The 141,762-nt window shown below is 41.8% G+C and overlaps 7 protein-coding genes and 1 non-coding gene across 19 annotated transcripts; 4 read left to right on the plus strand and 4 right to left on the minus strand.

Moving 5' to 3' along the window:
- Positions 1-4,256: 4,256 nt before the first annotated feature.
- Positions 4,257-22,722, minus strand: LOC148377012 (mitochondrial coenzyme A transporter SLC25A42-like). The gene is made up of 8 exons (XM_088352369.1): positions 22,386-22,722; positions 17,149-17,302; positions 16,047-16,158; positions 13,153-13,178; positions 12,903-13,069; positions 12,677-12,793; positions 11,469-11,620; positions 4,257-10,070 (listed from the first exon to the last, which is right to left on the minus strand). The coding sequence occupies exons 2-8, from the start codon at positions 17,227-17,229 to the stop codon at positions 9,745-9,747; spliced, it is 981 nt and encodes a 326-aa protein (XP_088208495.1). The 5' UTR covers positions 17,230-17,302; positions 22,386-22,722; the 3' UTR covers positions 4,257-9,744.
- Positions 22,723-26,030: 3,308 nt separating this feature from the next.
- Positions 26,031-37,229, minus strand: armc6 (armadillo repeat containing 6). Of its 2 annotated transcripts, XM_088352381.1 has the most exons (7): positions 36,978-37,229; positions 34,489-34,574; positions 33,854-34,424; positions 31,028-31,173; positions 29,200-29,331; positions 27,270-27,407; positions 26,031-26,379 (listed from the first exon to the last, which is right to left on the minus strand). In XM_088352381.1, the coding sequence occupies exons 1-7, from the start codon at positions 37,096-37,098 to the stop codon at positions 26,167-26,169; spliced, it is 1,407 nt and encodes a 468-aa protein (XP_088208507.1). In that variant the 5' UTR covers positions 37,099-37,229; the 3' UTR covers positions 26,031-26,166. The 2 variants fall into 2 exon arrangements, with proteins under 2 accessions (XP_088208507.1, XP_088208516.1); XM_088352390.1 differs by lacking the exons at positions 26,031-26,379; positions 27,270-27,407 and adding an exon at positions 28,394-28,726.
- A 7,355-nt stretch (positions 37,230-44,584) lies between these two features.
- LOC148377014 (transcriptional repressor p66-alpha) lies at positions 44,585-80,263 on the plus strand. Of its 5 annotated transcripts, none has more exons than XM_088352421.1 (11): positions 44,585-44,769; positions 59,247-59,731; positions 67,627-67,768; positions 67,887-68,015; positions 70,112-70,189; positions 70,260-70,379; positions 70,534-70,704; positions 72,370-72,610; positions 74,642-74,970; positions 76,913-77,024; positions 79,293-80,263. In XM_088352421.1, exons 2-11 carry the CDS (start codon positions 59,250-59,252, stop codon positions 79,430-79,432), a joined length of 1,944 nt encoding a protein of 647 aa, XP_088208547.1. In that variant the 5' UTR covers positions 44,585-44,769; positions 59,247-59,249; the 3' UTR covers positions 79,433-80,263. The 5 variants fall into 5 exon arrangements, with proteins under 5 accessions (XP_088208547.1, XP_088208539.1, XP_088208529.1 ...); XM_088352413.1 differs by lacking the exon at positions 44,585-44,769 and adding an exon at positions 44,923-45,043; XM_088352403.1 differs by lacking the exon at positions 44,585-44,769 and adding an exon at positions 45,043-45,181.
- A 3,000-nt stretch (positions 80,264-83,263) lies between these two features.
- On the plus strand, positions 83,264-90,056 carry ndufa13 (NADH:ubiquinone oxidoreductase subunit A13). The gene is made up of 5 exons (XM_088320389.1): positions 83,264-83,427; positions 85,540-85,618; positions 85,698-85,769; positions 88,917-88,986; positions 89,861-90,056. The coding sequence occupies exons 1-5, from the start codon at positions 83,334-83,336 to the stop codon at positions 89,978-89,980; spliced, it is 435 nt and encodes a 144-aa protein (XP_088176515.1). The 5' UTR covers positions 83,264-83,333; the 3' UTR covers positions 89,981-90,056.
- A 1,681-nt stretch (positions 90,057-91,737) lies between these two features.
- Positions 91,738-98,547, minus strand: cirbpa (cold inducible RNA binding protein a). Of its 5 annotated transcripts, none has more exons than XM_088352472.1 (7): positions 98,411-98,546; positions 97,744-97,843; positions 96,101-96,207; positions 95,904-96,030; positions 94,310-94,490; positions 94,171-94,232; positions 91,738-92,201 (listed from the first exon to the last, which is right to left on the minus strand). In XM_088352472.1, the coding sequence occupies exons 2-7, from the start codon at positions 97,841-97,843 to the stop codon at positions 92,197-92,199; spliced, it is 582 nt and encodes a 193-aa protein (XP_088208598.1). In that variant the 5' UTR covers positions 98,411-98,546; the 3' UTR covers positions 91,738-92,196. The 5 variants fall into 5 exon arrangements, with proteins under 5 accessions (XP_088208598.1, XP_088208581.1, XP_088208590.1 ...); XM_088352455.1 differs by lacking the exon at positions 91,738-92,201 and adding an exon at positions 92,985-93,829 and having other exon boundaries at positions 95,910-96,030; XM_088352464.1 differs by lacking the exon at positions 91,738-92,201 and adding an exon at positions 92,985-93,288.
- Positions 98,548-104,634: 6,087 nt separating this feature from the next.
- LOC148377017 (midnolin) lies at positions 104,635-120,298 on the minus strand. The gene is made up of 7 exons (XM_088352494.1): positions 119,950-120,298; positions 116,595-116,688; positions 116,464-116,523; positions 112,642-112,962; positions 112,477-112,576; positions 106,952-107,128; positions 104,635-105,233 (listed from the first exon to the last, which is right to left on the minus strand). The coding sequence occupies exons 1-7, from the start codon at positions 120,087-120,089 to the stop codon at positions 105,019-105,021; spliced, it is 1,107 nt and encodes a 368-aa protein (XP_088208620.1). The 5' UTR covers positions 120,090-120,298; the 3' UTR covers positions 104,635-105,018.
- Positions 120,299-122,871: 2,573 nt separating this feature from the next.
- trnad-guc (transfer RNA aspartic acid (anticodon GUC)) lies at positions 122,872-122,943 on the plus strand. The gene has a single exon. It is a non-coding gene; the product is annotated as a tRNA-Asp (tRNA).
- A 3,246-nt stretch (positions 122,944-126,189) lies between these two features.
- cbarpa (CACN subunit beta associated regulatory protein a) lies at positions 126,190-140,420 on the plus strand. Of its 3 annotated transcripts, XR_015852657.1 has the most exons (11): positions 126,190-126,435; positions 129,040-129,111; positions 131,455-131,603; positions 131,684-131,745; positions 131,811-131,964; positions 132,031-132,211; positions 132,590-132,703; positions 133,345-133,537; positions 133,617-133,809; positions 134,902-138,880; positions 138,960-140,420. XR_015852657.1 is itself a non-coding variant. In XM_088352507.1 (10 exons), the coding sequence occupies exons 2-10, from the start codon at positions 129,064-129,066 to the stop codon at positions 136,595-136,597; spliced, it is 2,790 nt and encodes a 929-aa protein (XP_088208633.1). In that variant the 5' UTR covers positions 126,190-126,435; positions 129,040-129,063; the 3' UTR covers positions 136,598-140,420. The 3 variants fall into 3 exon arrangements, 2 of the variants coding, with proteins under 2 accessions (XP_088208633.1, XP_088208646.1); XM_088352507.1 differs by having other exon boundaries at positions 134,902-140,420; XM_088352520.1 differs by having other exon boundaries at positions 131,458-131,603; positions 134,902-140,420.
- Positions 140,421-141,762: the final 1,342 nt, after the last annotated feature.

Consider the following 141,762-nt stretch of genomic DNA (forward strand, 5'->3'; position numbering starts at 1 on the left):
GAAGAGGCTTGACGGAGACTCAAGCGACACTTAATCAGCTAATTCAGCTAATTTGATGGAGTTCACTTAGTTAAATTGATAGGGAAAATAAATCTGCCCCCGTGTGGAAATGCCGGTCTCTCGTCCGTCTTTTCACAAAAAGAAACAAGCACGCATTGTTAGGAGAATGAAGTTTGTGTTTGGTTAATGGAGTCAGATAACTCATTCGAACAATTTGGTAAACGTTACATTTGTAATAGTTTAATTCCTAAGAAAATGAATGCAAGTGGTCTGCATTTTTATAGCGCTTTTCAAGTCAATGAAGACCTCCCAAAGCGCTTTACAATGTGCTTCACACTTACCCGTTCACACGCACACCACTAGGGAGTCAGCCTCCAAACGTTTTGAGGATAATCAAGATGCTAAATGGTCTGCATTTCTATAGTGCTTTTAAAGTCAATGAAGACTTCCCAAAGCGCTTTACAATGTGCTTTACACTTACCCATTCACACACACACACCACTAGGGAGTCAGCCTCCAAACGTTTTGAGGATAATCAAGATGCTAAATGGTAAACAGTCTGCATTTCTATAGTGCTTTTAAAGTCAATGAAGAGCTCCCAAAGCGCTTTACAATGTGCTTCACACTTACCTGTTCACACGCACACCACTAGGGAGTCAGCCTCCAAACGTTTTGAGGATAATCAAGATGCTAAATGGTCTGAATTTCTATAGCACTTTTCAAGTCACTGAAGACCTCCCGAAGCGCTTTACAATGTGCTTCACACTTACCCATTCCCACACACACTCTCACACTAATAGGGAGTCCGCCTCCAAACGTTTTGAGGATAATCAAGATGCTAAATGGTAAACAGTCTGCATTTCTATAGTGCTTTTAAAGTCAATGAAGACTTCCCAAAGCACTTTACAATGTGCTTTACACTTACCCATTCACACACACACACCAATAGGGAGTCAGCTTCCAAACGTTTTGAGGATAATCAAGATGCTAATTGGTCTGCATTTCTATAGCGCTTTTCAAGTCAATGAAGAGCTCCCAAAGTGCTTTACAATGTTCTTCACACTTACCCATTCACACACACACACACTCTCACACCAATAGGGAGTCAGCCATGCAAGGCACCCACCTGCTATCAGCTATATTAGAGATTCAGTGTCTTGCCCAAGGACACTTCGACATATAACACGGAGTAGCCGGGAATCGAACCTGCCACCTCTTCATCCCAAGACGAGCGCATTACCTCAGTACAATGAAGTCTTTAAAAATCAGGTATTTGGATTTCAATGCATGAATAAGAAAGTCATTTGGTTGAAAATTAAAAGAAAATGTTCTCCCTTTTGAATTCTTTTCTGATAAAAAATTCTTGTCAATCATTTCAAAGCTTAAATATGAAAACGGACATGCACGCTTCCTAGAAGAAGCCGTTCGTTGCAAAATGACCAAAAAAAGAGAGGGAATCCATGAAGAGTGGATCTCAATACATGCAAATTGTCCTTGGATGCTGCCGGCATCCGACCGCGTTACCATAGCAACCGCATCTTACTCCATCTTGTGCCATTGAGTCACAAGAGTGCCTCGTTTTTCTCTCTTCTTCTCTCTTTTTTGACACTCTTTTGCTCACTCCCTTAAGTATGCGACTGTATTGTAAAATCTAATTCTAGTTTGCCATTTTTATGGATGACTTTTAGCACTTAGAATGAAAACCCCAAAAAGGAATGAGACTAAAAATTCTTCGAGAAAAAAATATATATACTCAAATAAAGAATCTCATCTCATCTCATCAGCTGCACCGCTTATCCTCAGTAGGGTCGCGGGGGTGCTGGAGCCCATCCCAGCAATCTTCGGGCAGTGGGCAGGGGACACCCTGAACTGGTGGCCAGCCAATCGCAGGGCACACAGGGACAGACAACTCGCTCGCTCAGTCACACCTAGGGACAATTTGGACCGGCCAATTCACCTGAAATGCATGTTTTTGGAATGTGGGAGGAAACCGGAGTGCGCAAGCACGGGGAGAACATACAAACTCCGCACAGTAAGGCCGGGAGCTGGATTTGAACCCACGCAGGAGGTTCCCACGACCTCAGAACTGTGCCGCACACGCGCTAACCACTGCGCCGCCGTGCTGCCCCAAATAAAGAATACATATATTATATATATACTTACATACAGAATTAAAAACAATATCCCCCCCCCCCCAAAAAAAAAAAAACGGAAATTATTCTGAGTAACAGGGAAAAAATGCAAAAAAACCAAAACAAATATCCCCCAAAAAATGAATTAGAACAATATCGTGAAAATGAAAGACAACCAAAACAATCAGAGAATAGGAAAAAAAAACAAAAATCGGAAAAACAACAAAAATAAAACGTATTGCGAAAACGATCTGAAAAAAAAGGAGGGTGGGGGGTGGTTAACGAGATTAGACACCGCACCCCAGAACTAAAGTGGTAAAACCCTTAAAAAGATAAAACCGGGAAAAAGATAAAAAACAACTGCCGTTCATAACTGGTGTTGCTCTTAAATCGAATTTGCAATGTATCAAAGTGGTGCTCGTATGACGAGGTCACGGTTCAAAGTTCAAGTTCGGGCATATAGAAGAATAGCTTTCTTCTCGCAAAGGACGAAGCCGCATGCAAGCTTGCATCGCCACCTACCGTTTGTTTTTTGTATTGCTCCCCTAGAAGGTGGGAGGGCCCTCTCGTCGCCAAAATTCAGAGGTACGTTCTGAAAGATCTACAAAAACAAAAAGGGGGGAAAACAACACAGAAGCGGGAAAAAAAAGCCAAACGAAATAAACAAGAAGAACAAGAGAAAAACAACCCAAAGGAAAGCACCACAAAAAGAAAGGGAAACAAAAAGAAATTCCGGTAGTCAGAAGCCAAAAAAAAGAACAAAAACAAAGGACAAAATATGAAAGCAAGAAGAAAATAACGATGAATGAGCAAAATATGAAGAAATCCTTTTTTTTCATTGAGGCAAAAAAAAAACTAAAACAAAAGTAGGACAGCAGAGTCGAAGAAAAGAGATGAAAGAAACTCCCATCGCAAGAAGCAAAAGAAAAGAATGAAAACCAGAGAAGCGGGAAGGGCAGAGACAATATATATTAGAGAGAGAGAGAGAGAGAGAGAGTTAAACATATTTTAGGGAGAGAAAGAGAGAGGGAGATAGATAAAAATATATCTATAGAGAGTAAGAGAGAGAGAGAGAGAGAGAGAGAGTTATACATATTTTAGGGAGAGAAAGAGATAGATAAAAATATATCTATAGAGTAAGAGAGAGAGAGAGAGAGAGAAATATATCTAGAGAGAGAGAGAGAGATCTAGAGTGAGAGAGAGAGATCTATAGAGTGAGAGAGAGAGAGAGAGAGAGATAAATTGAGAGGGATAGAGAAATATATATATTAGAGAGAGAGAAATATATCTATAGAGAGTGAGAGAGAGATAGGGAGGGAGAGAGAAATATATCTATAGAGTATGAGAGCAAGAAAGAGAGAGAGAGAGAGAAATATATGTAGAAAAAGAGAGAGAGACATCTAGGAGAGTAATATATCTAGGTAGAGAGAAATATACCTGGAGAGATATCTATAAAGAGAGAGAGTGATAGAGAGATATCTATAGAGAGCGAGAGAGACAAATATATCTATAGAGTGAGAGAAAGAGAGAGAGGGAGAGAGAAATATATCTATTGAGAGTATGAGAGCAAGAAAGAGAGAGAGAGATACATCTAGAAAAAGAGAGAGAGAGAGATCTAGGAGAGTAATATATCTAGGTGGAGAGAAATATACCTGGAGAGATATCTATAGAGTAAGAGAGAGAGAGAGATATCTATAGAGAGAGAGAGAGAAATATATCTAGAGCAAGAGCTAGAGAGAGAGAAATATATCTAGAGAGAAAGAGCAAGAGAGAGCAAGAAATATATCTAGAGCGAGAGCGCGAAAGAAAGAGCAAGAGAAGAGAAGAGAAAAAAAAGAAAAGAAGAGAAAAAAAGAGAAGAAAAGAGAAGAGAAGAAGAAAAGAGAAGAGAGCGAGATATAGGGCGGTGATGGTTTGTCGTTTCAGGCCTTGACTCTATGCCAACAGACAACATTTCAGCTTATTAAAGAACAGCTTTTATTGTCCGTTTCCTAACAGTCCTTATTTCGGAGTCCACGGCAAGTGCCCCCATACCACACGCAAAGCATCGAACTGGCAACAATATCCAGCATGCACAAAACGCCACAAATCCTGCGCAAAAGTCTGGATTTTTACACGATCTCATCACTTTTTCCTGGATTTAAAATGGGTCCAATCCAAAAGATTTTGACAATCGACATCCATGTTTAATTCCATAAACAACAAAAGATCAACATTTCTTTCCAGGATGTGCGACGCTGTAAACGGGTCAAACAGGCACTTGTATTCTTCCGTTTCGTACGGAAATGATTTGAAATAAACGAGGAAAAGACGCCCATTTGATCAGAAAGATAGAAAGTTAGAAGAAAGGAAAAATAAAGACGTGAAAAGAAAGAAGAGAGAAATCGGGATAATAGGAAAAATACAAAAAGGAAAAGAGAGAAATAAGAAAAAGACAAATAATCAAAAAATGACATCGAGAGAATTTTAAACAAAGGGGGAGAAAAAGAGAAAACGAAGATAAAATGTTTTTTTTTCTCAACAATTCGTGGAATTCTTTCCAAAAGGCCACCAGGGGGCGCTTCAGCACAAAAGGTGTACCGAAGAAGACGCTCATTGGACGACTACTCATCAAAATGAAAACCCATTTGAGTGCCGTTACTTTCGCGTTACTCCCGCGTTACAGGCACTCTCGGGAAAAGTACTCAATTACATATAAAAGCTCACCAGTGCTGGGTCATTGTAATTTTCTAGTAAAACGATTCATTTGTCTGTTTAACCCCCGTTTTAAGGTAATAACATGCTCATAAATGGTTAGTTTAGAAATGCAAATACATACAATTCCAGTTGGTGGGCTATTCTATTCTATATCTATGTCAAGTGTTAATCATTATTTTTAAGCAGTTCAGATATAGAATGAGAATCTATCATTTATTAACATTTTCATTTTTATGGATTTATTTCACACAAAAAAACTAAATTCTAATTTCATAAAGCAAATGAGTAAAAAAATGGGCAGTTCTTTAGCTAGCTATCTGGCTATTTTTTTAGCCAGCTATTTAGCTAACATTTGATCTCCTTTTGCAAGTCATCAAGCTAAATTTAGTCGGTTTCTAGCTAGCTTACTAGCTTTGTTTTTAGCGTTCTATGCAGCTATTTAGATTGTTTTTTTGTACTCTTTTAATCAGCTATCTCACTTTGTTTTTAGCTTTTTACTCTTTTAGCTAGCTATCTGGTTATGTTTTTAGCCAGCTATTTAGCTAACATTTGATCTCTTTTTGTAAGTCATCAAGCTAAATTTAGTCGGTTTCTAGCTTGCGATGTAGCTTGGTTTTTAGCGGTCTATTCAGCTATTTAGATTGTTTTTTACTCTTTTAGTAAGCTATCTCTCTTTGTTTTTAGCTTTTTACTCTTTTAGCTAGCTATTTGGCTATCTTTTTAGCCAGAGATTGAGCTAACATTTGATCTCTTTTTGCAAGTCATCAAGCTAAATTTAGTCAGTTTCTAGCTAGCGGTGTAGCTTGGTTTTTAGCATTCTATCCAGCTATTTAGATTGTTTTTTGGTACTCTTTTAATCAGCTATCTCACTTTGTTTTTAGCTTTTTACTCTTTTAGCTAGCTATTTGGCTATCTTTTTAGCCAGAGATTGAGCTAACATTTGATCTTTTTGCAAGTCATCAAGCTAAATTTAGTAAGTTTCTAGCTAGCTATGTAGCTTTGTTTTTAGCTATTTAGATTGTTTTTTTTACTAGACTTTACTACAGTTATCTCTTTTGTTTTTAGCTTTTTACTCTTTTAGCTAGCTATCTGGTTATGTTTTTAGCCAGCTATTTAGCTAACATTTAATCTCTTTTTGCAAATCACCAAGATAAGTTTAGTCAGTTTCTAGCTAGCGATGTAGCTTTGTTTTTAGCATTCTATCCAGCTATTTAGATTGTTTTTTCTTCTCTCTTTGTTTCTAGCCTTTTATTGTTTTAGCTAGCTATATTGCTACCTTTAAAGCTAACAACGGAGCTATGTTTTTAGCTATTGAGCAAGCCATTTAGCTAGCATTGGACTATTTGCACGCTATTGAGCTCACATTTGATCTATTTTGCTAGTCATCAAGCTAAATTTCGAAATCCTTTCTAGCTAGCTATCCAGCTTTATTTTTAGCTTTCTAGCAGACTATTTAGATTGTTTTTTACTCTTTTAGCCAGCTATTTCTTGGTTTCTAGTCTTTTATTCTTTTAGCTAGCTATATTTGTACCCTTAGAGCTAACTACGGAGCTACCTTTATAGCTATTGAGCAAGCCATTTAGCTAGCATTTGACTTTTTTTGCACGCTATCGAGCTCACATTTGATCTTTTTTGCTAGTTATCAAGCTAAGTTTCGAAATATTTTCTAGCTAGCTATCTGGCTTTGTTTTTAGCATTCTATCCAGCTATTTTGATAGCTATTTACCTTTTTAGCTAGCTTTTTAATTTGTTTTAACTGTTTCACTTTCTAGATAACTATCGTGCGACTTTTTAGCTATTTAGCAAGCCATTCGGCGGAGTTGCTATTTTAGAAATTTGTATCTAAATCGGTGCCCTTTTGCGCTAATCACTAGCAAAAATTAGCTTGTGTTTGGAAAAGGTTGGAGACCCCCACTCTATGGTCTAGAACAGGGCTGGGTGGACTTTTGAGTGGGGGGCCGCATTGCATTCAAAAAACTAATTGTATTTTTTCGGCCGAGAGAGATGGGCCCCACCAGGCTGTACTTGCCCAAGACACACCACAGGAAACGGTGCCCTTACCACCCGGGTGGATGAGGGATACCCATCTACCAATACAGTATAAATCTACTACCTCGCCAATAAAGGAGGGAAAAAAGGGTAAACCCGTTAAGATTTTTCTTGTATCAATTTTAAAAAGACAAATCTCCATTTTTTGGCCTTTCTTTCATAGAAATCCAGGTTACAAAAAAAAAGAAGAAGAAAAAAAGAATTAGAAATAAATGTTTGTTTGCCCTTTAGCCTAAATGTATATGCAAGTTTTACCTGCGCATGTTCTATTTATTCTTTCGGTTTCGGTAAATAAACCATTTCTTTAAAATGTTTTTGGGAAAACAAGGTAATATATCATATACTTTTCAAAGGAAATGAGCTAATAAGCATTGAAATATTCAAAATGCAAAGAGGCTAGCTTGGAAGTGGTTTGTTTTTTATGCTAAAAAAAATAATGATAAATATAGCTCTTTGAATGTTGGGGACACCGGGGACAAAAGCAGCACCGAATCGACATTTTCATTAGTAATACTTTCTTTTTATTATTTCTTACAATTATTTTCAATTTTAGCTGGCCGGATTCAGAAGCCTGACGGACCGCATGTAGCCCCCGGGCCGTATTTTGCCTACCAAGAGTCCAAAGTCGACATTGATCACAATAAAAATAACCGACGCGTGACCCTGCTTAAAGACGATCGGATATACAAAATCCAGGAACGAAAAAATGAAAAAAAGTTAGGAGCGCTAGTACAAATGTTACTTGACAGGCACTTAGAAAGGTATTCGGGGACCCCGACGACTTTAGGGGCCCCAAAATCCTTGAAATGTTCAAAATCCTGTACGATATATTAATTTCTCATTTATCATACAAAAAAACTCAGTAGGTGCTACGTTATGATCATTACTCCATCCATCCATTATCTGCACCGCTTATCCTCACTAGGGCCGCGGGGGTGCTGGAGCCCGTCCCAGCTATCCTCGGGCAGTGGGCAGGGGACGCCCTCTACTGGTTGCCAGCCAATCACAGGGCACACAGGGACAGACAAGTCACTCGCTCATTCACACCTAGAGAGATTTCGGTTGGGCCAATCAACCTGACATGCCTGTTTTTGGCACGTGGGAGGAAACCCACGCAAGCACGAGGAGAACATGCAAACTCCACACAGGAAAGTTCGATTTCGTGACCTCAGAACTGTGCCGCACACGTGCTAACCACTGCACCGCCGTGCTGTCCCCATTTCTATCTCATCTCTTGATTATTTTTTTCCTATAAAAGGAAAAAAAAAAAAAAATTTGCTTCCAGTAAAACGTGCAACAATCCAGTGCATCACCAAAAATATCTAGAATTCTATAAAGTTCAATACCTTTTCAATACTTGCCGTTTTTTCCAGTCTTTGGCACACTTAAAACACAACATTTTGTGTCTTTTAGCGCTCGAAATGAAAAGAAAGCGACAATGAGCCGTCAAATTGTACACACTGTCCCTTTAAAAGGTTATTGAGATGCACTTTCGGGAAGAACGGATCTGAAAACGGACTGTTCTCCATTATTTTGCTTTACGAAACCGATTCCAGGCTTAATCTCATATATCAGGGGTGTCAAACTGTGGCTCAGGGGCCAAATGGTAAAGAAAAACTCAAGGGGGCCAGACTAGTAGCTGTAGGGCTGGAGGTCGTTTGGAGGCTCATAATGTTGTGGATTAACTGTAAGTCAGCTTTGAGCTGCCAACAGAATTGCTAGCAAACATCTGGATGTTATGAAACAACGTTGATACAAGAAATACCAAGATGTTGACTGAGCCGAGTCAGGGCGGGAAAAAACAATTCGGAATCTATGAAAAACATCACATAATCCCGAGAACACAGTATAAAAAGCCAGCGTCTCTAGGATGGACTTTGAACGTGGCTCGTGCGTTGCTGAATGTATGCTGAATAAAGGGGGTTCCCTTTCCGCCATATCTCGTCTCTGCATATATTTTACCATTAAGATGCAGAGGTGTAACATTCCATGATGAAATAATTATAGAGGATTTTTTTTTTTCTCAACATTTTTTTTCCTTCACAGAGGTTTCATCTCTTGTTTCTCAACTGCGCATTAGTTGAAAAAGCAGAGCAATTGAAAAAAGTTCAACTCTAATTAATATAACTCATGGAAACTGCTAAGGGACAAAAACAGAACACAAAGACTAATTTAAGAGAAGTATTTTTCCTGCTCTTTATTTCCAAACCTATATTTAAAGGTTAGGTGCGTCATTTGAGGTGTTCTTAAAAAGTCAAAAGTAGAATATTTTCTCTCCTAACTACTGTATGTGTTAACAATGTTCAACTGAGTTCAAAGAGCCTTTATAAAAAATATATTCCACCGCACCTATTAGCTTTTATCTTACCTTTAGCACCGCTGTTCTGGGACTCGCAACATATAAAACTTAAAGAGGGAGGGGGTAGAGAGTGATTTCATGCTCGTCCCTTCATTTTTTTGTTAGTCTAGCCTAAAAGTGATAAACGTATGAAAAGGTCTGTTTCAAATAAAGTCAAAATGCCAACCCAAACCGCCCAAAAAAGTTCATTGAGGCTGCGATCATTATTTTAAGCCATTATTTCAAGTTGCAGACAACACCTTTAAGTTAAATACAGTGGGTGTTTTCCTTAAATGTTCTCTGGTTGATAAATGGTAATCAGCGAAAACAACTTCAGAGGACAGTTTGCTTTGTGAGTGGCGCCTGGCTTTGAGAACAGCAAGTGGACATATTTAAAGCTGCAGGTTGTAGTTTGACGGGATTTTTCTCTTGTGCTTCTCTCAGCATCGGATTTAATCTGTACATTTGACACCCCTGTTATATATTATCATTAGAAGCTCAGAAATTCCTTGTTTTTCCCCCAGTTTTTTACCGGGACGTGTAGCCCATCTGGTGCAGTTTCCTGAGCAGGATCTGGCTGAGGTCGAAGGTGGTGAAGCTGATCCCGACGGCGATGGGTCCTTTGACCCAGTTCATGCTGAGACCTTTATAGAGTCCTCGGACCAGGCCCTCCTCCCGCACGATTTGCCGCATGGTGCCCAGCACGCTGGCGTAGGTGTGTCCCGTCACGCCCGCCGTCTGCATCCGACGCCGTACTACGTCCAGGGGGTACGACGCCGACTGCCCGATCAGACCGGCGCACGCTCCGAAGGCCAGACGCTCGTAGGAGTAGGGCTGCGGCCGACCGCTGCGTTCTGCAAAGAAGAGTGGGAGTTTTCCGAGTTATGTCGCAGGACAGGAACGGAGACGGGACCCGATAGCGTTCGTTTTACTCGGGTAAACAGGTCCAGAAAAGGGGTCGGCAACAGGTATCAGGCAGGAAACAGGGCAGGATGGTGTCGGAGAGTACAAAAGCTTGCCTAGCTGAGAGCATAGGTTTGCAGACGGTCTGACGGCTACCTTTCGGAAAACAGGTCGATGGCCAGGACAGGGGAGCAAAACAGTAAAGGGTCCAGAAAAGAGGTCGGCAACAGGTATCAGGCAGGAAACAGGGCAGGATAGTGTCGGAGAGTACAAAAGCTTGCTTAGCTGAGAGCATAGGTTCGCAGACGGTCTGACGGCTTCCTTTCGGAAGTGGGGAGTTTAAAAGAGTCCAACAGCCAATCAGGTCCCGTGACGACTACAGTACAGCCCTTAAAACGTTGCAACCATGTGTTTGACTTTGTCTGATTTTTAGACATTGTGAAAGAGTTGTAAATGTTTGACCCCTCTTTCCAGAAGTTAATCCATGAGTGTGCACGTTTAACTAAACATTGTATTTTACACATTGGGAATGTCTTGGCGTTTCCTAAAGTGGACATTTGGAGACGACTAAAGTACAGCCCTTAAAACGTTGCAACCATGCATTTGACTTTGTCTGATTTTTAGACATTGTGAAAGAGTTGTAAATGTTTGACCCCTATTTCCAGAAGTTAATCCATGAGTGCGCACGTTTAACTAAACATTGTATTCTACACAATGGGAATGTCTTGGCGTTTCCTAAAGTGGACATTTGGAGACGACTAAAGTACAGCCCTTAAAACGTTGCAACCATGCATTTGACTTTGTCTGATTTTTAGACATTGTGAAAGAGTTGTAAATGTTTGACCCCTCATTCCAGAAGTTAATCTAATCCATGAGTGCGCACGTTTAACTAAACATTGTATTTTACACATTGGGAATGTCTTGGCGTTTCCTAAAGTGGACATTTGGAGACGACTAAAGTACAGCCCTTAAAACGTTGCAACCATGTATTTGACTTTGTCTGATTTTTAGACATTGTGAAAGAATTGTAAATGTTTGAATTCTCTTTCCAGGAGTTAATCCATGATTGCGCACGTTCATTTTCGGCATCGGTTTGAATACACGTTGTAAATATGAATAAGCGCAGTGGTAAATTGTGACGCGGCCGCTTTAAAAAGGGCGGAGCTTGCACTCTGTCTCTAACAGGAAAGACAGGAGAGAGAGGAAAACAAGCGAGGGAGCTGATTTCCCTCTCGTCTCATAGTTACATAGTAACACCGGGGTTGAAATGTAAAACTTATTCTACAGATTTTTGCAATGGAAAAGGCTAGTTTGCCGCACCCGGGGTTTATCCAATCAGAATTCAGTACCTGCGTGAAGTTTTTTCAGCGTCTCGTACGTGAAGAAGCTGAGGCCGGCGTAGGGGACCACGCCCAAGATGGTGGGCGTGAAACCTCGATACAAGGTCTTCAGGCCCTCTTCGCGGGAAATGCGGACAAACACGTGCAGGATGTTGCTGTACCTGCCGGCAGAGGAGGTTGCCATTTTATTTTCAATCGTGCTGAGAAAAATAATCAATCAGGTAAGTCAAGTCCTGTTTACAAGACGTCTCAAAGGGCTGTACAGACTATGATGACGCCATCTCCTGATCCTTGTGTTGAGAAATAAAATAATAAAATAAAGATGTAGAATACAAAAATACCCAATATAAATAATAAATAGTGCTGCAGAAAGTAAATAGGGTGATATGCAAATGTGGGGGTGGGGTTCAATGTGGGCTTTTACTCCCCCGGGTGGAGTTAAAGAGACTCATGGCATATGTTTTATTTAAACTGGGGTAGTGAACTACTAAATATTCTTGGTATTTGATAGTTCCGAGTACATCCGTGTGATTTTGTGGGCTTCTTTTTAATTGTTGCCTTTTTGAAGAAAAAAAAACGGTTGTGGTAGCACTATATTTTTGCCTATTTATCCTTTTTTAGTTTTCTCTTTTTTCCCCTTTCTATGTTTATATCATGGATTGCCATGTCTAATCTCACTGTAAACAATATTCTCTTTGTTGTTGTCAATGACAATAAAGAGGATTCTGATTAGAGTTTTTTGTTGTAGGAGGAAGGGAAACAGGCAGGGATTCATTATTTTGGTTTTTATCGTCTTTCACCTGAAAACAATAAAAAATTTGGTGTGTCGATTTTCCAATTGGGGCAGCACGGTGGCGCAGTGGTGTGGTGTGTGCGGCACAGTTCTGAGGTCATGAGATCGAACCTCCTGTGTGGTGTTTGCATGTTCGCCCCGTGCTGGCGTGGGTTTCCTCCCACATTGCAAAAACATGCATGTCAGGTTGATTAACCGAAATCTCCCTAGGTGTGAATGAGCGAGTGAATTGTCTGTCTCTGTGTGCCCTGATTGGCTGGCAACCGGTTCAGGGTGTCCCACTGCCTGAAGATAGCTGGGATGGGCTCCAGCACCCCCGTGACCCAACTGAAGATAAGCGGCGCAGATAATGGATGGATGGATAGATTTTCCAATTGTGTTCGTCGTGACATTTCAGATGTATTCGTAAACAGAGTCTCCTCACATTTCTTTAGGCGTGACGGCCATCCGAGCGCGCACCATGTCCAGAGGATATGTCAACATGGCTGCCGTGGTGCCCGCCAAGGATCCGGCCAGTAGTCTTGGAAGTGGGGGAAGAACCCTGGAACAAACAACAGACATTTTCCTGCCCTCGAAAAACACGACGTTGAAATTCACGGATTTCAAGCACCCGTACAAACAAATGAAAGCGTCTGTGTGTGGGCACTCACTTGTCCGGAAATCCATAACGGTCGCCCAGCAGACTTTTGTACTGCTCGTGAGCACAAAACTGGATGGCGGCGTAGGGGATAACGCGCACCATCGTGGCCGAGTTCCCTCGCCACAGCGAGAAGAAGCCATCCTTGAGATACGTGCGGTAGATCAATTTGTAGGCCTCCTAAAAAACAAAACAGGATAAGTGATATTTCCACTAGATGTCACTCCGATCGTGTCTTGCTAATAGAGAGGGGAGAGACTTACTTTAGCAGAAAATCTTGCAGAAGACACTGAAAATAAAATAGATTTCAGACAGTTATTCCAAGCCCCAATGGTGTAGAAATACTTCATTTCAATACAAAAAGAAAATTGCTTTAAATTCTATTTTCAGAATCTAATTGGGTGGTTAGCGATCCGGCCACTTTCGGAGCAGACCATATTGCCTCGCCCCAGAAATATACACAAAGAGCAGAGAAGTTTTGACGGAGAGGGAGACGTTGTTTATTGATATTCGTCAGCGTTCAAAACAGCGTTCTCATTCGTCTAAGAGACAATCAGCTTTCTTATACCCTCCGGAGCAAAAACATCACGTCAGAAATATCACAATTGACAGTGTTTTTGCAATCGTCCGCATGTTTCTCATCAAAAGTCGCCGTGACCCAGCCAAGTCCCTGACAGCTTCGCTGACATTTAAACTCGGGAGAAACAAGCCTGGAATTTCCTGTCCAAACGAATGTGTCCTCATTATGTCAATAAGCACCGACTTCATTATTATACAACACCAAGGGGTGGTTCTCACAGTTTCCCACGCGAATCAACCGCATATTGTGTTTATCATGACGGAAGCAATACTCTAAACAGATTATAATTTCAACTCTAAATTGTGGATTATCCATGGATATGGATAATGATTGATCAGTGCAAAAGAAAATTATATAGAAAACACAAATAAATAATGCATGTGGTTTGATTCCAACAAACTACGTTTTATTTACATGACAAGGAAAATGGAATCAAACGAAAGAATAAAGAACATTGTTGACACAAGCAAGGGTGAAAGGAGAAACTCTTCTAACAACTTAACAGTACTGATCGATAAACCCGTTTTTAAGATAATTAACTCATTCTCAAATGATCAGGAATTATTTCATATCCCCTAATGGACAGGTTGTTGATTTATCTTTTCTTGCAGAACTCTAAGAACAAAGGGGGGCCCTCGAAGGAGGGATGTGTGTGTAAGGCAACATATGTCCACAAAGGAAGAGTAAGAAAACTATTTTGTATCCGTTTTGGCGGTGGATCTTGAGGCTTTTATCATCCGGACGACAGGGACGGAGAGAACCGCAGACTCTCCAAGCCTCATGGCAAGGCTCCAAACTATGGGCCTACTCTAAATCCAGGCCTTTTCTGAAAGCATGGTCCCAGGGGGACTAAAGTCAATAACCATCCCAACGTCCTCTCCATCCCCTTTTCAGAAAAGAGCGCATGAAGAAAGAGGCAAAAAGGCATTATCGCCTCTCTTTTTAAGGCTGGATGGTGTCACTGTTACTGGAGGTGGGTCCTGTGACTGGTGAGTTCCTGTTAATGCTTTTCAAAATAACCAATTATAATAGGATAAATGTCATGCCGACACACAATGAAACAAATCCTCTATCATGAAACATATGCAAATTATTAATTTGGCACTTTTTCAACTGTTTCCTTCTCTAGTCAGTTAGGCAGTTGGATACAGGTTATGGCTTGCTACTAGCCACTTCTTGCTCCTGCTTTGTCTGTAGGTGTCACTCGCTTTCCACAGCTGCTCTTGCAGATGTCACGGAGTTCCATGATTCAGGCATCTGGCGCTTTTTTCCCCACTCTCTCCTTCTCTAGCCAATTAGCCGCTGTTGTCATGGTTATCCGCCTGTGCTTGGTCTTTCAGCATCACTCGCCTTCAGAAGCTGCTTATTAAAGCAAAGTGCTTTGATACAGGCATCTTCTACTTTTTTCCCCACTGTTTTCTTCCCTAGCCACTCACGTCAGTCACGCGACGCGGCTACGTGTTTTGGCATACCGCTACTGGTTTTGTTAGAGGCTCCTGCTTTGTCCTTCAGTGTCACTCCTTTTTCTTAGTAGAGTTGCACGATTCAGGATTCTTCCACTTTTTCCACCGCTTCCTTCTCTAGCTATTTGGATGCAGGCTATGACTCTCTGCTAGCGACTATTGTTGTCGTTAGCCGCATCTGCTTTGTCTTTCAGTGTCGTTCGCTTTCCACGGCAAAATTTCGTGATTCACTCATCTTCCACTGTTTCATTCTCTGGCCACTCACGTGAGGCACTTGGCTGCAGATCATGGCTGTGCACTATCCATTCTAGCTGCTGCATGTAAATAAAGCTTGCACTTGGAAATTTGTTGTTGGCCTTTTTATTAGCCTCTCCCGCTAACTAAAAAAGTTATCCACCATCAACTTCCACCACAGGATGCTAAAGTTAGCATAGCGCTAAATCTCCTGCCCGCTGCTATCAATAAACAGCAGCTTGCACACCCCAACGGAGCTTTATCGTCGACGGCGACTTTAATCGGGCATGTTTATGGACTGTACTCCCAAATCCATTCAATTGTGGACTGAGCAATTCGGAAAAACACTGGACTATGTTTTCCTTTGTTTCTTTGTTTCCTTATCCTCACTGTAAATGTGGAACTGGAGTCGTCCAATTTCGTTGTCACAGCATGTCCCATGTTGTAACAATGACAATAAAGGCATATTTTATTCTATTCTTCTATTCTATTCATCCCTGACCAACTTCTGCGGTTGGCTCTTTTCAGCCGCTCCAGACGCACTTTGTTATTGCGTGCTAACTTTCATGTTCTGTCGCTCGCTGAAATTCATACAAGTTCATTTAAGAAAATGAAGAAAAGAAAGTAGCGTTGGCAAATTTGTCTTGTGGTACTCGTCTCAACTTACAAACAAAATGAATCACATCAGTATTATGGTTTCTGCACTTACCTGGTTTCAAGTTAACGGATGACAACGTTTGAAATGAGATCTCAAATACCTGAGCCGACTAGAAGTGGCCATAAACTTTATAAAGGTTTTACGATGTGTGCTCCTTGCCTCCCCTATAGTCTAAATATAAACAAATATTTCCCTAGGACCCCCGGCCACCCCCCTGCTTGCCTTGAAAGATGATTTTGGTCCTGTCCAACGGTGCCACCGCCGTTTTGGCCACCGCTCCCGCCAAAGCTCCAGAGAGGAGCGAGTTGAGGACCGAACGGGTCTGCTTAAGGCCCTGAAAAAGAAACAAAAAAACAGAGTTCATTCCATTTGCGGTTTCTGAACGTCAACAATGTGGAGATGGATTATGAAATAACGGGGCGTCCGAGAATGATTGATGGCCGCCAACGGGCCAGTTTGGAAATCTGACGAGATGACCTTAAATGAACAAATGCAAAAAAAAAGCTGGACATAAATATTATACCCCCACAATGGACCCCATACCGTGCTGAGCCACCTGGAGCAACGTGTGAGCTATGTCAAGATGCTCTTCCTGGATGTTTAATCTTGTCGTAAAGAAATCTCACTACGTTGTTCATGAAGTCATATACTATTTTATACACAGTTATATCTTATGTAAAGTGAAATATACTTGTCCTAAGTTTGACCTCAGCCTTGAGTGCAACTTATTAGAAGGGTGCCTGACATGTATGTTTTTGGAATGTGGGAGGAAACCGTAGTGGAAACCCAGGCAAGCACAGTGAGAACCTGCAAACTCCACACAGAAAAGTTCAATCTCATGACCTCAGAACTGTGTTGCACACGCACTAACCACTGCTCTACCGTGCCGCCTATTCTATTGTTTATTTTAAATTCAATTAATTATTTTGACTTTAAATGATTCTTAACACAGGATGCTTTTTAAAAATAATTGTATTGTTATTTCAGTCATGTAGTGAGGGTTAGTTTCTGCAAAACAACAAAACACAATGGGACAAATCAACATAAGTATGGGATTGGTCGATTTTCCACCGAAATTTGGCTTATTTACAACCAAAGAAGCAGTTACTTCTTTGTAGCCGGCAAACTACTTCAACCCAAAATAAAGATGACCCCCATTTAAGCACACATACCCCGTGTGTTTGAGAATGAATATTTGTTTGAGTTAATAAAAAAGCATCGTCGTGTTTGTTTTACTCCGCAACACGTCCCGGAATTTCTCCAAGGCAAAATGTGGGCCCCTGGGGGCCCGAGAGAGATTCGTAAGACCAAATTATGGACTGACTTGTGAGTGGTTGGGGTCCCGGGAGGGCAGCACTTCTCCTTGAGCCAGTGCCGCGTGTCGATCCGGGGCGGCGCTCCCCATGCCCGAGGACTAGAAGTAACTCATGGGCCGCGCCACTAGGGGGCGATCACACCGCCGCGTGAAAAGGAAAAATCTGAAAAACAAACATACCACTTGAAACGTGTCTCCCTTCCACAGTGACTTAAGATCAATGAAGCTCATTTTGACCTTCGTTTTTTTAACAAGGGTTTGAAAACAAGGTGAAAGCAGAGTTCTTTTGTAAACATGTCCTCAAAGACTGCAAACTAAAAGTTTCTGGATGTATTTCCCTTTAACAAGGTGGGCGTGTGTGAGAAAGAGAAGAGCGTACTATTGCTCCGCCCACCTCTACCGCTCACCCAATCAATAGTTCTATGTGCTTGGCAAGCATTTGTGGGTAGTTACAGTTTATGATGTAGGTTTTTGATCATAAAGAGTGCTTCCTGTATGAGGGATTCTTTAGCAATGTACAACCAAATTCTTTGTTTTAATGCGACACCTTGACTGTAAACCAAGTAAAACTGTGGTCTTTATAGACTAGACCGAACAGACAACATCAAAGAGTATCTTTGGCCAAAAAAACCCGACATTAAGCTTTCCAGATTTGCCAGAGTGCAACGAAAGAATTTGCCGTATTGGTTGTCCATCGATTCGATGATGACCATCTTCTTTTATTTGTGAGTCTGCTGATGTTCGCGAGCCATATGTACCCATGAAAAGGGCCATAAATGGCTTGCGAGCCATATGTACTCATGAAAAGCATCACAAAATTACTGATATTCTATTTGGCTGAACTACGCCCCACAATGCCTTTCTCTTCATTCAGTTCAGAAACGCGTGTGCTTTGCACTGTTATGGGTACCGTGGCGGGCAGCACGGCGGCGCAGTGGTTAGCGCATGTGCGGCACAGTTCATGTCTTGGGAACCTCCTGCGTGGGTTCAAATCCAGCTCCAGACTTTCTGTGCGGAGTTTGTATGTTCTCCCTGTGCTTGCGTGGCTTTCCTCCGGGCACTCCGGTTTCCTCCCACATTCCAAAAACATGCATTTCAGGTGATTTGGCCGGTCTACATTGTCCCAAGGTGTGAATGAGCGAGTGAGTTGTCTGTCCCCGTGTGCCCTGCGATTGGCTGGCAACCAGTTCAGGGTGTCCCCTGCCCACTACCCGATGTTTGCTGGGATGGGCTCCAGCACCCCCGCGACCCTACTGAGGATAAGCGGTGTAGCTAATGAGATGAGTACCGTGGTTTGCAGTGATGCTAAAGGGAGAAGCAAAAAACATGATTACCATGGAAATGAAGCTCGTGTTCATCAAGAAATTTGAAGAAGGCATGCGCATGGTTACCCTCACCAAGGAATATAGCCACAACCAATCGATGATAGAGATAATTTTATGACAAACGCAATTAAAATCCTCTACCGGTATGAATCGCAAGCAGAAGTTTCCAAACGAGTTTTATTTTGAATCCGCTGTTGGCATCCACCTGCTACTCCACTCGACCAAGTTTTCTTCTCCTCGATTTTTGTCGTTTTCAAAGCTATAAAACTGGCGTCATAAACTATGGAAGATTCGTAGTATTTGGTTGCACCGAGTATAGCAAAAAATATATTTGTAGGTTGATGACTTCATTTTCAATGCTTTTTTTTTTAGTTTAGCATATTCCCAACAATAATATGAACTATTTCAATAAAAGCTGGGTTACACTGGATTTGTTTACAGATATTTTGTTCGCGGCGCATTAAATTTTGACCTTCGTTTGGAGGTGAGTAGGTTTAAAGGGATATTGTGTATTATTTAGCGCCTCCTAGTGGTAAAAAAAAAAAAAACTTAATTCGTTACAAAAAATGTATTGATTTGCATAACAAACAAAAACATCCTCTAAACATGCATTTATTAAAATACTCGTAAGTCGAGAATTTGCGTTCAGTTGACATACTATGAGGCTCACCTAGAGGGAGCTGAAATAAACGTCAGCCATCTTGCTGCTACGGGTACTCCAAAAAAACAAACACCTCGTAAAAAGCTCAGCCAAGAAACAAGAAAAATGTCGCGGTTCACTCAATTTGAGATCTTCCTTGTGCTTTGTAGCACTCGTTTTAGCTTGCACGACAAGGTGCCCTCTAGTGGTGAATCATTACACAGTGTTCCTTTAAAAAAGTAGGTGAGAAGGTTCCTTTGTGTACCCTGGCTACATATTAGCCACCTGGCAACAAATTCTTTCCCAGAATATCTCCTGAAGTGCAACGCGGTTGACTTGTAGGTGAAAGGTGCCATGGGTGCCGCTGCCATTACATGACTCAATAGCCGTTAGCTAGATGGCTAGGTAAATAGCTTAAAGGATAGCTTGATCGTTAGCTACAAAGGATTCCGAATTTTAACTTGATAACTGGCAACAAAGATAAAATGTTAGCTAGATAGCATGCAAATAAAAATGTACAAAAAAACCTAGCTAGATAGCTTCCTAAATAGCATAAAAGGTAGCCTGAAAGTTAGCTAGAAAGACAAACAGATAAAAAAAACTAATTTAAAGCGAGATAGCTAGCTAAATGGGTGAAAAGCCATCAAAATATTCAGCTAGAAAGCTAAAAACAAAGCTAACTAGCTAGCTAGAAAAGATTCCAAATTTTAACTTGATAACTGGAAAAAAAGATAAAATGTTAGCTGGATAGCATGCAAATAAAAATGTAAAAAAACTAACTAGATAGCTTCCTAAATAGCTTAAAAGGTAGCTTGAAAGTTAGCTAGAAAGATAAACAGGTAAAAAACTAATTAGGAGCGTGATAGCTAGCTAAATGTATAAAAAGCCATCCAAATAGTCAGCTAGAAAGCTAAAAACAAAGCTAGCTAGCTATAAAAGATTCCAAATTTTAACTTGATAACTGGCAAAAATGATAAAATGTTAGCTAGATAGCATGCAAATAAAAATGTACAAAAAAAACTAGCTAGATAGCTTCCTAAATAGCTTGAAAGTTAGCTAGAAAGATAAACAGAAAAAACTAATACGTAGCGGGATAGCTAGCTAAATGGGTAAAAAGCCATCTAAATATTCAGCTAGAAAGCTAAAAACAAAGCTAGCTAGCTAGAAAGGATTCCGAATTCGAGCTTCATAGCTGGCAACAAATATACAATGTTAGCTAGATAGCATACAAATAAAAATGTACCAAAAAACCTAGCTAGATAGCTTCTTAAATAGCTTAAAAGGTAGTTTGAAAGTTAGCTAGAAAGATAAACAGGTGAAAAACTAATTCGGAGCGGGATAGCTGGCTAAATGGGTAAAATAGCCATCTAAACAGTCAGCTAGAAAGATAAAAACAAAGCTAGCTAGCTAGAAAGGATTCCAAATTTTAGCTTGATAACTGGCAACAAAGATAAAATGATAGCTAGATTGCATGCATATAAAAATGTACACAAAAACCTAGCTAGATAGCTTGCTAAATACCTTAGTTAGTTGAAAAGGTAAACGGGTGAAAAATTAATCAGGAGCGGGATAGCTAGCTAAATGGGTAAAAAAAAAACCTAGCTAGATAGCTTCTTAAATAGCTTACAAGGTAGCTTGAAAATTAGCTGGAAAGATAAACAGGTAAAAAACGAATAAGGAGCTAGATAATTACCTATAAGGGTAAAAAGCTAAATAGCTAAAAAGGTAGCCGGATAGTTAGCAAAAAAAAAAAAATGCACATTTTATAAAACACATTCATTGGAATTGAAATTGTCGTATTTCCTGTAAAATAATGGCGAGCGGACCCACTCGCGGAAAGTGAAAATCAGCCAAGTAGTGTCACAGCGGACGTGCCGACTCACAGAATGAGAGCGAGCGATACAGAGAACAAATTTCAAACTCTGTATTTTAAATGAGTTTTTGGGTGAGAGAGACAGCGAGTGCGAGCGAGAGAGAGAGACAGAGAGAGAGAGAGAGAGAGAGAGAGAGAGAAATGATCTGAAATGATGTGCATTTCTATAGCGCTTTTCAAGTCAATGACTTCCCAAAGCGCTTTACATTGTGCTTCACATTTCCCAATAGCGGCCTTGTATTGCAGCCATGTAAGGCGCTAACCTGCTTATTGGGGGTTCAGTGTCTTACCCAAGGACACTTCGGCATGTAACACGGACAAGCCGGGATTCAAACTCGGATCCCTTAATCCTAAAACGATCGCTCTACCTCCTGAGCTACTGCCGCCCCGAGAGCGAACCAGAGAGAGAGCGAACCAGAGAGAGCGAGAGAGAGAGCGAGAGAGAGCGAGTGTGAGAGCGAGTGTGAGAGAGAGAGTGCAAGAGAGACAGAGAGAGAGTGCGAGAGAGAGTGAGAATGTGTGTGAGAGAGAAAGAAAGAGAGAGTGAGACAGTGAGTGTGAGAGAGACAACCAGAGAGAGACAGAAAGAACCAGAGAGAGAGAGACAGCGAGTGCAAGAGAGAGACAGAGAGACAGAGACAGAGAGAGAGTTCACGAGAGAGTTCACGAGAGAGTTCACGAGAGTGATCGCGAGAGAGTGTGCATGAGAGAGAGAACCAGAGAGAGACAGACAGAGAACCAGAGAGAGAGAGAGAGAGAGAGACAGCAAGTGCGAGAGAGAGAGAGAGAGAGACAGAGGGACAGAGTGCGCGAGATAAAGAGAGAGACAACGAGTGCGAGACAGAGAGAAAGAGAGAGAGAGAGACATTGATTGAGAGAGAGAGATAGAGAACCAGAGAGACAGACAGCGAGTGCGAGAGAGACAGAGTGCGCGAGATAAAGAGAGACAAAGAGTGCGAGACAGAGACAGAGAGAGACAGAGAGAGAGAGACAAAGAGAGAGAGAGAGAGATACACACACACAGAGAGAGAGAGAGAGAAAGAGACAGAGAGACAGAGAGAGGGAAAGAGATAAAGCAAAAACTAAATATATTATCATGAGTGAAAAAAATCTGAGACGAAAATAATATTCTGAATAACAAATACAAATGACATTTTATATATTAAAAAAAACTCAAATCGTTATGAAAAATAAATTCAACAAAAAGATCATTTAAGAGTAAGTACACTTGTATTTTTGAGAAACACGAATGCCACGTTCAATTCAACTCGGAATTTCTACCCCAATTCGAACTATCGACAGGAATCTAGTCAATCACCCAAAAACCCGGGCATACCCTTGAACATGAACGCATCACCCCGCGCCTTTAAATACCACAATCATAAATAACATTGACACCATTTCTTACCTTTTTCCGCCACTTTGCCCAATTTCCGACGCTTTTGTCGATTTTTCCACAGTTCTGAACTTTAATCCCGAAATAGTTTCCTAACAAGCCAGAAAAGTTAGCCAAAGATGGTGTTAGATAACGCTAGCTAGTCGTTAGCTTCGCGCTACACAGCCGCTGACGTTCTTCATGGTGAGTGCGCAAACTACGTCGACTCGAAGGTGAGGAAACTTTATGGCGTCATACGGAGACCAACTTGGAAGAAATTCATGATGGAGTTGTTCGCCGGTGACTTTGTGAGGCTGACATCGTCCATGCTGGCTTCTCCTGTCATCCACTCAAACAACCCAGGGCTGCTCAAGCCCCGCCCACATTATGTTTGGAAGGTTGCGAGGCATTGTGGGAAATGGAGTCTTAGCGGGGACAGACCAAAACAGTATTCCAATGCACAAAACTCAGAAAACAAAGAATTGTTATTTAAAAAAACAGCAAATAAATAATAACTGAAAAACAGAAAAAAAATGTATCTGAAAACAAACAACAAAAATCTGAAACAAAGAAGGTTAAAAGAAATTCCTCAAAAAGTGAAAAAAAAAAAAATCCAGGAAAAGTATACAAATCTCTCCCAAAACTGGGAAAAAAAAATCAGGAAAAAACAAACAAAAAGTTCCTCGTGAAGAAAGGGAAAACATACCCCAAAAGAAAAAAAATAAAAGGTTATATATTTGTATTAAAAGTAAAATGTACTTGTCAGGACCAGAACGGAAACAGGACCCACTTGCGTAGCGTTTCTCACAAGTTTTATTAGAAGAACGGGAAAAGGGTTGCGCCCACAATCCGGGGATTGCTGGTCGTTCTGAAGGCAGAAATGGGACTTCCGTGGCGAGCGATTGCGGTGACGGGAACGGAAAAAACGGGTCGGTAGCCGGGACGGGAAAGCAAAAATGTGGTCGGGGTCAGAAACGGGTCGTAAGTTGGGACTGGAGAGCAGACGTGGGATGAGCTACTTTTTCCAGCCAATTCTGGAGACATGCCACAGTACCACTAGAACAGGGGTGTCAAACTCATTTGAACTCGGGGGCCACACGATAGAACAAACATTCTGTCGGGGGCCGGTCAAGTAGATTACAGAGAGAGATAAAGAAATACGAGAAAGAGGGAGAGAAAAGGAGAGAGGATGGGACAAAGAGAGAGAGAGAGAGCTGAGAAACAAAAGAGATAAAAAGTTGTGAGAGAGGGGAAAAAGAAAGGGAGAGGAAAAAAGAAATCCAAAGAGAAACAGAAAGACAGAAGGAGAGAAAAGAGGAAAGAAAGCGCAAAGGGTAGGAAGAGAGAATGAGAAAAGGGAGAAAAGGAAAAAAGGAAGTTAGAGCAAAAGAGGCTAAAAGACACAGAGAGAAAGAGACAAAGAGGAACAAAGAAAGAGAAAAAGAGAGACACAGGGAGTGAAAGAGATGGAGACAGAGAGTGGGAGGAAAGGGTTGGAAAAGAGCGAGAGAGAGATAGAGAGAAATACAAGTACAGTGTCTTTGTTGGAGGCACCTGGCTTTGGCAACATCAAGTTGACATATTTCAACCTGCACCTTGTTTTTCTCTTGCGCTTCTCTGAGTGTTGTCTTGCGGGCCGGATTCAATCCCTTAGCGGGCCTGATCTGGCCCGCGGGCCGCCTGTTTGACACCAGTGCACTTCTTATATATCCGGTAAGGAACTCCATTGATCGACCTTTCAAAAGTTCCCTTTGCGAATTATTTTCATGTATAAGGCGCAACAGACTACAAGGCACATGACATTAAAACCACTGTAAGAGCTAGGATTACATAGAAAAACTGCCGCCGTAAATAATTATAACAATAATACGAATTTAACAGAACAGGAGCCAATGAATTTATTCAGAGAATGGTTACTCCATTTTATCGTAATGATGTGTATTCAATTTTTTCAATCTGTGAGGTTTTGGTGTGCCTCATAGTCCAGAATATACGGTAATCATTTGCACTTTTTGTGATACCTGGTGCTCATAACATCATCTTGCCATCATAGTTATTATAATATTGATCGATTGATTGATTCAAGAGACAGTACGTATTATCTGACCTATTCAGCTGGATTTTTTTTTTTTTGCAGTAAAAAAAAAAAAAGTCTCCTAAAGCATAATTATATCATTATTATTAGTTTGTTAGCAGCTGTGGCTAAGATAGATAGATAGATAGATACATGATTCATCCCCGTAGGGAAATTCACACTTCCAGCAGTCTACCCTGTTGTTTATTAACAGATGAACATGATGCCCTAGGGGTGCTTGTAGCGGAGCGGATGACGTCACGCTAGTCCAAAAGTTCGACATCCCTGCGGCAGATGGAAATCTTTTCTTTGTGAAAATCCAGGGATACACCACCTCGTGTTAGCAAGTCCGCCTCCTCTCCGATTCCCCCCGGCTTTCGTGTCTCTGTTTAGCGGCGTTAAAGCCGGATAGTTACGGGTAGCTCCGGGTGGCTACACGTTAGCGTCCGGAATGCTAAACGTGAGCCAGGTTTCCGCAAAACACAGCAACTGCGCTCCCTGTGCGCTTCAATGTTTTCCACCAGCACTGGATCTTATTTGGTCATGAGTTCGCATTTACCATGATTACGGATGGTACCGAAGACTTATAACGCCGCTAGCCGCTTCGCTAGCTCCAGCTCTTCTTCCACGATAGGCCCCTTCATCACGCCGGCACGAGAATTCTTCAGGGCAAGGAGTTGATTCCTTGAATAAACGCATTTTCGTGCGCTAAAACCCATGTCCATAGGATAGAAGTAATCCATAGTGTAGTTGTCAAAACGGGAAGAAAAAAACACCGAAGATAGGAGCAGACGATAAAATAGGGCAGCTGCTGGAAAAGGCAGCCGCTCGTGGCAGCGCCGCTTTGTGGTAGCAACCAAGAACCAATGCTAAATACTAGCTTGCTCACGATCAATCTTCTTTTTGTTTGCCCTTTAGCATCCTAGCTTTTGTGGCTAATGTTTAGCAAGTTAACCACAGCTAGCCTATATCATTATTTCCTGTACTACATGCCCAAAATTCTTTACGGCACCAACGAAGAAGACGAAAAACAGCCGAAGAAGAAATCAAAATATATCTAAATACGAAAAGGATTATAATTGGCCGATTTTGGATTGACATATTATGAATATCGTTAATATCCCCTTCAAATATCCAAGATTTTTGAAGTCAACAAGACGCTATCATTAGCATTAGTTTGTTAGCAGGAGTGGCTAGTGTTAGCAAGCTAGCACGATAGAAACGTCGAGACACTTATTTGGATCGCCAATAGTCCGACTTAGAAATTGAGTTAGTCTTTTTGTATTTTTAATACTCGTTCATGTTAAGTCCGTGTATACTTTGTTTCTGTACTACAAATTCTTTGTGGTAGCAACCAAGAACCAATGCTAAATGCTAGCTTGCTAACGATCAATCTTTTTGTTTGCTCTTTAGCGTCCTAGCTTTTGTAGCTAATGTTTCGCAAGTTAACCACAGCTTGCCTGTATCCTTTTTTTCTGTACTATATGCCCAAAATTCTTTACGGCACCAACGAAGAAGAAAAAAAACACCTGAGGAAGAAGCTAAGTGTGTCAATCAAAATAGATCAACGCGGGATAAATAAATGGATATAGAGGAAAGAGTCATCGATTCAACCGCCAATTTCTAGTCCTGTTCGGATTTACGTAGTCCAAATTTTCTCACGATTGGACAGGATATGAAAACAGTTACAATGGATCCCTGGTCACAATCATGTGCTAATAGCGCTTTTGCTAGCCCGAATCAATTGGTGATGGCGCCGCGTTTGCCGGTCCAGAGTTCCCGTAGCTCCACCTTGCAACCCAAGTCCCTGAGAGCGGCCTTGGCGGCGTCTCCGCATCCCGGGTGGGAGCGCAAGGCTTGGAGGACCAGGGTCTCGGCACCCAGTTCCAGGACCGGCTGACGGAAGTTGGGCTGGTGGGACACCAGGTTCCTCAGGAGCATGCAGGCCTGTTTCTGAGGAGGACAAGTGCAATAGAGACACCACATTTACTCATGGGAATCCTCTACCATTACATGTATTTACGAGTGTTTTTGTCTTTCCCCAAAAATTAAAAAAGGACCAGATATGTTTCGGAGCAGACCGTGTATCCGCCTCGCTCCAGAAATATACACAAAGAGCAGAGGAATCTTGACAGGAGAGGGAGAAGCGGTTGATGGATGTTCATCAGTGTCCAAACAACGTTCTCATTCGTCTAAGAGACGATCAGCGTTCTTATACCCTCCGGAGCAAAAACATCACGTCAGAAATATCACACATTGCTTCGTGTCTTTTTAACTTCTTTTGCTCTAACTTCATTTTTTTCTTTTCTCTCTCTCTTCCTACCCTTCTTGCTTACTTTTCTCCTTTCTCTCCTTCTGTCTTTCTAGTTCTCTTTGGATTTCTTTCTTCCTCTCGATTTCTTTTCCCCCTCTCTCAGGACTTTTTATTTTTTGTCTCTCACGCTCTCTCCCTCTCTCTCTTTTTCTTTCTTTGTCCCTCCCTCTTTCTCTTATTTCTTTTTCTTTAATCTACTAGTCCGGCCCCCGACAGAATGTTTGTTCTATCGTGTGGCCCCCCGAGTTCAACCGTTTTAAATGGTGTATTTTTGTGGAAATGGGACCCGGCATTATTATCATTATCGTAATAATTATCGTTTTATAGATTTGATCATATCATCAAACATCTCATGGTGAAATAAAATGTGCTAAAGAATTAGCTTTTTGTTTGGAGAGCGGTTTTATTGAATTTTGTCTTCATGGATATGGTGTAGCTCTCTCAAGTAAAATTACAAATTATTTTTTAATTTATGCCTCTTTGAGTCAAAAAGGTTCTAAAGGGGGGTCAAAATGGGCGTGGGGCTTACCTGCACGTTGCCAACACCTGGATGAGACTTCATGGCCTGCACGGCAGCCAGGGCTCCGCCTTCCTCCATGATGGTCAGGCAGTTCTTGGGCTTCCGTAAAGCCAGGACGGAGAGACAGGCGCAGCCTTGCTCGCACACCTTGGAGAAATTTGATATACGAGTTTTAATCGGAACCAAAATCTGACAACGGAAAATCCAGTTCGCGCGCAGTACCACAGGCGACCACAAGAGACCGCCTACCGCTCATTACTGCAGCATTGCTGGGGGTGTGTACATTTTATTAACGTCACGGCAGCTGGGTGGTTAGCGCGCAGCCCCACAATGTGGAGGTCGAGGGTTCGAATCCCGTATGGAGTTTGCATGTTCTCCTTGTGCCTGCATGTGTTTCTTCCTGGTACTCTAGTTTCCTCCCAACAACAGGTTAATTGGCCAGTTCAAATCGTCCCAAGGTGTGAATGAGCCCTTCCCTCTACTACGGCCTACCCTTTAAAGTTCCTCCATAAACTCCAGCTGGTCCAGAACTCTGCTGCCCACATTATCCCCATCAACCAAAATTTCACCAACAAAATCCTTCTGTACACCCACAAGGCCACCCATTTCCCTTACTTTCCGACCTCCTTTATAGACCTTCCCCCTACCTCAATCTCACCATACCCGTTGCCCGCCTCAGCTCCATGGGGAGCAGAGCTTTCAGCCACTCTGCCCCCCAACTCTGGAACTCATTATCGCTTAACCTCCGAAATGTTGCCACCGAGTCCATCTTGAAAAGGTTTGCAGCGCACACTTCATATCATCTAGGAGAAATTAAAGGTTTATTATTGTTGCAATCAAATCCATATTACTCATCATATGTGCAAATTATCTTGTTATTTTCTTAGCTTCAGCTAACTGTTAGCATGTAGCGTAAATGCTAAGGGTAAACTTTGCATGGGTTGGAAATAAAACGGGAAGGCATTGCCAACAATCGCTGGGAACACAATCCAAGTCATACATTTAATGATTCATGGATTAATTATTTTTATTAAGGAGAAGCATCTCTTGATTAGGCTACAGTTAGCTGAAGCTACCTTGGAGCAGACCGTAAACAAAAGACAAAAGCACAAAAGTTTGACGGGGAGGGAGACGTCGTTTATTGATATTCGTCAGCGTTCAAAAAGCGTTCTCATTTGTCTAAGAGACAATCAGCTTTCTTATACCCTCCGGAGCAAAAACATCACGTCAGAAATATCACATGATGCTTAGTGCGTCCTCTTTCGATGACGCGCTTGTTTTTCTCAGAGTGCACGCTTCCAAGAATTGACAGTGTTCCTCTTAGAATCGACCCATCCCAGCCAATATCGTTTTGCGATCGCCGTGACCCAGCCAAGTTCCCGTCAGCTTTACAAGTTGTTCCAAACCAAGCCGAGTATTATTGCTTCACTGATGTTTAAACTCAGGAGAAACAAGCCTGGAATTTCCTGTCCAAACAAATGTGTCCTCATTATGTCAATAAGCTGTGACTTCATTTTTACACGACACTACGAAAATAACAAGACACTTTGCCGATATGATAAGTAATATAGACTCAGTAACGCCTTGCGACTGGCTGGCAACCAGTTCAGGGTGCCCACTGCCCGAAGACAGCTGAGATGGGCTCCAGCACCCCCGTGACCCTACTGAGGATAAGCGGTGCAGATAATGGATGGATGGACTCAGTAGCAACAATCAAACGTTTTAATGACTATTAACTGTGTGCGCTACAAAACCCGAGCATTTTTAATGAGTGCCTCGGTCCAATCTTTGATGTTCTTCTTGGTGTCTGCTAGGATACTGTAAAACCTCGTTTTACCATCACTTAACGTTTTTCTACATTTTACCACCGCACAAGCAGAAACGAAAGCTGGGTCCAATGGCAAGTATGATAAAAACACAATGCATTGTGGGGGCTTACGGCAGGGACGGTCATGTGCCTGTTGATGGCGATGACGATGAGCTGGACTCCGCCCGTTTTACCGACGGCATCTTTGACATCGTCGTTGCCGGCGATGGCTCGGATGGTGCTCAGGACCTGCCGCACCAATTCCTGCCGGGACAAAAAAAAGCAAAATTAAAAAAAAAAAATGGACGAGAAAGTGCATGGATCACAAGTCGAGTCTCAGGCCCCTGCCTTAAGCTACGTTTTTTTTTTTACTTTCCTAGAATAAAGTGGAATTTCACACTCGGAAGCAGTAGCGCTCTGTCGGGAGTGGTTTGTTTTCAATTAGCCTCCATTTAGCACACAGGCGTCAAACAGGCGACCCGCAAACCCACCAATAGTTTAAATCAGTGAGAGAAGCGCAAGAGGAAAATGAGCTGTAGTATTAAATATTTCCACCGGATGTCACCCAAGCCAGTTAAATCTTGCAAAACAATTGCGGTGGTATTTCTCCATTTCTCTCTGACTCACTTCTTTTCCCCCTCTTTTTCTTTCTCTTGTTCACTCTCTTTCTCTCTCTTTTTCTCTTTTTTCTATTTCTCTCTCACTCTCTAACTTTTTTTTTTTCTCTGTCTTGCTCTCTTTCTATTTTTTTTCTGACTTGACTTGGGGTTTTTGAGTTTTTCCTTGCCCTTATGTAGGTTTTAGATCAGGGGATGGTGTCATAATAGTCTGTGGTTGGCAATAATCTGTGGTCAGTGCAGCCATTTAAGACTCTTTGTGATTTAGGGCTTTTCTAATAAATATGACTTGACTGAGGTTTTTGAGTTTTTCCTTACCCTCGTGTAGGTTCCAGATCAGGGGATGGTGTCATAATAGTCTGTGCAGCGCTTTGAGACTCTTTGTGATTAAGGGCCAAACAAATAAACATGACTCGACTTGTGTAGTAAAATATTAAAAATAAACAGAATAATGTGTAATACTTTTACTCGATTTCCTTTATTTTATATTGTTTTCAGCACTATCCTAAAATCTTCTGAAAGAACGACGAACATAATATGAAATAAATGATGAAATAGCAAAAATGATGTGAGGAACAAAAAAAAAAGTTTCTTTTTTGTAAAATAGCAATTAACAACTTAATTAATTAAATGAATTCATAACGATTAAAATCACCAAAATAGTGTACAGGATTTTAACTAATTTTGATATTTTTTTAATTAGTTTGTGCGTGCAATTTCAAATAGAAAAATTAAATAAGGTATTTATTATATTTGTCTGTACTACTGCATGATCAGATAATTATTGACTGATAATATTGTAATCTGCTGACACCTACAGGTATGGATGAATATTGCAGTGACCAATGCCCAGGGTTGGGTAGAGTTACTTTAACTTGATTACTTTCAATGACTTTTGGATGACTCCAATATCAAATATGCTAATGAAAGACAAAAGAAACTAAATATGAATAAAATAACTCAATTTTGTGCAGTCTTGGAGAGTAACGGAATACATGGAACCTCAAAAATGATGTGGGCAAGCTGTTTGGATTTCTTTTCATTTTGCATTTTAAGTTTTGCCGGAGATCAAAGCCAGGAGAGAAAGCTTACCACGTGTTGTGAGTCATCATTTTATTCATATTGAGTTTCTTTTGTCTTTTATTAGCATATTTGGTATTGGAGTCATCCAAAAGTCATTGAAAGTAATCCAGTTCAAGTAACCCTACCCAACCCTGCCAATGCCATTCTTTTTTGCGTGATAAAACATTTCGTGCGGCAACCTCGACAAAGTCTCAGGACAAACTGGTCGGAAAAACGCCGATCAAGACATTTGTAAAATCCGGATTCTGTCCCGGTCGTACCGCTGACTCGTAGCTGTCGGCGAGGAGCGTCATCATGAGTTTGAGTCCGCCCAGGTCGCAAATATCTTGGCAGAACTCGTTGCGGACCGCCAAGCGGGACAGGGTGGCGCACAGCTCGCTCAAAACCGAGACGTTGGCGCTGTGGGCTGGAGACAAGGAGCAGTTAGATTCCCGAGTTGCGTTCACAAACTGGTAGAACTCTTTTTACAATCGATTACTTTAGTAGTCATAATTTGATTCTGTCGACTGGACAGTTGTGCTAATTATTATTGAGGTCTTTTTGGATGTAATATTACTGCATTGTTTGTCATCCTTGAAGGGGATGACCTCATGAGCAGCCCCTTCTCAAGTTTTCTTACTTTCCTCATGCTGAGGTTTTTGAGTTTTTCCGGGCCCTCATGTAGGTTTTAGATCAGGTGATAAGATAATCAGCACATCCAGATGCAGAGGGGCCCTGATGATGTAGAAACGCTCGGTGTTGTTTTGAACATTCCAGACATTGCGGCGAGGTGGTGGAGCCCACGTTGGGCTTAGTTGGCGCGCTCATTGGAGGAGTCGGCAGACCATTGTGCGGGGAGATGATGGCCAATGAGAAGAGAGCTAAAGGACTTGAGAAAAAGGCTTCCCAGAGACTCCCAACAACACTAATTCGGCCATTTTCGATGGAGTACACTTAGCTAAATTGTTAATGAAATTAAATCTGCCACCGTGTGAAAATGTTGACTTTCTTGTTTATCTTTCCCCCATTAGGAAAAGAGCATGCATTGTTGGGTGAATGAAGTTTGTGATTGGTTAATGGAGTCAGATAACTCCTTCGAACAATTTGGTAAACGCTACATTTTGATGTTAATTCCCAACACTTATCAGTTCGGCAAACTATGTTATCAACGACAATAAAGACAATTCGAATTATTTTGGAATCTCACAAGTCCACACCTATTGACAATAAGAGATCAGCAGTGTTCATTTTACCTGTGAAAAGTGATGGGTCCCGGGGACTCGCATGCTCAAAAATCTATGGGTCCCAACAGAGACCTATGGGTCCCCAAAATTTAGTGTTATCGAGGTTGAAATCGTAAATCGGCGACAAATATATAATAAAAATCTATATATTCATTCAGTTTTAATCATCAAATTATGAATTCATTTTGTGCATCAAATTATTGTTGGTAATATACCGATTAAAGGGATAACCACAAATGTGTCTTTTTTTTTCATTTTCTCCTTTTATACTTTTTTTTCTTAACTTCTTTATACAACAATAATTCGTAATATAATGCATCAAAGCAAGTGAGCCGTTTGAGAGCCGGCTCTCTTGAATGAGTTGAGCCGAAAAAGCCGGCTCTCTAAAAAGAGACAGACTTTCACTACACAGCTCGAACTGGAGATCGGCGTGCAGACGAAAACTCGAACCGCGAGACCAAAACAACATCTGCCTGACCAAAAATTTGGAGTGCGGGAAATCTTTGTTTAAAAAAATTTAATCGGGTAATAATGACAATTTGGTGTCAAAAAAGTTGCGTCCCGGGCAATATTCCCTCTAAGCTGCGCGTGTGCGCATTTGCGCACTGCTCGCACATTCTTGGCGCACAAGAAAATCTAGCCAGCGCACAAAAATGAAGGCTCAAAATGACTCATTAAGAAGCGACTTAAGTCAAAGTTACAGTGCGTGAAGGTCAAAATACACGGGTTCCCCTGACGTTGTGTCCTAAATGCGGTATTTTGAAGTTGAGTAAAGTTGAGTAAAGTTAGTAGTTTGTCGAGAACCGGCTTCTTCGGCTCGTCTCACTAAAAGGAACCGGCTCCTTCGGGTCCTCAACGGCTCTTCGGGTTGTTTTTGCTTCTTTAATCCCATCATGACCAAATATGATGTAAAATGATGCACAAAATAACTTAAAGGAAGGGGGAATAGAAAAAAAAAGAAAAAAATACCAAAATGAAAAAGTAGTGAAAAGCTGAGACAAAAAGAAACAATAGGAAGAGAAAAAAAGAAGGAAAAATTTAGAAAAAAGCCAGAAAAAAAGAAAAAGAAAGAAAAGTAAGAAAAAATTAAATAGAGAACAAAAAGAAAACAGCAACAGCTCGGAAAAAATAAACACAATGAGATTTTTTTAAAGGAATTTTAAAATAATGGGAAAAAAAACACTGAAAGAAGAAGAAAAAGTTTGTGTTGCATTCAAATCATTTCCAATTATACCAAGTGAATCTTGTTGCCAACATTGTACTTCCACTCAAAAATGTGATTAGGTACGGTTCTGTATCTTGCAACCGACTCAATAAGCCCCCAAAAATGTTAATATTATGCGACAAAATATATCAGGAAATCAAAAGAAACGGATATCTTGTGAAAGAATTGTAAAAACAAATGACGTTTGTAGGCCGTACAACCTTTGCAATAGTCTCATCTCATTAGCCGTACCGCTTATCCTCATTAGGGTCGCGGGGGGGCTGGAGCCCATCCCAGCCATCTCCGGGCAGCGGGCAGGTGACACCCTGAACTGGTTGCATAGTACATGAGTCAATTCATTCAAAAGAGAAAAATCATTTTGCATTGCCGGAAACTCAGCAAAATGTAACGTGATGTCAAACTTTGGACATGTTTGATGATTAATTAACTTGCCGCACTTGGGATTATGGTGGCTCACTGTTGTTTCAAGCGTTGCTCACCGACTTTGTGTGAACGCTCAGACCCGTAAGGAAAATGACAGGGAACATTGGTCCCGGGGACGCACGTTGATTTGAGACGATGCGTCCCCAGCAAAAATCATGCGTCTAGGACGCAGGGACGCGGGCAAACCAAAACACTGGATCAGCCATCCGTCCTACCTTTGGCCGCCTCAATTAAGACCTTCAGCCCGTCGTGCTGAAGAACGATCATCTTGGCGTGCTCGTGAGCCTGCCCGAAGGTCACCCGCACGTCGTCGTCGTAAGTCATGATCCTCAGCGCCGCAGAAGCTTCCTTGACCAACTCGGCGCTGCCGCCGTGCCGTTTGACGGCGTCCGTCAAGGAGGACAAGACGCCCGCCTTGATCAGATCCTGCCGGTTCTGCTCGTGTTTCAAACAAGAGTGACGCACCACGGAAACGGCGGCTCCTGTCACCGAAGAATCCGCTCGGTGCTTCTCGAGAACGTCCAGAAGCAAACGCTGGCCAGCAGCATCCAACAAGTCCGGTTGTCCGTCCATCAGCGCCGCCAAGGCGGATAGAGAGTCGAGCGTGGCTTCAGGATCTCCGAGACTCTTCTGGCAGTGAGAGAGGATGATGGGATAGGCTCCTTTCTGGGCCGCCAGGAACCTTTGAGCGAATCCCTGCGAACATTGCTCGGTGAAACACTTGAAATGGGAGGTCACTTCTGAGCTGTTAGCCGACTCTTGTGCAATACGGAGAGACTCCAAGGCCTGCGGGATAAGAGCATGAGGTGAGGAGATCTCAGGGTTGATGACCGTCAAGTTGAACATCTACCTGTAATATCTCATGCGTTTGCTCCTGTGGTTTGTCTTCAGGTTGCGCAGAAGGTACAGCTTTTATAATGCAGCTGAGGTCCACACCTGCATGGATACAGCAAGGCAAGTTTATATTCTACTGCACAGGTGTCAAACAGGCGGCCCGTGGGCCAGATCAGGCCTGCTAAGGGATTGAATCCAGCCTGCGAGACAACACTCAGAGAAGCGCAAGAGAAAAACAAGCTGCAGGTTCAAATACGTCCACTAGATGTTGCCAAAGCCAGGTGCCTCAAACAAAGTACACTGTACTTGTATTCATTTCACTCTCTTTTCTACCCCTTTTCTCCCACTCTGTCTCTTTCACTCTCTGTGTCTCTCTTTTACTCTTCCTTTGTTGCTCTTTGTCTCTCTTTCTTCCTCTCCCTTCCCCCTCTCTCATGACTTCTCTTTTAATCTCTTTTGTTTCTCACGCTCTCTCCCTCTCTCTCTTTCTTTGTCCCACCCTCTCTCCTTTTCCCTCCCTCTTTCTCTTATTTCTTTATCTCTCTTTAATCTACTAGTCCGGCCCCGACAGAATGTTTGTTCTATCGTGTGGCCCCTGAGTTAAAATGAGTTTGACACCCCTGTTCTACTGGCAATGGACTCCGGCGCATCACTCTTGCTGCTGCTGGAACTTAGTGCAGCCTTAGTTTCTGTGGACCATAATATATTACTAGAACAGTTAGAAAAATGGATTGGTCTCTAAGGAACCGTCCTCTTATGGTTCAGATCCTACCTCTCAGATAGGACACACTGTGTTAAATATGGTAAAATGACATCTGATCCCTTTGGTGTTACCTGTTGTGTTCCACAGGGTTCAGTACTTGCCCCCCTTATTTTCAGCATTTACATGCTTCCATTGGGTGAGATTATTTGCAAGTATGTTTAATGTGGGCTTTTACCCCCCAGGGTGGAGTTAAAGAGCCTCATGGCATGAGGAAGAAATAATCTTCTCAGTCCGTTCGTGGAACTAGTGACATTATGTAAAGAATATCAGCAACGTTTTTGAAGCAGAGAGGTACTTTTTGTGCCTAATTAGCACCGAGGCCTACTAGTTTGATATGCATTTCTAAAATAAGAATAAGGCTCATTTAACCACTAATACAAAATCCTTTTATAAGGACCCTGAGATATAACATATCAAATATAAGCTCATTATCCAAATAATTATGAAATAATTAATCCTGTATTTAAAGACATTGATCATGTCAATGATTTTGCATGTAAGTTAGAAATCCCATCCCCTAAAAAAATCACAATTATCACAAGTTCACGGGCTGCTCAGCAGTTCTCAAGGAGCATGCTGGTCCATGCGGGTACCACCTTTGTGAACCTGTTTTGGGGAATTGTTTTTTTTTTAACGAATATTTTTCCCTGTTTTATGAAAACAAAAAGATATACATTTTTGTTTTGATTGCGTTTCCCCACTATTTATCAGAAGTTAATTTTCAGTTTTTGTGATCTGATCTTTTCTACCTCATGTAGACAAACTGTCTTGCACAAAGAGAGGACCTATCTACCAGTTTCTTAAATCCATATCTAGATAATAGATTCATTTATTGTGCACAGTGCTGCACTACTCTCCAGTCTCCCAAAGTCCAAAATCAAGAGCCTTCAGCTGGTACAAAATGCTGCAGCGAGGTTTTTAACGAAGACAAGAAAGTTGGATCACATGACCCCGATTTTAGCTAACATGCATTGGCTCCCCGTTAGCCTAAGATGTGATTTAAAGATTCTGTTGGTAGTATACCAAATCATGCATGGACTTGCTCCCTCATATCTTTTAGATTTAATTTCCCCCTATTTTCCTGTCCGGAGCTTTTGCTCTGAAAACGCTGGTCTACTAGTGATCCCAAGAGCCAAGAAGAAACCTGACAGTGTTCTCCATTTGGGCCCCGGTGCTGTGGAATGCTCTTCCCCCTGAGATTAGATCTGCAACCTCAGTGGAAATGTTTAAATCTAAGCTCAAAACACACCTCTACACTAGAGCATATGAATAACCTAGATTTTATGTTGCTAATATGTGTATTGTTTGCCCTCGTGTAGGTTTTAGATGAGAGGAGGGAGTCATAATAGTCTGTAATAATAGTTTGCAATAGTCTTTGATCTGTGCAGCCCTTTGAGACTCCTTGTGATTAAGAGCTATACAAATGAACATGACTTGACTATAAAAGCTCTGAAGGATGAATGCATACGTTTTTTGGAAAAACACAAAGGAAAATGAGCAAAAAAAAACTTGAATAAAGAACGGTCCGAAAAACATTTTTTTTTAAAAAACTCTGCTTAAAGGCGTGAAATTTATATGATTAAGTAGAAAAATACGTCTGTGACCCCTGCACTACATGAACAGTCTTTGATAGATTGAGAGATCATGAGACATGGTCACGTCTAATGCATCTAATAATGATTTACCAAATATGCATGCTAGTTACCAAGGATGACAAACGAAATAAATTTAAAAATAAAAACCTTGGGAGGTGAACTGCTCCTCAGCTTCTCTCAAAGCTTCATCGGGTAACATTTCAAATTCTTCGATGTTTTCCGTCACTGCCGCGTCAAATGTTGCCTGGGTGATCCTACGGAGAGCCATTTTTACAAAAATCAACTTTTGATACAAATAGTAAAGATTGTCTTTGTCTTGAAGTCGTTTTTAATGATAAATTACAAACGTCAACGCCCAGTTGTTATCAATGAAACCGCGGCTTCCTATTTACGCATTTTACGTACTCACGCTCCGCTGGTGATACATATCTAAATTGCGTAATTTCCGTTGTTTTGTTTGTGAATTCGCAACCGTGTAAAATGGTCCTTCATCTTGATATGTTCGGGTGAAACGTAATGCTACAAAACAACGTTCTGCATTTATTCAAGTCCAGTCAAGACATGTTTATTTGTATAGCCATTTAGCACAAAGACTCTCTGTAGCTCGTCTTGGAGTCAAGAGATTGCAGTTCGAATCCCGACTCCTCCGTGTTACATCTCAAAGTGTCCTTGGGTAAGACACTGAACCCCTAATAAGTCAAATAAGCAGGTTGACGCCTTGCATGGCTGCACAGCAAGATAGAGAGCATTCTCCATTCTATGGAATGATCGGCCCTCTGAGATTCGATCTGCAACCTCAGTGAAACACAACACAACTTAAAACACACGTATATTCGTATATTGAGATCATGGGCAGCCTTGCCAGCAGCTCCGTGTTACTTTGCTCTTTTAGTGATTTATTGTTTTTATTGTCTGCTTCTATCTTTGGTGTTTTTCATCCCGTTTGACAACTACACTTTAGAGGACTTTCTGTCCTATGGTTCTGGGTTTTAACGCACAAAAATGCATTGCTTCGAGGAATCGACTCCTTGCACTGAAGAATTCTCGCGCCGGTGTGATGAAGGTGCCCTATCGTGGGTACAGAACCGGAGCTAGCTAAGCGGCTAGCGGTGTTATAAGCCTTTGGCACCAAACAAGACCGACAAACTGGCTGTGCTGGTGAAAAACATCAAAGTGTACAGGGAGTACAGTTTGTTGTGTTCTACAGAAACGTGGCTCACGATTAGCATCCCGGACGCTAACGTGGAGCTACCTGGCTTCAGCGCTGTTAGGGCAGACAGAGACACAAACGCCTGCGGGAAGCAGAGAGGAGGCGGACTCGCTATCTACGTGAACAGGAGGCGGTGTAACCCTGGGCACAAAGATTTCCATCTGCTGCAGGGACGTCGAACTTTTGGCCTAGCGTGTGACGTCATCCACTCCGCTGTTGCTAAACTACAACACAGTACCCCAAGGCATCCTGTTAATCTGTTAATAAACAACACAAGGATACTGCTGGAAGCGTGAATTTCCCTACAAGGATGAATAAAGTATCTATCTATTCTATATCTCATGATGGATGACCTTATGTGCTGCACCTTCTCAATGTTTCTTAATTTCCTCATGCTGAATTTTTCAGTTTTTCCTTGCCATCATGTAGGTTACAGATCAGGGGATGGTGTAAAAATACTCTGTAGTCTGTACAGCCCTTTGAGACGTTTGTGATTAAGGGCGTAAGGGCGTCACAAATAAACATGACTTGACATAGACAGACAGACAAAGACAGATGTAATTCATAGATGCCAGAGAGACAGACAGACATAAACATGATATGATGACAGATTGGCAAACAGATAGTTTTGAGGATAGACCGATAGACAGACATGATAGGTGGGTAGGTAGATAAACAATAATAATAAAAAAGATAAAATAAAATAAAAAATAATGAGGTCTCAGCTATACAAAGACCAAGAAATGGAGAGGGGTAAAAAAGCCAGCATCTGTTGGTAAACCAAGATCTGGGTCTGGATGGATTACGTCAATATTACGTTCACGATCCTCTCTCGTTCTTTTATCTTTTTTCATTTTCATTTTTTATCCTATCGATTGTTTTTTTTTACTGGAACATAACAGCACTCATTTTATCACGCAGAATAGGGGAAGCCTTGTGACGTCACCAAATGGGCGGAGCCTGCTCGTCATGAGTTTGAACTTGTGGGGACGCTTGAGGCTCTCTTGGACGTTGCCGAGAGGAGACACTTCCTGCCAAATAGTGAGCCGCCATATGACGTCACCGCAGCGGCCTTTTCCTGCCGTTTATTGTTCGGATGATTAATGGAATTAATCCGAAAATGAGGAAATGCAATTGAATTTATTTTTCAAATTTGGCAGGAGTTTCCTAAACTTACATTTCCCCGTTTTAGTTTCAGCATAATTGTTTTTGTACATCAAAACTAAATACGTTAAAATAGTTTACGTCCGAGAAAATTATTGAAAATTTCATAATGAATATACAGATCCAAAAAAGATGCTTTAAAGATATGAAACCCATAATAAAACTAAATGGGGCGCCAGGACCCTCGCCTCCCCCCAAAAAACCCACGACCCGAGTGTAAGCGGTGCAGAAAATGGATAAATGGGATTCAATTCATTACATGCATAGCCTTGGCCACCAGGGAGCAGTAAAACACAAACTTGTCAAAACGACAAAGAAGAGTGCCTTCACTCGCATCCTTAATGCTTTTTGATTGTTATTTTTTTTTGTTAACTTGACAAATATTGGCAATTTCAAATCATTCAATAAACTAAAATAAAATAAAGTGCAAGGAAAAGTGAGGTATGGTTAAAACAAATACATAACCTGTGTATGATAAACTAATGAATGTCAGGGGCTGAAGAAAACCTTCTTGGGGACCGGATGTGGCCTGCAGGCCTTGGCTTTGCAGCGCTTCTCGCTTATTTTTTGTCACATCCCCCTCGGAAGAAGAAATCCTCTCGGAATTGCTAACAAAATCCAGTATTGCCTTTCCAATCGGATTATTGCCAGCATGGAAACTTAGTCAATGTTTAGGTTTAAGAAATAGCATGATAGATAGATAGATAGATAGATAGATAGATAGATAGATAGATAGATAGATAGATAGATAGATAGATAGATAGATAGATAGATAGATAGATAGATAGATAGATACTTTCTTTATCCCTGTAGGGAAATTCACACATCCAGCAGTATCCTTGTGTTAAAAAATAAAATAATAAAATAAAAGATATAGAATAAAAAATACCCAATATAACGTGCTGATATTTAAATAGTGTTACGAAAAATACACACTGTAATAAAAATAGGGTAATATGCAAATCTGGGGGTGGGATTTTAATGTGGACTTTTACTCCCCTGGGTGGAGTTAAACAGCCTCATGGTATGAGGAAGAAATGCTCTACTCCAGCTCTTGTTGTAAGAATAAGAAGAATATGTTTGTGTAACTACTTTGTAACAAATATCTGCACTTTTTTCCTGCTTTTCAACTCTCTGAACTCTGGAAGTATTGTTAGATTTCCAGTTCTTCCTGTTATTGTGTCCACGGCAGGACACAAACAAACTGGCTTTTTTATGAGCATGCAATCGTTTTGGATAATAGATTAATTGCTTTTGTGATGAAATGCCAACATCGTCTTGTTCCGCGTGTCATATAAATGTGCTCATGTTTTAGACGTGGCGTCGGCATCCACTTCCTCCCATTTTACAGCGAAGGCGAAGAATCATTTCAATATTGCCTATACATTAGGGGTGTCAAACCCATTTGAACTCGGGGGCCACACGATAGAACAAACATTCTGTCGCGGACCGGACTAGAAGATTTAAGAGAAAGATAAAGAGAGATAAAGAAATAAGAGAAAGATCGGGAGAGAAAAAGAGAGTGTGGGATAAGGAAAGAGAGAGAGGGAGAAACAAAAGATAAAAAGTTGTGAGAGAGGGGGAAAAGAAAGGGAGAGGAAGAAAGAAATCCAAAGAGAAATAGAAAGACAGAAGGTGAGAAAAGGGAAAAGAGAGCTGCGAAGGGTAGGAAGAGAGAAAGAGAAAAGAAAGAAAAGGAAGAAGGAAGTTAGAGCAAAAGAGGTTAAAAGACACAGAGAGTGAAAGAGACAGAGACGGAGTGGGAGAAAAGGGGTGGAAAAGAAAGAGAGAGAGAGAGGAATAAATACATGTACATATTTCAACCTGCAGCTTGTTTTTCTCTTGCGCTTCTCTGAGTGTTGTCTTGCGGGCCGGATTCGATCCCTTGGCGGGCCGCCTGTTTGACACATGTGCTATACATCCTAATATTCTTTTTCTATACACTTTTATATTACTAGAGTCAAAGAATCCTGTTCAGTTATATTGCAAATTTAAAAAAATCTTGCGAACCAGGTTGAAAAGGGATTTTTCTTGTAGTAGTGTCAAGGTTGCTATGGCGCCCAATTGGCCCCGCCCATATGGCGCCAGCTGCCGCGCATTGAAAGATTGGCTTTACGTCTATTTAAGCTCAGTGCTCTCATTTTTCCTTTGTCAGTCCGTCAAAGAATCTCTGCCCCGCAAGATGTGGGTTTTGACTCGGTCCTGTTTCCTCTTGGTATTCCCTGTCCGGTATTGTTCCTGTTTATTTTTGTCCTGTTTGATATCGGTTTTGAGTTTCGTTCCCGTCTATTTTTGTCCTGTTTATTTTCGATATCCCGTTTCATTATCTATCCTGTCTGTCCCGTCCTGTATCGACCCATCTGTTCGATATCAACTCGAGCAATTGGTGTCGATCTCGTCGGCTTCTGGCTTCCTGTCTTTCCACGCCAGACCGCTGCCTAACATGCATGACTCCCCATTTTCCGTAAAATAAAAGGCTTGCGTGAGAACGTCACGCATTTGGGTCCTGATCCTGTTCCGGTTCTTGACAATATATATGTACAGTAAAGAAAATAAGCATTTAAACACCCTGCTATTTCTTCCACTTAGAAATCATGGAGGGGTCTAAAATTTTCATCCTAGGTGCATGTCCACTGTGAGAGAGATAAACTAAAAAGAAAAATCCAGAAATCACAATGCATGATTTTTTTAACAATTTATGTGTGTGATACAGCTGCAAATGAGTATCTGAACACCTGGGTATTATCTCGAATTCTGACCCTCAAAGACCTGTTAGTCCACCCATTAGAAGTCCACCGACACTTTGAATAGACAAGGCAACTGATTGATAAATTGACAACTAATCCATTATCCTATTAATTAATTTTATATTATTTTTTAACTGTTTAAACACGCTTTTATCTGCTTTTCAAAAGCAAATAGTCATCAATGTATAAGTGTCGTCCATTATACAAAGGGTTCCTACAGCTAAAGGCAAGTTGAATTCTGTCAGAACCAGAACAGATGGTAGACCCAAACGCGTTTCACAAAAAGCTTTATTGAAGAATCGAGGAAGTCAGGTGCGGGAAACAAACATCAGCGATCCGGTGCTCGCTGGGCAGGAGGAGCAAGGAGCTCACGGGATCGGCGGGCGATCATAGCGTGGTCGGTGGGCAAAAACAGGTCAAGTAGCCAGAGCGGGAGATCGGAGCGTGGTCACTGGGCAAAACCGGTTCAAGTAGCCGGAGCGGGAGATCGGAGCGTGGTCGGTGTGCAAAAACAGTTCAAGTAGCCATAGCAGGAGATCAAAGCGTGGTCGATGGACAGAACGGGTCAAGTAACCGGAGACGATCGGGAAGTCAGGGACAGACGAGCAGGAAACAGGAGAGGACGGGACAGACAGGAGCCAGAGTCAAATAGTGCTTGCCTTGCGTATGCAGAGGTTCGCTGACAGACTGACCAGGAGTGAATGGAGTACTGAGTTTAAATAGGAGGGAAACCAATCGGGCCACACAGCAGCAGCTGGCACCAAACAAGCGGGGATAGGTGAGGGCAATGAGCAATCATGACAAATTCAAGACTTTTAAAGACTTTTAATACTTTTTTAAATCAAATTTTAATTCAAAAAAACACACAATTGAAAATAAAAAAAAGACAAATATTTCTTACACACAATACATTGAGCCTCGTACACATTACCTGGCACAGATTTTAGCCGTGGCCAAAGACGTTCGTCTTTTAGCCACATTTAATTCAATGTACACTTTCTGGGCATGCTCCAAAGTAAACGTCTTTGTCCGAAGTTGCAATGTGTATATTGAGTAGATCCAAAACATGTGTCCGACTGAAACCACATCACCGTTTTGGTAGTTCCACGAAAGTTAATCTATGAATTATTAAAAAAGACAATTGATAAATGTTACTACTGTAAATCTTTTTAGTTCCAACAAATATAAATCCTTTCAATGTGTTCGCAATACCTTGAAAATTGGATTTAAGACATTTGGATGCCAATTACGGCGTTATTTTTAGAGTTTTAGAATAAATAATTCAATGCCTTTTTCTCACGACCGGCACACAAGGTAGACCCAGTCGCGTAACGTTTTCTCGTAATTTTATTGAAAGAAAGAGGAAGGGTAGCGCCCGCGATCCGACTGGACGCTGCAAGCAAGTCGCTCTCGCAATCGGATTGTGCTTCGAACGCGGAAGTGGATCTTCCGTAGAAAAACGGGTCGGTAGCCGGGACTGCTAGAGCAAAGCGTGGTCGGGGTCGGAAACGAGTCATAAGCCAGGACAGGAGAGTAGACGTAGTCAGGATCAAAAACGGGTCATAAGCCGGGACGGGAGAGCAGACGTGGTCGGGAACAAAACAGGTCGTAGCCGGAGACAAGCGGGAGCAAAAACGGGACAGGTGGGAGTCAAGGTCGAAAAAGGCTTGCCTAGTATACACGGAGGTTCGCAGACAGACTGACCACAGGGGAATGACAGGACTGGGCTAGAACAGTGACAGGGAGCCAATCAGAGCCCGCAGCGGTTGTCGCCAAATTAGTGGGCACAAGAGATCCATATCGGACACCTTTTAAGATTTTTCAAGGATCTGCGGAAACCCTGACTGAGTATCTTTGTATTGAATGAACTTCTTTACAGCCCTTCGAGACTTTTTGTGAGGACTAGACTAGTTTAGACTCAAATAATGGCAGTCCACCTGTGTGGATTTTACATTTATTTATGAATGGTTTATCTATAACGCAAATAGAGTCATTCTCGCTGTCATGATAAATCATTAATTTCACCTGTGCCCACTCATTTGGCGCTAGCCGCTGCAAGCTATCTGATTGGCCCTCTATCCCTTTTTAAGCCCAGTCCCGTCCCTCTCCTTTTGTCAGTCCGTCTGCGAACCTCAGTTGATACAAGGCAAGCTTTTTTGACCCTGACTCCCACCTGTCCCGTTTTTGCACCTGTTTTTTCACCTGTCCGTTCCTGATCTCCCCGTCTGTCTCCAGCCACGACCTGTTTTTGGATACCGACCACGTCTGCTCTCCCGTCCCAGCTTTTACAACCCTGATAAACAGAACAGAAATATGGTGTAAGATTATTTTGTAAGGAAAATCCGACAGTTTGTAAGGGCATGGAGCCCTGGAGCGCGACAGGTATGCGATTGGCTGAGGTTGACAGGTATGGAATCGAACGGCAGTGAAGCGTTAAAGACGACTTTAGACAGGGCTGCTCCGAGTTACGACTCCAGTCAGGGAAGGAATAAAACTCGCATCCCAAGGCCCCGCTTATTGGACACCAGGGGTGGGGAAGAAGGGGGGTCCCGACGTTACTACTCGTCCCCCCCTTGAGCGATGTTCGCCTTACGTGACGTGATGAGGTCGCCCCCGGCTAGCTTGGTGCGCATGCCCATTAAGGAGGACGCAGCGTGCATTATTTGGCAACAGACGCGGCGACGGCGGCGGGGAGGGCCGAGAAAAAAAAAGGAAAAAAAAAGAACAGAAAAAGGAGATATCCCCCCCTCATCCCCGGTTTGGAAAAAGCCACCATTTATAACATTCCTTGGTCGAACGGCGGACGAGAAGCCACCGAGTAAGTTCACAATGTGGGAGTTTTAATGTCTGTGCGGGGGGGGATAAAGTGGAAGTTTTTCGTTGTATTCGTCGAGGGGAAACAGCCCCCCCCATTTTAGAAGATGGCTGTTGAAAAGTAACACGACACGGGACGGGGGTGTCCCACGACATGAACGCAATAAATGGCGCTTACCGGAGCTGGGGAGGGTGGTCGCCCGGTGGAACCAAGCGGGGTTTTAGAAGCGTTTCCTGGCGTACCTAGACACTGTTTTCCTCAGGGAGGGGGCACCAAGGTAAACATGGCGGCCCCTCCTCTTTCTCCCTTGATTGTTACACTGAAGTTTGACTGTAAAATGGAAAAAAGCGGGATTTTAGTGAAAGTTATAGCCCCCCCTCCCCTTCTCCTTTGCGTGAAACGACGACTGTCCCAGGTCAGTTTTTCGGGTCCAGTTCTTGGTTCTTGACCATTGGCAAGCATCTTTAACAAGGGAGAGGTTCCTTTATATCCCCCCAATCTTGGCTTCCATTTTGGAATCACCGACTTTGAAGTATGGTGTCCCCAATTTGGCTAGCTTAAGTGCTTGTTGTTGTTTGTGACGCTAACGTTAGCATGCTAACTTCTAAGAGGCGACGTCAACATGGGGAAAGCCGGTGCCTAGCACATGGTTTTAGTTATTTATTAAATGATGGGGGGGGTTTATAAACTTGTTACTTTTTGGACTTTTTGGTGTTTAATCTTACTTTCGTTTTGAAAAGAGTCCAGTCGCTACTCGTGCTATCTATTAGCTAATCTTCCTACTTGTAGCCGTGACAAGCGTAGTCTTAAAGCTGCGCGTGCGCGTCTCCACGCACGCGCCGCACACATGCACGGGGTGACATCTATTCGGTGGGTTCGGGGAATTCGGGATCCGAGGAAGACAGGATGGAATGTATCTTGGTTTTCTATGTTCGGGACTCTGAAAAGCTTAAAGGGACAGGTGTCAAACACGCGGCCTGCGAGACAGCTACCCAGAGAAGCACAGGAGAAAAATCAGCTGTAGTTTACTCGCAAGAAACTGGAGCTATTGTACTTTCTGTCTTTCTGAATCTTTTTCTAAATTTCTCTTTCCCTATATATGTCACCCTTAAGCTGTTTTTCTCAGTTTGTCATTGTTTCTTTTTTTCATTCTCTCTCGCTCTCTCCCTTTCCTTTTTGCTGTCTTCCTTCTCTCTCTCTCTGTCTCTCTCTCTCTCTGTCTCATTCTCTTGCTCTCTGTTTCTCTCTCTCCTTGTCTCTCTCTTTCTCTGTTCATACTTTCATTCACTTTTTTTCTTGTTCATTCATTGTATCATGTTCTCTCTGTTTCATTTTCTTTTTCTCTTTCATTCTTTTCTCTTTCCCTCTCTCTCTTGTTCTCCCCGCTTTTGTTTTCTCCCTCTCTTTCAATAGTTTCTCTCTCTTTCTTGTTCTCCTTCATTCTTTTCTTTCTCCCCGCTCTTGTTTTCTCCTTTCTCTTGTCATCCCCCTCTCTTGTTCTCTCCCTCTCTTTCAATAGTTTCTCTCTCTTTCTTGTTCTCCTTCATTCTTTTCTCTTTCTCCCCGCTCTTGTTTTCTCCTTTCTCTTGTCCTCCCCCTCTCTTGTTCTCTCCCTCTCTTTCAATAGTTTCTCTCTTTCTTGTTCTCTTTCATTCTTTTCTCTCTCCTGTTCTCTCTTGTTCCCTGTCTCTCTCGAGTTCCTTCTCTCTCTTTTCCCTGTCTAGTTCTCGCTCTCGCGCTCTTTCTCTTTCTCTCTGTCTCTCTCATACTTTCATTCAGTTTTTTCTCTTGTTCATTCCCTGTATCGTGTTATCTCTGTCTCCTTTTCTTAGTCTTTTTCTCTTTCATTCTTTTCTCTTTCTCTCTTTCTTGCTCTCCCCACTCTTGTTTTCTCCTTTCTTTTGTCCTCCCCCTCTCTTGTTCGCTCCCTCTCTTTCAATAGTTTCTCCCTCGCGTTTGTTCTCTTTCATTATTTTCTCTCTCTCCAGTTCTCTCTTGTTCCCTGTCTCTCTAGTTCCATCTCTTTCTGTTTTGTTCTCTCTCGCTCTCTCTCTTTCACACTTTTTACTCTTGTTCATTCCCTGTATCATGCTCTTTCTGTCATTTTCTTTGTCTTTTTATTTTTCATTCTTTTCTCTTCCTCTCTCTTGTTCTCCCCTCTTGCTCTCTCCCTCTCTTTCAATAGTATCTCTCGCTTTTGTTCTCTTTCATTATTTTCTCTCCCAGTTCTCTCTTGTTCCCTCGCTCTCTAGTTCCTTCTCTCTTTTTTTCCTGTCTTGTTCTCTCTATCTTCCCCCCCCTCTCTCTCTCTCTCTCTCTCTCTCTTGCTTGGAACTTAATTGTCTTTCTGATAGAGCCATCATGATGAAAACAATCTTAATTCAGAACTACAGGTTTCATAAAATTATGATATTAGGGAATAACGAGTACTACTTAACTGTAATATACCTTTGGTGTGATGTGACTTTAACTGGTTGAGTGGAGTAGCGAGTGGATGCAGAGGACGAAGGAGACTGGGGATTCAATTGAAAATTGATTTTAAAAATTGTCATACCCTTAGAATACTTCCTTGTGTAATCTTGATTGCTGATTAGTTACGGCCATGAAATTTAGCGAGGTTGCGTTTTGTGTAACATCTTCATACATCTGGTCCCCCCAAAAACACTCAGTCAGCAAAAAAAAAAATACTTATTTGAATTCTAGGCAAAATACCAATGTTAATTTTTATTTTTAAAAAAAAACAGACAGTGCTCTCTGACTCTGGCCCCTGGTCACACCAGACAACACAGTGTCATCTAGTGGTCCATTATTACACACTGGGGCTTTAATGTCTTCTCTGAGCACACATTTTGAACTAAATGAGCAGAGCCATTGTGGGAGGTTGTTCTGCAAATAGCAAATCGGCATTTTCATAATGGTTTGACCAAAACCTACATGCATCTTAAAGTTACATTGTGTAGAATTTGATCACTAAACGACACTGTATTGTCTAATGCGGACGAAAACCAGTGTCAAATGAACATAGCGCAGCAGCAAGATGCCAGACAAATGCCAGTGGATTCTGCTATGTAAAAAAATACCAATTTCTTGGCTTATGAATATTTATAAAAATTAACATTGGTACACTAGTTCCTGTGTTTTTTTTACTGTGCCTATTATTCAAATCAATGATTGTTTTTTGTTTTGTTTTTTTCTACAGAATAATTGTTTTTTGTACCACTAGGAGGACCTAAAAATGACACACTGTCCCTTTAAGGATACTACTACTCTGCATACGCGTGTTAACTGAAAAGTTGCATTTCTATAAAGTATCTCTCTATATTTATCACATATATATATCTATTTCTGTCTCTATCTCTGTGTCTATCTATCTCTATATCTATATATCTCTATAAATCTATCTAATATCCCACATGCTATGGATATCGGGGAAATTAATTTGTTTGACCTCATATCCCTTAGAGCTGTGATGACACCGGATGACAACACAGACAAACAATGGCGCGTTCCGTTGAAATATTTGTAATATCCAGCGAATGCCTAGCGCTTATTGCTTGGAGTACTTGGAACTTTGCGTACCATGTCACTGGGGGACTTTTGACTGTTTTATTCGTGTTGTGTGCTTTGATCATCAAAGCTGCTAGGAAGTTTACCTGACGACGAGTACAGGGTGCTTTCCTTTTTTCCTTCGCCTCCTTTTAGGTATGTGATTGTGACTTTTCCTTGAGTGTTTTTTGACGCGTGTCTTGCAACTAATATAACATTGTCCAAGGAGCTCTTCTGTTGGCGTGCAGGCTTCCGAAGGCTTTTAGGTTAACCCCCTTAGCAGTCGGCTAGCTGGCTAGCTTGTTGTGCTCATTTGGTATATTTACAGTTGGGTTAGTGTTTGTTGCCGTAATTGTTTATTTGTTGTCGCCTTACAGTTTTCCTGGCTGTCTACTGCATGTTTGTGGGCTGGCCTCCCGTTTTCCTGCCGATCAGTCCCGGTTAGCCATTTTTAGCAGCCAGCTAGCATGCTAGTTTAGCAACTGTTAGCTTGTGTGTGTTATTTTTGCCAGTTTGCCCGATTTTGGCTGCTTGCCACCTGTACCATTGCTGAATCTACCAGTGACACAATGCCTAGGCAGAGTCCACAAAACATACCAAAATTCTTCTTAAAACACTCAAAACCGTTGACTGACTGTCTTTAAAATGTATTGCCTCGCGAAATAATTGGTATATACCAAAGACCTATTTATAAAAAGATACTATGCAAAAACATGTACTATTTTCTCACATTTTGTTTGTTTGATAATTCGGATATCCCTTTAAGTTTGTGTTAATAATGCCCAACTGTGTTCAAAGAGCCCTTATGCTTTATTTTCCATTGCAGCTATTTGCTTTTATCTTAATTTTATCAGGCCTGTTCGGGGCAGAACAGACCCTTAAGAAGCTGAAAAAAGGAATACTTCATTTTGAGTTTTTCCTTACCTTCTTCTAGGTTTTAGATCAGGAGATGGTGTCATAATAGTCTGTGGTATGCAATAATCTGTGGTCTGGGCAGCCCTTTCAGACTCTTTGTGATTAAGGGCGTCACAAATAAACATGACTTGAGGTTTTTGAATTTTTCCTTTCCCTCATGTAGGTTTTAGATCAGGGGATGGTTTCATAGTAGTCTGTGGGTTGCATTAATCTGTGGTCTGTGCAGCCCTTTCAGACTCTTTGTGATTAAGGGCGTTACAAATAAACATGACTTGGGGTTTTTGAGTTTTTCCTTTCTCTCATGTAGGATTTAGATCAGGTGATGATGTCGTAATAGTCTGTGGTTTGTGCAACCCTTTGTGACTCCTCGTGATTAAGGGCCAAACAAATAAACATGACTTGACTTGTCTGCAGTCACCTCTTTGTGCTATTGGGCATGAATGTGTCTTTGAACCTCTATGATGCAATAAGTACCATGTTCTACGCAAAGCTACTTTATATATGAAACCGCTAGTAGAATTTTAAGAGGCAGTAGTTCCTCGTTGAAAGAAAAGGTATGAAGGCTGTTTCATAAATTCATTGCCATGTTTCCATTATATTCCCTGTATCGTTGGGATGAACGATAGGCTTGCATGAATCAACATCTTCGTCTTTGCAGTTTGAACTTGACTTGTCAAGTGACCTTTGAACAGCATTTTCATTGTGCAGTTCAGTGCCATTTTCAGAAGTTTTCTGGTCGTCACATTGACACATTGCGTGGCCTTCCGCGGTCAAGTACACAAAGCCGAATCTGTTCTCAGCAAAGCAGTGACTAGCAGGGGTTTTAAAAATATGTATTTTTTAAGTGCTTCGTGATCCTGAGGTTTAGTCTGTACTAGAGGTCGAACGATAATCATGCAAGACTAATATCAGCACCGATATGTAGGAATTTGACGGATATCGGTATCGGCCTTTTTAGTTATTCGACAGGCTGATTGAATACCGTAAATTCCGGACTATAGAGCGCACCGGAAGCCGCACCCACCACATTTTAAGAGGATAACCGCTTTTGTGCTTACACAAGGCGCACCTGTATATAAGCCGCATGCGCCCACATTAAAACATGTAATACAATCACAAATTTAACCCAAACCTGACTTTGAGTCCCGCGATTGTAACTGAATATAAAGTACACAGTCCAAATACTACAGCCGGCAAAATGAATGGAAAATGATACCGTACTTAAGGTTTGATGCAGACCTGCAGAATCCGGGTCCCGTTGAAAATAATCCAAGGAAAAGAAATGTTATTATATTATATTTCCAAAGGTAAGGGTGGGAAAAATATATATCCACTTTTGTCCGCTGCATCCACAAAACACGCTGCGTCCACAAACACGTCTCACCTTTACTCCACTTCCCGTCAGCCCCCGTTGTTTTCGCCCCTTCTTTTTGATTCGCCCGTGGAAAACATATCAGAATAAGTCTCTAAAATAAATACATTACAAAAATATACAGTTGCAAATACATATTATACATGGATACACATATTTACAAAGAAAGACGGTACACCGAGAGAGTTTTCAAAGCTTTAATAATAATATTAAAACTTTCATCCCAAACCGTGCCTGTGAAGGGTAGCAAAACGCTACTAGCAACACGCTCGCAACCCAGTAAACGGCTCTGTTAAAAAAACATACCGTACTTGTAGTAATCACGGTAAACCGTTCTCATCTTCCTCCTTATAACTGACGTAATCAAAGTCGTCTTCCCCAGTATGGGAAAGAGACTATGTCATATAGACGTCGTCCCTTGCTCCCTTATTCAAAAACACGCTAGCAACACGCTCGCAAATTAAAGTTACGTGCAGTAGCTCTGTTTCCTTCTTTAACGGACTGCTCGATTGTATTCAGTTTGAAAGCTGCGTCATGTGCCTTTCTTTTTGCAATTTGCATGGTGAGGATATTTCTACGCTAATTTAATTTGTGCACAAGCTAAGAAGTTGCAATCTTCCTCGGCGCATATATTCCACCGGTCTAAATCTTACCTTTTGTACTGGAGCGCCGCTGGTGGCCGTTAGAAAAATTACATAAATTGGCCGCATCACTGAATAAGCCGCAGGGTTGAACGTTTGGGGAAAAAAGTAGCGGCTTATAGTCCGGAATTTACGGTATATTTGAAACTGCGTTTTTCTTTCTCTCCCCTTCTCCTGCCTTCTGTCTCTGACGCTACCCACCCCAGATATAGATGGATTAGATAGATAGTTGATTCATCCCCGTAGGGAAATTCACACAGTATCCTTTTGTTGTTGTTGTTTATTAACAGATGAACAGGATGGCCTCAGGGTGCTGTGTTTGTAGTTTAGCAACAGCGGAGTGGATGACGTCACATGCTAGGCCAAAAGTTCGACATCCCTGCAGCAGATGGAATTCTTTGTGCCCAGGGTTACACCACCTCGATTCACGTAGATAGCGAGTTCGCCTTCTCTCCGCTTCCCGCAGGCTTTCGTGTCTGTCTAACAGCGCTGAAGCCGGGTAGCTCCACGTTAGCGTCCGGGATGCTAGACGTGAGCCACATTTCTGTAAAACACAGCAAACTGCGCTCCCTTTACGCTTTGGTGCCCTTCGATTGGATAAGCGATCAGTGGCAGAGCCACTGAAGCAATAAGAATAACTTTAAACAGCAGCAGCTCCGCTAACTCATAAGTCCCTACACGCCTTTGAATCAATAACGCTAATATTAAGATTTTAGATAAGTCTGCGGTAGTAAAGCGTGTTTGTGTGTGAGATTAAGAGATTGTGTAGTTAATTTGTTAAAGGGAAGCACGCTCAAGTGGAGACTAGTTTTTAGCTCTTATCATAACATTAGTTCGTCAATCAAGTGTTTGTGATTGACAGCAGAAAAAGCACGCTAAAGTAGAAGGCTGATTGATTAGCTCTTACCATAACATTAGTCTGGCAATCTCTAAAACAGGATAGACCGCACTTTGATTCGCAAGCGTCGTTGACATTTCTATGAACTTTTTGTTTTAAGTCCGTTTCAGGCATGTTTGTTGTATTGACTTTTTTTTTTTAAATTTATTCATTGTAAAACAAAATAAGGGAGCTTTTTAAGTTTTTATATACCTTTTATACGAGTATATATTAGGCCTAAATTTATTTCCTGCACTGTTAGTTTTAGGTTTAAGATAAGATTAGTCAAGTTGAAATTCCAATTTATTTACTGTAAAAGGTTTCAGAGAGCTATTAACCTTTTATCATAATTTTTAACATTTATATGTTTGTTTCTTTGTGCAATATTTAAAATTTCTTACGCCAATTTTAAAGCTTTTACAACAAATGAATATCTGCTCCAAATTTCGGTTATCGGCCTCCGCTTAATAATAATAATAAACTCTGAAAAACCAATATCGCTCATCCTTTATCCTAATAATATTATATTGGGTATTTTTGTATTCTATATCTTTTTTTAATTATTTTATTTTTCAACGCAAAGATACTGTTGGAAGTGTGAATATCCCTACAGGGATGAATAAAGTATCTCTCTATCTATATAGGTATCTCTATCTCTCTATTAATGTATCTCTATCTATTTTTAGGTATCTCTATCTTGGTATCTAGGTATCTATCTAATGATCATTGAATTTATTTCTTGGGAACACCTACTAGCTGAAATTCCCTTCATGCGATCGAACAACAAAGGATGAAAATATATATTTATATATCAATTAATGAACTTTAATCTCATTCACTTCGTTTAAACTTTATAGATTCAAACTCATTTCAAGATAGGGTTTTTTCGTGATGTCTTCTGAATTTCACGGTGCAAGAACAGAAATGAACTTGAGGGATTATTTTTGTGTGGGTGTATTGATAGAACTCATTTGGAGCAAAGCTTGGTGTGCGACAATATGTCACGGTATTTTCACTGGAATCATGTGGGTAAATTGCAGCATCCGTAGTGTTAAAAATTTCTGAGGGAAAAATAGATTCTCGGGTAAAGTTCTTATTGGCAGTGTCTGAAACTCGTGAGAAAAAGTTTGCAAACACAAAGGCAGACAACTCTGAAAAGTTGCCTGCCCAGCCATAAAGTTGCTTGCCCCATTTTTCTCAACTTGAAACACAATAAGACGACTCATTGTGCTAAGTATTGAGGATTGATCATCAGAATATATAACGGAACAACACTTTAAAATTAAGTTTATTATAATTCTACTTGCAGCACGGCAGTGGTTAGCGCGTGTGCGGCACAGTTCTGAGGTTGTGAGATCAAACCTCCTGTGTGGAGTTTGCATGTTCTCTCTGTGCTTGCGTGGGTTTCCTCCGGGCACTCCGGTTTCCTCGCACATCCCAAAAACATGCATATTAGGTTAATTGACCGGCCCAAATTGTCCCTAGATGTGAATGAGCGAGCGAATTGTATGTCGCTGTGTGCCCTGCGACTGGCTGGGATGGGCTCCGGCACCCCCGCGACCCTACTGAGGATAAGCGGTGCAGATAATGGATGGATGGAACAAATAATGAAAAATGCAACCAAAAAGCAGAAAGCTGAGGTGACGATGAGTCTAATGTAAGCATCGTAGAACCGGAAGGTGGAAGTGGTGGATTGTTTACCGTGAAAGTCACACAGAGGATGGAAATTTCATTGGATTTAGTGATTTGGTGTGAAAATGATACTTTGTCATCATGTTATTTGTGCTAGAGTTATCTGAATAAGTTTCAATATCTTTCAAGATGACATGTATGTGTTTGATGTCGGGATTTATCAAATAAATTCCCCCTAAAAATATGACTTATACTTTGTAAAATACGGTACTGTATATTCACGATTTCCTCGATCTAAAAGTCACATGTCTTGATAACACGCAAGATTAAAAAAAGGCATATGTAAATCGCAGATATATTTGTGGATCTGCAAAATATGATTCACAACAGATTTCTTTTTTAATGATACTGGAGAAATTACGTCTTTGTTTCACTCAAGGCTAACACATCAATCTTCCTTTTAGTCATCATCCTTCTGATCTCTTCTTTCTTCCCCTCGGTCGCTTTACTTCCACATCCTCTCACATTTAGTAACCCTATAACTAGGGTTTGCGACTGTTCGGTCTCCCGCACCCCTTTCTTTGCCTTGCTGTCTCTTAGGGAGGAGAGATGGAGAGGAGAGGATCCCCAGGCCCCTCGATCCCTCCACTTTACTCGCCTCTTACGACATGCAGTGGACACGGTGGGAAAACTCTCTTACCTCTCACGAGCAGAGGGCCCCTCACCACAGAGCACAATTTTGTTCGAGACAGAACTGGAGTAGTAGTGGAACTGAGCAAGCTTGTGGATAAGAGTACTCTGTTGGTTTGGACACATGGAGAGGATGGATGAGGAGCGAATGTTGAAGAGGATCTACAGAGCAGAAGTCAATGGAAGGAGACCAAGAAGAAGGCCGCCATTGACGTGGATGGATGGTGTTACGAGTGCACTGCAGGAAAGAGGTCTAAATGTAGCCGAAGCTAGAGCACTTGTTGGTGATCGGAGTGGAGAGGTGTTGTAAAAGGATAGTGGGATTTTTGGACCCGTTCTAAGGGATGGGCAGAGTACCTGTATGATGCGGTAGGGGTAAACCAGCGAAAGCTGTCGGGCCCTGCTGTTGAACAGAAGAGTGTGTTGTGTCACCCTGACCCGAGTGACACGGACGCTTTCTCGTGTCCCGTTTCATCTGGAGGGACGAAAGCATGGCCGACTTGGGTGCTGAGTTACTTAACTTGTTTGGGCATTTGGTTTGGCCATGGTCCAAAAATGTTTGTGTATATTTTTGCTATTTTTTCCCCTTTTTTTTATTTTCTTTGTTTTTGTGTATGTGTTTTTCTTTCTGTCGGTCACCCCTCTTGAGGGATATGACCAAGGTAGATAGATAGACTGGAGAAATTGAAAAATTTTGATTTAAAAGCCCTTAAAAAGTTCCTGAATTTGGCCATGAAATAGTTGTAGGAATCCTGAACAGGGCCACGGAAACCTTAGCTGTCCTTAGGGGACCCCTGTTCTAAGGCAACAAGAAATGTTGCAAAAGTCCCTAAGATGACTTTTTATTAGAAGCTAATTCGGGAGAGAGAAAGCAGTGACTGGAGTGTGAAATTTGCTGTCATCGCAAGGAGATATTTGCTCATGATTAAAGTTTTTAAGAGGCGTCGGAAGTGGGCTCCTGGTGTTATGAACTGTGTGTGGCTGTATGCAGGCCGAAAGGAAATCCATGTAAGAGAAGGAAAAAAATGCCATGGAGATGAAATGTGAAACCATTCAGTCATTGAGACCCCCGTGCGGGAAGTTGGTCCGGTGGGGCCTGTGCTGGCGCCTTCAACGTATTGCTGCACTCCATGCCCTCGCACATGCAAACAGCATGTAATGGCCGCCACTGGAACATCTCGCGGCACCCGAAGGGTTAAAAACTAGCTTCTCCTTTGGTCTCACACACACCAGCCAACTGGTTTCAACCAGTTCTGCGGAAAAGTGCTTTGTGCGTCCTGCTGATTCCTAGGAAAGGGTTCTCTCATGTGTGTTTTAGTGACGTCAGAGTATACATCCAAAATACATCACCAGTTGTTGCCAAATGAGTGTTGGGTTGCCGTATGGGGATTCATGGACACGATGGTGTACGTTAATGTGGTTCTGATGGATGCTGGAGCTAGTTTGAAAGTTTTAGCTGCAAGTGATGGAGTGAAGTTAGGATCCCAGACAATCTTTGCTACAATCTAGAGCAGGGGTAGGGAACCTGTGGCTCGGGAGCCATATATATGGCTCTTTTCATGAGTACGTATGGCTCAGAAATAAAATGTAACTATTGCACATCTCTCTGTGGCGTTCCAAAGTCAAGCGATTTCATCCCGATTTTGGTCTATATAAAGCCGAAGCAACTTAATGCAGAAGTTCGATAAGAAACTATTTAAACTGGTAAATCAAAACGCTGGCAAAGGACTTTGATTGGGTGAGCAGTACAGGTGGGCAGATCCCTGCACACAGCGCAAGGCACTTCCTTCTCTCTCGCTCAGTGCAGTCTACACCCAAAGTGAATATGATCATATTCTTATTGTCTGCGGTAATTTGTGACATTTTTACAAAAGAACTTTGCATGCACATTGTTTTGAAACCGACAAATTTCATGGAAAAAAATGGCCTCAACACTCTTAACTGAAGGTGGAAGACAAATTGTAAATGGCATGACATTGATTTGGGACACAGGATTTGGCATTACTATCATTTCATACATTTGATGAAATCATCAAATGACACACAGAGAAATAAAATCTGCTGAAGAATTAGCTTTTGTCTAGAGAGCGTGTTTTGCAGTTTTTCATTTTTGTCTGAAAATACATGATGTGGGTCTCTGTTTCTTTTTAAAACATGTTTTGCTTTTATGGCTCTTTGGGTCAAAAAGATTCCTGACCCCTGGTCTAAGCAAAGGTCTTCTCCAAGCGCATACCATATCAGTCAGTTTCGGAACATGTCAACCTCTGCTACAGTTTGAGTTGACAGGAATGAGAACTTGCAGTACCCTGTAAAATCAAATGTTGCAAAAATACCATTATTTAGTTTTTTCCAGAAAGCGGTAAAATGTGTTGTTGTTGTTGTTGAACTTCTTCTCATTAACCTAGTCATTGGTTGCTATTGTTCAGACTCAAGAGTCTAAATAGGACATTTGTATATTAGCTCTGCCCACTTGGGTACCATTTTCAGAATCTGCACAACTTTGGCTAAACAACATATTCAGAATTATTATTTGTGTTTACTGTAACACGCAATCAATCATGCAAGTGTTATTTTTTTACTGAGGTATAAACATTTGCATCTGTCTGTTCTAACTATGAATACAACTAGCCGACAGGAAATCCTGCCACCTCATAGACCCGGCGTTGTAATATTCTAACGTTCTCATAAAACCTTTTACCCAAAAAAATATAGAGAGAGACTTCATTTTCATGTCCAGTCATGTTTATTTATGACGCCCTTAATCACAAAAAGTCTCAAAGGCCTGCACAGATCAAAGATCATTGCAAACTACAGACTATAATGACACCATCCCCTCATCTAAAACCTACATGAGGGCAAATAATACACATATTATCATCATAAAATCTTGGTTATTCATATGCTATAGAGTAGGAGTGTGTTTTAAGCTTACATTTAAACATTTGCACTGAGGTTGCAGATCAAATCTCAAGGGGAAGAGCGGAGAACGCTCTCCTACCTGCTGATCTCTTCTTGGCTCTTGGGATCCCGAGTAGACCAGCGTTTTCAGAGTGAAGGCTCCGGACCGGAACATAGGGGGAAATTCATCTGAAAGATATGAGGGAGCAAGTCCATGCATGATTTGGTATACTACCAACAGAACCTTAAAATCATATCTTGAGCTAACAGGGAGCCAATGCAGGTTAGCTAAAATCGGGGTCATGTGGTCAAACTTTCTTGTCAAAGTTAAAAGCCTGGCTGCAGCATGTTGTACCAGCTGAAGGCTCTTGATTTTGGACTTCGGAAGACCGGAGAGTAGTGCATTACAGTCATCGAGACGGGAGGTCACAAACGCGTGAATTATAATATCCGCCTCGGACTGGGACATCATAGGGAGAACTTTAGCAATGTTGCAAAGATGGAAGAAAGCTGTTCTAGTAATATTCTTAACGTGTGTTTGAAAGGACAGATCGGGGTCAAATATGACACCTAAATTTTTAACTGAGTCACTCTGTGTTATGTGACATTTGTCAATGTTCACAGCCGTTTTAGAGAATAAGTCGCGGCATTTAGATGGACCAATAACTAACATTTCGGTCTTTTCAGAGTTAAGGCGCAAGAAGTTGAGTGACATCCATTCTATTATCTCAGCGAGGCAGGCCTCCAAATTTCCACAATTTAGTGGGGCAGATTCCTCCATCAGAAGATATAGTTGAATGTCATCTGCGTAGCAATGGAAACTGATCTTATACTTGAGAATAATATCACCTCATGGAAGCATGTAAATGCTAAAAAGAAGGGGGCCAAGTACTGAACCCTGCGGAACACCACACCATTTAAGTTGAAGGTGTCGATTAAGAAGAAAACTATGTGTGACAGAATGCCAACATGCTTAAAATATTATCAGTAAAAATATTCTCAGTTTGCGATTCCATCACACGGCAATTTTACAATCAGATCTTAGTATGATCCAACGCTACTGCATGATAAAGCAGCATTGACAGAAATTTGGATAATCGCAGGGTTTACCTTCCAAAAAGAACTCTTTAAAGGCAAAATCCTGTATGTATATAATATGTATATATTTTGCATACATATTCATTTCAAACCACAATGTTATTCATGCACTGGTAGAGAACAGGCAAATAGACATTTTAACCAATCAGAATGCAGAACAAAATGCACCTCCAGGTTTACTTAATGGACCGACCGGTTAGTGAAGTTATGCGTGTTGTCAATAAAACCAAAAATAACTTTGTAAATAAGTTCTTCCCATTAGAAAGTAAGATGAGCCTTCGCTCTACAGCCAAGTATGTAGATATTGATCCATTATCTCCATTGAAATGACATTGGAAATGTTCTCAACCACTGACAACTTGGTTAGGTTTGAATCGAGTCGCATATTGCAGTTGTATGAAAGGAAGATATCGTCTTAACATGTTTGAGGTCTAGAATAGAATAGAATATACCTTTATTGTCATTGTTACAAAATGGTTTGAGCATATTGTGACAACGAACTTGGACGTGGCACTCCAGGGTCACATTTTACTGTGAGGATAGAAAACAAGGAAGATAAAGGAACTAAGTAGATGTTTGTATTGTCCTTGTCGCAGGCTTTGTTTTTTTCCGGAGGGGGATGTATGAGGGGGTCAGGGACAGACGGAGATGGTCGGATCCAGATAGGTGAGCGAGGGGGGAAGCTCTGTACGCATGTTTAATGTTCCTGTATACACGGTCCAGTGTTTTCCCCCCTGGTTGCACAGTCCACGTATCGAATGAATTTGGGAAGAACAGTCCTTAAGCATGCTCTTTGCTCGCATATCCACAGGGGATGTCTGAGGAGGCCGTCCGCCAGACACGTAGCCAGAAGAGGGCGCTAGAGCGGGATGCGGCGCCCTCGCAGACGCATCCTTCCAATCCTGAAAATGGAAGTAAAAAACCCAGAATGGAGCCGGCTCAACTCGACGCCCAGGTGGATATTTCGCCTCGACCAGAAGCAGAACTGGAACAAGATGGTCCAGGTCCAATTGAAATTGGATCGGGTGAGGAACCGTTACAGTTAGCTCCACCTTCAGAATCTCAGCCGGCCAAAGACGAGGCCTCACTTGAAGCCAGCTTGGACAATCAAACCGAACTCGATGACGAAGCCCATCAGAAATCGAAGGTGGAGAACGATGTGGATTCCGTCAATCGACTAGAGGCCACGGAGCCGAAAGAGACCGGCGCCATATTGGGTGCTGGTGAAGTCAAGGCCACCATCAAAGTGGAGATCCAGACTGCAGAGCAGCCTGTGGATATGAGCACTTCTAAAGGGTAAGAAACCCACCTCAACTTGAAAATTCCATGCTCACTCTCTTCAACTTGAAAATAAATGGTAAATGGTCTGCATTTCTATAGTGCTTTTCAAGTCAATGAAGACCTCCCAAAGCGCTTTACAATGTACTCCACACTTACCCATTCACACACACACTCACACACCAATAGCGGCCATGCAAGGTGCCCACCTGCTTATCGTAATGCAGTTGAGCGAGGTCATGTGATCAAACTTTCTTGTCTTAGTTAAAAGCCTCGCCGAAGCATTTTGTACCAGCTGAAGGCTCTTAATTTTGGACTTCGGGAGACCGGAGAGTAGGGCATTACAGTCATCGAGACGAGAGGTAATACGCATGAATTATGATCTCCGCATCCGACTGAGACGGCATAGGGCGAATTTTAGCAATGTTGCGAAGATGGAAAAAAGCTGTTCTAGTAATATTCTTAACGTGTGTTTGAAAGGACAGATCGGGGTCAAATATGACACCTGAATTTTTGACAGAGTCACTCTGGGTGATTTTACATTTGTCAATGTTCAGAGCTGTTTTTGGAACAAGTCACGGCATTTAGATCAGGGATGTCAAACTCATTTTAATTCGGGGGCTACACGATAGAACAAACATTCTGTCGGGGGCCGGACTAGTGGATTAAAGAGAAAGAAAAAGAGTGATAAAGAAATAAGAGAAAGAGGGTGGGACAAAGAAAGAAAAAAAGAGAGAGGGAGAGAGCGTGATAAACAAAAGATAAAAAGTCGTGAGAGAGGGGGAAAAGAAAGGGAGAGGAAGAAAGAAGTCCAAAGAGAAACAAAGACAGAAGGAGAGAAAAGAAAGCGCGAAGGTTAGGAAGAGAGATGCCTGATCTGGCCCGCGGGCCGCCTGTTTGACACCTGTGATTTAGATGGACCAATAACTCACATTTCGGTCTTTTCAGAGGTAAGGCGCAAGAAGTTGAGTGACATCCACTCTTTGATCTCAGTGAGGCAGGCCTCCAAATTTCCTCAATTTAGTGTGGCAGATTCCTCTATCTGAAGATACAGTTGAGTGTCGTCTGCGTAGCAATTAAAACTGATATTATACTTGGGAATAATATCACCTCATGGAAGCATGTCAATGCTGAAAAGAAGGGGGCCAAGTCCTGAACCCTGCGGAACACCAGTGGTAACACTAAAGGGCTCAGATGTCATTTAGCCATATTTAACAAACTGCGTCCTATCCGAGAGGTAGGATCTGAACCATAAGAGGACGGTTCCTGAGAGACCAATCCATTTTATCTTAAAGAGCCTGGCACCTGGGCATCAAAAAGCTAAAAAACGATTTAAAGAATGCATAAACTGTTAATACAAACAACAAATTGTAAATAACTAAATGTTGATTAATGGCAAACAAGGGGGATCTTTCATCCATGTAAATATCACTGAGACGCTAGAAATTTTTAGCGGTTAGCTTTGCAAGATCTAAAAAATGCCTGCAGCCGAACTGTGTGCCTTTCAAGTCCTACTGACTGACGCACGAGACACAGCTCACAAAAAAGTGCTCGCAGCTACTGTGAAAAATGAGGTTTATTTGATTGCGCAACACAAACTGGAGCAAATGCTGAAAAACAGGCTGATGGTCATCAATTAAACAAAAGTGTTTTTTTATGAAATAGGCAGACCGATCATAATTTGATTCTTATGCTACAATTTTCCCTTTTTAGTTGAAAACTGTCATGTTCTGACACTTGATTTTGACAAAATTGCTATACTAGAATGATTTTGACCATGAAGAGACTTCTTTAAGTTTCCACTTTTTTGGGTTATCTTTGACATTCCATTGAAAATGTTCTCAAAGTTCCGGATTTTCCGCGCTATAAGGTGCACCCCCAAAAATAGGTCTATTGTCATATTTTGTAAAAAAATATAAGACGCTTTGGATTATAAGGCGCATCCCCCCCCCCCAAATATAGTCTCCTGTCATCAATTTTTCAAATATAAGGTGCACTGGAGAGGCAGCACGGCGGCACAGTTCTGAGGTCATGAGATCGAACCTCCTGTGGGGAGTTTGCATGTTCTCCCCGTGCTTGCGTGGGTTTCCTTCGGGCTCTCCGGTTTCCTCCCGCATTCCAAAAACTTCCGTATTGGGTTAATTGGCTGGTCCAAAATGTCCCTAGGTGCGAATAAGCGAGAAAATTGTCTGTCCCTGTGTGCCTTGCGATTGGCTGGCAACCAGTTGAGGGTGTCCCCAGTCCACTGCCCGAGGATGGATGGGATGGGCTCCAGCTCCCCCGCGACCCTACTGAGGATAAGCGGTGCAGATAATGGATGGATGGAAGGTGCACTGGACTATAAGGCGCATGAAATTAAACTACATTAAGAGCTACTGTATATATTACAGAGTTATGAGGTGTTGAATTCTGTATTCTAAAAAGGCATTAAAATGTCTATAATCAAATTCAAGAAAGTCTTAAAAATGTTATTACATTATTACGATTTATATTTATTTATACTTAATAGATTTAGTAACCTTTATCAATTGTCTTTTTTAATAATTCACAGTACTTTGGATGCAACATCGTGTGACCACAATTACAGAGCTATAAAATGGTGATGTGGTTTCAGTCGGGCTTTTCATAGCAGACTCATATCTTAGGTCTACCCACAATAAAAATGGCCAATTCGGACAGAGATGTTTCCTTTGGACCATGGGAAAATGTACATTTAATGAGAAGTGGGTTTTTGTCATGGCTACAAACTGTGCCAGGTAATGTGTAAAAGGCATGATGTATTGTGTTCAAGAAATATTTGTGGGTTTTTTTGTTTCAATTGTTGGGGTTTTTGTCGACTTTGGCTTAAATTTGATTTCCAAAGGCATTAAAAAGTCTTCAATTTCCCTTGCCTTAAGCTGTAGGAACTCCTTATTAGTGTAAAACAGTTGTGCTGCCTCAATTGAGGCAATAAATCCCTTGAAAGAAAAACGCAGTGTCTTGCGATTACACAATTGCATTACGTCACATCGCAATGTCGATTAAATTTTTATTAATTGTGCAGCCCTAACCACACTTTTTCTAGCACGTAAGAATCTTGTTTTTCTTATCAGTGAACATTTGTTGTCGTAAGCTAGCCCAAAACGTTTAATGAGCCAAACTAGAGCTCTGATCGCCTTATTTTGAATGTCAATCACAATGTCAACAAGGTAAACACCCATCCAGCATGGCCGCCATTACTCGTGTTGCCCGGATGTTGTTCATGTGATAAGGAAATATATATTATGTATTTATTTCTATTTTTATCCACCATATTTTGCGGTGTATATAAGGTACCCCGAGTTAAAAGGCGCCATTTCAAATTTTTGGACCGTTTGGGTTTTTGGGGTATGCCTTGTTGTCCAGAAAATTAGTCTGAGGTCAATTTTAACTTCAAACTTTGCTCTACCCCAGAGGTCTCAAATTCAATTGAGTTGGGGGCCTCTGAAGCTAGGATCCGGGTGAGGTTGGGCCTAATGGCGGTTTCTACAAAAACAGCGTGGGTAAAAAGATTCCGTTGTTCTTAAAGGGACAGTGTTTTATATTCATTCACTAGATGTCGCTGTAATGTGTAGTGGAAAATGAGTCCAGGGAAGGCTACAAACTACGAAACCTGAAACTAAGCAAAAAGGACGATTAACTGGAGTGAAATGGTAGCTGTGTAGATAATGAGTCTGCGGCACAGTTCTAAGGTAATAGAGCTGCCGGCCTTCCTGTGCGGAGTTTGCTTGTTCTCCCCGTGCCTGCGTTAGTTTCCTTCGAGCACTCCAGTTTTCTCCCACATTCCAAAAACATGCATGACAGGTTAATTGGCTGCGGAAAAAGAGGGTTGTCTCTCTCCATGTGCCCACCAGTATAGGGTGTCCCCTGTCCACTGCCCTTAGATGTCTGGGATGGGCTCCAGCACCCCCTGTGAACCTACTGAGGATAAGCGGTGCAATTGATGGATGGCTGGATGGATAGAAAATAGGGATGAAGAAATGGGAAAGAGGCAAAAAAAGGAAACAGGAACAAAAAGAAAAAGTATGGTAAAGGAAAGCAAAAAAAGGAATACGTGGAAGAAAAAAGGGAAAGAAAGGAAAAAGGGAATTCAAGAGAAAAAAGACATAACAATCCCCCCTTTTTTCTTTTCATTTTCTTTTTTAGGTTTTTCATTTTTCCTTTCCTTTTTTTCTTGGGTTTTATTTTTTTTGTCTTCTTTATTTTCATTTTACTCTTTTATTTTGTATTTTTTGTCTATTTTTCATTTTATTTCTCTTCTTTTCAAAAGTAATAAGGTGTGTGCGTATCGGTCACTTTGAGTCTCCGTATTTTCCGTTGTGCTTTTAGCACTTGTTTCCAGTGGCACAACAGAATACAGCCACATCTAGTTGAAAAATAATACACACTGACCTGCTAACTCTCATATTAAGTCTGGGGCCTCAAACTATCATCCTGGGGGCCCAAGGTCGCCCCCTGCTCCACCCCTTTTTCCGCTAATTCTCTAACCGGACCCTAAAAAGTCCACTCACATAAAATGAAGCTGTGGTGTCCCAGACCAGTTCCAGCCGGCTGTTGTCATGGCAACCGCCGTGCAAAATGCAGGAATGGGAGGACGACTTTGAGGTCACGTGACGACTTTGGAAGTCGTGATTAATCCGCAGGAAGTGATGATGGCGCTAAGCCCCCAGGAAACGTATGCACACGCTAGGCTCCGGCAGAAAAGGCAAATTGAAGGCTTCATAAATATGCATTATTTATGATTGAGTGTGCAGCGTTTCGCGTAGAAATTTGGGAGACCGTGGCGGATGGTCCGTCTAGGAGAGTCCGGGGACATGCTCCCCCTGAAGAAAATGGTGCATATTTTAAATTCAGATGCATCAATCAAGTCAAGTCTTGTTTATTTGTTTGGCCCTTAATCACAAAGAGTCTCAAAGGGCTGCACAGACCACAAACTATTACAGACTACATACTATTATGACACCATCCCCTGATCTAAAACCTACATGAGGGCTAGGAAAACTCAAAAACCTCAGTCAAGTCAAATGTATTAGTATAGCTCTTAATCACAAAGAGTCTCAAAGGGCTGCACAGACCCCAGATTATTGCAAATCACAGACTATTATGACACCACCCCCTGATCTAAAACCTACAAGAGGGCAAGGAAAAACTCAAAAACCTCAAGTCATGTTTATTTGTGACACCCCTTAATCACAAAGAGTCTCAAAGGGCTGCACAGATCAAAGACTATTGCAAGCTACAGACTATTATGACACCATCAACTTGATCTAAAACCGACATGAGGGCAAGGGAAAACTCAAAAACATGTCAAGTCTAGTCATGTTTATTCGTTTGGCCCTTAACCACAACGAGTCTCAAAGAGCTGCTCAGACCACAGATTATTGCCAACCACAGACTATTATGACACATCCCCTGATTTAAAATCTATATGAGGGCAAATAATACACAGATATTGTCAACATAAATTATAGGTTATTCATATGGTATGGAATAGAAGTGTATTTTAAGTTTACATTTAAACAATCTGGTGCATTTTTATACCAAAACCAAAAGTCTAGATATATGATGAATGTGGAGCCTTGTATCAAAATACACTAGTTATGAAAGGCAATGACGCACCAAACGAGTCACATCCACAAAGCACGGTAAACGAGACTGAAGTTTAGTGGACAAAAAAAATCTTGTCATCTAATTAGATTAAAAAGAACTCTATTTACTCTGCTGCCTGTGCTATACTATTTCAAGGTATCGGCAAATGAACAGACCAAATCACCTTTATGAGTTTTAAATATAATTGAATACTCTTATCAGTAATAATATCTGTACCACTGCTTTTTTGATTGCTGCCATGACAATATGCCGGTTCTTCTTCGTTGGTTTACAGGAAATTATTGTAACGCAAAAATTGTGAACTACAGTTAGGGCCCGTGTCTAACAAAAGGATTTCCTAATCTGAGCGAATTTCTCTATATGCTTGCAATGGCACTGTTGCGTTTTTTTACTCTGTTAAGAGTTTGAATGGAAAGTATATATGTACTAAGGGTTATGCTTCTGGTAGCAAAGAAAATGATCACAGTGTCTTGGCTGAAACCGCAACCTCCTGACATAAAACAATGGAGAGAAAAATGAAAGCAAATGTACATGCCCCACTTTGCATCAACAGTATCAAGTTCCTAGGGGTGCACATTACAAACAAACTCAACTGGTCCGTGAACACTGCATCACTGGTTAAGAGGGCACAGCAGCGCCTGTACTTCCTGCGGAGGATGAGGAGAGCCCACCTGCCCCGACCTTCCCTCATCGCATTCTACAGGGGCACCATAGAGAGTATCCTGACCAGCTGTATCTCTGTGTGGTGTGGAGGCTGCAGCGCTACCGACTGGGGTAGTGTGAGACAGCAGAGAAAATAATCGGGACTACACTTCCCTCCATTCAGGACAATGGCCAGAAGCGCTGCCTATCCCATGCTAAGAACATTATCGGGGACCCCTCTCACCCCCATCATGGACTGTTCACTCTGCTAGCCTCTGGGAAGAGGTACTGCAGTGTGCGGTGCAGGACCACCAGGTTCCGCAGTAGTCTAGTCCCCATGGCCATTAGACTGTTAAATGGTCAATCTAACATATAGTTACCCTAAATCTAAACGGCTGCTAATCTGACTTTTTGCACTACTGGCAGTTCTTTATAGCTTGCCACTCCTTGCACATTTGCTCTCTGCACTATTGTACTTACAGCGTTATTGTTACAGTGTTAATGTTACTGTTTACCTGACTTGTTAACCTGACTGCCCATTTGGCACATCTGGTTAGCTACTCCTCTTGCACTATCGGCACTATGGTAAAATACTATACGTAGCCATAATACAATACAACTTTTATTTATATCTGTACATTCAAGAAAACTGTGCGGGTCAGATGTATCGACATTTCGTTCTGTATACACGTGTACTAGAATGACAATAAAGTAGATCTGAATCTGATCTGAATCTGATTATGGAGAAAATCCCTGCTAGACTTCAACTGAAACTAGATCAATTCGAGAAAAGATGGAAGCCTATTACAGTTTTTTCCTGATGTCTAAACACATCACCTTTTATTTCTTTTATTAACATTTTTTGTTGTCGTTTTTCTTCTGTTATTTATGGGAATGTCAATTGTATATATTTTGTGGTTCGTGTTGCTGTATGATGGGTGATCTTACGTCTGTCAAATTGTATGTGAGAAATAAAAAGTTATTTAAAAAAAAAAGCAGTGCAAATGGGCGCTGGGCAGGTTTTTTGCACAGAAATTCTTCTTACCCAGCCGTCTAATCACAGTACAAGCGAGGCGGGACAAACTGACCGATCAAGATTCCTTTGGACTGAAGTGATATAAAGCACAAACACACACCATGGTGTTTATGATCATTTATATAATAAGACATCTAAAAGTCATGTTTATTTGTTTGGCCCTTAATCACAAAGTCTCAAAGGGCTGCACAGATCGAAGACTATTGCAAACTACGGACTATTATGACACCATTCCCTGATCTAAAACCTACATGAGGGTAAATAATACACATTTCAGCAACATAAAATCTAGGTTATTCATATGGTAGAATAGAAGTGTGTTTTAAGCTTAGATTGAAACATTTCCACTGAGGTTGCAGATGGAATCTCAGGGGGAAGAAGCATTTCATGGCACAGGGGCCCTGCAGATTTCTTCTTGGCTCTTGGAATCACTAGTAGACCAGCGTTTTCAGAGTTATTTTTATGAATTTCACATTTATATATTAAAGAAATGTGTATTCTGGTATTACAAATTAAATCATAGCGGTTTCCTATGAATGGGAAACAATGGTTGTTATTTTTGCTCTAGCTTTGGTCAACTGTCAGCATCCCCTTTTTTGTCCCACAGTATAAAAAGGGAGAAGCGGCCTCCAACTCCTGAGGAGGAGGACGACGACGACGATGTCATCATCTTGTCTGATAACGACTCGCCCAGTCCACCCATGAACGGTCTCAACCACTTTAAGAAATTGGACACGGATTTCCTCATGGTGAGATGTTTCCATTGGCAGATCAGCCCTGAATAATCCTGGATCCGTGGCATGGCTTCAACTCATGCCGGATGAGCAGACAGGATTTTCATTTGTGATTTTTATGTTTTGCGTGTAGAAGAGCAGCCCGGTCGAACGTGAACGCGTCATCAAGCAACTGAAGGAGGAGCTGAGGTTGGAAGAGGCCAAACTGGTGCTGCTGAAGAAGTTGCGACAGAGCCAATTGCAGAGGGACACTCTCCATAAGGTGACGGGCGACCACCAGCAACTCTCACCAAACACACAAATTCTGTATTGACACACGACAAGACGACACCATTAAACTGTAGACAACAACCAAACAACCTATACTATTCAACACCATTGGCAATGACTAGTCAATCCGAAATCGTGCAAGTCATGTCACATTTATTTATGACTCCCTTAATCACAACAATGTCTCAAAGGACTGCAAAGGATTACAATGACACCATTACCTGATCTTAAACGAACATGCGGGCAAGGAAAAACTCAAAACCTCAGCGTGAGGAAAAAAAGAAACCTTGAGAAGGGGCCTCACAAGTGGTCATCCCCATTCCAGGATGACCAGGGTGGAATAGATTTGGCATTGAGTTACAGTACACAAACAATAAAATAAAATTTGTCAATAAAAGACAACACTAGGTAACATGTCGAGAAGCACAAAGAGAGCTATTTAGAGAAATGTAGGACCGACCTTCTTACTTTTGACGTATTAAAACATCTAACCAAATCGTGCTGGCCTTTGTTTACACGATTTTTATCACTATACTGTAATTGTCACAAGCCAGGAACAGAGACAGGACCCAATAGCGTTCGTTTTACTCCGTTTTTATTGAGAAAGAGAGCAGTGCTTGCTTCCAAGATCCGATGATCGTCGGTCACGGATAGCGGATGGCAGGAACGCGGAAGTGGCACTTCCGTGTCGAGCGAGGGTCGTCATAGACAGCGAGAAAACGGGTCGATTGCCGGGACGGAGGAGCAAAGGCAGTAACGAGTCCAGAAAAGAGGTCGGCAACCGGTGTCAGGCGGGAAAAAACTGGGCAGGAAGATGTCGGATAGTACAAAGCTTGCCTAGCTGAGAGCATAGGTTCGCAGACGGTCTGACAGCTTCCTCTTGCAAGACGGGAGTTTAAAAAGAGTCAGGGAGCCAATCAGCGACCAGGGCTGTTGGCGCCAAGGAACGGGCACAGGTGCCTCGCATCTGTAATCATGACAGTAATTGGAGTATCCCCATACAGCGGCGCTGATCTAGAAGCTTATAAATGTCCGGATGCATACCAGTTCTAGATAGCAGGTACACGTCGCTCGTGCGTTTTGTTGTGCCGAAAAATGCACCCCTTGCGCAAATGATATTAAAACAGCTTGGTAACTTTTTGGGGGGGATGTAATTAGAACAATAAAGCACGGAGAAACTGCACCTAGTATAGAAATCACTTTTCTGTATGTTGAAAATATTTACTTTGGCAAAATGACGCTTTATCTTTTAAACGTTTGTCTCGTATTTTATCCATCTATCCATCCATCTATTATCTGCACCGCTTTATCCTCAGTAGGGTCGTGGGGGTGCTGGAGCCCATCCCAGCCATCTTCGGGCAGTGGGCAGGGGACACCCTCAACTGGTTGCCAGCCAGTCGCAGGGCACACAGAGACATAGACATACAACCACTCGCTCATTCACACTGAGGAACAATTTGGTTAGGCCAATTAACCCAACATGCATGTTTTTGGAGTGTGGGAGGAAACCAGAGTGCCCGGAGGAAACCCAGGCAAGCACGGGGAGAACATGCAAACTCCACACAGGAGGTTCGATCTCATGACCTCAGAACTGTGCCACACATGCGCTTACCACTGCCCAGGATAACATTAAGCAAAATATCCTTATCATTAAATATACACTTAAATAGTAATTGAGCATAAAATATAGTAACAAGATAAAATAAATCATAGGCACTTAGAAAGGAGGAAATCGGTTGCTGAAGGAGGTGTATGCGTAGTGGTGGGGGAGTGAGGGTGAGATGTGCAGGAGGAGTGAGGAAGCACAAGAGACTGTTGTTACATAGACGATACAATAAAAAATAGAATAAAAAACAAGTGCAGGATCAAGTCTATATGGCAGGAAACGCATCTTCTACCCAGACAGGCTGATATTGGCGGTGAGCAGTCTCAAGCACTCCACCCTCTAGTGGTAGCGTCTGGTAATTCTCATAACTTTGTTATCTCGTATGTCGAAAGATATCTCGTATGTCAAATATCGCGAGAAGAGAAGCTCTTATGTAGTTCAGCGTTATGTAGTTCATCAATTCTAAGCTTCTCGTTCTACAGGCTTCGGGATTGTCTGGTTCCTCTGCTCCACCTCCTCTAATACGCGGGACACTTACAAGCATCAAAGGCTCGCAACAGGTTCACTATTCCTTGACATGGACCGTCATGTGTTCTCTTTTGGACATTGCCTTCTTCATCTCATCGACAGATGGTGTCGGGTCGAAGTTCAGGCGTGGTCATACCTCCGCCTTTGCTGCGTGGAGGACAGCAAATGTCGTCTAAACACGGCTCACAGATCATCATGCCACCTCTGGTCAGAGGCACGCAGGTGAGTATGGCTCACTGGATCAATCCCAAACTTAGAATCTATTATCAATCAGCTCCTTCTCTCTCCGACATTGTCGATGTTTCCGTGGCATCCACCACCTCTTCTGTGGTCACCTCTCATTGTCCTGGTTTAGAGCATCTTTGTGTCTCCGCAGCAGATCCAGGCTCTCAGGCAGCAGCAGCAGATGGCAGCCTCTGGCGGTGGAGCCTCCGGTGGGCCGCCCCCCCTGCTGATGGGCACCAGGACCTCAGTCCCTGCTGGTCAGGGTCAGAGAAGCCTGATGCAGGCAGGCCTAATCAGAGTCGGGAGTACTGCAAACTCACTGGTCGGTAGTTCCTTGGTCAGATGCGGTTAACTTACTGTTGTGGTCAAAAGTTAACATACACTTGTGAAAAACAGTGTCATGGCTCTCGAGTTTCCAGTTATTTCTACAACTCTGACATTTCTTTAATAGAGTGATTACAACAGATAGTTCTTTGTCACAAAAACATTCAAGAAGTTTGGTTCTTTTATGACTTTATTATCGGTTAACAGAAAAGATAATCAAATCTGTTGAGTCAAAAATATTCATACAGCAACAAGAATCAGCAACTTTGGTGACTTAGAAAGTTGTGTCAGAGAAATGAGCTTTATAGCATGGTGATTGAGTGACTACCGCTGGTGACTTCTCTAAGGCCATTTAAATAGGCCTCATCCATTTCAGAGCAGCTACAGGCCCCAACAGAAACAGTGCAAACAATTGTTTGTAAGTATGAAGTGCATGGCACTGTTTTGTCACTGCCACTTTCAGGAAGAAAACGCACGCTATCACCTGCTGCTGAGAGAAAATTGGTCAGGAGGGTGAAGATTCAACCGGGAATCACCAAAAAGCAGATCTGCCAAGAATTAGAAGCTGCTGGAACATGAGTGTCAGTGTCCACAGTCAAGCGTGTTTTGCATCTTCATGGACTGAGAGGCTGCCGTGCAAGAAGGAAGTACTCGCTCCAAAAGCGGCACCTTAAGGCTCGACTGAAGTTTGCTGCTGAGAAAGACCTTCTGGAGAAAAGTCCTGAGGTCAGACGAAACAAAAATCGAGCTATTTGGCCACGATGCCCAGCACTATTTTCGATTGTTCTCAGCTTAGGGATGCTGCTGGAAAAGTGAATTTCCCTTCGGGGATGAATAAAGTATCTATCTATCTATCTATCTATGTTTGGAGGAGAAAAGGTAAGACTTTCAACCCCAAGTACACCATGCCTACTGTCAAACACGGTGGTGGTAGTATCATGCTGTGGTGCTGTTTTACTGCCAATGGAACTGGTGCTTTACAGAGAGCAAATGGGATAATGAAGACTGAGGATTACCTTCTAATTCTTCAAGATAACCTAAAGTCATCAGCCCGAAAACTGGGTCTTGGGCGCAGTTAGGTGTTCCAACCGGACAATGACCCCAAACACACATCAAAAATAGTAATGGAATGGCTAAATCAGGCTAGAATGAAGGTTTTAGAATAGCCTTCTTAAAGTCCTGACTTAAACCCCATTGAGAACTTGTGGACAATGCTGAAAAAAACCAGTCCATGTCAGAAAGCCATCAAATTTAACTGAACTGCACCAATTGTGTCAAGAGGAGTGGTCAACGATTCAAACAGAAGCTTGTGGATGGCTACCAAAAGCACCTAATTGGAGTGAAAATGGCCAAGGGACATGTTACCAAATATTAGCGCTGCTGTATGTATATTTTTGAACCAGCAGATTTGATCACTTTTTTTTGTTAACCCATAAAAAAGTCATCAAAGAACAGAACCAAACTTCATGAATGTTTTTTTTTGTGAAAAGAACTATCTCTTCAAATCACTCTATCAGAGAAAAATCAGAGTTATAGAAATAACTGGAAACTCAAAAGAGCCATGAAATTCTGTTATATGTCAACATTTGACCACAACTGTAACTCAAAATAAGGAGTTCTCCTAAACTAATATGTCCCTCCTATCGACTGCTTCTCTTTGAAGGTTTCTTCGTCGGGAAGCAACGTGGTGTCTCTGGTGGGCTCCAATGACAGTCCGGCTAGCCGTCAGGCGGCAGCCAAACTGGCTCTACGCAAACAATTGGAGAAGACGCTCCTGGAGATCCCTCCTCCCAAGCCCCCTGCTCCAGAGTTTAACTTCTTGCCATCGGCAGCAAATAATGAGTTCATCTACTTGGTGGGACTTGAAGAAGTGGTTCAGAATCTTCTGGATACCTTTCACAGAGGTGTGGTTGTGCTAAACCTTCCAAATAACAATACTGTAGACCCCGCGGATACAACGTAAATCTCTTCTGAGGTGGGGATGTATATTGAAAGTGATGTTTGGCAGGGGTTAAAAACCAAGGAAATCATTCAAAAAGTAAACAGAATATAGTTAGTACCCAAAGTTCACAGATCCTTAAACCGCCCGGGTCGTTGTTTGTAATATTGGTCCATTTGATAACATAACATTATAAATTAAAGTAAAAATGAAAATTATTTTTACCTTTGGTGTGACATGACTTGAGCTGGTTGAGTGGAGAAACGGGTGGATGCAGAGGGGGAGGAGACGGTAACTGCAGATTCAAATGAAAACTAATTTTAAAACTAGCTTTTGCGGGGATTGTCATAAAATATTTTCTAGCTTTATTCCATTCATACTTTTAAGTCAAGTCAAGTCATGTTTATTTGTAACGCTCTTAATCACAAAGAGTCTCAAAGGGCTGCTCAGACCACAGATTATTGCAAACTACAGACTATTCAAGAAAAGCCTTGTCCATAAAAGAGGTAGAGGTGAGTAAATGGTAAATGGTCTGCATTTCTATAGCGCTTTTCAACCTCCCAAAGCGCTTTACAATGTGCTTCACACTTACCCATTCGCACACACACTCACACACCAATAGTGGCCGTGCAGCCATGCAAGGCGCCTATTGGGGGCATTAGGGATTCAGTGTCTTGCCCAAGGACACATATAACACGGAGGAGCTGGGCCATGCAAGGCACCTACCTGGTAATTGTCCAGATTGTTGATATTTCATTGTGAGGGTAATGATTAATTTGCCTTCTTCGCATTTCTTGATCATTGCAAACTTAATTTCCATTGTCATAAAATTCTTGCTTCTCCCTTTAGCATCACTGCGTCATGGGACCTATACTGAAACAAATTCATTGTTTTACACAAGATTCTGAACTGAAGAGAGTGATATGGGGTGTTGTGGCAGCAAATTCAGCCAACAGCCAATAGGCATCTTCATGATTCCTTGACGCAAATCAATAGCAGACAAATATCTTGCAGTAAATTGACGTTTGATCAGTAGCGGACAGGCATCTTTGAGACCTATGAGGCAAGTGATTCTCAGCTATATGGAGTAAGACCGCAAAACCTACATTTCATAAGCTTTTGGGCATGTGGAATGATTTCTTGTTGTATTCTGGGGTAGATGCTGTAACAAGTAGCAGAAAAAAAAAGCTGTATTCCACCCCATGAAGTAAAAAAACGTCCTGATGCCATATATCCTGCAGGCTACTGTATTTCTGTAACAAGGTTTTTAACTTTCAAAATAAGTACATTTAGATGGATGGATACTTTATTCATCCCCGTCGGGAAATTCACACTTCCAGCAGTATCCTTTTTGTTTATTAACAGATTAACAGGATGGCCTTGGGGTGCTGTGTTGTAGTTTAGCAACAGCGGAGTGGATGACTTCACGCGCTAGTCCAAAAGTTCGACGTCCCTGCAGCAGATGGAAATCTTTGTGTTTACACCACCTCGTGTTCACGTAGATAGCGAGTCCGCTTCCCGCAGGCTTTTGTGTCTCTGTCCTAACAGTGTTGAAGCCGGGTAGCTCCACGTTAGCGTCCAGGATGCTAGACGTGAGCCTCGTTTCCGTAAAACACAGCAAACCGCACCCCCTGTACGCTTTGATGTTTTCCGCCTGCACAGCCAGTTTGTCGGTCTTATTTGGTGCCATGATTACGGACGGTACCGAAGGCTTATTACGTCGCTAGCCGCTTAGCCTTATCTCCGGCTCTGCATCCACGACAGAGAATTCTTCAGGGCAAGGAGTTGATTCCTTGAATAAATGGATTTTTGTGCGTTAAAACCCAGAACCATTGGATCGAAAGTGTAGTTGTCAAATGGGACGAAAAACACCAAAGATAGAAGCAGACAATTAAAACAATAAATCACAAATAGAGCGAAATAACACGAAGCTGCTGGAAAGGCTGCCGCTCCCATGTTTTCTTAAATATCTGGTGTTTTCCGTCCCTCCCTTCAGGAAAGACGGGACTAGCCTCATTCAAGCCCTCCTCGAGAGAACCCAACTCGTGCACTCAGTGCCACACCGACTTCACGTGCCGGTGGAGGCAGGACAAGGCCAAGGGCGGCAAGGTCTTCTGCGAAGACTGCATGTCGTCCAATCAGAAGAAGGCTTTGAAAGCCGAGCACACCAACCGACTGAAAGCGGCCTTCGTCAAAGCGCTGCAGCAAGAGCAGGAAATCGAACAGCGGATCGGGCAGCAGTCGTCCGCCTCGTCGCAGCTGAAACAGGCCCGGGCGTCCTCCATGCACCGGGGGGGAAACCTCGTACACCATCACTCCAACAAGGTTGGTGGCAGGAAAGCGCTAACCTGTCCTTAATTAACTGAAGATGTTTCCTACATTAAGAAAATTGAAAAAATTACTTAGAGATAATTTTGCTCATTTTTAGTATAATTCTTTCTTGACTTAAAAATAAGTTAGACATATGATAATACATATGATAATGTGGGGCAGCACGGCGGCGCGGTGTGTGTAGGACAGTTCTGAGGTCATGGGTTCAAATCCAGCTACCAACCTTCCTGTGCGGAGTTTGCATGTTCTCCCTGTGCTTGCATGGGTTTCCTCCGGGCACTCCGGTTTCCTCCCACATGCCAAAAACATGCATGTCAGGTGAATTGGCCGGTCCAAATTGTCCCTAGGTGGGAATAGAATATACCTTTATTGTCATTGTTACAAAATGGGTTAACATATTGTAAATGAGCGAGCGAATTGTCTGTCCCTGGGTGCCCTGCGACTGGCTGGTAACCAGTTCAGGGTGTCCTCTGCCCACTGACCGTAGATGGCTGGGATGGGCTCCAGCACCCCCGCGACCCTACTGAGAATAAGCGGTACGGATAATGGATGGATGGATGGATGGATGGATATGATAAAGTGAGGAAAAATGATCCCCAAAAGCAGTAAAAAATACATTTAGCATATTTTATAAGAAAAATAAGTTGAATTATAATAAGGATGATACAACACTTAAATTCATGTTCTGTACCAGGGCTCGGCAACCTATGACACGCGTGCCAGCAGTGCCACGCGAGGGGTTATCCAGTGGCACGCGAGCGCACGGCAAAATAATTTTTTTCAATGCACGCTTTTACCTGATTTTTAGACATTTTCAGTTAAGCACCGTGTTGTTTATCATGGATCAGCACCTCCGTGTTTGGCTGAGAGATAAATGGGTGGACCCTCACCTATCTATCTATCTCTCTATCCCTCTCTCTATCTCGCTCTCTCTCTATCTATCTATCTATCTTTCTCTCTCCATATTTAGCTAGATTGATCACATTTCTGGTTCTTTACCTACAGACAGCACTGGGTCACCTCATACAATAGGGTTAGGAATTTATTCACATTGGATATGTTGAATGAATGAATGAAAACTTTATTCGAACATTAAATAAAAAACAAAACTAAAACAATAACTGAACAACAAAATAATGTTACATAATACGTTTGTAAAGGGGTAGTCAGAAGCAAATTGCTTATATTCCCTACCTCTTCATCTTCCCTATTAAATACACCAATGATATAACAACAAGAGAAATAATATTAATGATAACAGTTGTGATATAACAATAGCAACAATAACACAAAGTTAACCATAGCTCTAGACGCACTATTCCCAATCTCTCGTATCACCCATCTTCTTCATCTCTGTATTCCGCCAGGAATGTTTTTTTTTTTTTTTTGTATTTAAATTTGAACAAGTCAAGAGTTGGACATTGTTTGATCTCGTCCTTTTAAATTGTTCCAAAGTTTGACTCCGCACACAGACACACACATACTTTTCCTGGTGGTTCTCACCTTTGGGATTATGAATTGACTACAGCCCTTTAAGTTATATTTTCCCTCTTTCCGAATGAATAATTTATGGATGTTTTCTGGCACTATGTTTTTGGTGACCTTAAATAGCAGTTGTGAAGTGAAAGAAATTACTAAATCATCCAATTTTAATCATTTGGACTGCAGGGATAAAACATGAGTATGATCCCGATATCTGACCCTGTCTTTGGTTTTAATTGCATGTTAATGGCACTGGAAAGTCCTTTAAAGTGCTTGGTTTTAGGTATTAAAAAGGTGGACGAAGCATGTATACAGCTGAGTGTAGTTTGTATAACTATGGAACCTGATTCCGTGTCTCCTGATGACATCCCCACATATAGATTAAAGAGTAGAGGGCCTCGAATTGAACTTTGGAGAACCCCACATTTAACTATGCGTTCTTTACCCCCCTCAGAGCTCTTCCGGCCACCCATCCCACGGCAGCGTTCGGGGGGTCCCCCACTCCTTCTCGTCGTCATCCCAGCTGCAGAGCGCCGTTGCGGCCGCCGCTCTAGTTAGCCGGCCAGGTAAGCACGTCACCTGACGCTCTGTCCACATTCACAAATTCGGCGGCAGCGGATTGGTCGGGGGCCAGCATAGGTAGACGCGCCTTTGCCTTCTTCTTTCTAAAGGGGCCCCTCCACGCCACGCCCCTGTTCCTTCTGCGGTCCCGTCTTTTTCTGGGGTTGCCCGCTTTGTTTTAACCGTTTGGACTGCATTTTATTAATTTGTCAAATGACAAAATCGTACTTATTATCAGTGTCTGAAACTCATGAGAAAAATTGACCGGACACCAGCCATAAAGTGGCCTGCCCGATTTTTCACAACTTGAAATGCAATAAGATGACTCATCGCAGAAAAACCCGTTGTGGCAAAGTATTAGGAATTTATAATCAGAATATATATCATAACAAGACTTTAAAATTAAGTTCATTATAAATCTACTCATAACATACATATGACATCGCTGTTTTCCATCTGCTATCAGTATGTATCTGTATCTACTCATCTTCATTCATGCCATGTTTGCGTTGCGTCATCTGCTGCAAGCCACGTGAACTCCTCCTTCCACCATGCTTTTGTAGCATCATACATTTTGTTAGCTTCTTTAGAATCTTTCTTCTGGGGCTGAGGTTTTGGCTTGATTCCTAACCACTTCTCCATTTTTCTTGTGTTCTCTGTCTACTTTGGAAAATGATATGCAAATGCGCGACCTTATGACGCTCGGGAAAGTCCGGAAGCACAAAGTTATTCGATGCAGGCTTCTGATTGGCTGCCAAGTATAAGCCACGTGAACTCCTCTTTCCACCATGCTTTTAATGTACGTTTACGTTTTGTAGCGTCATACGTTTTGTTAGCTCCTTTTGAATCTTTTTTCTGGGGCTGAGGTTTTGGCTTGATTCCTTACCACTTCTCCATTTTTCTTGTGTTCTCTGTCTACTTTGGAAAATGATATGCAAATGCGCGACCTTATAACGCTCGGGAAGGTCTGGATGCAGGCTTCTGATCGGCTGACGAGTATGCAAATTGCCAAACCGAACGAAGATTTCGGAATCAAGCAAACGTTTGATATGAAAAGAAATCTTTTGCTTTTTTTTCCCCTTGAAAAAGTTGTCGGCCACCCGGGCAGAGACGTTGTGTAAGTTGGGCACTCCAGTTTCCTCCCACATTCCAAAAACATGCATGTCAGGTTAATTGGCCGTTCCAAATTGTCCCTAGGTGTGAATGAGCGAGCGAATTGTCTGTCACAGTGTAGCAACCAGTTCGGGGTGTCTCCTGCCCGAAGATAGCTGGGATGGGCTCCAGCACCCCCGCGACCCTACTGAGGATAAGTGGTGCAGATAATGGATGGATGGCATGCATTGCGTCACAAAAGAAAACGCATTCTAGGAAGGTTAAAGTTATCACATAATACTGGTGGAGACAATACAAAGATTCCTCAATATTGGTGGGGACATGCCCAAACTGAAAAAAATGCTGAATTAGTTTTCACTCATGTGTATTTTTTATTATGGTGGGTGTTTATCATGTTCCTGTTGTAGCAATGAATGGTAAATGGTCTGCATTTCTATAGCACTTTTCAAGTCAATGAAGAGCTCCCAAAGCACTTTACATTGTGCTTGACACTTACACATTCACACACACACACTCACACACCAATAGCGGCCATGCAGCCATGCAAGCGCCGACCTGCTTATTGGGGGTATTATTAAGGTTTTGAATTTTTCCCTTGCCCTCATGTAGGTTTTAGATCAGGGGATGGCGTCACAATAGTCCGCGCAGCCCCCCCGAGACTCCCTGCGATAAAGGGCCACACAAGAAAACATTACATGAGGAAAGGCATAACAGGTCCACCCTGTTACGTTTATTCATAGTGGAAATCAATATTTTTTGTCTCTTTGATAATAAACAGGTAAAAAAAAATTCACATTAATCATTATATACTAACTTATTTTTGATCGCATTTGTAGTAATGTCTAACTTAAGCAATCAAATGTCCCCCCCCCCCCCAATACTGCTTTGCACTGTAACAAATGACGCATCTGGCCTATGTCATGTGTGAAGTAATGGGTAAAAAAAATTGTATCCTGACCTCTCAGATAGGACGCTCTGTGTTAAATATGGTGAAATGACATCTGAGCCCTTTAGTGTTATCTTAGGTGTTCCGCAGGGTTCAGTACTTGGCCCCTAATGGAAGGGGAAAAGATTCGTGTCCACGTTGCTCAATGCAAGATTCAGTTTGCTGTTTTTTGTCATGCCAAACGGTCTGCTCTGACATGTTTTTTCTCCCCCAGGCGTGACAATGGCCTACGTCAACCCAAGCCTGAGCGGACACAAGAATTCGGCCAGTGTGGACGCACGACAGAGGGAGTACCTGCTGGACATGATCCCCTCTCGCTCGTCTATCTCGCAGGCTGCAAATGCCTGGAAATAGAAATGAAAAATGGACACATTTAAAGTAAATCCATCTTCTACTCACCCTAATGCGGTGGGAAACAGCGCCTCCCAGAGGACGTTTTGGTAATTGCAGCTTCTCAAACCTGAACCGTTTCCTTCATTTTTTTTCATCTCTGTTTATTTTGACGGTCTGTCCCTCGTGAACTTTGACTCGGGGGTAAAATACAAACTTGGTTCTTCTTCTTTTCGTCTGTAAAGTCAAAACTAAAAAACGTACATCCAGGGAAAAAATCACCAGATTTGAGTCGTAAATGTTTCATTGCAGTCATCCCTGTCGCTTCAATGTTGAATTTAATTTGTATTTAAGTTATATTTGTTGATGTTTTGGGGATTGTTTTTCAACTTTCCATTTTGTGGCTTGTCACAAATGAAAAGTTTTTGCGCTTTGCTTTTTTTTTCCGCTTTGTTTTCTTTGTTTAACAGCATGCTTGCATTTAACAGCTCATTTTTTGCACCTTAGCTAACAACCAAGCGGGGTGTCGTCGCTCGCGTCATCTGTAAGTTGCTTCTTTTTTTTAATATACGATTCTTATTTTGATTTGAGTGTGGCTTTTCCACTGACAAAATGCAAACTCAGGTGAGCTGGTTTTGTCCGTCGTGGAATCAGGAAACATGATAAAGAATGGGGAAGAAAAACTGTATTTCCGACCGTGAACCCATAACATATACAAGGATCTTGTTTTAATGCTGTAAGAACTCACCCCATGACATTTCCCTTTTCTTTTTTGCTGTCCAAGCAAACCATACAACGATATGCAATTTATTGTCATTTCTTGGGGTTTAAGATTTTCCTCCCAAATAAATGAAATGAAATGAAATGATCTGCATTTATATAGCGCTTTTCAAGTCAATGACTTCCCAAAGCGCTTTACAATGTGCTCCACATTTCCCAATAGCGGCCTTGCAGCCGTGTAAGGCGCTAACCTGCTTATTGGGGGTATTAGGGGTTCAGTGTCTTACCCAAGGACACTTCGACATGTAACACGGACGAGCCGGGATTCGAACTGGGATCCCTTGAACCAAGGACGAGCGCTCTACCTCCTGAGCTACTGCCGCCCCTTAAAATATATTTTACCTTTCACACATTTATTTTTGTATCCTTTTTTCAGGACCTCTTGGTAAACATGAAAAAAGTAACGCACTTTCCAATGCCGGCACTAAAGTAGGAACTTGGGCGTGAACTGGATCGCTTTCGGGAAGGTTTCCTTTGTTGTTGTTTGAAGTTTATAAGTATTAAAGGTTTTTATATGATTGACTACAAGTTACATGTATTCAGTTTAATGCAATAAAGATATTCACTGACTGTGCTTTACTTCAATGCTTGGGGTTGAGTCCCTCAAATAAAGTGTGCACTGCAAGCGCAGCGCCTAAATTAACGGTTTGGCGGCGTAGTGCGCATTCAGACCTCGTGCAGTGAACAAAATCGAAACTGAACGAAATGGCACCAAAAGAAAAATCCTATTCTGCACATTACAAGGTGCAGATAGAGAAATATTTGGTCAAAAAGCAGAAAGAAAAAGCTTGGACGCTACTGGCAAGAAGCAAAAGTGACGTCTGATGTGAGGGAGGTGGAAGGAGGAATCCACGTGTTTTACTCCGACACTGAGGATGAAAAGTTCTTTTGATTTGGCGTTAAACTGTTTGGTAAGCATTTCATTTTCTTTATCTAAATATGTACCTGAGTAAAAGTAAGTGCATGCTGTGCAGGTCCTCCACAAAGAGGGGAGAAAAAAAACTGCTTGAGAGTAGCCCAGCCATCCCGACTTAATGAAAAAGCCAAAAACCTCAACATGAGGAAAATGGATAAACCTTGAGAAGTGACCGACCGCACATGTAGCATCCCCCTTTCAGGATTACCAGACCGCAAAGGATGTTGCAATCACAAATAATACAGAGATATTGTCCACAAAAAGTATAGGTTACTCGTATGCTATAGAGTAGAAGTGAGTTTTAAGCTTAGATTGAAACATTTCCACTGAGGTTGCAGATCGGATCTCAGGGGGAAGAGCATTCCACAGCACCGGGGCCCCAATAGGTTTTCGAATCTACAGTACGGATTTCTTCTTGGTTCTTGGGATCTCTAGTATGCCAGCATTTTCAGAGCGAAGGCTCCGGACCGGAACATAGGGGGAAATCGGGTCTGAAAGATATGAGGGAGCAAGTCCATGTATGACTTTGTATAATACTAAGAGAACTTTGAAATCACATCTTAGGCAGACAGGGAGCCGATGCAGGTTAGCCAAAATCGGGGTGATGTGATGGGACTTTTTTGTCCTAGTTAAAAGCCTCTCTGCAGCATTTTGTACCAGCTGAAGATTCTGGACTTCGGGAGACCGGAGAGTAGTGCATTACAGTCATCGAGACTGGAGGAAACAAAACGCGTGAATTATAATCTCCGCATATGACGAATTTTAGCCGTGTTGCGAAGATGGAAGAAAGCGGTTCTAGTCATTTTCTTCCCATGTGTTTGAAAGGACAGATCAGGGTCAAATATGACACCCGAATTTTGAACTGAGTCACTCTGTGTGATGTGACATTCGTCAATGTTCACAGCAGTTTTTGAGAATAAGTCACGGCATTGAGATGGACCAAAAAATGTTTTTGTTGATTTTTGGTAAATAGTAATTTCGCTAAGTGTTCACCATTACACTAAAAATTGTAAAACAACCAGAACGTAAACACAATCAAAATGAAGAGTAACAAAGAACATAAGCAGCAGTTCAATTTTTGGTGACACGAAGGTCATTTTAAATTCAACTAATCATTCATTTGATATAATTTGTGCGGCACAGTTCTGAGGTCGTGGGAAGCTCCTGCATGGGTTCAAATACAGCTACCGCCTTACTGTGCGGAGTTTGTATGTTCTCCCCGTGCTTGCGTGGGTTTCCTCCCACATTCCAAAAAACATGTATTTCAGGTGAATTGGCCGGTCCAAATTGTCCCTAGGTGTGACTGAGCGAGCGAGTTGTCTGTCCCTGTGTGCCCTGCGATTGGCTGGCCACCAGTTCAGGGTGTCCCCTACCCACTGCCCGGAGATGGTTGGGATGGGCTCCAGCCCCCCCGCGACCCTAATAAGGATAAGCGGTACAGCTGATGAGATGAGATGAGATTTTTTCAGTCGCGCCAATGACATTATACAGTGGAACCTGGGTTTTCGAACGCCTCTCAGTTCGAACAAATCGGTTCTCGACCAAAAATTTTGAGAAATTCTTGCTTCGCTTTTCGTTCAAAAAATCGGAGTTCGAACGCCGGTACGCTGAGCGGCGTACGAGTGTAGATTGCCCCCACCCCTCGTGAAGAACTGTTGTCACGGCAACGCGCACTCCTTTTCTGTTTTCGTTTTTCAAAAGCGGTGAAGGGAGTGTTTTAACCCCTAATTATGCCTCGGAAGAAGCTTGGTGCAAGCATCAAAGTTGCTACAGGTGAAAAAAGAGGAGTACCGCGTACAACTATTGCATTTAAGAAAGAAATAATAGCAAAATATGAAGAAGGTGTGCGAGTTTCCCTTCTTTCAGGAATACAGCATGGCTTCTGCAGACAACCGCGACGGTAAGAAATCCTACTCATAATTCTTTTCTTTATCCCTTAACCGCTCACCACTTGTTGTGGAGACCCGGGTGCTAAATGACGTGTAAACGACCTGATTTATTAATTTTTACACGTTCATGTTAGCTAACGCGAACGTACGATTAGCCTGGGTTAGCTTTACGTTAAATATTCAAGATAAACATTCAAGGTGTTGGAACGGATTAAAACAATTTTACATTACAACAGTAACGTGGCGCCAGACAGGGGGCGCCCGAGCGCTATCACCACTTGGCCGCAGTCTAGAGGAAGAGCAGTGGCGGTGTGTTGTTCCCAGTGGAGGCCGCTGCAAGATGGCGGGTTCCAAGGTGAAGCAGGACATGCCTCCTCCGGGAGGTTACGCCGCTTTCGACTATAAGAGAAATTTACCGAAAAGAGGATTGTCAGGTACTTAAATCATTAGGATACCTTGCTAAATCTCTCCAAATTGTTGTTAAACACACAAAGCGCGTCGGACAACCACGACTAATGCTAATGCTAACAAAAAAGGCATTAGGACACCGGTTCTTTTCTTAAATACTCATTTCCTTAACTGTTATTTAGAATGTTTTACACTTTTATATTCGTCATATTGAATTTATTTATTATATCAACGTAGTGAACATAGTTTGGCACGCAAGGAAGGATAACCGTGTCACAAAACACTGAAAAGGTTGAAATTAAATAAACAAAAGACTACTAGTGTATCGATACATCAATTATCTGCACCGCTTATCCTCAGTAGGGTCGCGGGGGTGCTGGAGCCCATCCCAGCTACATACCTGTCAAGCTCCAGGGGCTCCTTACCAACTGTCGTATTTTCCCTTACAAAATAATCTTACACCATATTTGATTTTTCAAACCTGTTTATGTAGTTTAACGTGTTATATTGTACATGTGTTTCGTTATATCATATATATTGTTCATGAACATTTTGTTGTGAGATACTGAGTTGCTCGACATGTATGAGCTTTATTATTAAAAAAGTTAAAAAATGAAGTCGCTTGGACGTTCACTGTAGAAGGAAAAAAATACATGCAAATAGAATCAAGTAGAATTTTCTTATTCAAATTATGAATTCATTCTCTGCATTAAATGATTGTTGGTAATATACCGATTCAAGGGATAACCACAAAGCTGTCTTTATTTCATTTTCTCCTTTTATACTTCCTTTTTTCCTTATCTTCTTTATACAAGATCATCATTCGTAATATAATGCATCATAGCAAGTGAGCCGTTTGAGAGCCGGCTCTTTTTAATGAGTTGAGCCGAATAAGCCGGTTCTCTAAAAAAGAGACGGACTTCCTTTCACTACATAACTACCACATTATATCCAATGGTTTTTGAGACCACATGTACTTCAAATTTACTCAGATCAAAATGACTTACGGCGTTTTCATTCAGGTTCTGCATTGCTACTCAATGATTGTATCCAAATAAAAATTAAAACTATGTTGTAATGTAGGCCTACTGCTCTGCTTTCATTATGTTCACGTGTGATTGGAATGATGCATGATGGGAAATCCCCAGGCGGCAGACGCATGCGCACAGTAGCATCAAAGCACTGGCTTTGTTTGCGACGATAAAAAAACGATACCGAGATAGAGGCTACCGCGGCAGACTTTGACTTGATTGATTTGACGTTTCGTGATCGTCGGTTTATACTGGATGGCACCCAAAATTGACACATTTCCCTTATTCCGTACAGATTTTCTTGTACGTCGTACACCCCTTAAAATGCATCATAAACGTACTTTGTACGGCAAAAACGTGAAGGTTGACAGATATGAGTACTTGTGTACTGGCCTTAGTTAAAAGTGCATAAGAAAATAGTGCAATGACATAAACCAGGGGTGTCAAACTCATTTTACCTCAGGGGCCACACGATAGAACAAACTTTCTGTCGGGGGCCGGACGAGTAGATTAAAGAGAAAGAAAAAGAGAGATAAAGAGAAAGAGGGAGGGAAAAGGAGAGGGGGCGGGACAAAGAAAGAGAGAGAGAGCGTGAGAAACAAAAGATAAAAAGTCGTGCGAGAGGGGGAAAAGAAAGTGAGAGGAAGAAAGAAATCCAAAGAGAAATAGAAAGGAGAAAAGAAAGCGTGAAGGGTAGGAAGAGAGAAAGAGAAAAGGAAAAAAGGAAGTTAGAGCAAAATAAGTTAAAAAGACACAGAGAGAGAAAGAGACAAAGAGCAACAAAAAAAAAAAGAGAGACACCGAGAGTGGGAGATAAAGGGTGGAAAAGAGAGAGAGAGAAATAAATACAAGTAAAGTGTCTTTGTTGGAGGCACCTGGCTTTGGCAACATCAAGTTTACATATTTCAACCTGCAGCTTGTTTTTCTCTTGCGCCTCTCTGAGTGTTGTCTCGCGGGCCGGATTCAATCCCTTAGCGGGCCTCATCTGGCCCGCGGTCCGCCTGATTGACACTTGTGACATAAAAAGAAATTTCCAAAATAAAAGTGGAGAAATTAAACGCGTGCCTGCTATGTAATCCATTTCTGTCCTAAATCTTCATTTTACAGGTTACAGCATGTTTGGCATTAGCATCGGCGTGATGATGTTCGGCTACTGGAAACTTTTCAAATGGAACCGAGAGAGAAGGTAGGAACACGTTTTTTTCCTGGATTATTTCCTGTCCTTGTTTATTCCTGTTTTTATTCCCGTTTGTGTATTCCCGCAGGCGGCTGCTGATTGAGGATCTGGAAGCTAGGATCGCTATGATGCCGCTGTTGCAAGCGGAGCAAGACCGAAGGTGAATTTAATACAAAAACAGTGCGGGCCCTCGCTATATCGAGGGCCCGGAGAGAGGGAAAGATCGGTGGTCCTCAAGAACCAGACATTTTTTGGCCGGCTGTAACTCTTTGTCAAGTTCTGTGGCAGTTTGATTCATAGTGAGAAAGACTTTAGAAACGAGTCAAATCGTGTTTATTTGTGACGCCCTTCGTCACGTGGAGTTTCAAAGCGTACAAAATGCCGCAGCGAGGCTTTTGACTAAGACAAGAAATTTTGATCACATGACCCCGATTTTAGCTAACCTGCGTTAGTTTAAGATGTGATTTGAAGGTTTTGTCGGTAGTACAGTAAGACCTCGGTTATCGCGGTTAATGGGGACCAAAACCACCCGCCATAAGTGAAAATCCGCGAAGTAGCGGCGCACCTTCAAAAAATGTATATGTATATTTTTTTAATTATTATTATTTTTTAATTATTATTTTTTAGACCCGTTTAATGGGCAGCAAAACCACCCGCAAAAAGTGAAAATCTGTGAAGTAGCGACGCCCCTTCAAAAAGGAAAAAAAAAATCTCATCTCATTATCTGCACCGCTTATCCTTATTATTCGCGAGCGAGCCCCTAACCGGCGGGTACTTTCGGGCGCGATACGCACGACACCGCGACAAGCCGAGCGGGTCCGGCACTCCGCACGGAGGCCGGCCTGTCGGAAGCGCAGATTTTTTTTTTTTTTTTTTTTTTTTTTTTACCATTACAGCCCGCGAAGCTCTGAATCCGCGAACGTCGAACCACGAAGTAGCGAGGTCCCACTGTATACCAAATCTTGCATGGACTTGCTCCCTCATATCTTTCAGAATTTCCCCCTATGTTCCGGTCTTGAGCCTTTGCTCTGTAAATGCTAGTTTACTGGTGATCCCATGATCCAAGAAGAAATCAGCTGGTTCCAGAGCGTTCTCCATTCAGGCCCCGGTGCCGTGGAATGCTCTTTCCCCCTAGATTTGATCTGCAACCTCAGTGGAAATGTTTAAATCTAATCTTAAAACACACTTCTACTCTATAGCATATGAATAATCTATATTTTATGTTGATAATATCTGGTTTTAGATCAGGGGATGGTGTCATTGTAGTTTGCAATAATCTGTGGTCTGTGCAGCCCTTTGAGACTCTTTGTGATGAAGGCCGTCACAAATAAACATGACTTGACTTGAGGTTTTTGAGTTTTCCCTTGCCCTCATGTGGGTTTTAGATCAGGGGATGGTGTCAAAATAGTCTGTGGTTTGCAATAATCTGTGGTCTGTGCAGCCCTTTGAGACTCCTTGTGATGAAGGCCGTCACAAATAAAGATGACTTGACCACAGATTACAAACTACAGAGGAGGACTTTGGCCCTTGTGGACCTCAGTTCTACCCCTGCTCTAAAATGTAACCTCCATTGTAAACTGTAGTTGTTTACAAATGATTTCTGTAAGTCATAAATTGGGGGACTTCCATGTTATTTGGACCACCCAAACAATAGCATAAACTCTAATGTATAGTCTCTAAACAGATGATGGTCAATGTATATCCAACCAGGCAGTCTGCAAGGTTTCCTGTAAGCTTCTTCGATGTTCGTAGACTATTTAAGACAGGAAGTCGGTCATGGAATGCAAAATTAATGAACATTGAAATGAATTTAAATCTAAAATATAGTGAAAATGCACATGAGAAAATAGAGCAAACTGTAAAATCGTGTTAATAAAATCCATAAAGTTAACAAATCAGGCTAAATCTCAGTTAGGCCAAAAAGTGGGTCAACTCGTTTTACTAGTGTGACAAAATGTCAAGTCATGTTTATTTGTTTGGACCTTAATCACAAAGAGTCTGAAAGGGCTGCACAGACCACAGATTATTGCAAACTACAGACCATGATGACACCACCCCCTGACCTAAAACCTACATGAGGGAAAGGAAAACCCCAAAAACCTCAACATGAGGAAAATGAAGAAACCCTGAGAAGGGACCGCGCATGAGGTCATCCCCCTTCCAGGATGACCAGGCTGCAACGAATGTCGCATTAACAAACAATAAAATTCAATATTAAATTAAAATAAAAAGGATGTCCAGGTTTCAATTGATGTAGCATTAACAAACAATACAGATATCGTCTGCATGAAATCTATAGGTCATACATAAGATATAGAATATAAGTGAGTTTTAAGCTTGGACTTAAACATTTCCACTGAGGTCGAGATCAAATCTGAGACAGCAATCTACAGGGGCCCAAACGGAGAATGCTCTCTAACCTGCAGATCTTTTCAGAGCGGACAGGAACATAGGGGGGAATCAAATTTGAAAGATAAGGGGTACAACACCTGAGGAGAGTAATATGTCGATAATAATTATAACTGAAGGGCCGGGGACCCCAAAAAGACCTTTCATCGGCAAACCCGAAAGTGGATCGGACAGGCAAGCGAGCTCAGGAGGTAAAGCGCTCATCTTGGGATCAAGAGGTGGCAGGTTCGATTCCCGGCTCCTCCGTGTGATATGTCGAAGTGTCCTTGGGCAAGACACTGAATCCCTAATGCCCCCAATACGCAGGTTGGTGCCTTGCACGGCTGCACGGCCGCTATTGGATCTGGTACGCCCGCGCCGCGATCTGGGTTCGATTCCCATTGCATCCGATGTTATGAAATTGTATGCAATCGTGATATGGGATCTATTCTGGCTGATCAGTCAATGCCTATCCAAGGCACTTTTTGGGCCACATTAGCTCAGGAGGTAGAGCGGTCGTCTTGGGATGAAGAGGTCACTGGTTCGATTCCCGGCTCCTCCGATTTATACGTCCAAGTGTTCTTGGGCTAGACACCGAATCCCTAATGCCCCCGATAGCGGGTAGTTGCCTTGCATGGCTGACGCTGCTATCGGTTAGTTAGTGTGTGAAAGTGTGAAGCACATTGTAAAGTGCTTCATTGACTTGAAAAGTGCTATATAAATACAGACTATTTACAAGTAGAGGGTTTGGCCTACTCATTACCTGTGTAAGATTCTCAAACCACAAGATGGAATGCTACTGTTTTTCAAAAAGCACACCAGGGAGCACTGAATATGCCACTATCGAAAGAAATACAACTCTAGATTTTATGTGAACTAGTTGTAATCCATTCTTACAATTTTTTTTTTACTTGGGCAGGTATTTACGGCTGTTGAGGGAAAATCTAGAAGAGGAAGCAATTCTCATGAAGGATGTTCCTGGATGGAAGGTAAGCCTCTTTTTTTCATATCCTACTATTTTAGATGGGATAGTTTACCGTTATTACCAATAGTAAAACAGGACATCAAATATTTCAGTTCATTCTTAATGAATCCTGTTTTATTTCAATGACATTACAGAAAAGCGTGAACTCACTGTATTGTCATTCAGAGTCCTGTTTATCTGATTAAAAATGAGTCAACAATCCTGCTTTTGTAAGCTTACAGATCAACGTTACAGGACATAGCTTGAATTATACCTTCGACTCTGTCTCAATAAAAACATTTTTCTAACTACAGACGCATACAAATTAAAGTATCTAAAAGCATTTCAATGATTAATAAAAAGGCAAATTCATTTTACACTACAATGCATTGTATTTATCATATTGTTCTCTAGTTCTGCCATATTTAACATATTGTGCAGAAGCCTGGGGCAATCATTACAAATGTTGACTCCAGCCCCTTTTTATCCTCCAAAAATGTGCAATCAGAACCATACACAGGCTAGGATATCAAGATAAGATTCATATTTTATTCCTGCAGTCCAAATGATTCAAATTGGATGATTTAGTCAAATCTTTCACTGCACAACTGCTATTTAAGGTCAACAAAAACATAGTGCCAGAAAACATCCAAAAGTGATTCATTCGGAAAGAGGGAAATTATAACTTAAAGGGCTGTAGTCAATTCATAATCCCAAAGGTGAGAACCACCAGGAAAAATATGTGTGTGTCTGTGTGCGAAATCCAAACTTTAAAAGACGAGATCAAACAATGTCCAACTATTCACTTATTCCTGGACCCTGGCTATTTCAGCTGAAAATGAAAATCTCCATTCTGATCCCTGAGGATCCCACGTGAACAAATGTTTTCTTTTGGCCAGGTGGGGGAGAGAGTTTACCACACCGAGCGCTGGGTGCCCCCTCTCTCCGAGGAACTCTTCTTCCTCCGTCCCCAAGAAGAGTTTATGCACAAGCGGTTCGGGTTCCTGTTGTACGTCTGACTCGAGATGCAAAATCGCCATAGCCTCGGCTTCCTCTACTTTGTAATATACAATATTAAAAATGTGATGAAGCGTACGATTTTGGTGTGCTGGTTAACAAAATTGGATATGTCTCACAGGGTATGTGTATAGACACTCCCCTACTTACAAACATCCCAAAACCAAACTGTAGATACGAACATTTTTGGGGGGGGATGTCGAAAAATATCCAGACATTGCTGTAGGTTAGATTTTGTATCGTGTGCACCTTTTTTCTAGTACAGTAAATTACCATAGTGCTTCCTGAAGAAATCTGGCTTCAACTTCCTAGTTAGTGTGTAAACTTACTATACCGAGGGTGGCGAACAAGTTTGACACTAAGAGCAGATATTTTTAACAAAGAGCCACACCACGCACTGACCTTCCATGACACAAACACAATTAAAAACACATCATTTCCCATAACACACAATACAATTTGCGTTTCGCTTTCCATTTGCCATTTTGACCATGAGGGTAAAAGTCTGCAAGCTCATGAAATCTCATCTCATTAGCCGTACGGCTTATCCTCATTAGGGTCGCGGGCGGGGGGGGGGGTGCTGGAGTCCATCCCAGTTATCTCCGGGCAGTGGGCACACCCTGAACTGGATGCCAGCCAATCGCAGGGCACACAGGGACAGACAACTCATTCGCTCATTCACACTTAGGGACAATTTGGACCGGCCAATTCACCGGAAATGCATGTTTTTTGGAACGTGGGAGGAAACCCGCGCAAGCACGGGGCGGCAGTAGCGCGCTCGTTTTGGGATCAAGGGATCCCAGTTCGAATCCCGGCTCGTCCGTGTTACATGTCGAAGTGTCCTTGGGTAAGACACTGAACCCCTAACACCCCTAATAAACAGGTTAGCGCCTTACATGGCTGCAAGGCCGCTATTGGGAAATGTGGAGCACATTGTAAAGTGCTTTGGGAAGTCATTGACTTGAAAAGCGCTAGAGAAATGCAGATCATTTCACGGGGAGAACTTAAACTCCGCACAGGAAGTCTGGAGCTGGATTTGAACCCATGACATGAACTGTGCCGCACAAGCGTTAATCACTGCACCGCTGTGCTGCCAGCTCATGAAATGTTTACTTCATTTCCCGGCATTAGACAACCTACACAGATTAGTCAGTTGTGTCCGGAGCAGCATAAAAAAATCTGCCAAATTTCAAAATGTATTAGCTGGTGGATTCAAATTTTTTAAGAGGGGGGGGGGGGAAATAAACATGGCAAAAAAGCCACAGTAAAGAAAATATGAGGCAAGGCCACGTGTTAGCCACCCCTGTACTATACTGTGTCATGAGCGCCATTTAATATGGCTGCTGTAAAGGTAAGCCTCTTTTGAAAGTGGAATAAGACAGCTTGATGTGGTTGGGAAATTAATTTTCCCCCACCCTATTAACCAAAGGAGAAAGTTGCCCAACTGTTGGGGCTCATTTTCCAAATTAAACTCATTTATAGAGTAGATTTTTTATTAAACGTTTATTTTTTGGTACAAAATACAAGTTACATATACAACCCTTAGACATACTTCTATAAACCTGAACCACACAAAACAGCACAAGAGCAATTTACGATTGTAGCATATTTCATTCCAAGTAGGGCACCATCTTTATATGGTTTACACTAAGGTGAAAATGTACTCTGCCTTACTTAATGTGACCATATTTTAATATGCCGAACCCAATAGTGACTCAAGTTTAGTTCACATGCGTACAAGTAAATGAACACACCCAAATTTCAAACTCATTTCAAAACTTTTATTGAAGAAAAATGAGCATTATTTTGCTGCTAGCTGTGACAACTTCAAGCTTCACTGGCAGCACTCCGGTACACCTAAAAAAGGAAACCACCGATTAGTATACCTTTGTTAATCTTCCATCACATACACTTCCTGCAGCAATGACATTTAGACCAAATACAAACATTTGCAGAGGAACTATTTTATACTAAGCCTTCACTTTAACAATCGTAGCTGAAAGCTCAGTCTTCAAACTTGTTACAGTGGTAGGCATCTTTAACATGCTTGGGCTTGTTTAATTATAAGACATTAAATTTACTACTTCAGACTTAACTACAATAAAACAATGCACTTAAAAACATACCGCCAAGCCCAACAGGCCTTTTGCCCACTCGTCAGACGCCGTTTAGCGCAAACTTTCAGCCTTTACTTGCACAAGTCCGAGCAAGCGTCACGTCAACCTGGGAAAGAGACAAAGGGTCACATTTGTGCACAGACAACTCACGAGTCCAAACAAAAGTGACAACTGCATGCAACACTATTCATGGGTCCGAAACTCACCACTTAGTCAAATGTTAAATCGAGTAAAGAGTACTCTGAGGTTACGGGTTCAAGTCTTTCGCGGATGTTACAAAGGCAAATTGGAAGACTTGTGCAGTGAACCGGATCGGTCAGAACAATCCATGACTCGAGAGGCCAGTGCTTTTTTTTGGTTTTTGGTTTGTTTGGGTGAACTGATGGAGCATTACATTCCAGAAGCTTCACAAACAATTCCTCGAGAGAATTCGGGAGCGGCACAGTCGGTTTTTTTTTCGAGGCAGAAGACTAGACAGAGCGACCGGAACTTGAGGGCATTCATGGAAATAAATGACAACCGAGTTTGGAAGGATGTGAGCAAAGCAAAAGGAGATTTTTACCTCACGTGCATTGGCCTACTCTCTCCACATATGACCTAGGCAAGAGATGGGCTTTCATCTGTGAGCAGCACTTGTTGGTAGGCGCAACGCTTGGCTCTCCAAGGACTTGGAAGGATTTGGAACTCTTGAATGTAATGAAGCATTAACATGACCACACACCAGCTCAACGTGTACCCAGCCAGGCCCAATAGCGTCAGCTTGCGCTCTCAATGGAGGTTTTCCCATTTGCTTTTTTTTCTTCTCGTTACTTCCAATTTGGACTCCAAATGGATACAATTTAACAGTTACTTCCCCCCATGCAACACTTTCAGGCAAGAATCAAAAGGGTAAATTTTCCACAATCTGTTTAATGGGCTCCATGAAGCCGAACTGACAAGAAAAAAAAAAAAGACCATACAAAGAACATAAAATACAAATCTGTTCCCGACTGAATTTGACTTTTTGGTAACAAAGTTACAGTTTGGATGACCGAATTGTGTCCCAATTTACAAGCACATTTTTTTTCTGGTGGAGGGGGGGAAAATGCAAAAATGTTGAGCAGAGCACAAAAGATACCTGGGACTGACTGTAGCATGCTGCAAATGCAACTTCATGAACAGCCGGCCACACTTCGGATTTGTAGGTCACCAGTCTGAAAGGAATTGACGCTTTTGGGAAATTGAACACAGGAGGAGCCCACTCACCTAACGCTAACCGAGAAAGGAAATTTGGGTCGTTTATGAAAAAAAGCCCATTAAACGATCGGGCAAAACTAATTTCTCTGAGTAACGAGGGTCGGGCCTTGGAAACGTCAAACTAGCCCCAGCAGAAACCAGGAGATACTTAAAACTGTTGTGGAAAAAAGGCTCACAGTGCATTATGGCTGAACAAGTGAGGAGGAGGAGGCCCGGTTCGCACCCCAAAAATCAAGGCCGGGAGAGCTATTGTGAAAGATTTTTGATGCCCGCCAGGATAGCTTAGCTTTTAAATGTTTTTTTTTCAAAAATAAAAAAAGGTGGAATGACCAAAAATACTCAGGGCTACATTCTTTTGAACGATTTCTTGGGGCTACTACAACAGGACTACAAAACTAAGGTCAACAGTAACAAGGTGGACGGATTTTCTTGAGGATCTTTGAAAAACAGCCAGCCAAGTGAAGATCTTGAATCGGGGAGACGTTTAGTCGTTTTCAGCTGAGGATAAGAAGTGGGCACACAGGTAAAGACACGCAAACTTCCTTGACATCATCCCCAAATTTTGCAGAAGACCCCCCCTCCCAATTTTTTGGTCGCCAGGCAACTCGTCTTTATCGTGCGCCAGCCTCAGTTTTTCAATGCGGGGGGTGTGATGCGGATTGCGCAATTTAGAGCAGCAAAAGAGGTAAACAAAAAAAAAGTTGACAAATAAGCTATGTTGGGGCTGTGTGTGTGGGCTCACAAAGCATTTTTTTTAAAAAAAGGGGGCAGTTTTTCTTTATAATTTGTTGGATTACAGCCCCAACATAAAATCAACTCTAGAAATCATCAATGCCTACCATAGCTATCGTATGAGTCGCGGTAGGAGCCGGAGCGGTCGCTGCCGTAGCTGCCTTGCCCCCTGGAAACAGAACCATTAAGCGTAAATGCCTGAACTCCTAGCTTATGAAAAAGACGAGATGCCTCCACCGCTCGTACCTGTTGTCCCTGTAGCCTCCGCCGCCTCCTCCGCTGGAGTATCCGCCGCTCCTGTAACCGCCGCCGCCACCTCCGCCGCTATTGAAACCCCGGTCGCCGCCTCCGAAACTTCTGTCGTTGTAGCTGCGGTCGTAACCCCGGTCGCCGCCGCCGCCGTAACTCCTGTCTCCGTTATAACCGCCTGAAATAGGGCAAGTTGGGTCGATTACAACCAATAGACATTCGTGTGACTAAATCAAATGTATATAAACATTCATTGAATAAATCCTCTGGACGAGTCACGTTTCTTTTGGATAGGCCCGAGTCTCAAAGGGCTGCACGGACCACAGATTATTGCAAACCACAGACTATTATGACACCCTCCCCTGATCTAAAACCTAAATGAGGCTAAGGAAAAAAAAAAAAAAAAAATCAAGAACCTCAACATGAATATATTTTACTCCTACACTAGTTTTATGATTCTAGTAGTTTTGTAATATTTGTTGTATTTCAAAGTAGATTTTTTGTGCATCTGTAGCATTTTCATTGTATTACAAGTTTTATGATTCTAGTAGTATTATTTTATTCTAAATCTATTTTTTTGTAGTACATAGTTACTGTAGGTAATTTATAAAATGTGTGATCAATAATTTCCAAAGTAAAACAAGTACTAGCGTGAGGTGAGGGAGAAAGTTTATTTCAAAATTTTAATACCTATAATTTGTCCATCACAAGAATGAAATTGCAATTTTTACACTTAACACAGAAAAAAGCATGCATTTTATATTCAAACTTTAAAATTAAGGGTAACCTGTCTGACTGCGAAATATGGTGGGCATCTCAACTCATTTGTTTTTCAACCTTTGAGCCGTACACATATTTTAGAAAACACTTCACAAAATGTATCAAATGTTTTATAAATTTTAAACATCCTAGAAGAAGGGGATGACCTAAAGTACGGTCACCTCCTCAGGGTTTCTTCATTTTCCTCATGTTGAGGTTGTTTTCCTTGCCCTCATGTATGTCGCAGATCAGGGGATGTGTCATAAGCTAGTTTGCAATAGTCTGTGCAGCAGTTTGAAACTCCTTGTGATTAAGGGCGGCAAAATATGACTTCACAAATCTTTTTTTAATTACACTAGTTATTTTAATATTTTAGTGTTTGTTTATGCAACATTCATTAGCCTTCTAAAAGTTTCTTCATTTTCCTTATGCCGAGTTTTTCCTTGCCTCCATGTCGGTTTTAGATCAGGGGCTGAGTCATAATTAGTCTGGTCTGTGCAGCCCTTTGAGACGATTAAGGGCCAAACCAATTAACATGACTTCATCTCAAGTATAGTCCAAGACAACAAATTGCAAGATTTCCTCATTAATTCGGTAATTTACGTGGTCTTTATTCTGCGTGCTTATTTGAATATTGTTCCAGTTTGACTCATTATTGCGCACGCTTACTTCATTCTCAGATTTGCCAATCATGTTACCGTTCTTTGATTTCGTCATCTACCTTTATAACCGCGATTAAGAGCCCAGAACAAGCCGGACACGATACATTTAGAGGTCTATACAGTAGTCTATTCTCGCAAATTCATCGAAAACCCCCAAAAATATCACCCACCTCTACCTCGTGAGCCCCCGAAACGGCCGCCGCCGCCCCCGCGTGGCCCCCCGGAGTTGAAGCCGCCTCCCCTGGGGCGACCGCCCTTCCCTGCTTCGTCGACGCGGATGGAACGACCGTCCAAAGTCTGCGGAGGACATTTTAGAGTTTTAGGAAATGGTGATATTCGGGATACGGGTGGTTAGAGCAGGACTTACCTTTCCGTTCATGGCCTCCAACGCATCCTTGGCGTCTTCCACATTTTCGTACTTGACAAAGCCGAATCCGCGAGACCTTCCTGTCTCTTTGTCTTTAATTACGTCCACTGGTGGAAAGAAATCCTAGTTAGTGTGTTGCTATACTGTATCATGAGCGCCAAAATCTTTGACATATCTTGCGCATTCAATATGGCTGCTGTAAAGAGGTGAGCCGTTTCTTTTGAAGTACAAGTGGAATAAGAAAGCTTGATGCGGTTGGGAAAATGAGTTTTCCCCCCCACCCGCTTTACCAAAGGAGAATGTTGCCTCACTCTTGAAGCCCATCTTCCAAAAGTTAGTGAAATCATGAGTTCACTGAGGTTGCTACTGAGTATTTCTATCAATTCTCTAGCTGTTCTAATGTCTTTGCTGGAGCATCGTTTCTTTCCTTGCCCTCATGTGGGTTTTAGATCATGGGATGCTGCAATTAGTCTGTACAGCCCACCTTTGAGCCTTTTTGCAATATGTGCAATACAATTAACATTACTTGAAAATTAGATGTAGAAATCAGGGTAAATATCCTAAAAGGGAACCAAAATTCAAACATTGAGTGACTTCCCAATGTTGCGTTGACCAAATCATTATTTGAAATTATTTCTTATTTATGGGTTGTTATTTTTAACTAGCTACCTTGCCAACTTCAGAGCCAACTATCAAACTACATGGTTATTATTTATAAATTTTTGGAGATGCGTAGATATGTTAGTGTACTGTAACTCAATGCTAAATGTATTTCACCCCGGTTATCCTGCAACTTGTAAGTGAGGAAAAAGTGAGCAGAGAGGCAAGGAGCAAAAAAGAGAAATGACAAAAGTAGGTAAAAAGAGCGGAAAATGGGGAAAGAGAAACGGGATGAGACGTTATCCTATTATTCAAGGACTAACAAACTTTATCAGAACCACTTGTCTACGTTTTTCTGTAAACGTTCTTGTCTAGGCCACGCTGACCCCGAGCCTTCCCTGTGAAAAATCCCCACTGCATTCAACAAATATAATTTGTATATTAAATCCCTTGTAGTCAAATAAATAAAAAAATCCTTCAGCCCCTACAAGGTTATTTTTCCCCTCTCACACTGAGGTTGAGTTTTTCCTTGCCTGCATGTTGGTCTAAGATCAGGTAATTGTGCTTTTGTAATACTGTGCAGTCCTTTGAGGACATTTTTGTGATCAAGGGCGTCACAAACAAATGGGATTTGACTTAGTCTGTTAGTAGAAAACGCTGGGTAAGGGAAAACGATAAAACACGAGAACAGGGGAGGAGGCTCTCAGTCATTTAGGGGGGAAGGGGCTTTCCCATCCTGCGCACAAAAGAAATCTGCACAAGAGGGTAGGGGGTGGAAATCAAAATGGGCACAAAAGCCTACGATTTAAGTCACAATTTGAGTTTATGACCAATGAAGGGAAGAACTAGTCACCATTTGATCACTTCCAGATGAAAATGATGAAAGGTGAAAAATTTTATTTAAATTATACAAATGAATTAACTCGTCGTCTCTTTAAAGCATGGTTAAACAATAAATTGAAATCTATTTTTTTTAGAAAATGCATTTAAATGATTTCCCTTGTGTTGCAAAATGGACGCCGCGGCCTCCATTTTACACCTACCCTTTTCGATGCTTCCATATTTCCCGAAGGCCGACTCCAAAGATTCTTCGGTGGTGGTGAAATTCAAACCTCCGACGAACAATTTGCCCTCGTCTGACATCTGCAACACGAAAAAACAAGTTCCATTGCACAACTTATAATCATGCGATGGAGTCATTTGCGTGCTGCGTCACACGAGGTGAAATCCGATCGCCCGCCGTACCGTCAAAAAGATCATGGCGGGCTATGCGTGTGGATTTATTCCAACATTTATTTAAATGGTTTATGGAGAAATTTACTCGAGCAAACTGAAAAAAAAAATGCACGATGAGGCCTCGAGGCCAAAACGTGGTCGTTAGCAGCATGCTAACAGCTTTTTCTTTGAGCGCCATTTTAAATGCCGCTTGCTTTGTTCCTTCGCCGTTGACGTCTTCACATCGCGGACGAAATTCATATTTTAAATCACTAGAAAAGACGGTCATTTCATATTATATTTACATTCTTTAAAAAGACATGATCTTATATTCAATAAAAACATTTATCCCGGATTTACAGCAATGCATTTATGTTAATAACTACAAATTAAACAAGTGCGATCAAACTACGCAATCCAGTACATGCAGATTATAATAATGATTTAAAAATGAAGAATTAAGGAGGAAAAAATAAACGAACTCATTGAGTTTACCTTTGCGGGGTTGTGAGCGGAGTGCTGAGCTTTCCGGAATGAGAACCGGGAACGAGCGCGCTTCTCTTTTACTCTCTGCTGAGCGCCCTGGCCAATAGGGGCGGGTCACGTGACACACCCTACGCAGAATAATGTCCAAAGAAAACAAAGAAAAAGGAAATATTTTTCGTTTGTATCGCTCGTTTCGACGTCGAGTAAAACACCACAACATTTTTTTATTTTCTTTATCGCTCATTGTGCGTGAATTTCATATTTTCTCTGAAACAGCGCGCTGACAAAATACACGTCTATGAATACCCGATAATTTTTAAATAAAACGAAATGTCCTCTTTGTTTTGTGTTAACAAGATAGGAAAATAAAATACATATCTTATAAAAATTGAAAATGTTAAATAAGACGACGAATCAGTGTCACGTGACCCGTCCCTATTGGCCAGAGCGGGTCACGTGACACATCTCACGCAGAATAACGTCAAAAGAAAACAAATTATTATTCGTTTGTATCGCTCGTTTCGACGTCAAGTAAAACGCCAAGACTTTTCTTTATTTTCTTTATTGCTCATTGTGCGTGAATTTCATGTTTTCTCTGAAACGGTGCGACAGAAAAAATACGCGTCTGAGTACTCGATCATTTTTAAATAAAACTAAATGTCCTCTTTGTTTTGTGTTAACAAGATAGGAAAACACGGATGCAAAAAAATTGTAAAATAAAATTGTAAAATAAAAATGTTAAAAACGACGATGAATCTGTGTCACGTGACGTGGACGGCAACCGCAGTCCACAAAGTGCTGACGTCAAAATGGCGGCCGTGGAAACGTGCTACTAAAATAACATTGATAAAATGGGAGACATTATCTCCGAATTGAGGTGTTTTCATCACTTATTTTACTCCAAGAATGAAAAGTAAATCATTAATCAAATTTCATCGTAGTCATGTGATAATAATATATTTTATTGTGATTACATGTGACGAGGTGCACCTCCAAAGATGGCTACCACAGCATCACAACGTTGTTGTTTTTCGATAAATGGATCACAAATGCCAGGTGGATTTTATATGTTCTTTTTTTATTTTACACTTGTAAACAACAGTGTGACAAACATGTAGTGTTGGATGAGTTTGTCGTTTCTCCATAATCCAACACACGCCATCCAGCTAGTGTAAATCACTACCGTGCGTCACTTCCGGTATCATTTAATATCATTTCTATGTTTATTTATATTTATCATTTAATATTGCACAGAACACTATAAATAGTCCCCAAATGGTTTGCAAAATAGTGTATTATGTTGCATTTTCTGTTGTTTGTGTTTACGCGTGGACCCTTTAAGAAAGGAGGTGAGATGCGGAAGTTTTGCGCTTTACAGTACTTCCGGGTGTGCGCGTAGACGGTGCGCGTTGCGACCAGGACCGGCCCTAGCGTTCAAGGGGCCCTAGGCAAAATGAGATTTGGGGCCCTCTATTACTTGATCATTTCTATACCTAGTTTTCTACTATATCTGTAGTATTTTTGTAGTACATTGTTACTGTAGTTCTATTTCCGTAGTATTTGTGTAGTACTTTTGTAGTATTTCTGAAATAATTTTTATGTACTATTTCCGTAGTTGTATTTTTTTAGTATTTCTGTAGTACTTCTGTTGTATTTCAAAAGTAGATTTTTTGTTGTGTATCTGTTGTATTTTCATAGTATTATTACTATAGTTTTATGATTATTGTAGTTTTGTGGTATTACTGTAGTATTTTTTTTTTTTAGTGTTTTTTGTACTATATCTGTAATATTTTGTAGTACATTGTTACTGTAGTTTTATTTCTCTAGTATTTTTGTACTATTTTCTAGTATTTTTGAGGTAATTTTTATGTACTATTTCTGTAGTTGTATTTTTTTAGTATTTTTGTAGTACTGTTGTTGTATTTCGAAAGTAGATTATTTTTGGATATATGTAGTATTTTCATAGTATTATTACAATAGTTTTATGATTATTGTAGTTTTGTGGTATTACTGTAGTATTACTTTTTTAGTATTTTTGTACTATATCTGTAGTATTTTTGTAGTGCATTGTTACTGTAGTTCTATTTCTGTAGTATTTGTGTAGTACTTTTGTAGTATTTCTGAAGTAAATTTTATGTACTATTTCCGTAGTTGTATATTTTTTTTAGTATTTCTATGGTACTCTTGTTGTAATTCGAAAGTAGATTTTTTTTGTTGTGTATCTGTAGTATTTACTGCAGTATTATTTTTTTTAGGATTTTGTACTATAGCTGTAGTATTTTTGTAGTACATTGTTACTGTAGTTTTATTTCTGCTGTATTTTGGTACTATTTTTCTAGTATTTCTGAAGTAATTTTTATGTAATATTTCCGTAGTTGTATTTTTTTTAGTATTTCTCTAGTACTTTTGTTGTAATTGTTGTAATTTGAAAGTAGATTTTGTTGTTGTGTATCTGTAGTATTTCATTGTATTATTACAATAGTTTTATGTTTATAGTAGTTTTGTAATATTACTGAAGTATTATTTATGTAGTATTTTTGTAGTACATTGTTACTGTAGTTTAATTTCTGCAGTATTTTGGTACTATTTTTGTAGTATTTCTAAAGTACTTTTTATGTACTATCTCCGTAGTTGTATTTTTTTTAGTATTTCTGTAGTACTGTTGTTGTATTACGAAAGTAGATTATTTTTGTATATCTGTAGTATTTATATGGTAATTTTGTAGTTTTAGTCAGTTAGTAGTTTTACGATTGTAGTATTGGTATAGTATTACTGTAGTATTTTTTTTCAGTATTTTTCTACTATCGCTGTATTTTGTGGTATTTCTCTATAGGAAGGTTTATTATATATCTGTAGTTTTGCTGTAGTATTTTTTAGTACAGTGTGACTGTAGTTTTATTTCTGTAGTATTTTGTACTATTTTACTTGTATTTCTGAAGTAATTTTTTATGTAGTATTTCCAAGGTAGTATTTTTTTAGTATTTCTGTAGTACTTTTGTTGTATTTCAAAAGTAGATATTTTTTGTTGTGTATCTGTCGTATTTTCATAGTATTATTACAATAGTTTTATGATTATTGTAGTTTTGTGGTATTACCGTAGTATTATTTTTTTTAGTATTTTTGTACTATAGCTGTAGTACTTTTGTAGTACATTGTTACTGTAGTTTAATTTCTGCAGTATTTTGGTACTATTATTGTAGTATTTCTAAAGTACTTTTTATGTACTATCTCTGTAGTTGTATTTTTTTAGTATTTCTGTAGTACTGTTGTTGTATTTCGAAAGTAGATTATTTTTGGATATCTTTAGTATTTTTATGGTAATTTTGTAGTTTTAGTTAGTTAGTAGTTTTATGATTGTAGTATATTTTATAGTATTACTGTAGTATTTTTTTTCAGTATGTTTGTACAATCGCTGTATTTTGTGGTATTTCTCTATAGGACGGTTTGTTGTATATCTGTAGTGTTGCTGTAGTATTTTTTAGTACAGTGTGACTGTAGTTTTATTTTTGTAGTATTTTTGTGATGTTTCCATAGGAGATTTTTTGTAGTATCGCTAGTATAGGTGTCGTTTGCAGTATTTGTGTTGTAAACCTCTCGCAGTAGTATTTTTATAGTAGTATTTCTATAGCCGTCTGTCTATGGCTACGACCCGTTTTGCTCCTGACCACGTCTGTTCTCCCGTCCCGACTTTCGACCCGTTTCTGACCCCGACCACATTTTGGCTCCCCTGTCCCGGCTACCGACCCGTTTTTCCGTCCCCGACACCGCATTCGGAGCACAATCCGAGTACTAGCGCAGCCCTTTCTCTTTCCTTTAATAAAATTTGTGGTAAACGCTACGCAACTGGGTCCTGTTTCCGTCCTGGTCCTGACAGATACTTGAAATCCCTGCTAGACGCAACAACTAGACTACAAAATACAAGAATAAAGTATATATTTAAAAGAAATGTCAGAGGTAATAATAGTTGTGAGGTGGCCGCCATGTTTGTCCGGCATCCTGCTGCTCACTGCGGCGCCGGTTCCCTTCGCATTAGACAACGCGGTGCCATCTAGTGGTCAAATATTCCACACGGGGGCTTTCCTCTGTTTAATGAAACGGGCTACGAGAGTCTGCCAGGTTTCCATTGAAGCGCTCTTTGCTACCTTCACTTGCATAGACGGACGACGGACCCATCGTAGTAACGGCACCGCGCTTGGGTCCTGCTACTCGGCAGAGAAAGAGAGACAAAGGAAGACAGGAAATAAGAGATAGAGAATAGAGAACAGAGAGAGAAAACAAAAGAAATAGAAAACAAGAGAGAGCAAGAAGAGAAAAAAAATGAAGTGCGAAAGAGAAAAAGACAGAAGAAAAAAGAGATGAAAGAGGGTGTGAAAGATAAGACGAAGAAAGACAGAGAGAGAGAGAAGAGAGAGAAAAAAAAGAGAGGAGTGAAAAAGAGACAGAAGGAAAAAAAAAGAAAGATGAAAGAGGGTGTGAAAGAAAGAGAAAGAAAGAGAGAGAAAACCAAAGAAAAAGTGGAGAGAAAACGAGGAGTGAAAAAGAGAAAAAGACAGAAGGAAAAAGAGAGACAAAGAGAAAGGAGATGAGCGAGGGTTTGAAAGAAAAAGGAAGAAAGACAGAAAAAGGAAGAAAACCAAAGAAAGAGTGGAGAGAAAAAGAGGAGTGAAAAAGATAAAAAGACAGAAGGAAAAAGAGAGACAAAGAGAAAGCAGGAAATGAGAGAGGGTGTGAAAGATAGAGGGGGAAAGAGAGAGAGAAAAGAAGAAAGAGAAAAAGAAAGAAATAGGAGAGAAAAAGAGGAGTGCAAAAGAGAGGAAAAGAGGAAGAAAAACAGAAAAAGCGAGAGGAAGAGAGAGAAAACCAAAGAAAGAGTGGAGAGAAAAAGAGGAGTGAAAAAGAGAAAAAGACAGAAGGAAAAAGAGAGACAAAGAGAAAGCAGGACATGAGAGAGGGTGTGAAAGATAGAGGAAGAAAGAGAGAGAGAAGAAGAAAGAGAAAAACAAACAAAGAAAGGAGAGAAAAAGAGGAGTGGAAAAGAGGAAGAAAAACAGAAAAAGCGAGAGGAAGAGAGAGAAAACCAAAGAAAGGGTGGAGAAAGAAAAAGAGGAGTGCAAAAGAGACAAAGAAAAAGAAAGATGAAAAAGGGTGTGAAAGATAGTGGAAGAAAGACAGAGAAAGAGAGAAAGAAGAGAGAGAGAGAGAACCAAAGAAAGAGAGGAGCGGAAGAGGAGTACAAAAGAGAAAAAGACAGAAAAAAACCCCCACATCATTTTGAGCAGGGGTCTCCAAAGTGGCGCCCCCTTCAGGACAGTTGAGGTTCTCGCGGACCTGTTGTGAAAATAGCTCACCAGTGTTGGGTCATTGTGATTTCTAGCTAGCTAGCTATCTGAGTACATTTTTAGCTTTGTAGCTCGCTATCATCCTACCTTTTTAGCTAGCTTTTTCATATTTTCCTGCATGCTACCTAGCTAACATTCGATCTCTTTTGCTTTAAGCTAAATATTGGCTAGTTAGCTAGCTTATTTTAGCTTTCTATCCAGCGATTTAGACAACTTTTTACTCTTTTAGCTAGCTATCTTGCTACCTTTAGAGCTAACAATGAAGCTACCTTCCTAGCTAACTATCAAACTACATGTTTTGCTATTTACCAAGCTATTTAGCTAGCTTTTTATATGTTATGTATGCTATGTAGCTAACATTTTGTGTTTTTTTTTTTGCTAGTTATCGAGCTAATTCTTGGTTCTGTTCTAGCTAGCTATCTAGCTTTGTTTTTAGCTTTCTATCCAGCTATTTGGATGGATTTTTACTCTTTTAGCTAGCTATCTTGATACCTTTAGAGCTAACTATGAAGCTACCTTTTTAGCTATTGAGTAAGCCATTTTGACAGCGTTTTTTCTTTTAGCTAGCTATCTGGCTCCCTTTTAGTTTCTCTTACCTGTTTAACTTTCTAGCTAACTATCAAACATGTTTTGCTATTTATCAAGCTATTTAGCTAGCTTTTTGTATTTTTGTATGCTATCTAGCTAACATTTTGTGGGTTGTTTTTTTTTGCTAGTTATCAAGCTAATTCTTGGTTCGGTTCTAGCTAGCTATCTAGCTTTGTTTTTAGCTTTCTATCCAGCTATTTGGATGGATTTTTACTCTTTTAGCTAGCTATCTTGCTACCTTTAGAGCTAACTATGAAGCTACCTTTCTAGCTAACTATCAAACTACATGTTTTGCTATTTACCAAGCTATTTAGCTAGCTTTTTATATGTTATGTATGCTATGTAGCTAACATTTTGTGTTTTTTTTTTTGCTAGTTACCAAGCTAATTCTTGGATCCGTTCTAGCTAGCTATCTAGCTTTGTTTTTTAGAAAAAAATGGAGGAAGAATAAAGAAAAAAGGGTAAAAGAAAAGAAAGAAATGAAAAAAAAAAGCCCCAAAAAAGTGTCTTTTTCCTTTTTCCCTTACTTCTTTTTTTTCTTCTTTTCTCTCATTGTCTTTCTCCTCTTTCCCCAAATAACAAGGTGCGTTGGAGTCCCCCGTATTCCGTCTTCCCCGTTGCGCTTTTAGCACTCGCTTACGCCGGCACCACCGAATACGGCAAATAATTCACGCTGTCCCTTTAACCCTCTTATTTCAACGGGACCCTCGAACGACGGTTTGAGAGGCGGCGAGCGAGACCGCTGCCGAAAAACAACTCCGGTCCTTTGACCCGTTGCCACGGCGATCGGGGTCCGTGGCCACGCCCGTCCGGGCGACGCCGATCCGGGCGAGTCGCCCGTGAAATTTGGGAATTTCTGCGGCGATGCGGTTTGAGTTTCATTCCTTCTCTGCTGGTCTCTTCGGCTGAGGAGGACACATCGAATTGATGCAGCAACTCTATTTGCACGCAGGTACATACTATGTATCCGTCTATTTTGGTCTTATCCCTCGAGAGGGGTGACCCACAGCAAGACAAACACATACAATAACAAAGATGGATGACACAACACACTCTTCTGTTCAACAGCAGGGCCCGGCATCTTTCGCTGGTTTACCCCTGCCGCATCATACGGGTGCCCTGCCCAACGCGTCCAAACATCCCACTATCCTTTCACAACACCTCTGCACTCATTCCTATCACCAACAAGAGCTCTAGCTTCCACTAGATCAGGGGTGTCAAACAGGCAGCCCGCGGGCCGGATCAGGCCCGCTAAGGGATTGAATCCGGCCTGCGAGACACCGCGACGAGAAGCGCAAGGGAAAAACGAGCTGCAGGTTGAAATATGTCGACTTGATGTTGCCAAAGCCAGGTGCTTCTCACAAACGCTGTACTTGTATTTCTCTCTCTCTCTCTTTCTTTATCTCTTGTTCTCTCTCTCTCTCTCTCTTTCCCTCTCTCTCTCGGTTTTCTTTCTCTCTCTATCTCTCTCTCGCGCTTTTCACTTTCTCTCTCGCTTGCTTGCTTTTTGCTTTGACTCTCTCTCTCTTGCTCTCTCTCTCTCTCTCTCACTCTCTCGATTGCTTTTCGCTTCCTCTTTCTCAATCGCTCTCACTTTCTCTCTCTCTCGCTCTCGTTTCTCTCGCTCTCTCTCACAAATTTTTCTCTCTTTCTTGCTCTTGCTTTTTTCTCTCCCTTTCTCTCTCTCTTGCTCTCACTTTTCTCTTCACTCTCTCTTTCTCTCTCTCTGTCTTGCTCTTGCTTTTTGCTTTCTCTCTTGCTCTTGCTTCTCTTTCTCTCTCTCTCTCTCTCACTTTCTCTCTCTTGCTTTTCCCGCTCGCTTTCCCCTCGCTCTTTCTTTCTCTCACTTTCCCCTTTCTCTCTCTCCCTCTCTCCCTAATCTACAAGTCTGGCCCCCGAAATTTGGAGCCTGAACGCAGATTTGAGAAGGAAATGAAATGTTTTTGAGATGAAGTGTTTGAGAAGTATGTTAGGAGTATCAAGATCGGATAGATTGAGAAATGAAATTGTGAGAGACAGAACTGGAGTAGTCGCGGAACTGAGCAAGCGTGTTGATAAGAGAGTACTCGGTTGGTTTGGACACATGGAGATGATGGATGAGGAGCCAACGTTGAAGAGGATCTACAGAGCAGAAGTCAATGGAAGGAGACCGAGAGAAAGGCCGCCATTGACGTGGATGGATGATGCAGGAAAGAGGTCGAAATCTAGTGAAAGCTCGAGCTATTGTTGGTGATAGAAATGAGTGGAGCGGTGTTGTAAAAGGATAGTGGGATGTTTAGACACGTCCTATGATGCAGCAGGGGTAAACCAGCGAAAGCTGTCGGGCCCTGCTGTTGAACAGAAGAGTGTGTTGTGTCACCCTGAGTGACATGGCCGCTTTCTGGTATCATCTGGAGGGACGAAAGCAAGACCGACTTTGGTGCCGAGGTGCCTGACTTGTTTGGGTTTTTGGGCAATTGGGTTGGCCATGGGCCCCCCCCAAAAATTTTTGTGTGTTTTTTTTCTATTTTTTCCCTTTTTTTTCTCCTTGTTTTTGTATGTGTTTGTCTTGGTGTCAACCAGCCCTCTCGAGGGATACGACCAGGGTAGATCGATAGATCACGGCGCCCCCCCGGAGCCTCACCGGCAGGTTCAGGTCTCGGGTTTTCCGGCGCCGGGGGGTCGGGAACGGGACGGGGGGACGCGGGAGCCCCCCGGTGGCACGAGGTGGCTCGGAGAAGGTCGTCCAGGATGCGGAGGATGATGTCGATCCCGCGGCCGCGACGGCTGACCTCGCTCTGACTGCACGCCGCCAGAGTGCCTGAAGAGCCATCGAGGTCAAAATATTACAAGCGATAGCTTGTGAAAATAGAAACCCAAAGAGCCATAAAAGCAAAAATATTTTGGAGAGAGAGTCACACCATATACCGTATTTTCCGCACTATAGGGCGCACCGGGTTATAGGGCGCACCCCCAAAAAATCGTTTTTGGTCCTATATCTTCCATAGATAAGGCGCACCGGATGATAAGGCGCTACAATGGGAACGTGGACAAAACAGTCGGATGGTTCAGTCCAACTGATTACCCCCTTAACATTCCCAAAGCTTGCAAAGAAGCAAATACGTGTCGTAATGCTTTTTAATGACAACAAGTTAGCATGTATGCTTACTGTCTCCAGTACGCGGTGTCCGTACCATGTCACTCAAAATATCATTCGGAAGGTTCAAGTCTTGGGATTCAAGAAATGCCAACCATTCCTTAGTTTCTGTTTTCTTTTTCGCCCGCAACTTTACTGTGCATATGACAATAAACACTCGGAATTGAGTTGAATTCACTCGACTCGTCACAGCGACATCGAGATCGTTCTAAAACAAGATACCGGGAAAATAGAAATCCGCATAGCTCACCTAAGTTCTCACCTTCAATAATGATACGCAATAATGGTCTTCTTACAACCGTGAGTGAAGTCAATCCAGGAGAGTCAAATGTTTACAAATACAGACTAATGAAACATGTTTCTTTATGGCGTACTTTAGCAAGCTTGCTATTCAGTCATCTTTTTCGGCCAATTGCAGGGTTTGTTTCGGCCCTCTAGCCTATCCGAGGCTCCGAATAACTTTAGCCAATAGCGATCAATTCAAATGATGATTGACACATTAGTGAGCCAATGAAACACCGGTATATAAATCCCAGCATACACCGCGGACGACTCCACGTTCGGGGGAAAATCGAGTCGGCGGCTGTTGCGTAAGTTGCGAGACCTTGCGATTTAATATTGATCCATATATAAGGCGCACTGTATTATAAGGCGCATGCTCAGCTTTTGAAAAAAATAAAGGCTTTTAGGTGCGCCTTATAGTGCGGAAAATACGGTATATGAAGACAAAACTGCCAGACCTGCGCTGAATGGAGGAATGGGCCAAAAAAACAGCAACAATTATGTGAAAAGCTTTTGAGCCATAGTGACCCAAAAACATGATACTGTCAATACACTAACACACAAAGTGTTTTTTTTTAATTAAATAAAGACAAGAATGTTATTCCTGAATAATTTTAAATACCTTAAAATACTCTTAAGTCAAGTCATATTTATTGGTTTGGCCCTTAATCACAAGGAGTCTCAAAAGGCGGGACAGACCAAAGATTTTTGACTATTATGACACCATCCCCTGATCTAAAACCTACATGAGAGCAAGGAAAAACTCCCAAACCTCAACATTAGGAAAACAACGTTTTATGAAATAAGTACGACTAGATTAAGCTTTCTTTACATCGTTATCATGTTTTTGCTTCTCCCTTTAGCGTCTTGCAACCCTTAGTCAATAAAAGTCAGCCCAAAAAAATGGATATTCTGAACGACACGAAGAGAGAGAGATGAATCGTTTTTGGGAGGGAGCTCAGCCAATCGGATTTGGGCATTTTCATGATGTTGTGACTCAAACCGGTAGCAGATCAGCATCTTAAATAGCGTTGACCAATAGTAGACAGGAATCTTGGAGAAGTAGCTTGTTCCTGAAGGGGGCGCCACGTTGGAGACCCCTGCTCTAAATGATGTGGGGGTTTTTTCTGTCTTTTTCTCTTTTGTACTCTTCTTCCTCTCCTCTCTTTCTTTGGTTCTCTCTCTCTCTCTCTCTCTTCTTTCTCTCTTTCTCTGTCTTTCTTTCACTATCTTTGTATCCAGCAAACAGAGTTGGTGGATACAACCGGAATGTTTGATGTTTGATCTTACATTACACATAGTCCAGTGTTTTGCTCAGTCCACATATTGAATGGTTTTGGGAGTACAGTCCATAAACATGCCCGATTAAAGTCGCCGTCGACGATAAAGCTCCGTCGGGGTGTGCAAGCTGCTGTTTATTGATAGCAGCGGGCGGGAGATTTAGCGCTATGCTAACGTCAGCATCCGGTGAAACGGTTAGCGGTGGAAAGTAAACAGCAAACACAAAGACCACAGTTAACTCTCCCGGTACATAGAAGGGTCTGCACGATACTGCTAGAAACTCCATATCGAGTTTTAGTCATCATCCTTCTATTCTCCTCTTACTTCCACTCAGTCGCTTTACTTCCACATCCTCTCACATTTAGTGACCTTACAACTAGCGTTTGCGAGACCTTTCGGTCTCCCGCCCCCCTTTCTTTGCCTGGCCGTCTCTCAGGGAGTAGAGATAGAGAGGAGAGGATCTCCTTAACCTTTCAACTTTCAGTATATTCTTCTCTGCGTTCATGTTTTTTTCATCTTATCCTGAGATTTTGTCTGCTGTTTTACATGATATTCCTTAATAACGGCCACATTAGCATGTAGCTTTACCAGCAATCTCGGTAAACATATAACCAGCCTCTCCTCTGTTTTGAAAGACTCGGTTTTCCGAATCCACTTTCTCTCCACCATTGTGAGGGTTTACCATCGGCAACAGAAACGTCACCCTGCTTTTCTCCGTTGAGCCTTCCGTTACATCGTAATGGATAGAAGTTTATCTCGGGCGTCGAGTCTCCGCTTCCTGGCACGGAAGACTGACTCTTAAGGCACTCGTCGGTCTCGTTTTTCAACTGTAAATAGTTTTAAAAGTGGTTGCGCTCCTCAGGCTAGAGCAAACTCCATTGAACCAGGAACATTTTCAGGAAGTCTTGTGGCGGCAGCAGAAGCGCTGCATCCTGGGATCTGTAGTTTGAGAGTTATCAGCGTTTCCCAAAGCCGGGCCATTATAGTAGATGAGTATAAAATGATTTCACGGGCCGCATGTCATCCTACGCCGGGCCAGATGTGGCCCGCGGGCCGTGCGTTTGATACCTATGCTCTAGAGCAGGGATGTCAAACTTAATTTAACCCGAGGGCCACACGATAGAATAAACATTCTCCCAGGGGCCCGACTAGTCGATTAGAGAGAAAGAAATAAGAGAAAGAGAGGGAGAGAAAACTGGGACAAAGAAAGAGAGAGAGAAGTAATGTGAGACACAAAAGAGATAGAGGGAGAAATAGTGAGAGAGGGGGAAAGAAAGAGAGAAAGAGAAAGAAATCCAAAGAGATGGAAAGAGAAAGAGAAGGGATGAAAGAGAGAAAGGGAAAGCAAGAGAGAGACAGAGAAAAGAGGAAGAGAGAGCAAAAGAAGGTAAAAAGACAGAGATAAAGAAATAAGAGAAAGAGAGGGAGAGGAAAAACAGAAAACTGGGACAAAGAGAGAGAGAGAGAGAAGTAATGTGAGAAACAAAAGAGATAAAAGGAGAAATAGTGAGAGAGGGGGAAAGAAAGAGAGAGAGAAAGAAATCCAAAGCGAAAGAGATGGAAAGAGAAAGGGAAGGATGAAAGAGAGAAGGGGAAAGCAAGAGAGAGAGAGAGAAGAGGAGGAGAGAGCAAAAGAAGGTAAAAAGACAGAGAGAAAGAAATAGACAAAGAGGAACAAAGAAAGGGAAAACAAGACAGAGAGTGAAAGAGAGAGAGGGAGAGAGAGTAAAATAGAGGGAGTGAGAGAGAAAGAGAGAGGAAGAAATACAAGTACAGCGTTTGTGAGAGGCACTTGGCTATGGCAACATCAAGTGGACATATTTCAACCCGCAGCTCGTTTTTCTCTTGCGCTCCCCTCTGCGTCGTCTCGCGGGCCGAATTCAATCCCTTAGTGGGCCTGATCCGGCCCGCGGGCCGCCTGATTGACACCGCTGCTTTAGAGTTTATGGTCAAACTGTCACACCAACAGAATGGAATCTCATTCAACAATCAAGGTTCACTGTTGAGACATTTAAGGGTTGAAAAACCCACAGAAAATATGTAATAAGCCAGAAATCCCAGCCATTTGATTGAGTGAGCGGTCGGGTGGGCGGAGCTAAGTACACAGCACGCTATTTTCTGCCTAGAGCCGTCTGCACTGAAGGTTAATATGTCAGTATCCTTGTTTGCAGTATTTTGTGACATTTTTACAAAATATCTTTGCTTGCACCTTGTTTTGAAACCATTGTCATTGGAAGAATTGAAAGTCCAAATGAGCCTCAACTGTTTTTAGGTCATTGCAGGAAGAAGACAAGTCTAAAGTGGTAGATTTGTGGATATGGGACAGAAGCTCTGACATTATTCTCATTTCACAAGTGTTACTATGACATACCCTTCTAATCGGTGCTAACTTTGCAGTGGCTCAAACAGTGACTGTAGCCTTCAACCAGGAGAAGATGTCATCAGGTGGTGTCCAACTGTCACGGGCGTTCCGACCCTGAACCACAACGCCCTCGAGTTGGCGGGTCGGCAGTGAAGGCCAGTCACTGCCTATCTTCTCCTGGTCCCCAGCTAAACTCCTCTCTCCTACTCCAGAGCCAGCAAGAGGCTCCCTCCGCGGCTCCCTCACCCAATGGGGACCTGCCTTCCTCTCCTTTCCACTTATTCCCAGAGCTGTTAATGTGTCCCATACAGACTTTGCTGGGAAGCCCCTGCACCCGGCCTCCACTGGGAATAGGCAGCTCTGCAAAACCTTGTCCCTGCACTGATGGACCAGTTCTTGATATGTGGCGTTTTTCCTTTCATGGGCTTCGCTCTGCATCCTTCTTCCCACGGTACAGTTAGCTCAATCAGGATGATCTATTGGGCCTTTTCTGACCAAATCAGGATGTCTGGCCTCAAGGAAGTTTGGACTACCTGGGGAAAGTGTCATTTCCTTCCCAGGTCTACCCTCATCTGCCATGCTGGTGCTGTTTTCAGGAGGCTCTTCTTGGAGCATGCTGGTTTCTCCCCTACCCTGATGAACTGGATTGAATGTGTTGGACTAGGTTGAGGTTGGTGCTCCTTCCGCCTTTCCTGCTCCAAGATGTAAACCAGTGCACCGAGGACCTTGCCCTGGCTAAGAGCAGTCCGGCATCCTGCTAGTAGATGCGCCAGAGTCCCTCTCCCACCACATAGCCTGCACCGTGGGTCCTCCCTCAACTCCCACCTGTACAGGTTGGTTGGTGTTGGAAGGGTGTCATACACTGAACGGAGCAAGAAAGAGATCCGGAAATCTTCTAACGCCACAGTGTCCTAAAATGAGATTTTGTCTGGAAAGCGAGTTGGTCTGTTTTGCTGAAACTATATGGTATGGCACTCTCTTTCAATATTTTGCTCTTTGACTCAAAAAGGGTTCCCTGGGCTACGAGTCAGTGTAGCCCTTTGAGGGCCTCACCAATGAACCAGACTGGACTTCAGTCAGGACTCACCCGAGAACGTTCCCGAGATCTTCCCTTGCGGGTGACGGACCAAACTTTCAATGACTGCGCCGGGTCGTTTGACGCCTTTGATATTCGAAGATCGAAGAGCCTGCGAAACATCCGAACGGACGTTAGAAACAGGGAATCGGGGTGCGTGCCGATTTTCCAGCGAACCTCCGTGAAGGTGGACGCGGCTAACGGACTCTCGGGCGCGGCCATGTCGTCCTCCGCGCAAAGGGCGGCCGCCGGAGACGGACCTTCGGCCTTTTCAGGGAGCGTCGCCCGGGCCGCGTTCGGACGCCGGCGACGAGGACTCGTTGGGCGGTCGGTAGACGGGACGTCCACGGGATCGAGGTTGAAACTCGTACCGGAGGACGGGTCCGGGTTCCGTCGTTCGGCGTCCTGTGCAGACAGTTGGAGCTGCACGTGCATGGTTTGGACGCCCAAGCCCAGTTGGAGGGCCAATGGCAAGCGCCCGGACAGGAAGTCGTTGATCTGGAACAGGTATGGATGGCAAAACCTTGATTTTAAGAATTAGAATTGTGATCATTGTCATTGATAATGAAAATCGTTCATAATGAAATAAGACATGGCACTCTGAGATGAATTCGTAATCAAGTTTTAAAAGAGAGACCAAAAAACACGTAAGGGCAAATGGGCCAAAATATTTACAACAGGAGTGTCAAACATGGGGCCAGCAGGCCAGAAGAACCCCATCAAGTATTTTAATCTTGCCCACGAGACGTGTGAGAGGCAGAAGAGAAATGGGACTTTGAAATATGTCCACCGGATGTCGCCAAAGCCAAGTGCCACTCACAAAGCAACTGGAGCTGTATTTCTTGCACACCCTTTCTCTCTTTTCTCCATTTATTACTCTCCTACTTGCTCTCTGATGGGAGCGTTTTTATGATGCATTTACTAAAATATTAGATTAAGAATTGTCTTAACTGTATAGTGTCCTGACAGGTGAGTAAATCATTTTCCTTGCTTTGGGGAGGAGAGCTGAAAAAAAGATGTATTATTCTCTTTGATGTTGAAGTTATATACTATTTTATACATTGTTTTATCTTACATCAATTCAAATATACTTGTTCTAAAATCTGACTTCAGCGTTTGAGGGCAAACTCTGAGAGAAGGCTGTCGTAAAAACGCCTGTGCCTTGGAATGTGTCTTTGGTTTCTATTTGTGTAGATAACAATGACTTATCATCTCGCCTGGGTACAAGGGCGATGACCTTTCTCCCAAAGCTTCAAAGGATGATTGGGATAATTGCATCAACACGGAGCAGACCAATCAGCCAGAGGCTTGGTCATGGGACGTGGACATTTGAACACCATGTGTCATAAAATTGGGCAACTCATAAGCCCCCCGCCGCTTGCTCTTTTTCTACACACGATTGCAAGAAAGAAAAATCCGATGTGTTTAACTCTGATTCGGCTAAATGAATTAATATGTGGACTATACTCGGCTCAATAATTTCTCCGGCTTCTGGACATGCTCCAACTGTAATGGTTTGGACAAGACACGTGAAGAGTCTAAGGCACAGGTGTCAAACTGGCGGCCCGCGGGCCAGATCAGGCCCGCTAAGCGATTGAATCCGGCCCGCGAGACAACACTCAGAGAAGCACAAGATAAAAACAAGCTGCAGGTTGAAATATGTCCACTTGGTGTTGCCAAAGCCAGGTGCTACTCACAAAGACACTGCACTTGTATTTATTTATCTCTCTCTCTCTTTCCACCCCTTTTTCTCCCACTCTCTGTCTCTTTCACTCTGTGTCTCTCTTTTTCTCTTCCTTTGTTGCTCTTTGTCTCTTTCTCTCTCTGTCTTTTTAACTTATTTTGCACTAATTTCCTTTTTTCCTTTTCTCTCTTTTCTCTTTCTCTCTTCCTACCCTTTGCGCTTTCTTTTCTCTTTTCTCTCCTTCTGTCTTTCTATTTCTTTTAGATTTCTTTCTTCCTCTCCCGTTCTTTCCCCTTCTCTCATGACTTCTCTTTTTATCTCTTTTGTTTCTCAGGCTCTCCCCCTCTCTCCCTTTCTTTATCCCCCCTCTTTCTCTTATTTCTTTATCTCTCTTTTTCTTTCTCTTTAATCTACTGGTCCGGCCCCCAACAGAATGTTTGTTCTATCGTGTGGCCCCCGAGTTAAAATGAGTTTGACACCCCTGGTCTAAGGAGTCAGATTGCAGTTTAGGAAATGTTAAAACCTTACAATGTATACAACGGTGCGTCTCTTTGTATCCCCTGGTTCCTTCTCCCAACAATTCTGTGAATAAAAATGGGAGCTGTATAGGTCCTGGTCCCATGAGAATCTGGCCCAGAACTGGTTACATCTCCTCATGAGCTAAAATGACATGTCTCTTGTCTTTCATTGGACGTTTTATTCAGAGAAGTAAGGCAATAGACCTAGCACTCTCCCTTTTGCTCTCTCTAGCTCCCCTGATCTAAAACCAACATGTGGGCAGGGAAAAACTCAAAAACTTCAACATGAAGAAACCTTGAGAAGGGACTGCAAATGAGGTCATCCCCCAGCTGCTTACACCCATGGGTTTTACAAATACACGTGACTTAACTTGGCTAACTAAGTAGGACGAGCTGATGAAGGCGGTAAAGCGCCATCTAGTGGTAGCATCTGGAATTTTTGGGCATCTGAAAGGCTCGTATGGAGAGGAATCAGTATATGAGGCTACTGGTTTGTCCCTAGCCATGTAAATGACGAATTGGATTTACTGATATATCCAATATTTTTTATTCAGATTATGACTTTTATGTACCGTATTTTCCGCACTATAAGGCGCACCGGGTTTTAGGGCGCACCCCCCAAAAATAGTTTTTGGTCCTATATTTTCCATACACAAGGCGCACCGGACTATAAGGCGCTACAGTGGGAACGTCAACAAAACAGTCAGATAGTTCAGTCAAACGTACTAACCCCGTTTTTATTTTAATGTTCGAAATAAAGTTTTCATTCATTCATTCCACATATCATTAGGAAGGGTAAACTCTTGGTGTGGTGGGATTCAAGAAATGCCAATCATTTCTTTGTTTCTATTTTCTGCAAAGTAAGAATTTGATTGTGCAGGGAAACAGGCTTCTTTACTGTGCATATGACATCAAACAAAATCGACTCAAGATCAGACAGGAACAAGATACTGGGAAAATATAAAGTAGCTCACCAAAGTCGTCTTGCAGCCATCACATTCTATAATAATACGCAACCACGGTCCTCTTACAGCCATGAGTGTAGTAAATCCAACCGTGTAAAATATTGAGACACTCCAAAACACGCAATAATGCCCACAGAAGAAAAAATCAGACGAGAAGCATCTGCATCGATGGATGTTGCTTGTTGCTAGCTGTTTAGCCCCATAATTCCTGTTTACAAATACAAACTACAGGAGTAAAAATATTTTCTCCTGGTCGTAGAGCAACCAAACATGTGATTCACATCTTTTTCGGCCAATTGCAGGCTTTGTTTTGCCCCGCTATAGCCTACACGAACCTGTAAATGCTAAAAAAGACTGGCCTCCTTTACCTTCGAATAACTTTAGCTAATAGTGACCAATCCCAATGATGATTGACACATTAGTTAGGAAATGAAACGCCGGTATATATATATCCTAGCATACACCGCGGACTACTTCGCCTACTGGGGGGGGGATTTTGTAGAGGTTTATTGTTCTATATTCTTTATCAATTATCCGTTATCGGTCAAATCATAATACACTACAAAGCCAAGAGGCCGAGACATTTGCTCCCAGCCAAGAGGCCGAGACATTTGCTCCCAGCCAAGAGGCTGAGTCAAGGTCCTAGCCATCTAGTCGGCAGCTGCTTGCCTTAGATGAGAGACCTTGCGACTTAACATTGATCCATATATCAAGAGTCACTGTATTATAAGGCGCATGGTCAGCTTTTGACAAAAATAAAGGCTTTTAGGTGCGCCTTATAGTCGTGAAAATACGGTCAACAAAATCATTGAGGAGTCAGTCTAGTTGTTACCTGGCTTTCCGTTAACCTCTCCAAAACTCGCACCATCTTCTCAGTTTGTGCGCCGGAACGCTGCCAAAGGAAAAATGAACAAAAGACGTCGTTCGAATTCCGAGCTTCGTCGTTTTGCTTCGTGAACTCACAAATATTCCGTCTCGGTCCGTTTCGGCCGTCCGCAAGGTGATTTTGCTGCCGTCCGCTACGCCTTGCTCCGAAAGAGGCCCCGAAGTCAACTTCCTAGAAAAAAACAATTCAGTACTTCAAAAAAGGATTTATAATACACATACTTGAGCGTACAGTACCCCAAAAAGAACAAGACTCGGGATTCTGAATAAAATGTGTTAGAAAAAATATATATATATTTTTAAAAGGACACATTTTTTTATACTTATTATTTAGGTCTTATCATTATTATTTTTATTTAGTGTTGTCATCTTCATAATCTTACGTAAATAAACAGTAAACAATAAAAAGTTGAGTCATGTTTATTTGTGACGCCCATAATAATAATAATAATAATAATTTCCTTTGTATTGTCATTCTTTGTAACAATGTACACAGAACGAAATGTCGATACACCTGACCCGTTGTAGCGAGTCGGTGCAGCCGCAGCCAGAGGGCGCCGCCATTATACCAATTAGGTATGTCTCGGTCGAGGCGCGAACCAGCGACCTCCCAGTCTCAAAGCCGGCACACTACCATCTAGGCTACTGAGCTGGTACGAGTCAAGTCAAGGAGTGTTAAAGGGCTGCACAGACCACAGGTTATTATGACACCATCCCCTGATCTAAGACCTACAAGAGGGCAAGGAAAAACTCAAAAACCTCAAGTCAAGTCCTGTTTATTTGTTATACTCCTTAATCACAAAGAGTCTCAAAGGGCTGCACAGACCACATATTATTGCAAACTGCAGACTATTATGACACCATCCCCTGATCTAAAACCCACATGAGGGCAAGGAAAAACTCAAAAACCTCAACGTGAGGAAAATGATGAAACCCTAAGAAGGGACCGCACATAAGTCAAGTCATGTTTATTTGTTTGGCCCTTAATCACAAAGAGTCTCAAAGGGCTGCACAGACCATTGCAAACCATAGACTATTATGACACACCCCCCTGATCTAAAACCTACACGAAGACCAGGAAAAACTCAAAACCTCAGCATGAGGAAATGAAGAAACCTTGAAAATGGACTGCACATGAGGTCATCCCTCTAGCAGGATGACGTGATAAAGTTCCTCTGGTGTTGTGGAAACTTCTCACATAGAATGCGCGGGTTAAAAATCCGGTCTGTGGCACTCCTTCCCTCCCTGGAACCTGCCCTCTCTTCAGCTAGGATGTTTTCAGCCTGTGGTTTCAGTTTGTTCAGGAGGACCTTGAGTATCACTTTACTTGCATGGGTGATGAGACTTGTGGGCTTTAAATTGACCTCCTACATGTGGGAGAGCTATTTACAAGTTGGCTAACGCCAAAAAAGATACACCAACCATTCGACTTGTTACCGGGGCCAAGAGAGGAGGAACTTACACGTCCATCTCCTTGGTCGCGCTCCTAAGTCTAGGAGGCCCTTCCCCCAGCAAACTGCATTTATTTAGGCAGAACAAAGACAGAGAAAGAAAGAAACGCCCCTTTGGGCGGTACCAATATTTGAAACAAAAAACGTGATACTACCTGGTTTAGATATACACACTTTTTAGGAAATAGTTTAAGCCCAGTTTAGATAGATAGATAGATACTTTATTCATCCCCGTAGGGAAATTCACACTTCCAGCAGTCTACCCCGTTGTTTATTAAAAGATGAACATGATGCCCGAGGGGTGCTTGTAGCGAAGTGGATGACGTCACGCTAGTCCAAAAGTTCGACATCCCTGCGGCAGATGGAAATCTTTTCTTTGTGAAAATCCAGGGATACACCACCTCGTGTTAGCAAGTCCGCCTCCTCTCCGATTCCCCCCAGCTTTCGTGTCTCTGTTTAGCGGCGTTGAAGCCGGATAGCTCCGGGTGGCTACACGTTAGCGTCCAGAATGCTGTAGTTGGAACGTGGTTGAGGGTTTCCTTTCTTTGGTAGCATAATTACGAGCAATATTGTTCATGCAGATGGCCTCTGTCCTGTTCGCCAGATCTTTCTGCAAATCTTTGTTGTTTCTTCACCAGCATTTCGTGGCAACTCGACATAAAGTTGCGCGAAAATACCGTGTTTTCTGCACTATAAGACGCACCGGGTTATAGGGCGCACCCAGAAAAAATAGTTTTTGGTCCTATTTTTGACATACATAAGACGCACCGGATTATAAGGCGCTACAATGGGAACGTCGGAAAGTTCAGTCAAACTTAACATTCCAAAAGCTTGCAAAGACGCAAATACGTGTCGAGAACACGTGCGGATGCGGTGTCCGTACCATGTCACTCAAACGCATCGTTCCATCATTCGGAAGGTTAAAGTCTTGGGATTCAAGAAATGCCAACCATTCCTTAGTTTCTATTTTCTTTTTCGCTCGCAACTTTACTGTATATATGACAATAAACACTTGGAATTGAGTTGAATTTAAAAATAGACACTCCATTCCATCCATGATCTGCACCGCTTATCACAGAAACATCGAGTTCAGTCTGAAACAAGATACAGGGATAATATATAGCCGGAGTAGCTCACCGAAGTCGTTGTGTTCATAATAATGTGCAGCCATGGTCCTCTTATATCCGTGAGTGTAGTAAATCCAGGAGAATAAAATACAAATACAGAATAGTAAAAAATGCTTTCTGTATGCCGTCAACCACGTGCTATACACATTCATCTTTTTCGGCCAATTGTAGGCTTTGTTTTGCCGTTTAAGCCTATGCCAGCCTGTAAATGATAAAAAGGATCCGCCCCCCTTTAATTCCGAATAACTTTAGCCAATAGCGATCGATTCAAATGATGATTGACACATTGGTTAGCCAATGAAACGCCGGTAAATAAATCCCAGCATACACCGCGTACTACTTGGTGTTCGAGGGAAAATCGAGTCAGCGGCTGCAAGTTAGTTGGAAGACTTTGCGACTTAATTTTGATCCATAAATAAGGCGCACTGTATTATAAGGCGCATGGTCAGCTTTTGAAAAAAAATAAAAAGGCTTTTAGGTGCGCCTTACAGTGCGGAAAATACGGTACATCAAACATACCTTGTCAAAAATGTTCGCTGCAAATCCTGGAAAGCTTGATATATAAAGCTTTCTAAGGGAAATAAGTTGTTTGATTTATTTCAGGACCTCTCCAAACACCTTATTGTTATTCTTTTAGTTGTAAAATAGAGTAAAACAACGTTGTAGCTTTTTTGCATTTCATATTCTTAAACCACGTCCGAGTGAATTGTGCAGAATCCTTTGAAAAGAAACCTCAACATCGACGCCCTCTTGTGGTCGCCGCAAGCACTTGCAAATCATTTTCCGCTCTTCGCGAAACTCAAGGAAATCCCATACACGAAAACGATCTCCTCAAATATATTCAATTCGGTTTACCTGTCTTGGTGCAGGAGAACAATCGCGTCCGCGTGCACGTTGAGTCGACGGGACACGCGCATCCTGAGCGCGTCCCCGGTTTCCCCCGCGGGCACGACGAGTTCCAGCGCGCCGCCGATTGAAGCGATCAGCAGACGCATGTTTTTACCGAGTCGCCGCGAACGCACCAACCGGCGACGTCTCCTGACAAAATGGACGCTTTCAAAAAAAACGTTTTTTCCTATTGTTTCCTTCGATTCTCTCGGGTGTTTTTTAAGATTTTAGTCTTCAATAAAACAAAAATAAATCGTTTATGGAGAAGATAAATCTCGCGCACGAATCGTCCGTAGCATCCGCGGGCGTTTTACTACAAGACGTTTTGCAGTAAGCCCCGCCCATAGCAACTCTCAGCCTATTAGAGAGTGCTGTAAGTCAGTACGTCTCGTCCAATGAAAACGATTATGTCTCATGAAGTATCGCGCATCTAGATTCAAAACCAATCAGAAAACGGACAGACGTCAGAGCTTTTCGTCCAATAGTAAACAGTCCTTCAGTCACAAAGCACCGCCCACTTTAGTCCTTCAAGCGGTCAATCAAAATATAAATATTTAATAATGTATTTATAATTTAATAATGACCATTATTAGCTGAAGTTGTTGAATTTACGTTAAAGAGCTATATTTCTTATGATTGGTTTTTTTCCTTCTTTAAAAATAAAAAAAGTATTATCGCGCGTATAGTCTAAAAACACTCATTTCTGGGAGGAAGCGGCTAACGAGGCTAACGTAAAATTATAAAAACGTTATTAATGACATTAATTGGAAGCATTCTTTGTTAAATATACGTTCTGAATATTTTTTGTGTGTTTATATATTTTTGGGGGGAGAATATTGCAATAAAAACTCGTTAGCATGTAGCTATAGCATGACTGGCCCCTCCCCCTCTCCTCAATTCAGATCGCAGCTGTCACGTGATGCAAGCAGAAAAAGACGCGCATGCGCAAAACCTTCCCAGAGAATACAATAGGCGTCTCCTTGGGATAAAAATAGAGCTCACTCCCTTTTTTACTTTTTACCCAGCATGCATCACGTCACCTCCCTATTTTTCCTTTTGTTTGGGTCTAATTCGATTCCCCCCCCCTCCCTCCACCCCCAGGCACATGGCAGTTGTGACGTCACATGAGCGCCTCCAGAGGCGGACACAATGTCACATTTATTCGTAGTGGTGGGCCGTGAGGGCCTGCAAGGCCTTCTCTGTGGGCCTAACACTATCAGAATCCTGTGAGGTTAAGTCTTTTGTCCATCAGTATTTGTTAATTTTAATTGATGCTGTTTTTTGTGCTAAATAAAGCCACAAATAATAAATAGTTTACATCGGGGGCCTCAAACTCCTGGACCAGATTCGACATTTGAAAAGAAACCAAAGAACAGTTTTTCCCTTTATACTTTTTCACATTCTTATATTCTTAATGATAGTCCAATTTGTTGAACACATCAAAATGAAAACAGCGTTTTAAATCTTGTCAGTTTTTTATTTTAGATTAGGGGTCTCAAAATCGCTGCCAGGGGGGCCTTTTGCAGCCTCCAGGGTTATTGTTTGAGGCCCCCACCTTAATGGAAAGTTAAAGGGACAGTGCGCATTATTTCCCTTCGGGGATGAATAAAGTATCTATCTATCTATCTATTTTCCCACCAGATGTCGCTGTATTCTGTTGTCGCATCAAAAACAAGTGCTAAAAGAACGACGGAAAAAGACAAAATACGGGGACTAAAAGAGGGAGAAAAACACTTTATGACTTGGAAAGAAGAGAAATGAGAAAAGAAAAAAATAATTAAAAAGGAAAAAAGAAACAAGACAGAAAATAAAACTCCAAAAAATAAAATAAAAAAGAATGCAATAAAAAAGAGAAAAATAAAAAAATGAAGAGAAAAAATATAGAAAAATGCATTTTTGCCCTTCTCTTTTCTACAATTCCTTTCTTTTCTTTCCTTTCATTTGTCTTTCTTTTTCTCCTTTTCTCTTTTTGCTTTCTTTTTTGCCTTCTTTTCTTCTCATTCCTGTTTTTCTTATAACCCCTTTTCTTCTTTCCTAATTTTTATTCCTTTAAAAAAATATTTTCCCTCCAAAATGAAGAGAAAAAATATAGAATAATGCATTTTTATCCTTTTCTTCTCTTTAATTCCTTTCTTTTCTTTCATTTTTTCCTTTCTTTTTCTCCCTTTCCCCTTCTTTTTTCCCTTCTTTTTTTCTCATTCCTGTTTTTCTTTTTGCCTCTTATTCTTCTTTCCTAATTTTTATTCCTTTAAAAAGATATTTTTCCCTCCAAAATGAAGAGAAAAAATATAGAATAATGCTCCATTTTTATCCTTCTCTTCTCTTTAATTCCTTTCTTTTCTTTCATTTTTTCTTTCTTTTTCTCCCTTTTCCCTTTTTACTTTTTTTTCCCCTTCTTTTCTTCTCATTCCTGTTTTTCTTTTTGCCTCTTTTTCTTCTTTCCTAATTTTCATTCCTTTAAAAAATAGTTTTCCCTCCAAAATGAAGAGAAAAAATATAAAATGCTGCATTTTTATCCTTCTCTTCTCTTTAATTCCTTTCTTTTCTTTTATTTTTTTCTTTCTTTTTCTCCTTCTCCCTTTTTTCCTTCTTTTTCCCTACTTTTCTTCTCATTCCTGTTTTTCTTTTTGCCTCTTTTTGGTCTTTCCTAATTTTGATTCCTTTACAAAAATAATATTCCCTCCTTTTTGTTTTTCTGTGAAAAAGGCCGGGGTAAAACTGGAAGGCAAAAGGCTGCCTTTTGCCTACCTTCAGTTTCCGTAGTTTGTCATTTTTCTTGGACTCATTTTGGGTTGCAATACAAATGACGGTGACATCTAGTGGACATACATCAAACAGTTTCCCTTCAAGAAGAGAAGAATATTTTCATTTCAATGTCTTCGAGAGCAGTCCTCGTTAGTGTAGTGGACAGTATCTCCGCCTGTCACGCGGAAGACCGGGGTTCGATTCCCCGACGGGGAGTACTTTTGTGCCCTTCTCGGATTCTTTCACTGTCATTGCATTTTCTTTATTTTTTCGAAACGTTTCTTCGTCCTAGATGTAAAATGGCGGTTCAAGCACACAGTACAAAGAATGTTATGCGGCGAAAAGAATTTGAAATGATCCAAAATTACTTGGAAAAACCTGGAAATTGACAGCCGTTTGGTCATTGGCATTGAGGAGTACAGTACTACTTTAAACCACATTTTTTGTATATTTATACAAATATTTCTTCAGTGTGGTATGAATACATTAAAAAAGTGTTCAAAAGATGGAAAATGTCCGTCATTTGTACAACTTTCGAGCCTAAAACTATCAATACGGCAGGGATGGGTCGTTCAGTAACGAAACGGCTTTATGAGCCGACTCTTTGAAGTGTTTTGGTGAGCGGTGAGTTGCCGGCTCCCCTTGAAAGACACTCTCTCATTATTCCTCTCCATTTCTCTTTCTCTCTTTATTTTTCTCTCTCTCTCTTTCAGTCTTTCTTTTTCCCTCTCTTGTGTTGTCTTTTCTTTTCTCCCCTGTTTGCTCTCATTTCTTTTTTCCCTATCTCTCATCTCTACTCTTTTTCTCTCCTTCACGCAACCATTCTTTGTCTTATTTGTCTTTATTTCTTTAACCTTTTCTTTTGCGCTCCCTCTTTCTCGTTTGTTTTCTCTCACTCTCACTCTCTCTGTTTTCTCACCCTCTTTCTAGCACTCTCTGTGTTTCGTTTTTCTTTCACCTCTCTCTTCTCTCTTTCTCTCTCTCTTCTCTCTTTGGTGCTCTCTCTCTCTTTTTGGTGTCCATCTTTGTCTCCTCTCCCTCATTGAGTATCTCTCTTGTTCTCTCTCTTTCTCTCTCATTCTCTCTCTCTTGGTTCGTTCTTTCTCTTTTTGACTCTTCTTTCTCTCTCTATCATTCCGTTTCTCTCTCCCTCCTCTCTTTCTCACTCAACTCTCTCTCTCCATCTGTCTCCTTTGTTTCTCTATCTCAATCTATCTCTATCTCTCTTTCATTATCTCCCCTAATTTCTTACCTCTCTCTTTCATTCTCTCCAGCTCTTCTCACTTTTATTTCATTCTCTCTCTCTCTCTCTTTCTTTCTCTCTCTCTCTCTCTCTCTCTCTGGTGCTTATTTTTGGTCAATGTAATTCTTTCTATCTCTTCTCTCTTTGGTTCTCCATCTTGCTCTTTTCTACTTTTTTACTTTTGTCTCTCTTTCTCTTATCTTTTTTCTTTTCTCTCTCTCTCTGGCTCTCTCTCTCTCTCTCTTTCATTCTCTCTCTCTCTCTCTCTCTCTCTCTCTCTCTCTCTCTCTCTCTCTGGTGCTTATTTTTGGTCAATATATGTTTTGTTTGTTCAGTAAAAGAATGTCAAAATCCCTCTCCACCCGGTTAGTCATATATCACTTAAAACACGGGTGTCAAAAGGGCGGCCCGCGGGCCAGATCAGGCCCACCAATGGTTTCAATCCGGCCCGCAAGACAACCGTCAGAGAAGCGCAAGAGGTAAATGAGATGTCGTTTTAAATATTTCCACCGGATGTCACCCAAGGCAGTTAACACTTGCTAAACAATTGTGGTCGTATTTCTCCATTTCTCTCTGACTCACTTCTTTTTGATTTATTTCTCCCTCTTTTTCTTTCTCCTGTTCACTCTCAATTTCTCTCTTTTCTCTATTTCTCTCTCACTCTCTCACTGTTTCTTTTTCTCTGTCTTGCTCTCTTCCTTTTTTTTATCTCTCATTTACACTTTAATTCTCTTTTTCTATTTTTCTTTCTCTCTCTCTCTCTCTCTCTCTCTCTCCCTCTCTCTCATTTTGTCTCTTTTTCTCCTGCTGACTCTTATTCTTTCTGTCGTTTCACTTCTCTTATTTTTTGTATCTCTCTTTATTCACTTTCTTTTTCTCTCTATATTCATTTCCCCTTTCTTCTCCTTTCACATCTCTATTCTGCTTTCTCTTTTTCTCTCACTGTTACTCTGTCTCCCTTGTTCTCTGTTTATTGCTCTCTCTTTCCCTCCTTCCCTCTCTCTCTTTTTCTCTTTTCTCTATCACTCTCTAACTCTTTTTCTTTCTCTGTTTTGCTCTCTTCCTATTTTCTCTATCTCATTTACACTTTAATTCTCTTTCTTTCTCACCCTCTTTCTTTCCCTTTTTCGAGCTCTCTCCCTCTCACTCTCTCACCTCACTTTGTCTCTTTTTCTCCTGCTGACTCTTTTTCTTTCGGTCGTTTTACTTCTCTTATTCTTTTTTATCTTTCTCTTTTTTTCACTTTCTTTTTCTCTCTATTCATCTCCCCCTTCTTCTCCATTCATATGTCTATTCTGCTTTCTCTTTTTCTCTCACTGTTACTCTGTCTCCCTTGTTCTCTGTTTATCGCTCTCTCTTTCCCTCCTTCCCTCTCTTTTTCTCTTTTCTCTCTCACTCTCTAACTATTTTTCTTTCTCTTTTTTGCTCTCTTTCTATTTTCTCTCTCTCATTTACACTTTAATTCTCTTTCTAATTTTCTCTTTCTTTCTCACCCTCTTTCTTTCCCTTTTTTGAGCTCTCTCCCTCTCACTCTCTCACCTCACTTTGTCTTATTTTCTCCTGCTGACTCTTTTTCTTTCTGTCGTTTCACTTCTCTTATTCTTTTTCTCTTTCTCTTTTTTCACTTTCTTTTTCTCTCTTTATTCTTCTCCATTCATATGTCTATTCTGCTCTCTCTTTTTCTCTCATTGTTACTCTGTCTGCCTATCTGTTTATGGCTCTCTCTTTCCTTCCCTCTCTTTCTCTCTCTTTTTCTCCCTCTCTCTTTCTCTTCAATTTACTAGTCCGGCCCCCGTGAGATTTTTTTTATAGCATTTGTGGCCCCCCAGCTAAAACCAGTTGGACACCCCTGACTTAAAACAAAAGAATTTGAAGAGCCGAAATAGCCTCTTCTCGTAATTCCCATCCCTCCATATTAGACGCGGATGTTGACTTGTAAAGGCCGCCACCGTGTGGACAAAAACACAACTACAATAACGTACGAATGAATGAATGAAAGGATGAAAACGTGAGAAAGGATTCCAGCATATTCGAAGGGGGAGGGGGAGGGGGAGGGGGGAGGTCTCCACCATCTCTTATCCCCTTCATCATCTTGTGACGTCGTCATCGGAAGGGGCGGGGCGAGTGGGCGTGTCCAACGGCGTGCTTCCCATTCATAACTCTGGGCTGCCGCCCCCCCCCCCCCCCCCCCGTCCTCGACCGCCCCCCAGGCCCCCCCACCGCTCTCCTGAAGGATGCAGACCGGGCTGGTCCCGAACCTCGAGATCATCGTCCGAGGAGGACCCTCACGACCACCGCCGCGCAGGGGAGACGGCGATGACGTCATCACCACGTCGGTGATGACGTAAGAGGCGCGGACGTCGTCGTGCTCTTTTCCACGCGTGGAGTGGACCACGAAGATGATGAAGACCAGGACGGAGAAGAAGACCTCCGCGTAGTGGACTTTGGGACCTTCTGCTGAGAAAGTAAGACCTCCTTGGCGTGCGCGTGCGGGTGCGTGCGTTGGGCCACGCCCACTTGTCCTCGCTATTGATATTTGCGTCTAAAAGAATCCTAATGCGGTGATCCCTCGCTATAACGCGGTTCGCTCTACGCTGATTCGCACGAGGGCCGTGTTCCGCAATTGGATTGGCTAAACCCGGGGTGGGAATACGACGGTCCGCGGGCTTTTTCATCCGGCAAAATATGAACCAATATATATAATAACAAATAAAGTACTATTCATAAAACGTGTTTTTTGGGGGGTACCAACTTTCTCTCCATTGTTCCTTTCCGTGTCTACCACAAAAGTACTACAAAATGACTACAAAACTAAATATAAAATATAGTGCTTACAAACAAGGACCTAATATATTGTTATACTATAAAAACACTCCTACAGTCATACTATAATACAAAAATACTACTAGAGAAATATTATCCTTGAAATAGTATAGAAATAAAACGACAGTAATACTATTGAAAAAAGAAAAAAACTGCTATGGAAATACTACAAAAATATCACTATGGGAATACTATAATCCAAAAATATTACGAGAGAAATATTACTACAGAAATACTAACGCAGAAGTATAATACTTCTGCAAAAATACTACAGATATACTTTAAGAAATCTACCATCCACATACTACAAAAATCCTGCTCCGGAAATACTACAAAAATACTGCTGAAATAATTCTACAAAAATACAGATATACAAAAAACTCCTACCATAGAAATACTACAAAAACTACAATGATAGTCAAAAATTACTACAGTTATACAGCAAAACCTCTACTGAAGAGATACTACCAAAAAAAAAACTACAAAAATATTTTTACTGAAGAAATACTCCTAAAATACCACTATGGTAATACAATAATACAAAAACGTTACTAGAGAAATATTACGACAGAAATACTACTGCAGAAGGATAACACCTCTGCAAAAATACTACAGATATACATTAAGAATTCTACCATCGACATTCTACAAAAATCCTGTTCGGAAATACTACAAAAATACTAGTGAAATAATTCTACAAAAATACAGATATACAACAAACTTCTACCATAGAAATACTACAAAATGTTACTATGAAAATACTACAAAATACTACTATGGAAATGCTACAAAAAATACAATAATAGTCAAAAAACAACAAAACCTCTACTGAAGAGATACTACAAAAAACTAAAGAAATAGTACTATGGAAATACTACAAAAATACGACAGTTATACAACAAAACCGCTACTTAAGAAGTACTATGAAAACACGAGAAAAATTCTACAAAATATTACCGTAATAGTACAAAATACTAATCTCCTGATTGATTGACAGTACAGTCGTTTTTTTCTCAAAAAACGTTTCTTCCGCGCTTTTATTTTGTTAAATGTGAGAAAAGGCTTCTCCTTCAATCATTTGGAATCTCACAGCTTCTTTTGGGAACGTCAATTTTATTTTGAAATGCACGTGAAGAAGGACATTTGGGAGCTCTCGAATCCAGTCTCCTAGATTGTAAGTCAGCAAAAAAATTCCTCGATAAATACTTGATTCCAATTCCTTTTATGAATTCCATTTCTCTGATGTGACATCATTTTCCAGGTTTTATTTTTTCAGTTTTTCTGGATTTTTTTTTGGGGGGGGGGACAGAATCAGGGGATGCCCCCAACCCCTATTTTCCATTCATTTATTTGTTTATAATAAAGGTTTCTACTTGACTGATTTAGCCCTTTACAATTGCCTAAATACATAAAATACAATACAACCAACATGCCTTAAATTTACTTGGGCATGAGCACTCTTGTTTTAGAGCCATATTAACTGATGTTATGGTAAGAGCTCATCACTTTAGCATTAGCTTTCTTAATATATATATCAATCACAAACACAACACAAAACTTTCTCTCTTTCAGTCTCTCTCTCTCTCTCTCTCTCCCTCTCTCTTGCTCATGCTGGTCAATGTGATCTCTCTCTCTCTCTCTCTATCTATCTATCTTTTTATCTATACCTCTCTCTATCTCTCTATCTCTATCTCTCTCTCTCTATCTCTCTCTAGCTTTCTCTCTTTCGATCTCTATGTATCTCTATATTTCTCTCTCTCTCTATATATATATATATTATATATATATATATATATATTTCTCTCTCTCTCTCTCTCCGTCTCTATCTCAATATCTCTCTATCTCAATCTTTCTCTCTCTTTCTATCCATCTATCTTTCTCTCTCTCTCTCTCTTTATCTATCTTTCCCTCTCTCTATCTATCCCTCTATCTCTCTCTATCTATCTGACTTTTTATTTATTTTCATTCTTTTTTATTTTTGCAGTTTCATCTTACTTTTTGTGATTTTTTTTCAACCCAATTTACATATATATATATATATATATATATATATATATATATATATATATATATATATATATATATATATATGTATACATATATATGTATATATATATATATTTTTTTTAATGATCTGATCAATTTGATATGATGTACAAATTAAAGGGAAGCAATCCTCTAATTTTTCTGTTTTGAAATGATTTTGGAGGCCGACATAAATAGGCGCTTGTATGTTTTTGTCTCAGGTTTGTTCCCGTCTGACCCGGATCATGAGCCATGAGTCGCCCGCTTTGACAAGTCTTACAGACGTCTCCACCGTAAGACCACCGGGCACTCTCTTCCTTCTTTTATTTCGAAATTCAAAGCAAAACGAGTTTGTGTATGATGTTGGATATCTGTCAGGACCAGAACGGAGACCGGACCCGCTTGCGTTGCGTTTCTCACAAGTTTTATGGGAAAAAAGAGAAAGGGATCCGGTGATTGCTGGACGCGGGAAGCAGGTCGCTCTGAACGCGGAAGTGGATCTTCCGTGGCGAGCGATGGCGGTGTCGGGGACGGAAATAGCGGGTCGGTAGCCGGGACAGGAGAGCAAAAACGTGGTCGGGGTCGGAAGCGAGTCGTAAGCCAGAATAGGAGAGAAGACATAGTCGGGAACAAAAAGTGGTCGAAAGCTGGGACGGGAGAGCAGATGTGGTCAGGATCAAAAACGGGTCAGTAGCCAGGGCAGGAGAGCAAAAACTTGGTCAGGGTCAGAAACAAGTCGTAAGCCATGAAAGGAGAGTAGACGTGGTCGGGGACAAAAAGAGGTTGAAAGCCGGGACGGGAGAGTATACGTGGTCAGGATCAAAAGCAGGTCAGTAGCCAAGACAGGAGAGCAAAAACGTGGTCAGTGTTGGAAGCGAGTCGTAAGCCAGAATAGGAGAGAAGACGTAGTCGGGAACAAAAAGTGGTCGAAAGCTGGGACGGGAGAGCAGATGTGGTCAGGATCAAAAAACAGGTGGATGCCAGGGGACAGATGGGAGCAAAAAACAGGTGGGAGTCAGGGGCGAAAAAGGCTTGCCTAGTATACACTGAGGTTTGCAGACGGACTGACAAAAGGGGACAGACAGAAATATTATTAACCAACAGGACAACCCCAAAAAACTAAAATCACCCGGTGATGAGAGTCATCGATCCCTCGTAAGAGCGTCCTCCTCGTAGCCTCTGAAGAACACGCCATCCCAAAAGAATCGGGCTCATGCGGATCCACAACCTCCTCCGCTTCCATTTTTAGCCTTGGAGGAGGCAGCCTTTTCCCCAATCACAGAGACACTGCATGAGAATCTCATTCAAAACGTTTTTTTTTTTGCAAAAACAATAAATCAAGAGGAGGAAACCCGCATGTTGTTCTCCATATCTCCCTCCTCCAACACAGCTGCAGCTCCAAACTATCTTCAGGAAAAAAATAACTCCCGTATATTCTTCTCTGGTTCTGCCATACTTCACATATTGTGCAGAAGTCTGGGGCAATCATTCCAAAAGTTGACTCCAGCCCCTTTTTATCCTTCAAAAACCTGCAATTAGAACCATACACAGGGTAGGATATCGGGATCATACTCTTATTTTATTCCTGCCGTCCAAATGATTCAAATGAGATGATTTAGTCAAATTTTTCACTTCACAACTGCTATTTAAGGTCAACAAAAACATAGTGCCAGAAAACATCCAAAAATCATCCAATCGGAAAGTTATAATTTAAGGGGCTGTCGTAAATTCAAAATCCCAAAGGTGAGAACCACCAGGAAAAGCATGTGTGTGTCTGTGTGCGGAGTCAAACTTTGGAACAATTTACAAGATGAGATCAAACAATGTCCAACTATTCACGTCTTCAAATTTAAATACAAAAACCATCCCTGGCGGAATACAGAAATGAAGAAAATTGGGTATGAGTGATACGACCCTGGTCTTAGTCCCATCACCTAACACAGCTACAGCTCCACGACCTCCGTGAATAAAAAAAAACAAAAAACATAGGTTGGAAACCCTGGCCTAGGTCCCACCTTGTATTGGCCTCCTCCAACTGAGCTCAGTTGGCTCAGAGACCGAAGAATAACCCAGCTTCAGTCCTGCATTTGGTTTCCCCTGACTGCTTTTGCCATCATAGCTGCAGCTGAAATAGCTGAAAAAATAGTAGCCCTAGTACTGTCTATTGTCCTCTTCTCCAAAACAGCTGCAGTTAAACTGGTTCCATGACTAAAACGAAACCTGTAAAAAACCCTGGCCTTAGTCCTGTCTTTTGTCCCCTTCTCCAATACAGCTGCAGTTCAACTGGCTTCATGACTAAAATGAAACCTGTAAAAAACCCTAGCCTTGGTTCTGTCTTTTGTCCCCTTCTCCAACACAGCTGCAGTTGAACTGGCCCCATGACTAAAATGAAACCTGTAAAAAACCCTGGCCTTAGTCCTGTGCTCCCCTAGTATCTCCCCTCAAACACTGCTGCAGCTCATCAACCAGCTCTATAGAAATCAAATCGATGCCATAAAGCTCGCATAGGTACCCTGCGGTATGATTCAGCTGTGTCGGAGGAGGGAGACATGGGGTCAGAACGTGGGACTAAGGCCGAACAGGGGCTCACCAACACTGAATGGTTGTATGAAGGTCGTGTCGCCGGTTTCCCTCAGCAGGATGCGCCGCTGTCGGCGAACCAGGTGGAAAATTATGTTCTTCTTCTGGTGCTGCTGAGTACTTTTGCCGTGGGGACGTTAGTCCTGCTTGCCCTGCTGCTCCTCTTCTGCCACCGCTGCTGCGCCGGGGGAAGACGGTACTCCAGGTGGGTGCGCCTTCAGTTCTTATATTCTGTCCAAGTTCGACAGGAGCCAGAAACACAACCGTGTCGGTTATTTCTTCCAGGGCAAGTGATGACCCCGAGAAGACCAACACGACCTACGTCGACGATTCGCAGCCCACTCAAGGTCAGAGTTCCCCCAGTCTCAACGGAGGCCGCCATCTTTCGTCAACGTCACTCTTTGTCTCTCAGAAATCAGCGTCCGACTGGACCAACCGGACACGTTGTCGTCTTCAGTCTGCGAATCGGAGAGGTTGGCGTCCGCTGGACTGACCGCCCGCAGGGTCTCCTTCAACGAGACGACTCTCTACGAGCAGGAAAGGATGACGGAGGACAAAGGACGAAGGTGAGGTCCGGATACACTCCCGATTTGCTCGTTGACCGCCAACAGTTCCGATACCTTCCTTCCCAGATACACTCTAACCGAGGGAGACTTCCACCACCTGAAGAAAGCCCGGCTGACTCACCTGCACCTGCCGCCGGCACCGTGCGACCTGAAGATCCTCACCATCATGGAGTGCGACTCCGCCGAGGGGAGCTCCGTCAACGTCAGCGAGGCGACCGCCCCCAAACTACCACTCACCATTTACCAGGTGACCAATCACAACCAATAAATGATCGTTTGATGAATTCATCTGAAGACACGCTCCAAGAACTGAAAAATCTAAAAACTGCCGCTGGCCATCTACCAAGTATCCCATCACAGCTTGACTGGCCTTCACCTCACAATCAATTTTTGTTTGTTAAGCATGTTTCTTGAAGATATGACACACGGACAACTTTGATGCCTGTGAGCAGGTGGATAAGTATCCACGACATTGCCGTTCCTGGCCGACAACACCTTACTGAGATTCACCTTATAACTTTGTAGAACTACAACCAGTCTTGGGAGTCCCTGGACTCTCAATTCCATCAGAAAATAGCTCCCACAAGCTCTACGAGAAATGACCAATGTTCTCTTTCTCATCAAGCCGACTGAGAGACGAGTGTCCGACTGGTTGGGTCAAAGCCTTAGTGGAGGTCTGCCAGGTGACACGCATCACTCCATCATCCTGGACCAGATTCCCAGGCGTGGCTCTTTGACGGTAAGCTACAAATCATCTGTTGGTGTACTCCTGTAGGTCTTGATACTCAAAGAGACCCTGAGTATTTAGTTGAAAAAAGTCCTGCAGCTGAGGCAGAGCTCCAAAGTTTGAATGGGTTATGTTTTTATCCAAAGGGGGTGTGTAAGGCTCCCCAGGTGAGGGAGTGTGATGGTCAGATCCATCTTGTGGGTCCTGATTCTTATACACATTCCAGGAGGTTTGTTGAAATCAGTCCTACAGCTGAGGAAGAGGCGAGTCAGGGGGTGCGTTTTTGGTAGTGAGGAACAGAGATGGTCGGATCCATCCCAGTGAGTCAGGAGGGGGGTTTTGGTGATGAGGGACCGACAGAGATGGTTGTATCCACCCAAGTTGGGCAGGGGGGTTTATTCGGGGTCAGGGACAGACAGAGATGGTCGTATCCATCCAGTTGGGTCAGGGGAGTGTATTTAAAAGTGAAGCCAGAGAGATGGTTGGATCCATCCATGTTCTGTATTTGGGGGTTAGGGACAGTTTGATGTTGCCATCCAGTGTTTTAATACCCTGATTGCACACTATCGAATCTATTTGGAGAGTTGAGTCTTTTATCAATTGTCATCAACTACTCATTTGAATTCGTGATCACCCTTTAACACCTCCGTCAGGTGGAGGCGCTCAACAGCAGGGAATCTCCGAGTGATCATGTGATGTTAGAAGAGACCACCCATCCCGGTCAGAATTCAGTTTTACAGTTCCTGACAAAACTTCGGCGGCACACCAGCCTGGAAGGAGCTGGACCTTGTTTCAAGCGCTGGAAGTTTGACAGAAGCCACCGAGCCGCTAGTCTTGATGCCAAAGGTTTGTGAAAAAGCCATTTCTTTACGATGATCGCTCTCAAGTCGTTAAAACTTTTTTGTTTCGTGGGATGCTTGAGTAGGATCCCCAAAGAGAAAACCCTTCCAGAGGCAGAGAGCTGCCAGTGAAAGGACAGACCACACCGAGGAGGACTCCTCAATCCGAAACGGTGGAACAGAGTCTTTCCCGCAAACTCCGAGTCAGACCAGTGGTCTCCAGTCTCTGTCTGCAGAGTCTTTGTCTCAACCTTCCAACAACTCCGTCTTCTTTCACAGGCAAATTTCACGCAACTAAGTTTGAACACGGTCGCACACTTAAGTCACAACCTATGATCAGCACTTTGAACGGTACTTGGCTTTGTTGGTGTTCCATTGACAATCAGGTAATTGTTATGCTAAACCGCAGCCATCCATTTTTTTTCCACTTACATGGGGTCGAAACGCAGGTAGTATTACTACCACTCCACAATACTCCTACACCAGCCGTCCATTACAGTCTGCATCACCAATTCTGGTTCCAATTAGATCGATTGAGGACCACAAAGTTCTTTACCAGGGGTCACCAACACAGTCCTTGAGATTTACACGTCTGGCATGTTTTTGGAGATTCTTTTCGGAGCAGCCCGGGAAATATGTCCCAGAAATATGCACAATGAGCAGAGAAGTTTTGGTCGGAGAGGGAGAGGTTTTTTTATTGATATTCGGCAGCGTTCAAAACAGGGTTCTCCTTCGTCTAAGGGACAATCAGCTTTCTTATACACTCCGGAGCAAAAACATCACGTCAGAAATATCACATGTTGCTTAGTGCGTCCTCTCGCCATGACGCGCTTGTTTTTCTCAAAGTGCATGCTTCCAGGAATTGACAATGTTTTTCTCAGAATGTTTTCGTCCTCTTTCGATTCTCTAAAACTACGCCGATTTCCAAGAAAATCGTTGGAGTCGGCCTGACCCAGACAAATTACTGTCAGCTTGCAAGCTGTTCCAGACCAAGGCGAGTGTTATCATTAGTAACACTCGCTGACATTTAAACTCGGGAGAAAAAAGCCTGGAATTTCCTGTCCAAACAAATGTGTCCTCGTTATGTCGATAAGCTCTGACTCCATTAATCCACAACATTCTCTGCTCCAATCCAGGTGATTCCAGTCACCAGGGTTGTTATCAAGCTCCTGCAAAGCTTGCTAGCGAGCTGATAAATTGTATCACCCGGGTTAGAGAAGACAGACCTCCAAAACATGCAGGACTTTCAGTTCTTGAGGACTGGGTTGGCTACCCCTGTCCTAAAGAATATGTCCAGGCCAGACGGAGAAGTTCCTTGGTACAAAGTCCATGCAGTGATTGATAAAATATATGTTCTTTCTCTGTGCTCAGGGTAAACCTGGAGGATGTGGTGGTGGAGGTCAGTAGTACCAACAGCGGTGGAGAAGAGCCACCTTGGCACAATGAGGACTGCTCCAACCATAGGCAAAAGAGTCTCTCAGACAACACATCGGGAGTGGAGGAAGGATTAATAGCAGATTCTGCCGCAAGGACTGACAGCGGAGATTTCACTGAACTTCAGGAGGAGGACAGTTTGTTTGAACCACAACAGGAAGCTAAAATTGTTCAATTTGAGATTTTTCCCGAAAGAATTCCAAATGGTGCGTCGGATCTAAAGCAAAAGAACGAAATGGAAGTTGAAGAAGGGGATGAAGCCCTTCTGGCAGGCGACATAAGGCCGAGGGCGGATTTTGGTTCTTCCCTTTCTTTCGGGTGTCAGCAAGAAATGGTAGAAGCTCAACCGTCTCTCTACAGAGACATTTGGAACTTGCGAGCCTCGCTTGAGCAATACGCCTCCTCTGACCAGAGCAGCACAGACCGGGAGTCCATCCGGAGCGACGCCGAGAGTGTCTCGTCATTTGGTGGTGCCGGAGCCAGATCTGGGCAACTGGACAGCTGCTTGTCTCAAGATCTGGATGATGAACCCGAGGCTGAAGGAGATCTGACAGAGTTAGGGATCAGAGAGGCCGGGGAGGCTGGAAATGGACTGGATGGCGAAGGGGAGACGGGGAACCGCAAGCTCCTTCAGATGGACAGCGGCTACGCTTCCATAGAAACGCCGTCAAAGGGGCCTGAAGAGATGCGAATTTTTGGCACTCCGGCAGCCCCTCGAGGGAAGACCGCTTCGGAAAGGAGATTGTTTTTCACAAGCTCAGGGAGGAAGGGATCCGTGTGCGATAGCACAGAGAACAAGTTGTTCCAGGAAGAGTTGGAAGACCATTTAACCAAAAGCACAGAGGAAAAACGCAAGGGCGGTCTCTTTCTCCAAGAACCCTACCCACTGGTCAAATGTTTTCATCCTCAGAAACAGGAAGCGCCTCAGCTGCTAAAGTCCGCGTCCCAGCCCTCCAGCCCCCACCGACCTCGTCTCCACCGTCGTGACTACAGCATAGACGAAAAGACAGACGCCCTTTTCAACGAGTTCCTCCGACACGACCCTCGGTTCGATCAGCCCGATTCGCCCTTCCGGACCCGGCACCGCTCCAGGGCGTACTTGCGCAAGCAGTGGCAAAGACACAAGCAATACAGTGACCCTGGATCAGGGGCAGGGGGGCGCTACTCACCGTCACTGGAGAGGCAGAGGTTCTCCCCACTGCCCAGAGGCGAAAGCGCCGGTTACCCTCTGGACACCAGGTATCATAGCACATTGTCGCGCATCGCTAGCGCGGCTGACGAAGAAGCTAGCGAGATCGCCGCCAGTGAGACCGCCTCGGGTGAGGAGGCGGCCCAAGAGAGCACAGGGGCGACATCCGCCGCCGCAGGGACAAAAATGGCCGCAAACGGTCAGGGCGATGGCTCCGAAACCTCCTCTGACACCAAAAGCACAATTACCCAGGCCTTCACTAGCTACATGGACCCTCGCGTGGAAAACAGGAACAACAACAGCAGCCCGTCCAGCAGCTTGGCCGACAAACTGGCGGCGGCGGTCGAGGAAAGGCTCTACGGAAGCCTGAGCCAGAAACGGCCCGGAAACGAGAACCGGGCCGTCGCCTCCCACACTGCCACTCCGGACCGTAGTCCCAAGTAACTCCACGGTACCTGGGATCCAGATTTTTCCGTAGGAAATGTTTGGACCATCAGAGCTTTTACCGCAAGGGTTCTAGATCCTGCTGCAATAAGTCACGCATTCCTTTATAACATTTCATTTTCACGGACACAAAACTCATCCTTCGCTCGGATCTATTTATCCGCTAGCTAATCCGATAACCGGCGATTGAGTTGTTCCTTAAGCTAATGCTAAACAATGTCTTGGTTGACCGATCAAGGAGTCCAAACACTCGGTCTTGTATAAAAAAAATTGCAAATATTGTGCGAGAAAAGCTCAGAATGTCTTCTCAGATCAAAAAACAGGAAGTAGGCTGCATTTAAGGACACTGGGACGTCAAATTAACGTGTAAATTTTGTTTTTTTTTCAAAGGACGGGTGGGTAACATCCCGTATTTGATGGTAAAAGATCTTAAAAAGTGAAAGATCGTTCGTCTATTCTTTTCAGGAATTTCCCTGTTCTAGATTTGAACCAATTTTTTCACAGACTTGTTAGCGTATAGCATCACTTTGGTGGCTAGCTTGACATTAGCCGCTAGTGTCGCTTTAAGAATTGATGCTAAATAATCCAGCAACTAACACAGTTTCATGAAACTATTCTTTCCTGGATTTGGCGCATATTCTCATGACCGCAGCTGCTAGCTGAATTAGCAACTAGCATCAATTTGGTGGTTAGCTTTTCTTTAGCTGCTACCATCACTTTAAAAGTTGTAGTTAAATCGTCTCGCAGCTCGTGCCACCTTTAAGGAGTTGAACTATTCCTTGACCTGGATGAAGAGATTATTTCCGCTAACGCAACTGCTAGCCGCAGAATCAAAATCATCATTTTGGTGGCTAGCTTGACTTTAGCCGCTAGTGTCGCTTTAAGAATTGATGCTAAATAATCTAGCAACTAATACAGTTTCATGAAACTATTCTTACCTGGATTTAGCGCATATTCTCATGACCGCAGCTGCTAGCTGAATTAGCAACTAGCATCAATTTGGTGGTTAGCTTGACTTTAGCCACTAGTGTCACTTTAAGAATGATGCTAAAAAATCTAGCACCTAACACAGTTTCATTAAACTATTCTTTCCTGGATTTAGCGCATATTCTCATGACCGCAGCTGCTAGCTGAATTAGCAACTAGCATCACTTTGGTGGTTAGCTTTTCTTTAGCTGCTACCATCACTTTAAAAGTTGTAGTTAAATCGTCTCGCAGCTCATGCCACCTTTAAGGAGTTGAACTATTCCTTGACCTGGATGAAGAGATTATTTCCGCTAACGCAACTGCTAGCTGCAGAATCGAAATCATCGTTTTGGTGGCTAGCTTGACTTTAGCCGCTAGTGTCGCTTTAAGAATTGATGCTAAACAATCTAGCAACTAATACAGTTTCATGAAACTATTCTTTCCTGGATTTGGCGCATATTCTCATGACCGCAGCTGCTAGCTGAATTAGCAACTAGCATCAATTTGGTGGCTAGCTTTTCTTTAGCTGCTACCATCACTTTAAAAGTTGCAGCTAAATTGTCTCGCAGCTCATGCCACCTTTAAGGAGTTGAACTATTCCTTGACCTGGATGAAGAGATTATTTTCGCTAACGCAACTGCTAGCCGCAGAATCAAAATCATCATTTTGGTGGCTAGCTTTGTTGAAGCTGCTAGCATCACTTTAGAAGTTCGAGCAAAAAGGGCCCGTTTCATGGAACTAATACTGCTATTGCGAAAGTTGTGAGCATGGTGGCTAGCCGCTAATGCTAACTAAGGTCTTTGCATTAATTCCCTGTTAAGAAAGTAAAAACGTTTACAATCCAATTTTTATTACATTTAAAAATCAAATTGGTCATAAATATATGTTGTTTAATATTGGGATCAAAACACAATAATCATTTTAAAACAAGTAACAAATCGTGTTATATCACTGCCACTTTGCCCTAGTGAAACGTAAACAAAGATGGCCGATTCGGATAAATTGTCTAAGTTTCCTTAAATGCGGCAGTAGTAATGTTCCGATAATTAAAAACCAACAACTAAAACAAAAATATAGGAAGGAATTGCACAAATTCAATGAAACAATTCAAACATAGTTGTATTAGCTTAAAGCTAACACACAGCATAAAACCTCATGAACAGGAAGTTAGCAAGCCGTTCAAATTTAGATCTTGTAGCTCAATGCTAACATACAGTGTCAAACCTCATTAACAGGCTATCGGAAGTTAGCAAACCATTCAATGTTAGAGCTACTAGCTCAATGCTAACATACAGCGTAAAACCTCATTAACAGGAAGTTAGCAAACCATTCAAAGTTAGATCTAGTAGCTCAATGCTAACATGCAGTGTCAAACCTCATTAACAGGCTATGAAAGGTTAGCAAACCATTCAAAGCTAGATCTAGTAGCTCAAAGCTAACATACAGTGTCAAGTCTCATTAACAGGCTATCGAAATTTAGCTAACCATTCAAAGCTAGATTTAGTAGCTCAATGCTAATATACAGTGTCAAACCTCATTAATACCGTCTCAAACCTCATTAACAGGCTATCGGAAGTTATCAATCAAACTATTCATACATAGATCCATTAGCTTTATGCTAACACACAGCGTAAAACCTCATAAAGAGAAAATTGCAGCTTAGCAATCAAACCATTCAAACATAGATCTATTAGCTTAATGCTAACATACTGTCTCAAACCTTATTAACAGGCTATTGGAAGTTAGCAAACCTTTCCATCTTAGATCTACTAGCTCAATGCTTACATACAGTGTAAAACCTCATTAACAGGCTATCAGAAGTTAGCACTCAAACCAATCTGAATATAAGTCCATTAGCTTTATGCTAACACACAGTGTAAAACCTCATTAACAGGCTATCGGAAGTTAGCTAACCTTTCAATCTTAGATCTACTAGCTCAATGCTTACATACAGTGTAAAACCTCATTAACAGGCTATCGGAAGTTAGCACTCAAACCAATCTGAATACAAGTCCATTAGCTTTATGCTAACACACAGTGTAAAACCTCATTAACAGGCTATCGGAAGTTAGCAAACCTTTCCAGCTTAGATTTACTAGCTCAATGCTTACATACAGTGTAAAACCTCATTACTAGGCTATCAGAAGTTAGCACTCAAACCAATCTGAATATAAGTCCATTAGCTTTATGCTAACACACAGTGTAAAACCTCATTAACAGGCTATCGGAAGTTAGCTAACCTTTCAATCTTAGATCTACTAGCTCAATGCTTACATACAGTGTAAAACCTCATTACTAGGCTATCAGAAGTTAGCACTCAAACCAATCTGAAAATAGGTCAGTTAGCTTTATGCTAACACACAGTGTAAAACCTCATTAACAGGCTATCGGAAGTTAATAAACCATTCATATCCAGCTCTACTAGCTTAACGCTAACACCCATGTAAAACCTCATTACCAAGCTAACAGAAATTAGCAATCCAAGAATTCAAAGTTAAATCTACTAGCTCCATGCTAACATACTGTGTAAAACCTCATTAACAGGCTAACGGAAGCTAGCATTGGTTTCTTCTCAGACTTTCCTCGCCACTGTGACCTGCTGCGACAAGCCGCGCCCACCTTTGCCCCGCCCACTCGGCCACGCCCCTATATCGCACAACTTTTAGCACCTCCATTTTCACGAGTTGCGAGTTTACCGCATGCTACTCTGACTTTGAAAATATGAAAATATTATTATTAATTTCAACTTTAAAAGCACTTTTGAGGACATTTGTCCTCCGTCTCATTTGCATGATCGAACACTTTAATGAACAATTTTTGCACAATGAAAGGAATTCTATGTCCAATAGATTTTTATTTATTTATCATTATTATCATTCATTTATGGCGTCAACAAACATCGGTGGGAAACCATTAAACCCCTTACTTGTGGACTGGACCATTTCGCCTCCAACGAAGGGGGACAAAAATTAGACATTCCTGCGCAATCTAGAACAGAGGTGGGTAAACTACGGCCCGCGGGCCACATAAAGGCCCCGCCAGGCTTTGAAATTGGGCCCGCCCCCCCCCAAAAAATAAAATAAAAAATACTACAAATAAAAACAAAACCATATTTCAGTGCTGGTCTGGTCCCAAGTTTCCCTTGGGGAATTTTCACCAAAATTAAACATGATGTGCATGAGAATGATGTCAATATTATATTTAATTGCAAATACAGATACATGCACACATCATATTATTTGAAAATATTTGACTTTTGGAATGAATAGGATCAAATGTAATTGCTTCAAAACTGGGCAGGACAATCAAATAAATAATAAATATCATATCAATTACAAATTGTTATGGAGACAAACAAATATGTACAAGGGGCCCGTTCGGTCTGGCAAACCCTAGTTATGGGGTCACTAAATATGAGAGGATGTGGAAGTAAAGCGACTGAGTGGAAGTAAGAGGAGATTGTGAGGATGATGACAAGTACAAATAAATGCATGTATATTGATTTGAAAATATAACGATGAGGTATTCGATCCAAACGCTATCAACAGATACAAACAGTGAAAATGATTTGATTTCCTCCTGGCCACGCCCCCTTTTGCCGAGAAAAAAAAATGTGAATGTAAATAAAAATATCATCTTGTGTTTTTAGAAAATATATACAAAAATTCAATTATCTATGTACGCATTTCAAAAATGTTTAATGATTTCAACAATTATTTTATTTATACATGCAAGAGAAATGGTAAATGGTCTACCTTTCTATAGCGCTTTGCAAGGTACTTCTACAGTAATACTACAAAAATACTACAGATATGATACAAAAATGAGAGAAATGCTACAAAATAAAAGTACAGTAATACTATTAAAATACTACAAAAACACCACAAAAATACAACTACATTAATACTACAAAATACTACAAAAACACTACAAAAATATAGCTCGAGTAATACAACAAATATACTACAAATATACCACAAAAATACTATTGCAGAAATACTGCAAACATAGCTATAGTAATACTACAAAAATGTGACTTTAGAAATACAGAATAGAAGTACAGTCATACTACAAAAATACTACAGATCTGATACAAAAATGATGCCATGGTAAGAATAAGAAATACTACTGTAGAAATGCTACAAAATAAAAGTACAGTCCTACTCTAAAAATACTAAAAAATATTACAAAAATACAAG

The sequence above is a fragment of the Urocampus carinirostris genome, chromosome 1, assembly GCF_059441175.1.
Source record: "Urocampus carinirostris isolate Australia breed hairy pipefish chromosome 1, RoL_Ucar_1.0, whole genome shotgun sequence".
In the NCBI taxonomy this organism is placed as follows: domain Eukaryota; kingdom Metazoa; phylum Chordata; class Actinopteri; order Syngnathiformes; family Syngnathidae; genus Urocampus; species Urocampus carinirostris.

Coding starts and splice junctions, on each gene's coding strand:
- cbarpa (XM_088352507.1), top strand. CDS start 129,064: ATGAGCCATGAGTCGCCCGCTTTGACAAGTCTTACAGACGTCTCCACC. Junction 129,112..131,454: donor GTCTTACAGACGTCTCCACC/GTAAGACCACCG, acceptor GGTTTCCCTCAG/CAGGATGCGCCGCTGTCGGC. Junction 131,604..131,683: donor GGGGGAAGACGGTACTCCAG/GTGGGTGCGCCT, acceptor TATTTCTTCCAG/GGCAAGTGATGACCCCGAGA.
- LOC148377014 (XM_088352403.1), top strand. CDS start 45,050: ATGGCGGCCCCTCCTCTTTCTCCCTTGATTGTTACACTGAAGTTTGAC. Junction 45,182..59,246: donor TGAAACGACGACTGTCCCAG/GTCAGTTTTTCG, acceptor GCATATCCACAG/GGGATGTCTGAGGAGGCCGT. Junction 70,190..70,259: donor GCATCAAAGGCTCGCAACAG/GTTCACTATTCC, acceptor TCTCATCGACAG/ATGGTGTCGGGTCGAAGTTC.
- cirbpa (XM_088352445.1), bottom strand. CDS start 97,843: ATGTCAGACGAGGGCAAATTGTTCGTCGGAGGTTTGAATTTCACCACC. Junction 96,208..97,743: donor ATATGGAAGCATCGAAAAGG/GTAGGTGTAAAA, acceptor TCTTTCCACCAG/TGGACGTAATTAAAGACAAA. Junction 94,233..94,309: donor GGAGGCTACAGGGACAACAG/GTACGAGCGGTG, acceptor TTCTGTTTCCAG/GGGGCAAGGCAGCTACGGCA.
- armc6 (XM_088352381.1), bottom strand. CDS start 37,098: ATGGCTCTCCGTAGGATCACCCAGGCAACATTTGACGCGGCAGTGACG. Junction 34,425..34,488: donor AAACGCATGAGATATTACAG/GTAGATGTTCAA, acceptor CTTATCCCGCAG/GCCTTGGAGTCTCTCCGTAT. Junction 26,380..27,269: donor CAGGTGTTGGCAACGTGCAG/GTAAGCCCCACG, acceptor TGTCCTCCTCAG/AAACAGGCCTGCATGCTCCT.
- ndufa13 (XM_088320389.1), top strand. CDS start 83,334: ATGGCGGGTTCCAAGGTGAAGCAGGACATGCCTCCTCCGGGAGGTTAC. Junction 83,428..85,539: donor ACCGAAAAGAGGATTGTCAG/GTACTTAAATCA, acceptor TTCATTTTACAG/GTTACAGCATGTTTGGCATT. Junction 85,619..85,697: donor AAATGGAACCGAGAGAGAAG/GTAGGAACACGT, acceptor GTATTCCCGCAG/GCGGCTGCTGATTGAGGATC.
- LOC148377012 (XM_088352369.1), bottom strand. CDS start 17,229: ATGGGGAGCGCCGCCCCGGATCGACACGCGGCACTGGCTCAAGGAGAA. Junction 13,179..16,046: donor GACCAAAATCATCTTTCAAG/GCAAGCAGGGGG, acceptor TTTTATTTTCAG/TGTCTTCTGCAAGATTTTCT. Junction 13,070..13,152: donor CTGCAAGATTTTCTGCTAAA/GTAAGTCTCTCC, acceptor TTTGTTTTTTAG/GAGGCCTACAAATTGATCTA.
- LOC148377017 (XM_088352494.1), bottom strand. CDS start 120,089: ATGCGTCTGCTGATCGCTTCAATCGGCGGCGCGCTGGAACTCGTCGTG. Junction 112,577..112,641: donor CCGCGTCCACCTTCACGGAG/GTTCGCTGGAAA, acceptor GATGTTTCGCAG/GCTCTTCGATCTTCGAATAT. Junction 105,234..106,951: donor CCCGAGACCTGAACCTGCCG/GTGAGGCTCCGG, acceptor TGTCCTCCTCAG/CCGAAGAGACCAGCAGAGAA.